The following is a 112,025-nucleotide window of genomic DNA, read 5'->3' as shown; positions in this document are numbered from 1 at the left end:
TCCTTGCGTGTACAAGCCTGACCTAAACACATTATATAATTTTTAGGAAACTATGGCATTCATGAGACTTGGTTCACCACTGTATCCTTCGGGAGTCAGAATGGCCCTGACATCAGCAGGGATATGCTGTTGTGAAGCTAGAATAACATGGTGGTGAATGAGTCCTGGAGTCTTTCTAGGGCCATAATTTGACCATATGTGTGTGAATTTAACTCCAAACATGTGAGACAGAGGACTGTAAACACTCGGTGGTTACAGTGCAGCAGCAGTAGCTGTGTGTGTAGGACCAAGAAAAATTTGTCCATAGTGGTCATTTTTTTTATTTGTCCTTTACGGACTGGGATAAAGTTATCAAACTACTTAATTTCAGATGCTTGGTAATTATCACATAATTATTTCCATTACTGCCTACTTCTCATTCACTCTCCTGGTCTGGGCCCAGCCTTTATCCTTGCAGGTTTTGTAGTGAACTTAAAAGATGACAAATGTTCAGCTTTATAGTCTCAGTAAGTCCTCTACGTGATCACAGAAAACTCTTAAAGTAGGATTTTCCCTACTTTTTCCATTCAGCCTCTCTCAGAGGTAATCTGAGGTGTGAAGGTTCCCTGCTAGGAATAAAACAACTTTCTCAACTCTCATTAAATATTTCTGGTCCTTTTGCTGAGATTCCCAGGCATGGTGGTACACACAACGGTCTTCTATACTGAAGATGATAATTGATTTTGGATAGATCACTAAAGATTGTTGATAAATAATACCAATGCTTGGTTCTTCTATCACTATCTTCTCACAGCAGAGGTGTGCTAAAAACTGCCTGTGAATGCTAAATTGAAGGTATGCCAAGTGATGGCTTCAGACACTGGAAAGGTGTTCACACACCCTGTGTCTGGACTGGAGGGGCCAGCAGAAGTTTTCACCCTAACAAATGGTGAAAGACTGGCTTCTCCAGGGCGAATGGTTCAAAGCGGTAAAGCTGGGGTCTTACTTTGACCCACCTCCAAAGGGAGCGGAGGGAGACAAGGCTCACTAGGCTCTGTGGGTTTGGATCTCTGACGTTAAAGGAACCTGGGTGAAGCTGCTATTATCCAGTATTTAAACTTGGGGCTAAATCTTTCCCTGGCTGCTCCCATGAGGGTGAACCAAGGTAGTGTCCAGCACATCCTCTGCCAAGGGGGATTCATTCAGACAAAGCCAGTGCCCCCTGAGGAGGAATGGGTATGCATTGCAGAGGCTCCTTTAAACAGAAACAATCTCTGTCTTCAGCTGCCAGTTCTTGCTGACATCAGCATAAGATCTAGCTGGTTACAGGGGTGAACACATACATACCTTGATTAGCAAACCAAACTCCCTCGGGGCTATAGGAGAGGGAAAAAAAATAGCCCACTGTCAATGCTATCTGTTCAGGACTGCTCTCTGATTTCATCATCTGCCTTTATCCCTCCTACTTTGCTCCCTCTTTCCCTCTCTGCTATTTGTCGTCTTCCTGGTGGTTTTTTTTTTTTCCCTTTTCATCCTCCTCTTTCTGTGTTCCTTTATTCTTCTTCTTGTTCTATTTTTCCTTTTTGTCTTTACATCTGAGATTTACCATTCTAGCTGGACTTCTGCACTGCTAATTCTGCCTGCTCCGTCCTTCTTTCTGTCATGTCTCACTCTTCTCTTGCTTGCTTTTCACCTTCACTGATGACCTGTCTTTCAGGAGTTGTTTTAAAGCATTAAAATCTGGCCAGAGGTTGAGTTTCCTATTTTTGTGTTGTGCAGGTGGCAGGCTTCCAGTGGAAATACTGCCAAAGGAAGAACAGCAGCCCAAAGGAGCTTTCACATTTTACAGCAATATTGAAAGAATTCTGAATCTGATTAGGGGATATGATTGAAAGTCACATAGCTTCCTGGTCCTACATGGCATTTTTTAAAAGCTGTCAAAGCAAAAAATGAAATACTGGAACTAAAGCCCCTAAGCAAGTTCCAGCTTCAGTTTAGTACTCCAACGTTGTGTCAGTCAGCACGCAAATAGCTACTGCAGCAGCTGGATTCACAAGTGCCATAAGCCACCTTTGGATCAAAAGTGCCATTCAATTTTTCTCACTGCAAATCTCTTTTATAAATTCCTCCAGATTTACTCTGAGATCAGAATTTGACTTACAGGCATTACCTCTGACGAACGAAGGGGAAAGAGTGAACATGTAGCACTGTGGCATCAGAAGGGAAAAAGGATATTGCAGATATACTGATTTTTTCAGATGTAATAGTAGTAATGAACAAACAAACCAACCTTCTGTCAGAAATAAACATATAAAGATGATGAGTCCTTAAAATGAGTGCCTTCTCTGTGTATAACAAAAAGTGTGTATCACTGCTTATAGCCATACACAGAGACACACATACAGAGACATGGGTACATAAATATTCAAAACAGTTGCAAATTTTTCTTAAAAGGTATTCCATATCAGCTTACTACATTTTCATTATGAAATACTCTGAGGTAAGAGACCTCTGTGAGAAATCTCTCAAGTTCCCTTTTCCCAGTTTCCATGTTATTCTAGGTAAGAAAGGCAACAATGGATTTAATACAGGTGCAGCATGCTAGGAGTGCTGGTAAGAGATCTCACTTCCTTTTTTTTGGCTTGGAATCACTGGCTTTGTCTCAGTTTGGCCAAAGATTATATCCTTCCTGACATAACCCATGGCAGCATCCTCTGCCTCCAGCTCCAGTGTTATACTTCCCGTTTTTCCTTTAATTTTCTTCCTTTTAATTAAATTAATATAAAATACAGCATCTAAAGAACAAAAAGGAACACAAAAAGCATGGGGATCAGATCCAGCTAACAGAACACATCACTGTGTGCACTCAGAATCAAGGCCAGAGGAAGCCTCTCCCCTGAGAAGACAATTTCCTTGCCACGGTGCTAAGGGTATTGCAATGCTAGCATCCCTGAGCAACCACGCACTGCATCTACCGCCCCTTCGTCTCTCTCCCCATCCTTTTGGTTGGATTTGTATTGCTGCCAAGTGCAGGGCTGGACTGCATAGAGACTCAGTATTTGGTAGAAGTGTTTTACAGAGCTTCTTTTTCAAAATAAAGAAATATATGAGAGAGAAAGAGTAACGAATTTCTTTAATTAATGTGGAGTGTGCCCTCAGGCTTTGCCTGTAGGTTCAGAACACTGTCTGTAGCGAGCCCATTGCACTGACAGGTGGACTGGGGGTGGGAGAAGCAGAAATCTCCCAGAGGAACCTGTCAGTCGGCATGGATTGGTGTTGATTCCTCCTGTTAGATAATTGCTCAAGTGGAAGATTCTCCAAATTGTTCAGGATTCACGAAGAACTGTTCAAATAAAAGACCATCTAGCCTTCAGTGCTGCTATTTTTCAGATTATTTAAACCTTAAAAAAAAAAAAGTGTTGTGGAAAAAAATATTGCAGTTATCAAGGTGATCATCACAGATCACCATCACTGGGAGTTGAACATTGAGGTCAGAGGACTTCTTCACAAAGCAGCTGCACTGCACGGACTGGCTGTGCTGTCTAGCCTGCAAATGACCGGGGAGGCTGCACGGCTAATGCTGCAAAGGCACACCACTGATGCAAAAGATCTGCTCTCAAGCTAAACTGCTGCTCTCTGGCTGCTAAAAAGGAAAAGGAAATGTAGTTACACAAAAGGGGGTTTGAAAAATGACAAATTTTGCTACTTAAATCTGCATTGGAGTTATCATCTGTAGCCATTACGTACATTTCACTAACCCTCAGAATGCTCTCTTGCAGCCTTACAAAGAAATCTTCAAAGAAACCCTGGGATCAAGGCAGTGTAAGCACAAGCTTTAAGTCAGCTTTGTGTGACAGCTTCTGATTTATGCTTTCAAACATACAGACAGATCTCTGCCTCAGTTTTAGTTACCACTTGCAGAATGCTTAAAGACATGCAGTGCCTTAATACACCTCTCCCACAAAAATAAAACCTTTACACATACCCTATGAAATCAGGTGATTTGGAGAAGAACTGCATTTTCCTGAAAACACGGCAAATTCTGTAGCATTCTAGACAACTTTAATGTCCAAATTTGTCATCACTATTTAACTACTACTATGATCATATAAACATTGATAAATATTGCTAAGAATGAAGTGTTGAATGTCTTTTTTTATCATATCAGTAGAATATACAGTAAAGGCTTTACCATTTCCCTTATCCTTGGGGAAGTACTTAAGCAGATAAAGTAATTAATAATGATGTGAGTTACTAGCTTATATAGTAACAACAGAATATTTGGTAGCTGCACATGTAAGAAGATTTCAAATAAATTCAGTAGTTCTATCTGGAGTTCAATTCTTTGAAAGAAAAAAAGAATCCTATAATTGGATTTATTTGTCGAAAAAAGGTGTTTCACAGTGAAGAAGGAAGACATGTAGCAGAAGCTCTTTAGCCATGTCTCGCATTAATGTGCAATAAAATGAGCTAGATTCTCTGCTTGGGTTAACCATCATACCTTTATGCAAGCTGTTTGATCTGTACACTCCACTCCAGGTAAGAATCTGTCCCTATGTAACTAGAAGATAACAAACCGTATAGAAAACATAGGAAAAAAAAAATCACCTCAACAAGGCAGAGGCAGGAAATGATTGACTGACTTTGTGTTTGTTTAGTAACCTCAGGAGGTCAATACAAGAGAGGCTGTGGAGCTTCGAAGCCTAAAAAATGCACGTATTCTAAGAGCTGTGTTCTCTCTTCTTAGGGGTTTGCCTGGGACACCAGCCAGAATAACACTGCAATAGCACCTGACAGATAAAATTAAAGCATGAATCATAATCTCTCTGGTCTGCCAAACTGAGCTTTATTCAAGTTGTAGCTTTAAGACAGATTACAGTTTATAATTTGATAGCATGTCCAAAAGCTAACTAACCCTTAATTTCAAACAGTGTTGAGGAAAGGTTCTGTATTTACACTGGGGTACAAACTTGGGTTTGTGCAAAGGGAGTTCAATATCATAATGGTTTCTATTATTTAAATTCAAATGAAATACCAGCTGGACATTTGCCAGGATAAGGTATCATTCTGACAAGGCAGAACGCTCAAGTATATTGAGCGAGTTATTTGGATTAGTCTAAAAGAATCAAGGGCATCGTAACACCCTTACAAGGCAGGGAAAATGTGGAATGTTTCAAAAACAAGCATTCAAAACAGCATTGATAGTAAATGATTTAAATGGAATTTGGAATATGGATTTCTTGATGTTTGAAAACTTTTTCTTAGATATGAGGAAGAAGGCAGGCAGACTATATGTAGAAGAAAGCCCATTATAGGGTAGAAGGGTATTATTTTCATTAATGCTAGCATTAATGAATGCTAATGAATGAATGAAGGCTAATCTTCCAAAACAAATCTACTTAATCTATAATCTTTGAAGCTATAGAATTGGTTGAGTACCATAGTAAGTATCATCCTTCCAATGTTCATTTTAGATGCTGTAGCAACCCGAGGATGATATAGCTTCAAAGACTAATGTAACATAGTTTGAAGTTCAGTTTATCATGCTGGTAACGGACCAGCCACTGGGATTTTTTAGTTAGCTTGACTGGGACAAGGGATGGACATACAGAAGTCTTCAATCATCAGATTACTTTGATATGCGTGACATTATAGGGTTAGGTAAACTAAACACTTTGCAATTGACAGCAAAATTCCTGCTTTATTAACACCAATAAAAAAAGACTAATGCAATCTAAGAGTTTTTCTCTCTGTGCCTAGGTATGCAGCAGCTTTGTATCTCTTAACAAGTGTTGTAAACTATAGATCAAAGGATAAAATAGTAGAGAAATGAAACAGACTATTCAATTTATAATTCAAAGCTTTCTTACATTTAAGATATCAACTCACAAAAGCAAAATAGCTAGCAGACTTCAGTGCAAGAATATGTATTTACTTTTAGCCTCTTTGGTAGTGTCCTGTCCATTCTGGGCCTGACATTCAGTTAATCAGTTGCAGATGTGACCACATCTGTGAGAAAGAGGATCTAGATTTTGATGCGAGTAGCCACCAAAAGATGCAGTTCATATCTTTTCTGGGAGTACTTTCAGTTAAATTAGTGATACACTTTCTCAACATTGACTTCAATTTAACATTGATCTTTGTCTGAGAATTTCTTTAAAAGGCTTTTACATGTGAACATTTAACAAGAAAACCCAGGAAGAAACCCAATAAGAAGACACAAGAACGGCAGCATAGTATCTGCCAAAACCTAAAGATGCATATGAGGTATCTTGGCTTAGCTGAAAATGTATCTGATGTTTTGAGACAGATTCATCAGTAGGCACTGGTTGCTTTGTGCTGCTACATGGCAATGCAAAGCAAACAAAATACAGTCATAAGCTAGGCCAGTCTACAGCTGCTTTGCATTTCTGGGAGAGATAACACCATCCAAAGAGACCTTATAAGCCTGATCATTAATTGTCTAGCAGTCAGGCACTGAGAACCTTCACAAGAATGGCATCAGGGACGGGGCAGTAATTGTGTGCGCTGTCAGGGAGAGCTATTAACAGATGAGGCAGGTGTCCAATTAAACTGCATCATGCAAATCGGTGAGTGAGAAAGGATGACGCTTGGCTTTCTTATCTCCAGTTATATACATCGAGGTATAGATCTGCACCTGCTTATCACCTACAGCAGTTTCCATACTAGTCATTAATAATATACTGTCAACGTATGTCCTCCAGGTGAAGCCTACATGTGAGATTTCGGGTGCTTTAACTACAGAAAGTTTGAATGCTCCTATGTTTTCACATATCGAACAGAGATGGGGGACACAAGACTGGCAAACTGCAAATTTCTAAAGTGACTGGTGGTTTGGCCTTGGGTTTTTTTTGGTTTGCTTTACTTTTTAAATTAAAACCTAATTGAAACACTTTATCTGTAAATCATTACAAAAAGTGCTTTATCCATAGCATAGGTAATGCATCCTATAAAATCCATATCCTAGGTGATGTGTCCCACAATGCATACAAAAGGATCTTGAACTTTGATGTGTACAAAGCAAAGAAGTTTTGAGTATTGAACCATTTGCTGAGATATCTATTAAGAAGACTCATACCACAAACACACAGGTGTTCTGTGTTCCTTACGGTACATCCAAGGTCTGGAAATATGATGAAAAAAAAAAAAAAACAACGTATGGTGATGATATTACAGACCATACAAGCCTTCTCTGTTGTTCACAGGGTGTAGAAAGGTTTGGGATAGTAGGCATAGTCAGGATGATCTTTCACAGCATGCTGCCACTTTAGTTTGACGTCCTCAGTAAAAAGCTCGGAAGAATTATTTCAGGCCAGTCCAATCATAGTGTCTTAGATGTGCTGATGAATGGGTTGCTATACAAAACCTCCAAGTTCAGAAGCAAGCTTGAAATGTCTGTTTCCAGTGCTATCAAAGATGGGAAGCATTGTAAAGCTAATGTTACTCATATAAAAATGAACAGCAGGAACATCAGTGATAATACAAGTGTGCTGCAGCTGTACCTGGACAGTGGGAAAGCCAGGGAGTTAAAAGCAAGAGAGAGTTCCAGAAGATGGTCTGGGTGAAATTTTTCTTTTATTGTCTGCTGGTTTATTTCGTTTTTAATTGGCGAGGAAGAGGGGTCATATTTTGATACCAGGAGCTTTCCAAAAGTCAAGAAATGTCATATACAAAGTAAGTCAGTGCAGTTTTTTATTTTCTTGGAAAGCCTATCAGCTACTAAGTTGTTTTATTAGATACACATTTATTTCAAGAAGCAACTGAACATTATACAGAGGGTATCAAACTGTAATAGCTGGGGTTTTTTTCTATTGTACACGAAATATTTTGCAGAGGCAAATGTGACTGCACAGTCACTTTCTTTGTGTTTGAAATCTGGTAGAGGTGGGAAGAGTAAGAACATTTGTAAAAACTAGTAATAGACCATGTTTTTCAGCCGTAATAGGAGAACTTCATTGCTGTATTGGGGAAAAAAACCCAACCATTCTTCAGCTGGAAAGCCCAGACAGATTACTCCAGGACACCAGTAACCTCTGCAGATATTTGCATTGAGGTCCCCATAGAAAGGTTATGTTTTCAGAAAAGGTGATTGTTACTAGTTTTCATATGTCCACTAACCTGCAGCTGTTTCAGCCTCTTAGTGCTTGCAGCAAATGAGTTAGCTAAGTTAGCTAACTTAACTAAGTTAGCCAAGTTCTTAGAGCACTATTTTTTTAATTTTTTTTTTTTGTGAGCCTGCCCTTGCAACACCTAAATCTGCAGTGTCATGGCAATATTCTCCTTCACTGCAGCCTGGCTTCCTGCTTAACTAGCAGCTGAGCACTGGAGCTTGGTATTCAATGCTCCTCCAGTGTCCCAGCTGAGGAACCTTCTTTTGGTAGTTAACAGCATCAAGCTGACTGCCTGAATTGAATCACAGACTTTATTTCAAGATAGCATTATGTGCTTACACTGAAATAAACAGTGGGTGCAAGTTCTTGTTTAAACCCACCTCCAGGTTGTTTATATGTGTTCCTAACTCAGACTAAGATTTTGAGTTTTTGTCTCTCACTGTACATCTTCAGTGACTCTGCTTAAATCCAAACATCCACTCTGGATTTTGAAGAGCTTTAAATGGATGCAGACTCTTCAGTTTTACCTTGTTTGGGCTCTTTTCCCTTCTTTTCCACCTGGGAAATAAAATAAGCAGAGGGAATCTCAAATCTTTTTAAGAACAACTGCAGGGAAGTTTTCCGTGGGTGTGCAAAAACATTGGAACCTATTGCTGCACTGCTGAGTCTGAAGTAATTGTGCCACTTCTGAGCAGTCTGAGGAGGCTGTGTGAAAGCACACATTAACATGGGAACGTTACTAGAAAAAAGTGTGATGTCAAACTGGCTAGTTCCGACAAAAATGGCTTATGTGGAAATAACAGAAAAAATATTTTTCTGGATGATGTTAAACTATGTGTGGATTAATTTGCATTAAAAACAAATAAATCCACAGCTTTTCTGGTTAGAAACCTGTGTTAACGGTTGTGAATACATTAAGAATGATTTGCTTATTGCCAGCCAAAGTATTCTGACATAATTATAGCACTCCATGGTCTTTCTTAATGGATAGTGTTAATTTTGGAGCCTATCTGGGTTTGCAGAAATTACTCACTGTATTAAGAGGTGCCAGCTGTGAGATAAGCCACTGACAGCTTCTTAAAAATACTGTTGTTCTTTCACACTGACTTCATGTAAAGCTAATCATTGTACAGTTTTACATTTGTTGCCGAAAGCTAAAAAGAAAACCACTTCACTTTACTATTGTAAATATTTAACTGATGAACTATCAAATATTCTCTGGCTTGCCCTTGTTCTATGCCAGAAGAAATAATAATTTTAAAATTATAATTCTTTTCTGCTACTTTTGTTCGAGGGGAAAAAAAACCTGGGAGGGTGTCTTCTACTGACGCTGCAGTTTCATGGGGGATTTCTCCTGGAATGTTTAAACATGTAAAATCACCTGAAGAAAGATTTTAATGCAAGTACTTCTGAAGATCAAAAGGTGGCTGACCTTGCAGTTTCATGGTCACTTTCTACAAGCTGATTGTAGGCTGCCCCCGAGGGGAGTGCTCCCCTTCTCTGCCCAGGGGTCTGTCCCTGCCTCCCCACTGCCCTGGCTGCCATAGGGAGAGCAGGGCACGGTAAGCTGGATCAGCTTGCCAGGCTGACTGTAACCGCTCTGCTGGTTTTTTTTTTAAGAGTTCATTTTCTCTGCTCTGATCTGTGAGCCAGTCTGGCTCAGCCCACAGCTGTTTGATTGGAAGCAGCAGGAGCTTATAACCAGGGGCAAGGAGGAGAGAGCTGGACTGTTCTTTCTAGGCTGCAGCGAGTCAGGCTTCATTGCACACATCACAAGTCAGCAATATAAAAATAGGTAACCCGAGCAATAAGACAGCATTGGAGGTTGCACTGAAAATCATGCAAAAAAAGAAATTGTCCTAACATCAAAAAGGACACGAATCTGACCCATGATCAAAAGACTGAAAAGCCTCCAAACAGACAACTTAAAACCTACTGGGAAGCACAAAGCTCTTTGTAGATTATCACTTATTTAACAGCAGACATGTAAGTGGTACTTCACAGATACAGGACTTGATTCTTGGCACTCACAGTGTAAACCCTTGCCCTGTACATTGCAAGATGGAGGCACGGAGACCAGCCTACATCAAGGGGTGGCAGTCCTGAAGGATCAGGTCTTATATTAAATAATTAAACATGATAGTGGAAGAAATGACCTGGACAGTGAGTAGACACATGTACATGATCTTACAGGAATAAAACTACTGTCTCACAGCTTGCTGATGTGAGAACCTAAGGCCCTGTTTTCCCAGCGTTAATCCTGGCTGTGTGGCTCCACCTTTTCCCATTTTCTTGCCTCTGGCACTGTCTGACCCATGGGTGAGCCAGGTCAGCTCACTAAACTAGCCTTCTGCCAGCTTGGCCGGCGGATCCAACAAACTGTGGGGCCACGTGAGCCATAACAAGAAAGCAGGAAGATCGGCAGAGCAGAAGCCATCCTTCGGGGGCAGCCAGGCATCCAACTGCCTCAGCTGTAATGGGAACCCTCCCAGCAGTTCTCCAAAGTGCCATTTGCATGTGGTTTATAGCACTAGTGACAACAAGCCAGTAACTGGTTATTTTTCACTTTAAAAAATCATAGGATCACAGGAAAATTCAGGTTGGAAGGGATCTCAGGAGGCCTCCAGTCTAATCTCCTGCTAAAAACAGGGTCAGCTTTGAAGGCAGACTGCGCGGCTCAGGGCTTTGTCCTTTCCTGCCTTGAAAAATCATTCTTTATATTTGAGAAGTTGCACAGTTTATATAAAGTTTGTGATATCTTCCAGGGGAAATGCTTTTCCTCTGTCACAAGAACATCTAATGTAGCTTTAGCAGAGAACAAAACTAAAAAATTACCACTGTCCTTCTGCTCGGGTTGCTCAGGTGTAGGCAGAAGAGCACCCTGCAAATGCCTCTGCACAAACAGTGTGCTGGCGTGATCGTAGCCTTCTCTGCCAGGAGGCACCAGTTCTTAGGAACCATTTCTCAGGGTCCATTGAGAGAGCTACCAGCTCCCACCCTGGGACCCTTGACTTTCCCCTAACCATTTCAGTCTGAATGAAGCATGTGAGCGAAGCCTCCGGCTCACAGTTTAACCTGGAGTGATTTTGTTCTGACCTCAGAGGCGGACAGCGGGCTCAGCTGGCAGGCACCAGGACACAGGAGCTTTTCCTGGGGAATGGTGGGTGGCTATGAACCGCGGGGAGGATAACTCTTCACTCCAGCAGAGCTAGATCTGGAAAAGGGCATCTGTCCATAGCCTGGGACACACATGTTATCATGGCTGTATCTTCTTTAAAATGAACTTCAGATTTCTTTGTAAAAAAGAAGCAAGGAAGCTACTTAAAGAGAACATCATGTGGATAGCAAAGTCAGCTACCCAAAAGTTAGACAATGCCAGCTGACTACGACATTGGCTTGGTCCCCTGAGCAAAGTGCATTATGCAGTACCAGCACGTATTGTTCCTCCATGGGATTTCTGTCTGGTTCAGTGCAGAATACAGATGAAAAAGGAGTAATAAGGGGGTCTTAAAGTTGCCGTTTTCTAACACTCAAAAGTTTCACCTTGGACCTTATACCCCAATTAATATTCCTGTAATGTAGAGGGTTACACACAGCATGCACGATGTGTGGACACACCTGTATGTACTTTGGACCAGGTTCTCACCTGAAAGAAAAGTAAAAATGCCTTGAAAAAGACTGAAAAAAATACAATTATTAATTATGAGATTTGATTTTATCTCCTTTTACAAGTCATATTAACTTTAGACTTACAAGGTCATGTTAAAAATATTATCTAGGAAGTAGTAAATTAGCTTATTGTAGCAAGTGTAAAACAAATATGACTGAGTTTGGATGTGGCCGTGTGAACAGTCACATGGGGAGAAAATCCAGGCAACTGCCTCCAAATAACCATTAATCCTCCCAAAGGCAAACAGACAAGAGAATGGCCTAAGGCCCCCACGAGCCAGACCCCATGCACTTCAGGAGAAGCAACACTGTGGAAGCTGGGATGAGGCAGAAAACTGAGAGGAGAAGAGCTCACATACAGTGGCACCACTTAGTACCAATGCTGCCTTTTTTCCTACTCTCTTAATACCTTCACCTTTTTGTTTTTTTCTTAGTTTTCCATTTTTTTGTCCTCCTTCCAGAGTCTGAAGTAAACTCCAGAAGACAACACATGCATAACATCAGCCAATTAAAACTTGTAGATGTTTAGGAATCAGAGCTATTTTTAGGTAAAGTTTCTTATCCATCTCTGCCATACATTGAGTTCAGCAATACTGTTGTCTAGCCTTCTATCTCTTTACTGCTTCATGTTGCCTTTGTGGATGAGGTACAGGGACCTGATACATTTGGTTTTTATTTGGTCCCCTGATTCCTATTAAGAAAATGAGGAATTATAATGTGTTGGTAGCAACACACACTGGATGAAAAAGTACAGCAGGAAGGTGAACAGGAGGTTTCCCATTGATTTGATGTGATCAAGATTTACACCACTGTTTTTTAAAAATCCATCCATTTCTAAATGTCCATACAATAAAAAGGCCAAAAGGTGCCTACATTTAATCAGAAAAACACACAAAACAGAACCATTGTAAAATATGAAAACCCTCTGACATAAATAAGATGTCTTTAAAGATACTATTTTAATTCAGATCAAGTGTTTGTCAATTAAGAGCATTAACTGGGGACACAGTCATCCTAAGTGGCATATGCATTCATCCATGGACGTAGCCTGGAGGAGTGGTGATCAATTATTCAGCAAGGCATTTTATGCTGCCTCCACCTTTCATAGCACATCATCTGTTAGATTATGATCAGCAGCAAATATCTGAACAGCAGCGAACGAGAAAACAATATTTCTCGATTGAAACTAAGAAAGATTTTAATTTCCTCAGTAAAAACTCTCCTCAGTGACTAGGTTATGGAAGATGCATAATTCTGGCTCCTGTTCTCCAAAAAGAGCTGAAATGGTGGTTTCCCATTCTCCAAATATCCCATAGGCTTTAGCATTCAAACCTCTCAGAATTCTGCCTCTTCCATCATATTTATGGTCACCTGCTCCTCCCCCGCATCTTTGCTGTTGGTCCAGCAGCATATTGATAGAGAACAGCTCTCCCTGTGTGCTTTTCCAGCTTTGATGCTGCCTAAGCAGCTGACTGCAGCCAGAAACGTTGCTCTGGCTAAAGCTGATAGAGGTAAAGAGGTCACTGCCCCACATACTCATCAGTTCCTTCCCCATCCTCCCCATCTACCCCCAGCTCATTTCTCTTGGGTTAGCCCAAAGCAAACTATCCCACCAAAAACCTGTTCATTTTCTGTTGGATCAAGGGAGCTGATTCACCCTGAAGTTGCATAATCCCTCGATGTGATGCAAGGAAGAGAACAGGGACACACGTGGGAGTGGGGCCATGAAGACAGAAAGACTGCCATCTTTGGTGGCAGCCCACAGTTGTACCAGATTAAGCACAGCGTGAACCACTCTCAGAAGAACGCATTGACCACAATCTCTCTACTGGGGAAAATATAGTATTATGAGGTTACATAAGCTACCTCCCACTCCTTTTGGGTTTTCCAGTTTGGCTTTCGTTGGCTTGCCCCTCACTGGAGCTGGAGTCACAGTTCATGAACTTGAGAAATTTGACACGTAAAATTCCTTCAGACTAATTTTTTTTTTTTCTTAAACTCTCACTAACACATGCCTGGATGAATCCATGCAGGACTCTTTCCATACTCATTCTCTCACTAAGTTACTTATACTTCATACGCTTGCTTTTTAGCACCAGGTAGGCTCTAAATAATATTTTTTTGTGTGTGTAGCAAATAGCTTTTTTTGCCTCATAACAGGAAAAGCATACCAGAGGCCATTACAGAATAACCAAGATCGTTAATCCTATTCTTCTCCTGTGGGAGGTGCTTTGTGTTTCTGTTGCTCCAGGGCATCCATCTCTTGGAAGTGCATCTTCAGCCTTTTCCCCCAGGTATTTCTTGTTGTCATGGGTAATATCAGGTAGAGAGTAGGATTTGTGGGGGAAATTGCAGTATCTCTTCATCTCTTTCCCTCTCTCCTACGAGGTTAGGGATAAGAGCAACATGACTTGTTAGACAGCATTTCAGTTGATGTTCCTGTGGGCAGTTACTACATCTGCATTGTCTGGGTCCATTTGCTTAGCATCTTGAAAAGGTCTGGCTGATTCTAAACTGAGGTCAATATTTGGAAAATAAGATGTCTTTTACTATGAAATTAAAAGGAACTGGTAGCTCTGTAAGGAGCTTAGTAGCTCTGTAAGAAGTAAACTGTGCAGTTATTACCTTTTGTGTCAATAATCAGACCTAAACCTAATCCTAAATAATCAAACCTAACAGATAACTAAACTATGTTCTGGGTGGAATTAAACACATGACTCAAAGAAGTAATTCACAAGAAAACATCTTGGTCGCAAAGGTGCCTCAGTATACCTAGTTTTCCCAAAAAAAGTCAGCTAATTTCTGGTATCACTTAAGTCAAATAGGATCATTGAAAACTGGTGAAAGACGGACAGCTACACCTGTCCATTGCCAAAACACTTTCTGATCATAATAAACAGCTTTGGGGTTGTGTGAAATGTATGAATGTGTCTGCCATCACTTTAAAAATTGTGTCTATGCTTGTTCAGTGGGATAGTTTTTGGGAGAGAGAGCAAGCAAAAACTAAATGCTTAGTAGTCTCCCAACCATCGAGGGATGGGGATGTGACGTGGCCTTGATCAAAGTCTCTGAGGTGGGATGGGCCAGAGGAGGGAACATGTCTGCTGCAGAAAGGTTGGGGAGCAGGATAGCTGAGAAGACTGGACAGCCCTGCTGGAAAACTCTTTTGTTTGGCAGTATTCCCAGAAAATAAGATTTGCCATGAAAAGGAGGCAAAGCACCCACAAAGGGGGCTGTCCCTCCCATTTTGTGCCCTTGTTGGCCTGGGACCTTTGCAAGGGTACCTGGGAACTGAGGAAGTCTTGTTTACCTCTTGTTCCCTACCCCCCCACCCCCCCATTCCAGTTCCCACAGTACTCCAGTCAGTGTAGATGGATGCCCATCTTCAGAGGAGGGGAAATGGCTCCTAGAGGAGGGAGGCTTGGGGCTGTACCACCTAATCCCTGCTGTAATTGGGAAGTGCATCCCCAACTCCCACACCAACTGCAGCCAAGTTCATTCTGCTACAAACAAGACATCCCCTGGCACTAGACCATCTATTAGTATTCTTATACTTTCTGTAGGCCTTCTTCAAAACCTTTATCAGATGCTCCACTAGTCCAAGTCCTTTTGATGCCTCTCCTTAAGCGCACACATGGCTCTGGCACTGTATTCCTTATCCCTGGCTATTTCACCAGTGAGGAACAGCTGCACAGCAGCTCCCTTTCAGAGCCTCAGCAGGTCTCTTCCCAGGTCCACTGTGGATCACAGCTGATAAGACTGAAACCAAACATTTCTATGGCCTTTGATTGGCTCTACATGGGTGATATTGCCACTGCTGGCTACTATGGCAATGGAGACCTGTGGTGTAAGGCAAGGTCCAAGGTAAAGGCTGCAGAGATCCAGCTGCAGTACCTGCAGCAAAAGGATGGGCAGGGCTGAGAGTGGGTGCTTTGAGGAATCACCTTTGCTCTTGGGCAAAGCAGTTATAAGTTGGCAAAAGACTTGAGGAGAGATGTAGAAGGTCCACTAAAACCCTAGTGAGAAAAGAAAATACATGATCTGTCATAAGACCCTTCAGCAAACACTTAACCCCTTTTGGGAACACTTCACCATTTGGAGTGACTTTATTCCTGGTCATTACTTTGTATTATGTAGCTACAATATCTTGATGGGGTGCAAGGCATTCAAAAGTCAGGCTTACTGCTTTGCCAGGTGTCATTTAACCCCAGCTGGTAATTAAGCACCACGCAGCTGCTTGCTCACTCCCCCTCACCCAGAGGGGTGGGGAGGAGAATCAGAAAGGAATGTAAAACTTGAGGGTTGGGATAGGAACAATTTAAAAATTGAAATAAAAATGAAAGAACAATAATAGTAACAGTTGAATGGAAAGGAGAGAGAAGGGGAGAGGAATGAAATCCAAAGGGAAGGGAGAAAAGAAAAGAAGTGATGCCCCACACAGCTGTTCACCACCAGCTGACCGATGCCCAGCCAGTCCCTGAGCAGCGATCGGCAGCCCTGGCCAGCTCCCCTGGTTTATATACCGAGCATGCTGTCCCATGGTATGGAATATCCCTTTGGATAGTTCGGGTCAGCTGCCCTGGCTGTGTCCTCTCCCAATTTCTTGTGCCCACCCCCTCTGGCTGGCAGGGCCTGAGAAACTGAAAAGTCCTTGACTTAGTATAAACATCACCCAGCAACATCCGAAAATGGCAGCATGCTACCGACATTACTCTCACATCATAGCCAAAAGACAGCACTGCACCAACTACCAAGAAGAAAACTGACTCCAACCCAGCCAAAACCAGGCCAGCAGCCTGTGACCCACAGCCCTTCAGCCCACAGCACCGTCCCACCCGGTAAGACAGCTCGGGACCCAGGGTGGGCAGGCGGACCCGTAGCTTGACCTCACCACTCCGTAAACCACTGCTCAATTTTCTCTTCTGTACTTTCTGCAATAAACTGTAGAGCACCACTGTGGAAAGCAGTTATTAAATAAATAAAAGCTGGTGATGAACAGCCTCCTCTTAGGCAGGAAACTGTGTCGTTGAGCTTCTCACTTATGTCAGGGAAGAGAGGAGTGAAGGAGAGGTGATAATGACAGGGGCTGCCTCCAGGGAGGGAGGTGGAGACAGCATTGGAGGGGGTGGAGAGCTCAGATTGTGGTGAAGGGAGAAAAGGAATACAGCACAGTCAAATGAATACAGTGGAAATAGATAAAGGTCAAGCAAAAGAAGAATTTATTATAAGTGAAACAAAGCAGAAACACCAAAATCTTCAGAGCTATAAAAATGAGGAAAGGAAAAAAATTTGAAAACATTCTCAGCAAAATTCCTAAAATAAGCACATTGGCACACTGGGAGAAGGAAAAAAATAACAGGGAGGCTTCGATCTTGTCTGTCTCTTTCTCTAATCTAGCTAGCAGTGTGCCCACGTTCCCATGCAACGTGACTATAATTATAAACTGTGATCTATCAAAGTGGGACCTGGAAATTTTCATCTTATTGCCCTGCAAACATACGGGGAAGGCTGCAAAATTGTTAAAGCATTGATTCTTCTCATCTAACCACACTATTTGTTATTTAGCACCATGATTCTATACATAATGAGGGTGGCTGGGTTTCCAGTGAGTAGGGCTTGATAGTATCACACAATTAGATAAGAAATGTAATGAACATGACCAACATCTCACCCAGGTTTACTGGCTCTTGGTGTCTAATGGAAACGGCTTGTAGTTGCCTTCTCTTTAAATTATGATCCCATACAAGGCCTTCTTTCCAATTAACAAAAAAATCTAGAAATTTAAGAACACATTTAAAGAGCCCTTTTTACAGTTTTGTCACTTATTTGTGCTGCAGAGTCTGTTTCTCATTCTTTCCCTCGTGTGCTGACAGACTGAAGGGGGTGAACTCGAACAAAGCCTGAAAAATTGTTTCAGCTTTGGCATTTACTACATTGGCAATGGATGGTCTCCCCCTACCACTTCACCAGAGCACCAGCCTCCTGCTGTAAGGGAGTATAAACACAAGCAAGGATAGGGTTGCCCTCAATCCAAAAACACTGAGGTTTTTATAAACGTTGTATTTGACCTTGTTAGTGATGGGAGGTTATTGATATTTAGAGAAGCATCACAGCTAGAGGCATAATGAAGCTTGTTGGGGGCTGTGGGAAATACCGTCTATGGCCCCAGGCTTCAACACAGCCTTGAAAGACAGAGGACAGTTACTAGCTTTGAAGATCTTATAACTTGTCTCCAAGGAAAAGAGCGTCTTGTTTTGCTAGACAGCGACTTTGAAGATTAAAAAAAAACCCAAAATGCAAATCCCCAAATGAACAGCCCCCCTCCCCAAAACAAAAAAAAAAACCCAACCCACCCAGATTTAAAGGATCTCCTCCTGAAATATTAAAGTGCCTGTGAATCAAACATTACCAGACCAACCATTCCCTGGGAAAGAGATAGAGCATCTACTGAAAACAGATCATCCAGGAAAAAATGGTCAGGTGTGTGAAACCAGATTTAGGGGTTTCAGTCCCATTTTCATCTGGAAAGCTTTTATTAAAATATTCTGCCTAGTTATTGATCATCTTGCCACTGTCTGCATAGGACAAAGACACATAAGCCTTGAGCACAGGTCAGTTCAGCTGGTGAAATCGCTGTGATGAGCAGAGGGCAGGAGCCCATGCCAGCGAGGAAGAACCATGGGGAGAAGCAAGGGCTGAGCAGACGGTGCTTGCAGAGGTCATCAGAGGTAACTGATTAGCTCAGGAACAGCCAGGAAGGGAAGAGCTATTCTTATGCCCATTCAATATTCAGCAGTTCCAGATGAAAATCCAAGACAGCTGGTGTCCTATGTGATGCTGGTTATTCACAGGTTTTACAAGCATATTTTCCATTCCGCCATCCAAGGTTTTGAACAGAGTATTGAACAGTATTGCATTCGTGACAGGTGTCTGGAGAACCCCACTCAGTACATCTCATCAGTTTGTCTGTGAACCACTGACAGCAGTTTTCTCCAAAAATTTTCACTCAGTTTATAGTAGTAGCATTTAGGCCACATTGTTACTATGTCACAATATTGCAAATCTTAATGAAGTCGAGACAAATGATATCTACCACCTCTCTTTTACATGTAAAATCTACACCCTTGTACAGAAAGACATCAGATTGATTACAGTCTGTATTGATTTTTACCTCTCACCCCTTTGCTCGATAATTTTGTTCCAGGATCTTTTTTAACCATGGGTCTAAAGTTTCTCAGCTCCCATTTTTTAACACCAGAACCTGAGTGTATACTTGTAAATGCAAATTCTCAAAGACAACTCCTAAAATATCCTAGAGGCTCCAGGTACTCTTCGAAGCCCAGCCATTTTAACAACACCTAACTGCCCTAAGCATCCGCTACCCCTTTCTTTCCCAGCTGCAGCTTGCACGCTGATAGGTGGTTGCTAGCACTGCAGTTGACTTTATTAGTGAGGGCTGATGCCACCAGGGCTGAAACACCTCTGCCTTTTCAGCTGCTACACTGAGGACTTCCCCCTGCTGAAGGGCAGATCAGCTTGTTCCCTGGTTTTACTCTTAGTATGAACATACTCCTCTTTTCATGTTATTCATACAACACTCATTACTGCTTCGTTTGATTGGCTGATCTTTTGATTTTGCTTCTGTATCCTTGTGCTACTTACACTTAGAAAACTGATCTAGGTTCCCCCCCTTTTAACACTGTTGAAGATTTCATGGTTTAATTAGTTGGGCTCTTACCTCACTCTTTATTTTATCCCACTTTGGGGTAGTTTGCAATAATGTCTTTATCACAGCTTCTTTAAAGAATTGCCTCTTTTAGCTTTTGACCACTTCCCATGGGCTCCGAGTTCTCATCTCTTACTGCTTCAGTTCTGTTGTGACAGTATATGAAAATTAATGGGATCAATAGTACTTTTACTAAGTGAAACTTGAGCCACTGTCTCTGGATGAGAAAAATAGGTTGGGAAACCAGTTGAGTGAACCATCAGTTGTCTGGGATTTCTCCTCAGCAAGGTGACTTCTTTGTTTCATATGGCCTTCCTGCTTCTTAACAAACTGTTCATGCCATGTAAATGATAGCAGCCTACTGAGGCTCCTCCCAGTCTCCCAGTTACCTTCTGTGGTTCAAACTGGAGTTGAAATGCAGTTTCCCTAAACCAGCATTCAGCTGTAGTGGTACTAGTAAGAAATATGAACATTTGGGAACAGTCTGAGCATGCATCTATAGAAATACGAATCAAAATATGGAATAACCATCAGCTGGTTGGCTTATTCTTACTAAAGGGGACAATCAGCTAATTTTTATTTCCAAGTGAAGTACAATAAATGAACTAAATAAGCTTAAGACAGTATCTTTGAAATGACAGAAGAATATTACAGAGATTCCCCACCACACTGTTTTCTATTTTAGAAATAAAGATACCATTCTAAAGTGAATATTTTCTGCCAAACATCAGCAGATTTCCACAGTGAACTCTTAAACCCTTGAAAAGGAAGGGGAAAAGAAGGGGATGGGGGGGGGGGGGGGAAGGAACAGCTAATAAACCTTCTCAGATAGCAACAGCAAAACACACTGCCTATCATCACACTGTGGCACAAAATACGTCTTTTAAAACCAGTTATCAATGAATAATGCACTTATCACTCAGACTGGATGCGTGTATGAAATTCATACTTGAGTATTCTCGAAAGGAATATGTCTAGACATTTGAAATACACTTTGTTGGCCTCTCTCATCAGCTGAAGCCTAAGTATGATACATCTGTCATCAAACACGGCAGCAAACATTAGCCCGTGTGATTCATTGCTGGTTTTGCTATAATTCAGCTAACAATGACCATGTATATTTTAATCATCTCAGGGAATTCAATTTAACTCATTCATATTATGTCAAGGAACTGTAACAATTATATTGCAAGAGAGAAACAGAGATGGCATAGGAAAGCTACCACGCAGCAAATTTTGGAATTAATTTCTCGTGCCTTATTCATTACTAAGACAAGTAATTTTGGAACAAAACATAAGATTAAGTTTTATTGTTAGTTCCTCACTTCAGCTTGTTAGGGTTGTGTCCGTTTTTAAACTTTTTATACTTTTCTAGTTAATTAAAAATTAAAAAATAGATGGACTAAATGTGACAGAAGATAACTGAACACCTCACATTATTAGCAATTTACTGAAGGAAAAAGAACATGGATGAGTAAAGTCTCCTTCAGTTGTAAACCTAAGCCTTTATTTAGATATTAAATAATGCAGAAGATAATTAGACAGAATAATTAAATGAATGGCATAGCTGGAAAGCAATGTTGGTTTTTTTTAAAAAGCATCTTGTAGGTAAAGTATAGTTACAAGGAGACACCCTGAAGCTGGTCTGCAGAGCAGATACCAACACATAAAACCCCACAGAACAGAAATCCCTCCATCTGAGAGAGTCAGAAATCTAGGGAGGAAACCTTCATCACAGGCAGAACAAACAGCAAGTTATGAATGAGAAAAAAAACCTCAGCATAAATCATATAAATGGTGAAGTGAATAGAGACAGGAGGACTTTGTCATCCAGACAGTTAGAAAAACTGGAGAAAGCTCTGAACAATAATGATCCCATGGGGGAAGAAGGGACAGGAAAGCAGGGAACTGAGTTTGAGACACTGGTTTTCAGAAGCATCATTAGGTCTTAGAAGTTATTTATTGACTAAAGAGCTCTTCAACAATAACTCGTGACACAAAGGATAGACTGGGAAGTAATTTGTGGCTTCATTTTTCAAGAAAAGCTGAGCCCCATCCACCTTTGCCATACCGCTGTGAAGTTCAGGACCTGAGAAAATCAGATACCTGAGTTCAGAGTTGAATGTGAAAAACGAACCTTCACTGCAATATGCAAAATCATTTATTTCCTGTAAAAGTCTTCTTTAAATAGAGGGGAAATTATGTTACAAGTGATTGTGTGTGTTGATTTTTAGCTAGTCTTTTTCACTCCCTTTTGCCCCTTATTCTGATGCTGATCTCTCCTCCAACAATAGTCTCAGTCTCACCTGCCAATTTTGGGTGGGTTTTTTCACTCCTGAAGTTCTGCTCCCTCTCCTCTAAAATGTAATACATCCTGTTAATTTCCACAAAGCCACTGTGCTATCTGCTTTCAAGCCTCTCATGTAAAAATCTATTTAAATAATACCTATGTAAAATATAGTTTACAATAAACAGTTCTACTAAGAGACAGGTGTCATTGTTTCCCTGGAGAAGCCAGTTGAAGCATGAAAGTAACTGAACATGAAGATGTAGCGAGCCCCATTTGCATTAATATAATCCATATTAGACTTCCATGTGACTGAAATAAAATCTTTGCCATTAGAATTTACACCTATGTATTCCAGAGAGCCACATAAATTTAATACTCATAAATTCTCATCTAAAGTACTGTTTAGCGGGGAATCTGTAGAAAGAAACCTGAAAATGTTTCGCATCATTGATATACGCTTACTCTGGATGCACGTTTGGCCTGCTCATCTCTTTGCCCTGCCTGCCTCCTTCCCTCCTCCTCTGGCTGCCAGTCCCCAGGAGCGGTGAAGGTGCATTCAGAGAATGCTGCAATAATAATTACTGATTGCCCTGTCCTCAAAGGAGCAGAGTAATCTGTGTGCAGTGCTCCTACGACATTCTGATTGAGGGAGCTCAGTGCCTCCCCATCAACTAGTTTGCCATTTTGAAGGTTTAAGTAATGATTGCACTCATATGAAATCCTGAGGAGGAACACCACACCACATCTGCAGTAAGCTGGCAGGAGTAATAATAACATATTGTAGCTTGTATTTTTTTTTTATATTTAGCTGGCATATGACGCGTGTGCAATACAGTACAAAATCTGCCACCCTAGCATAAATAATGTAAGAGTGAAAAAAAGGTAAATGTTTTGCAAGGGCTACTTTGTTCTGAACTCAAGTACTCCATCATGGGCTTGATTTAAATTGTGCAGAAAATGGAGAGAATCCTGGACGTTCTCCCACAGCTTCAGCTAAATTAAATATGAACATGAATAATGCCCTGGGGCCCTGCATTCTCTGGGATGCCACAGGCATGGGACTCACGGAAAATCCACCCTTGCTGCAGAACTGTGTTCCAGACTTTAATTAACTGAGTTTCCTCTGTCAAGCTTTTCCTGTGAAAGCCTCACACAGTAAAACATTATGCTGCAGCTGATGAAAATAAATTTAGCTGTTGGATTTTCAAAAACTTTCTTTGAAAGAACGTAATTTCAAGGTCTACAATCACTCATTCCAGATACATGGTTCGTGAACTCAAAACCATCACGTCCAAGTACTGCATGTTCTCATCTTTCCTGACTGCCATATGCTACTAAGTCATTTTGTTTTATATGCACCCTCATGGCTCCAGGCTTCATGGGCAGATGGCTCTTTGCCACCTAATCAAATTCGCACATCAAGGGCATCCCAAGTGAGGTCCTTTGTAGAACTGTATCTTCCTTTAGTTTCTCCCCCTTTCTTGAACATTTGCACGTCAGTACAAACTTGTACTACCAAAAGGTTAATAATTTTCACATATAAGACACACATTCTTCAATTAAGCCCAACACAGTACAAGCAGTTCTATCCCATTCACTCTAAAAATACAATTCAGTGCCTTGGAACTTCACAGTCTTTAATATCTCTTTTGGTTCTATTTTGGGCCTCTCCTTCCACAGCCACGTCTGTTCATTGGGCAGAACATGTCTACATCCTCTGCCACCACATATGTAGTTATGATAATGCATCTTTACTCCTGCAACTAAGTGACAGTTTTTGCTGTACTGCACCAAGCTTGATGCAGTATCTAAATTTGGATGCTTTCTAATGTTCTTTAACTACATATTGATAAAACTGAATTTTCATGGATCAGCTCATCTTAACATAGGCTGGTGACTGTTGCTTTTTGATGGACTCATAATCTCAGAGCTGCATTTGATTCTCTGGAACATCCTATGAATCAGACAGGAAAGTTCTTGTATTAGTGTGGTATTTCTTCAAGCCACTGTGACCTACATTACCTCACTGCATTGGTTAGATTTTTCACACACCCTTTTATCACATTTTACTGCCACGATTTCTGTAACTCTTTACTTGCTGCTTTATCTATTACATCCATTCAATACTTGTATAAGCACACATCTGTTAGCCAGGCACTGATGAAACATTATTTCACAAACCTTCTTCAACTTAAAAAAATACTGCTTTCTTTTTACATGCAGAATCTCCTCAGCTTATCCCTTCTAGGATACATTTTATAGACACCAGCATAGATACAAGAAACAAGGTCATCTACACTGACAGTGACTAAACCCTCCACTTTACACCTTTTTCTCTAAAGAAGGAACAGTGTAGTAATTTTTAATATTGCTGTCAACAGCTACAGAAAAAAACCTCACCTCGTTAGGATCTGTAAGATAAACAAAGCTGTTTAGTATGAACATTTTAAGGACACCTAAAAACAGTTTTGTAATCTATACTAAAAAGAAGCAATCAGCTATCCAATACCAATGTTTAAGATAACACAGCTGGAAGAGCATTACTGGAAATATTTTTATGGAAGAGCAATGGTGGAATTGTGATGGTATATGTTACCATATTGACACTCCAGATGCCAAAAAGAATAGAAAGCAGAAATGAAAAGGCCCATATACTAGTTACTTCTAAACATTCACAGTAGCACTTACTACATCCCATTATAAAATCACATTTCACATCTAGCTGTTCTAAGCAATTTAATATTTTGTGCCTCAAAAGACTACAGCCAAACCACATGCACAGCTCACCTTCCCATGCTACAATGTCACCTCTGTAGATCAAAACAGGGTTATCCCAAAGAACAGTGACCCAGAAGCCAAAGATAAAGTGTTTACAATTTGTTCCAGACATCACCTATTTAGCTACACATAGTTCTTTATATTTACAGCCCCTTCTATTGCTCTGCTGAGAGTAGTAACCTGAATATGCCAAGAACATAGTGGGAGCCTGTGAAACGTTGACTAAAATTACTCCAGTGTCTCATAGCTGCTGTGGTTTAACAAGTGCTGCACAGGCACAGTATAAGCAATACCATTTATAATCAGTTAAGCTAATCATCCTTATCCCCCTTCCATAGCTCCTGCTTCCCCAAGGACAGATAAAAGTCATTTTGTAGTGGCTTTTGAGACACTGTTCTGTTAGCCATTTCAATAGATGAGAGGTCCTATGACCCAGAAAGCATTATTCTGACAATTTTCAAGCTGTTTTAAAAATACAAGAGACAAAATCTAGTAAGTGGATGTTTGCAGAAAGATCCAAGTTTTTGACATTATTAAAAACAAAAAAATCTGTCTGCCACTTAATGTCATTTTCTCTATAATCAGAGCCATATTATATATGCTCTATAACTAGCATTCAGCTAAGCTAGGTACCTCAAAATACAAAAAAACCCAACCAAACCCAAACTAACACAAAAACCCCCACCCACAAACCCCTGTGGTTTTTCTAGCAATAACAGGAAAGGTGTTCTACAAGGCGTTTTTTATTCTCTTCTTTTGATAACATGGCTATATAGCCTCATCTGCCTGGCCCAGAGCCATACAGCCACCAAAGCTGTTTTCTGCTTCCTGAGCTGGTGCTTTAAGATACCAAACTCTGACAAAAGCACCACTCTGTTGCTCAAGTTTTGAAAACTAATTGCACCTCATTTGCCTGATCTAAATTAGGAGCCTAGTTAATGCACCACCTAGCCTCTACTGACTGGACTCGGATGGAAACCTGAAGCCATGCTGCTTAGAGTAGGTGAAGTTGGGCCTGAACAGGAGCAAATCCCTTGGCATTTGAAGATCCAAATGGGACTTAGCTGACAAGCTGTGGCCTTCTTCCAGAATGAGGCAGCTGCATCAGGGGGTGCTGCAGACAACTATTTTGGATTTAAGCACGCAGAACAGGTATTCGTGCTATCCAACTTGATGGTTATCTAAGACAAGTGTTCTGAATTTCTCACCTAGAGATGCTTCGTTATCTTGCTAACAAAGAACAGAAAGATAAAACTATTCAAAAGACCAAAGTGCAAAACTGCTAGGCACTAGGTACTTTCTTCTTTACCCTGACTCTAAGTCAAAAACAAGAAGTGCTGCTAATCAATAGAAGTTCAAACAGAGTTAAGAATACTGTTAAAGGAGGATGATTTAAGGTAAGGAATTCTAGATGCCAATCCTGCACAGAAGCAGGCTCATTTTTATCCGTTCCCTTTCCAATGTCACCTGCCTCAAGTGACTGTATGCTTGTAACAAAAGAGCATGGAACAACACCGCTGGGTCAGTTGTAACAGTCTGGACTGAGCTATTGCTTCATGCTGACAAAAGCAAATCCTACAGGGAAAGCAGGGAGGCAAAAGCAGCAGAGTAGAAAGATAGATCAACATGCTTCAGCTACTGGAACTCTTGAAAAAGTACAGTATTAGGTCAGAACAAAGGTCGATTTTGTTTTTATTCTTTCTGACAAGACACCAGGAGCAAATATGAAACTGTAAAATGCATATGAATAAAACATTCCTAGACTGTTAATATCTCTGTATATTTTACAGTTAGAGGTAGTCAGTAACTTAAGATATTTCTGAATGGAAACTGTATTTAAACTAACATTTTAAGTATCATATTCAACATATAAGCCTAATCCTTTTGACCCTATGACCCTGAAAAAGTCTCATAGCATTGAGTTCTATTACTACATTACACAGCATAATGAAATAAAAGTTTGAAACTTGCTGCCTTATCATTTAATTGAAATCTTAATTCTTATAAGCTATCAAAGATTTCCAAATCCGCATCACAGACAACATCAAACTGGTTCTCTGTCACATTTTAGTTTTCTATCTTTTTTAAAAACACCGTCGAACATGGTATTGGAGAAGACAACAAACCCTGATTTTAAGTAGTGGCATAATACTTTTGTTTCTTTTGCTTTCGATTTTTTAAATTTTATTTTATTTTTACTGCCATTGAACCCCAACCTAGCATTTGCAGAGAAGCATGCTGGCAGCAAGACTTTCTTCCTTAGCAGAGTTTAGAACTTCTCAGTCTTCATTATTCTACACATGATGAAGTGATTTGCATTTATTAACGCTAAGTTACACCTGGCACTTCAGTACTTGCTATTCAGTATCAAGAGATCTTTCCAAAATTCAGTAAAGGAAGCTTCAAACTGAATATATAGTACTTTCATTAGAAAGTAAGTCTTTGGATTACCGAGTCCAAGACCTTCCTATGTATAAAGCCCAGTATTTCTCCCCATTCTGTGGTGTGAGTAGTTCATACAGAATTATCTTTTACATTACCTTGTTCTTGCTTCTGAACTCTGGTGAGAGTAGCAACAGAAGACCCCAGAATTACCTCCTGAAAGTGACTGTTTTATATTAGCTTGGGGCTGGTGGTGTGTGCTTTGCACCCAGTTATATATCTGAAAGTTAATTGGTATTAATTATGAATATGTAATGGTGTATTTGAATTTACATTTTCCGTACTTGGAAGAAAACCAAGATCCGATGAGCAACAGGAAGAGCTGAAAACAGAAATAGAGGCCAGCCGATCTCTTCTTCCAACTGTAAAAGTGTGAATGTGATTTATATTGTGCCTCCTAAAAATGAAAAGTTTGACCACACCAGGTAGTCAATATAAAAGGATTACCACCATCACCATGTGTCTGTGGTTTTGGGAGCGATCACTGCTGCAAGGCTTTGTACAGTTTTCCTAATGTGTCTATGAGGCTTTTTAGGAGAACACGGCTAGAACACTACAGAGATTTAAGGACAGAGACACTATTTAAGAGATCTGAACAGCTTTAGGCACAAGCCAGGTGCCAACATGCTTTGCTTCGAGACTATGACAATTCAAAGTATACATGAAAACTGACTTCTAAGCACACAGGAAACTCTGTGCCTTTTGGATTTTGCCAGCAGGTTCAGATGCCTGAGAACACAGAACTGTAAGCCATGTTAGATACAAATATATTTAAAATCCTGTGCATAACTATATTTACTGTAGTCAGGAGAAACAGTGCAGTATAAGCCCTTATTACAGCAAGAGACTTACGATATCAGATCAGAGCATATTAGAACATATGCACATTCCCATTTTTAACAATACGGCCATTCTCATTTTTAATGCAAGAACAACAGAACTATCAACCTTAGTATTTTTTCAAGTACGTTTCAAGACTGAACTAATCACCACATCACTTTTAACTTGCATCTCCTATGAAGTCTATATTGTATACAAGCTATATAGTACTATGAAATGTACAGCAAGTTACTAAATGTGTGCATAAGACAGAAGATCAACATCTTAATATCCTTTTGGGAATCAGATAGATGTATTGTTAGTCTAAAATGATTTCACAGACCAAGCTGATATGACAGTAATTTATTACATTACGCATGAAGAATTAAAAGACTAGTACAATGCTTAAGGCTGAAATTCAACCCTATGCAGAAGAACTAGTACACGATTCATATACTACTGAAGTACTACTAAAGCACTGCTTCCAAACAGGCAATAAACAGAGCACTACATAAACCATCAGTGATGTTAACAGTGATCCTAAGAGGAACTCCTTTCAGGAAAAAAAAATAAAAATGGGAAATTCTCTTACAAAAGATTTCACTCCAACGGTCTGGGTCTAGATACTAAATGCAAGAAGCATTGTCCCTGATAATTTTCTGGATGTAAGTGTAGAAACACATCTCTCAAGTTCTCTTAAGAAACTGCCTTGAAAGGTGAAGTTTTGAGAGAGAGAGATATCAGAAGATCAGAGGTTCAGAGGGCAGGGTAGAACTACAACGTGATTTTCATTAAGTGTCTTCAACACCAAGACAAAACCTGTATTACACTTTGTAAAGTGCTACAAAGTTATCTGTACACTATATATACCATATATGCATATAAAACAGTATTATTTCAATCACTAAGTTCTTCCTCATCACTGAAATAAGCACTTTTCTTAATCCGTGGACGTTTTGAATCATCTGAAATTGAAGATTCCCCTGCAGTCTGCGTCCATCTTTGCTGTTCTTCCTCAATTTTTGCTTGCTACAATGAAAGAAGGAAAAGTATTAGCTAGGATTAAGAACAATTACAAATAATAATGCTAATTATTAATGTGTATTGAATTATTTAATAAGTTAAAGAATTCAAAGGGTTTGTTTTCATTTGCAGATAAACTGTGTGATGAGAAATGTTTTTTAGTGCATTTGAAGTAGTTCTCACATGCAAACAGTAAGTTTTTGGCACCAATGCAGGCCACATGACTACCTTCTATTTTCAAAGAGGGCTTTCCCATGGCAGACTTACAGAACTATAGAGCAACTGAGATCTGAAGCAAAGAATGCATCATGTTTTAAACTGACATTCCTGAATCAGCTTTGTTCCACTAAAAAGTCTTCTACCTGTTGTCTTTTGCAGTCATTCATTCAGGGAATGAATGTCTTCAGGGATGTAAGAGTTATTCAACTAAAGGTTTAAATAGATGCTTCCTATTTCTACTGGGAAACATACTATCCCAGTTAAAAATATCGGGATGACAAGAGAAATGGAAATGTTTCCTGGCTTGTTTACATTTATAGGTTTTACTACTGGAATTTTCTGGGGGTGGAGGAGGATAATTCTGCATATTTGCATCATTTTTTTTGACTACGTAATGTGTAAGTTTTGCACTCATCACAATCATATTTAGAAGAAAGTTATCTTAAAAACTTTTGAGCGTTTCTAGGGAAGCCAGGGCACACAAGGGACAGCTGAGGACCAGGGAGCCAAGAAACCTGAACAGCAGGTCAGGCTTGCTCTATGCAGTACAGCAAAAGCCTCTAAAGAATTATTAAAGATAGCAATACAGCTGTCAGACTATTAAAAAAAAATTGCATTAAATATATTTTGAGAGGTCTATTAGAGACTGAGATGGACTGTATTAGGCAAAGGAAATGCTCCAGAAATAAATGTTGTTTCAGGATATTCAGTGAACGACGGCAGAGGATGTACGTTGTTATTTATATATTACTTTTTCTGGCTGCTCAGTTAACAGAGTAAAGACGGATTTGTGGACCAAAAACATATTAGAGCATCACAGCAGTGATGACAGGAAACTAACTAAACAGCAAGGGAGCTTGAAGGAAAGAAAAAACTGCTATGCACAAACAATGCAATAGTGAAACGGGGCAGGGGGCAAGAGAAAAAAAAGGACCACTGAACATGCCTGCAATACGAAGGAACCGGCTATAGTCAACAACTACTGCCAGGCAAGAGCGCCCCGAGTGCAACAGAGCAGAGAGACCTACAGGTGTATCTCAGAGCTTTTGAAAAGCAGCTAAAAAGGAAGTAGAGTTGCATTTAGATAGTAATGAATAATAACTATGCAATGCTTCAATTTTGTACCTGAAAAGCTATGGCTTGGCTGAGGCTATCTAGGGCAGGGTCTTCGCCTTCCTCTTCGCTTTCTTCTTCCTCCTCACTTCATTGTGCAGAGAGAGAGAAGAATACATAGATCTTTAAGTGTTCATTATGAAAAAGCTTCCTAAAAGGGGTAGTGACATGTAAATAAATATACATACATTTCTTCTGGCTCAACTATTTTCTTTCTCTTCTTCTTTTCTTTTTTTTTTGGTGGCTCCCGCTCTCCTAGCATATTTTTAGGACAAGCATAACTTAAGTGTCCTGCTTCCTTTGAGAAAAAGAAATATTGCTTAACAGAAACCATTACAAACAACTGTATGTTAAAACCTATCATGAAGAAAGTTAATGTAAGACAGTTCACGGGGAAAAAAATGGAAGCAATTAGTAAGATAAATTAGCACACAGAAGACAAACTCTTCTCTATAAGCTTGCCATAGAAACGAAGAGATCGGTGGTGATATGCATGTTTAACTGCAAATTGAGAAAAAGCTATAAGCAAAGTAGATTTACTTTGGTTGTTGCAATAGCTGAATACACTAACTACAGTACGGTTTATGTTCAAGACGATTTAAACCTCAGCATTAACAGTTTAAGAAACAGGAAAGAATCAACATTTTTGTTCTAAAAATGTGTTATGAATATAAATCAAGTTTGTATTTGACACTGAATACTATCCAAATCTCAATCTCCTATGTTACTATGTTCAGGAAAAGTAAGGAACTGCCTAAAACTTAGAACACACTTCTGTACAAAAACAGTTGTTTCCAATATTTATTTTACTTCCAAAGATATAGAAAAAGCAGATATTTTGATGCAAAGGTTAGGGCGTTTTCCTTCTCAAACAGATTTATACGGATACTCAGAACTGTCTGCTCATCAGTATGTTACATGCATTTACATGGACATATTTCCCCCCACATCTAAAATGCCAAATAAAAGACAAAAGGGGTACTACCATTCCTGAAAATGGTACAACTGCTACGCAAGTTGGTAATAGCAACAGAAAAAAATTAATTTAACAGCACAGGCAGGATTAACAATGGCCAAATGGAATATCAAGCTAAGAATCTGTGCTGGTTTTGGCTGGGGTAGAGTTAATTTTCTTCATAGTAGTATGGAGCTACTGAAAACAGTATTGAGAATTCAGGGATGTTTTAATTATTGCTGAGCAGTGCTTACACAGAGTCAAGGCGCTTTCTGCTCCTCACACTATCCTGCCAGCAATTAGACTGAGGGTACACAAGAAGCCGGGAGGAGGCACAGCTGGGACAGCTGACCCCTACTGACCAAAGGGATATCCCAGACCATATGACATCATGCTCAGCAACAAAACGGGGGAATTTGGCGGGGTGGTGGCGGTGTTATCAGTCAGTTAGTGGTGAGCGATTTTTTTCATTTGCGTCATCTGTCTTTCTTGGGTTTTATTTCCCTCTCTGTTATTTTCCTTTTCATTACTTTTTTTTAATTACAATTATTACTATTTTATTTCAATTACTAAACTCTTATTATCTCAACCCAGCAGTTTTCTCCCTTTTACCCTTCCAATTCTCTTCCCTTGCATCCCACTTCAGGGGGAGCGAGCAAGCAAGCAGCTGTGTGATCCTTAGTTTCTGGCTGGGGTTAAGCCAAAACACTCAAAAGATGTAAAATATTAGTTCAATCTTGGTTTTACTCACCCCACATTCGTAACACTTAGACTTATCAAAGTAGTTACGCCTGCGAATGAATTCTGCTGCTCTTCCATTATCAATGGCAATACTTGCTTTTATTACTCTTCCAAACAACTACAGCAAATTGGAAAAAAAAGGTAAGTATTTTGGGACTTACCCCCAACCCTCCTGCCATGACAACTTTCCAGTTTACCTGTTTGTTATTAAGTGCCCGAGAACAGTTTTGTGCAGATTCTTTATCCAAAAACAAAATAAAGGCGACTCCTTTGCTCTTCCTGGTGTCTTTGTCTTTCATAATAGTAACTCTGAAAACATATAACCACATTACTGATACACTAAAATTACTTCAGAGACATTTCTTTCTTAAAATCTCAGTGGGATCTTAGCTTTGTTATACAGCAAATGGAATAAGTATATTTAATAACAGAAAGACTCACTAAACAGAAATCCAAAGGACAGCTAACCTGGCCATGTGCTTACACATAGAGTGGAGATGATCTAAAAAAAAAAAAAAAAAAGTATGCGGGGTCTTTCTGGGGCTAGTGTCATTCTTTATTCCCTTGAATGACCTGAAGAACAGAAAACATACTCTAGGTTTGCAGACAACTTAACTGGAGGGAACTACAAATGCTGGAGGTAAAATGAAAATTCAGGACCAATCTTACCATTATTACCATTGCTGAAAAACATAAGTGTGTTCAACTGCATCCAAACTAAGAAACTATCTTCATATAGGACTAACCACTAAACAGATTAATGATAGGAAACAGTAAGTATATGCAGTATTGTTCTACAAATATCTCCAGCTGAAATCCAAGCAGAACATGGATGCATGTGCTATTTTACATGACATAAGAAGTTAAATCTTCAATCTAATATTGGAATTAACAGCTCCAGTAACATATCAAGAAATTCAAGACAGATCTAGGCCCAGTCAAAGGAACAAAGAAAAAGAATGATAAGAGGTAAAGGTGGAGGGAGGGAGGAACCCACACTAACTCAATTCTTTTAATGTCAGTTGTATTTAGTCCTTAAAAAAACCCCACATGTCTGCATGTACATAAAAGTACATGTTAAAAAGTAGGGAATAAACTCGTCCCTGTGTCTACCATGGGCAGAACAAGGTTCAGCCATAAGGCAAGCCAAAATTGTAAGTTGGAATAGGCCAGTTAAAAAAACAAACCACAAATTCTACTTCGATGCAGAAGACCTACGAGAGAACCTGTATAAGTAACAGATGACCTACACAGCAAAAACTGTATAAAATAAAAGCTCAGCAAAGAAAGCTCAAGTTTCCCCCAAATACAGGCACAGAAAGAGAGATTAGAACAGGTTTTCCACCAAAGCCTCTTGGACAATAACGTGTCCAACTGGATGCATTGAGTTGAAGTGTCAATAAAACTGATTTTAGAATGATTGTACTAATTCTTTTACCTAGTCACTCTTCCAAAAGTTCCAATGGAATCCTAATATGACTGTCAGGCTTCTAATTGGGATACTGAATGTACCAGTTAATAACACAAGCACAGAAAGAAGTGTGACAAATTTTTTAAAAGTCAGCAACTTCTTGGAGCCCTAGAAAGTTTGATTTCTCACTGAACAAACCGAACTGACTGAACAAATGAACTATCATAATAGTCAGGATATATTGTGCTGAGAAACGCAGTGCTGAAGAAGAGTCAGCATGATTTTGCTGAGTCAAGACACACCTCAAAAAAAAAAAAAGTTTATGAAAGCTTATTTACATTAAGTTAAACCTGACCGAGATGGCATGGCAAAACTTTCTGCAAAGTGTTTTAAAGTCCCTGGACAAAGATTACAAAAATCAAGCTAATATTTCAAAAGATTTTTCTAGGGAATTAATAACCAGCTCCAGATAGAAAAACTGATCCTTGTTAGCCTCAGTTTCACAGTGAAATGAGAATACCAGTAGAACCCCACAGTATCTGCACTGTTTATAGTCGGGTCAGCTTGTAAAGGCGTGAACAGGAAACAAGTTTTGCTAGATAGAAGAAAAAAAATCATGGTAGTATTTTACACATGGTATTCTGTGACTCTTTGCATTTGGTTTAGCTTCTGGCAGTGACTGGACAAAATGGCAGGAAAAACTATGTATCAGTAAGTGAATTTTTTGCAAAACAATATATAGATGGGGAAAACAGTAATTGCACAGACAGAATTGCAAGTTCTAAATTAGCTACTTTCACACAGAATGCAGCACAGGATTTCTTCTGCACTGGCATCTGATTTTTTCTGTTGTCTATGACTACAAAAGAAAAGCAAATAAAATGCTAGAAACTTTTACAGAGGAAAAAAAGAAGAGACAACACTGCTACGACACATTTTAAATAAACAAAGCATCATACAGCCAACACTTCATACAATTCCCATTCTCCTATCAAAGAAGTTCAAAAACCAAGACATTAAGAGACCCCTACCCCCAAACACACAAAATATATGTATATTACCAAATGATAGCAGGGAGGTCAGAAGAGTCAAGTTTATGGAGGACAAGCCCCTCGATGTGTTAACACCAGTGTTACTACAACTTTTGCTCAGGAAATTTCTAAATCGGTAGTTCAGCAATCAACTGCTGGAAACAATAGAGACTGTAGGTGCTTAGTTGTATTGGTAACTGCATGTCTGCGCAGAACCCTACATAAAGGTTTTCCTCTCAGTCAATTTAAAAAATATTTTTTTTAAAAACTGCAGTTTGGCTTTTCCTGCTATTTGTCACCTGAAACACACTCCTGAGACTTCAAATTTAGCTCTGTATCTCAGATTATTACAGCAGCTACTAGAAGTTAAGAGTAGCTATTTGCTGGTGTAGGGTTAAAAACTGAAGCATTGAGTCTTGTTATTCTGACCAGTTAGAAAACTAAAGAAACAAAACACAACAGCAAATTCCTTACTGTGGCATTTGTTTCTATCATTTGAACAGAAGCAGGTATTCACAGGTATTGTTCATGAATATTCAAACACTAAAAGCCATTACTATGCAGCCTTACATCTCATCTTAAATGTAACACTAAGCAATCACAATAGCAAGTCCTTCTGGAACCACAAATAGAGGAATCATACATTGCAGTTGGGGGAAATGTCTGTGGGAATTGTGACACCTAGTTCATATAAGTAGAAGCTCCCACTTTTACACTTATCAACTTGTGTCCCAGGTGGTGTTCAGGAGAAGGGGAACAACACTTACCAGGAGAATATTATTTCAGCTATTTCAGAGAAAAGATGATCGGTATATAACAACATTCCACTTGCTCTTAAGAACCAGTTAATAAAACCTATACACAACACAAATATTCTTACATTACGTGTGTAACTGCAAGAACTTCCAGTTGTTAAAATCAATCTATACTTTATTAAAAACGAACAGGACCTTCAATACAGTTCTAAATTCATACTGAAATTATAAAAAGCGTAAGACTTTCAAGTGAAGCAAAGACATTAAACATTTAAAATGAAAGCTACAAAAACAGCAGGCCATATCAGGTCACTTACTTGACAACTTTCCCATACTTTGAAAATATCTGAAATATAAAATAAAATAAAAAGATTTAGCAATAAACAATTGCACTTCATTAGTAATAAATTTATCATGACAAATTTTTCTAAGTAAAAGATATAGATCAGGATTATATTTACGCTCAAAATTGTTGTCAACGAGTTTAATCTGAACAATGCAGTTCTTAAAAACTTACCCTGTACAGATCGTTGTTTGTCAAAGCAAAGGGTAAATTGGACACATACACCGTGCTTTTGCTTGGTGCCAACCCACCACTCATTTTTCTGATGAAAGAAGAGAGAAGAGTTAAACTGTAGTCAGATAAATCCATTAAAAAAGTTGCAAGATTTTTTTTAAGTTGTTTTTCAAACCTAGCCCAGACAGTCATGATAAAGTTCCAGGAAAGCACAGCTTTCATTTCCCTTTCAACATTTTACATGAAATTAGGTTTGCCTTCACGTGCTACAGAAGACATACATTCCTTCTTCCTTCCCTGGATCCAAAGCAGATTTTTGCTGTATGCAAATCAATTTCTAAGTCATGAAAAAACAGACAAGATAGTGTACTTAAAATAAACCTCTGTTGATTTGTGCAGTAAAGAAAGGCTTAGGACCAGAAAGAAGCAAGTAATGTCCACTTATTAAACATTATGGCCAATATGTGAAATTATTAACCTTTGTTCAAGTACCTGCATGACCTGATTCTTTATACATATTTCAGTTCAGCTGCATCCAACACAAATTAAATCACGATTGTTTTGGGGGTAGGGGGTGGGGCTGGAGAAGCTTCCCTAACACAGAGTCCTAATTATCGGTGGGGCAGGGAGGGGAGCTACTATATTGACTTTGAAATATATCTAAGATGCTAAAGGAGCAAGCATTTCCTCTTGCATTTATTGCTCAAGCTGTCAAGCTTCTACACTGCTGTGGACCTGCAAGTGTCCAGAGCTGATCATGGACAGCACCTCCCCTAGAGACGCTCCCCCACCTCCTCCTGATTAAGAAGCTCTGTACTCACAGGAACCAGGGAAACCTCAAAGCCAGGTTCATTTCCAATCTCTTTTAAGCCCTTGGAACTAAGTATGTCTGGAAACAATGAATCAATTCAAAACCACTATTATAACTGCATACACATCATCTAATACTAGGTGAAGAGTAGAGCAACTGAACTAACTTGAAAAAGAACAGTCTATGTTTTTCTTCATGTTTGGATGTTTCCCAAAATTTTAAGTCGTGCTAAAGTCTGTGCAAAACACTTCTTCCCTTTGATCCACTGTGTAGCCGTGGCTCAGTCCAAGAGCTAAGCCAGTAAAATTTAAGATCAGAATAAAGCACAGCCCTTATGAGAGGGCACACCAAACAGTAAAACAAAACTGCTCCCTACACAGTCCAATTACTACCTCCCTATCCAGTTTCCTGCAGCCTTATTCCTGCCTCTTGGCACCTCTAGCTGATTGCTAACTGCCAATCAAGCCATTTCTTCAGCAAGACCACCTCATTTAAAAAATGCAGACAAATGCTGATAAAGAGATAAAAGAAACTGCAGTATTAAAAAAACCCCAACATCTGTCATAGTACACAGTTTCTTAGGGGACTTTTCGGGTAGTGAGTCTGAACAGATTGCTTGGCCAAGTGCCAATGAAGTAACTAATATCACACTCTAATCCGGCTGTGGTTATTTTCTGGCATTTCATGATTCAGTCATCTGAAGACTTGATATTCCCAGTAGACACTGATTATCCAAGTGTTTTGCTTCTCCTTCCTGACATGCTTACTGTATCACAATTCATTTGAGTGGCAGTTTCCAAGTGATTGAATTTTGAGGTTTTCCATGTTCAGAGACTGGTTTTTGGCACAAGCAGAAATGGCAACATAAAGGTTAAGCAAATGAAAACAGAATAAATCTGCAATAAAGCCCACACATTGCATCTGGTGTTACGCAGACTGGATTAATTATCCCGAATTCCTTGCTGCTTGGCATCAGCATCCTTGACAGGGCTAACCAGACTGACTTGGCAACATGCCACGCGAATAGATGGCCCGAAGTGCAGTTATCCAGATGTACAGTGGATACAAAGGACTCTGTAAGAGCTGCCTTAGCTCTGCATTATGGTGTGCTGCCAGTGCTAATATATTAGAACAGCAAAGGAGAAAACAGCACACGGCTACAGATCGCAATTTAACTCTGCCTAAAAGACAAGAGAAGCTAGAGCACCTTGTAACAAGAGGCCAAGCAGATGAACACACACCAGGGAGAACTGCATGACTGGAGAGCAGTCAGCTTGTTCCACACCACCACAGTGCAAACCTCCAGAGAGAAGGTGATGTGTCATGTGAAGATCACTAGAGGCCTAATAGCTCAGTTGATAGGAGATGATTAATGAATAAAAGCTACAGAAGTGCCATTTTCAGCTGCATGCTACTTTTTCCAGAAGCAAGCTGAAAGAGTTGCAGCCTGGAGCGCTGGCTGCCATACAGCTGAGATTGAGCTTTGTTTCTAGTTCCCTGGACAAACTTGAGCAAAACAGCTTTGCTGCTCCAACTGCCCCAAGAGTCTTAGCTATTTGTATTGTTAGGACTATTGTGCCTGGATTTCTTACTTTTAATGTCTGCCTTGCCAGACAGGCACAATTTTAATAAAAGAGGAAGTACAGTAACTGTAAGGCTGTCACTATGCTCATGTTCAAGATCACAGAGGTTCAGATTTACCACTCCAGGAAAAAATATTTCCCCATATCTGCAGGAAAACTTCCTCTTCCAAATACTAAGGGGTCATTGGGATGGTTTATAAATATCTTATTTAAGCCAGCAGATACTGACAGGTTTGCATAATGTCAGCATTTGGGTCATTCCTCTATCTACTTAAAAGTCTGGTCATCCTTACTAAGTCTTCTGCAGGACATTAAAAAACAAAGCTTGAGCAAGTTAGAATGCAGATTTCTGGTTACCTGTTGCGAATACAGTGGTATAAATGCAATTTTAGATCCAGCTACTAGCACAATTCTTCCCACACTATAAACCTTAACAAAACATCAAATGTCAATTTTCACTTTGATATAACCAATCTGTTAGTCTTTTTCTTTTTTTCTAAACCACCACAAAGCCCCTGGGGGATTACCAATGCCAATACCATATGAACAATAGCTTTCTCCCCCCCCTGCCCCTTCATTTATGGATACCAACCTTGCCACATCAGCTTCACATTTATTGGTCTGACATTTTCTAGTTGTGCGTGTGTGTAAAAAATGACAGTTCCAGCTTTAAGCTAACTCTCCAGATGAGACATATCTCATCCAGAGGCTCATCATTACAAGGCTCAGAGTCCTTCACAGAACTGTCTGATACAAGTTTAACATTTTCATCCCGTTCTTTCCTCTTGATCACCAGTCTCTATGCTCTATAGATTTTCACTTCACAGGCTGACAAAAAAAAACCAAAACAAAACCCACCCACCCCCTCCCCCCTCAAAAAAAACCCCCAACAACAACATTTGAGCTTTCTACTTGGTGCAGGGGTCTCAACCGAGATTCACGTACAAGCTGACTTCTATACCGTGCTAGAGGTCTCCAACAAATCAAAACCATTTCTGTTTAATATTGAATACTTTTACGGGGCTTCCCTGATCTTCAAAGTATTATCGTGGTTACTTAGCTGTAAAGCATCAGCTGGAGCCTGTAAATTACCTCCGTGGGGCTGAACACAACTCCCATTAATGTAATAGCCTCTCTGTAATATTAACGCCTTCTTCATTTATCATTTTCACATATTAACTTTCAGGATGGAGTTGTCTCCCATTACGATGACTTCTTGAATTCAATCTTTTTCGTCTTTTCTAACAACTTGAACTAAAAGAAGCCATTCCTTGACAAGAGACATCTGTCAGTATTAAGTCTCCTGTAAAATATATTTGGTACACAAGTATGTTTTCCTTGAATCCAATGTGCTTAGTGTGGCATCTATCACTCATGTTGAGAAGACCGATTAATTTCAGTAACTGGCTTTTCTACAATGTTCTAGAACATATGAGGGCACCACCAAAATAGTTCAGATGCCTCTGAAGCATCAAGTGGAGTCTGAATGTACTGATACTTTCATAACTTAACATCAACATCTTAACTCAAGCACGAAGTTCTGTGTCTGTTTTTAAGTGCACAGTAGCAAGGTCAGTTTTGTGATTTAATCATTTACAGCATGTGTAAATGACCTGTGAGTTACTCAAGACGGGCTCACTCAGGCCAACCAATTTGAGTTCTTCTATCTTGATCCTTGAAACACCCTATTTTATTTCTGACTTAACGGTATCAACAGAGTTTAGACCCAAATCAACAAACCATTAGTTGTGGTGGGAGATTGGCTCAAGCTTATAATCTGTAGTAGAGGAAACCGAACTCATGTTCTCCTTGGTCCCAGACATGGGTACTAACCACTTGCTAGCCTGCACAAGGGGCCTGTAAAAAGTTGTCAGAGCATGTTCTGTTTTATCTCTATGTAGTCAATTAAATAGTTCAAGGCAAATATTAATCAGGATCAGATATTGGTAAATAAAGTTGGTGCTATCAGCAGAAAGAGTACAAGAATCTTTCAATCCGCCAAAGCCAAAGATGTATACAAAGGACTCGGGGCTTGAATCAAACTACTCCCATATACTAATGTTACTACAAAACCTTCGGGACGGTAAGGTTGGGCTCCCAGACCACCAGCGGGGCTACGTTAACAGCTTTAACGCCAGTTTCTTTTAAAAGGGATTTCCAGCGTAGTCAAGATGTGAGAAGAGCTGCTCGGCTGCACCGCACCTGGCCTCACCTCGAGCTTCACCCAGGAGAGGCAGACCCAGGTAACTCACCTGGCGACGGCCCTTCCTCCTAACCCCCGCCGAGCCAAGCGATTCCATCTCAGAGCTCACTATGTGCAAACCGACATCGAGGCGAGAGAACTACAGGCTCCTCAGAAACCCCCGCACGTCGCACCGAAGCCGAGGGCTGTCGGTAACGTCACGCTGCGCCCCCCCCCCGCAGCGCGGCCCCCGCCCGCTCCTTCCTTCGCTCTGCCCAGCTGCCGCCCGAAGCCAAACCGCGGCTTCCCCGGCACCGGAGCCCCTCCTACACACACAAAACCCAGAAGCGAGGCGAGCAGCCGCCCCAGGTGCGAACCAGCGCTCCTGCCGCCCGCGGCGCCCCCGCTCCGGCCGCCACCGAACCGTGGCGGCGGGGCGGGGCGGAGCGGACCCACCCCCACACCTGCTCCCGGGCCTACTCCCCCACCCCTGCCCCGTAGCGGCCTAGCCAGCCGCCCCGGCCTACCCGTCACGGCAGGACTCAGCCCGCGCGGGCTCCCATGGCGCGACGCGATCGCGGCATCCGCGCAGGCCCCGGCAGGACGCGACACACCGCTCCCGCGGCGCCGCCCCAGCCGCCCTCCCGGCACGGCGGCGCTCTGCTGCCGACGCGCGGCGGCCCGCACCGTTCCCGGCCAATAGGCGGTGGCAATGGTGGGAGGAGGGCGGGCGTTTCCGCTGACGTCTGCGGAGCGCCGGAAGCGGCGGGAGGAGGCTCGGCGCTGGCCCGGGGAGCTGCGTGCCGCGCCGCGGGAGCGAGAGGGGGAGGCGGGTGAGTGGTGGGGGCTGCCCTCCCCCCACTGGCACTTCGTCCTGTCAGAGGCGATCGCGTGGCCCTCCGCTTCGGCCCGCGGGCGGCGGGTTTCCGCTCGGCTGCCTTGCGCGGCGGCTGGCGTTGCGGGGCGCCTGGGGGCCTGCCTTCCCCTCCAGCCGCGCCTCGCCCTGCTTGCGAGGGGCCGCCCTGTGCTCGGAGGGTCGCGCCAGCGTCTGTGAGGCCCGTCCTGAGAGACGGCACCCGGGGCGGGGGGGGCTTCGGAAGCGGCTTCCCAGTGCCTGCACCTGCGGGGAGCCCCTGTCGTGGGGCGGGACCCTTGGCTTACCCGGGTTTCTCAGAAGCTGGGGTGAATGGAAGTGGCGGGACAGGAGGACTGGGCAGGGTTGTCTCTGGGCAGGCGGCTGCGGCGGCAGCACCGAGGGTGGCTTCTGCAAACTTTGTCTTTTAATCCTTTTTAAAACCCATGCGCGTCAGAATATTTTGATTTTCAGTTTAATCTGTGTTTTTGTTTTGAAAGGAAGGATGCTCCTACTTGTGCATACTTCTGAGAATTATTTCAGACTTTAATAATTGGTAATGAATCTTTAAAGACTGTATAAATCCCATTGTAAAAACTTTCTGTGAGGTGTCTTGTGGGTATGATGGTGCAGCATCAGTATCCTTGTGTTTGTAGAGGGATGAGTAAGACGCGTGTAATTTAGCTGATTTCCTCCAAAGTACTAGAATTAATATTCTTGTTTAGCTTAACAATAGTGTGTCCCGGAATATACGTGAAGTTATTAGTATTCAAATGCTTTTAAGTCTGTTTTCCATGGTTCTTTGTTCTCACTCATACTCCTTAAGTATTCTGTGTACATGCATTAGTTTTCACGCATAGTTTTGTAATAATTTTTTATCTCAGGTGTCTGGGACTTAAAGGGAACAAAGACTTTGTCAGAAATACACAAAAAGATGTAGAAACCCATAGAACCTGTACAGGCAATGAATAGAGTTTGATACAGTAGCTTCCCTGGATGAAATATTCAGTTGGTTGGTACTTTAAAGTGTAAATATTGAAAGCATTGCAGTTTTGACCCATTATGACAACAGTACAGTGAGCTGATGTATTTTGTTGTCAAAATGTTTGTGCTGCAAGATGGAAAGTCACAGTGGAGGCAGTGATCCATACAGTTGTTTGCATTGACACTGCTAGTGTAGCAGCCCCATCACAGCCTGGTCTTAGAATCATGGCATTGATGCTGATGAAGGACAGGACGTTGGTAACTGCAGGTGTTCAGGCAAAGATAAGTGCTAATATATCAGTCATTGTATTAATATAGCCCTCAATGTGTTGCCTCCATTCCTGTTGCTGCGATATATTAAAATGATGTGGTAAGAAAACTGAACCGGTGAGATTGTAAATCCTCATGAGAATACTGCTGTTGTGAATAATTTTATTCAGCTTATACATTTCTAGCTTTTTTCCCTTTTGAGGTGGGAGTTAATTTGACTTTTATGGTCAGATCTCTTTTAAATAATATTTTTTCCTTTTTTTTTTTTTTGATTTTAAGTCAAAATTATTGTGAACAGGTCAGGAAGGATTGGAAGAAAGCCTTTTCCTTCAGGTTATTTGGTATATGGGTTGAATATGGCTTCACTCATAGCAGTCATGCTTCTATTTCTTTTGAAAATCTTATAGTCTAATATTTGTTGTTAGGAAGAGACAGATTCTCTTTGAATCCTTGTTTTTTCTTCAATGCCTCCCTTGCAGTATTTTATGTACTGTTATGATGGATTTTTCCTTCTGCTTTTACACTTCTGTTTTTTCGTCTTACCAGTAGAGGACTATGTTTGGTGTTATCTGCCTGTTCCAAGTATGGGGGCAGGAGAAGAAAGTTACTTTTTTTTTTTTTTTTTTTTTTTACCCCAAACTCAGTTTTATCTGTTTTGCCTTGTCTAGGTAAGACATACTGGGATATCTTTGAAGCACTATGAAACAGAGCAAGGTGTTAAAAAGATTGGTCAGGATGAGTTTGGTACAATGCTCTGGGTGATGCTCTGTTTGTGTTGAGAAAGGAATGTACTCTGAATAATTAGAAAAGGTTCCACTGACAATGTTAAAGGAATATACTCTGAATAATTAGAAAAGATAAGGTGGGCATCTGAAGGAGGTAAAGGGGACCACAGTCAGGAAATCGTTGAACAAAGAAAGTTGAAAGGTTTACTCCACCTAGATCCCACCTATTATGAACAGAATGATTAGGTGTCAAAATCAAATGAATATGTATGTAAGATGTTGTAACCTCTTATGAAAACTATAAAATACCTAACTTTTCACTGAAAACTTTGGAGCTAGTTTATCCGGTGCGAACTGGCTAGCTCCCCAACGTTGCATGAAATAAATACCTTTGCTGCTTAAAGACAAAATTCGTCTCTGAGCAGTTACTCTGTGCTGTTTTGGCATCAACTATCAAATACGGATTCTAATGGTTGGAAGGAAGAGTGGTGTTTTCTGTTTGTCTTTATGTCCTCAAAGCAGAACTGTTGCAAAGTTGGCCATGATATTTCTAGTGTTACAATTCTCTAAGCATCTCTTCTAGGTCTTACTCATACAAAAGTGTCTTAAGTTTTTTGTGGGTTTTTTTGAGAGTTTTCCAAAGCAGAGGAGAGACAGAATTGGCTGACACTTGTCAATCTCTGCCATTTGTCAAAGTAACAGTGTAAAACCAGATATATCCCAGTAGCATCAGAGATACTGCAGCTGCTTGCCTCTGCATTTACAGCACTGGCTTGTTTTTGTGCTTTGTTCACGTATGGCAAGATGTAGCCGTTTAGATTAGAAAGCTGTATGTTTTTGAAACAAAAAGGTAGATTCTGCTGAAGGTTGATGGCACATGCTGGAAAATTGTGAATCCTGGAGAGGTAGATATTTCTAGCTGTGATGAAAATGTATGTCTCAAGTGTGTGCAAACAGACAAGAATGGTGTACATAATCCTGTGGAATACTGGAGTGCTTTCATATCAGGGATTATTTTTTTTTAGCATACATTATTCAGAAAGAAAAAGAATAAGAAATTAATGACTGATAAGGAGAACCCAGTTGTGCAAAAAATCTAAAGTTTAAGTGACCTAAGGGCTTGAGGATGAAGCCCTTTTTGTATTGCATCAGTTATACTAGCATAGAGCAAGGCATAGTGCTGTGATAATCGGAGCAAAGCCATTGTTGGCAGCTGGCCACAGTGGAGCAGCTTGTACTCCATTAATAGAATGGCTTTTGCATGTGCTGGAGTGTCATTATTTGACAAAATTAAGACCTTGTTTTGGGGAAAACAGTCACCTCTGATCAAAAGTAGGAAGAAGTTGTTTAATACAGCAAGTGATTACATGTTATGATATTAAAGAAATATTAACTACTTTTGCTGTATATACTAATAGAAAATAGTCAATATGAGTGACAGTGGTGGTAGGTGTGAAACAAAAACAGATTATTTTTTTAAATCTTTTTAGAATAACTGTACAGAGAGAATAGATGCATCTAAACAGAGTGTAGTAAACTTGAGGTCTGATTTCTTGAATCCTTGTTAATAGAATCTTCTCATATTGATCCAAAGAGTTTAGTTTTTTCATGGTTGTTACTAAAGCTGATAACTTTAGGTCACATCATGTAAGAAATGGGATTTGTTTTCTGTAGTAACAGATGAAATGTGCTCAAGGTGCTGCAAAATGCATTTTCCTCCCTTTAAATGTTTAGGTTGTTTGATCGTCCCCCATCCCGTCCCCTTTTTTTGGGGGGGGTGGGGTGTCTTCTGGTATTTTCAGGTGCATCCTTACTTTCTCTCCTTGGTCCCAGCTCAAATTTGCCCATTTAGTCTACTATATAAATTTGGTCTCCTCTTAACTTATTTTCCTTACCAGCATTTTAAGCAATGTACTTGATAGTTGACTCTAACTTTCTTAATTTCATTCCTCTAAATGCAAAGTATTCTAATTTCTGAGATTGTATTTTTTTGTTCAGCCTGTTGACTTTTGTGATAGTGTATCTCGGCTTATTTTCCAGCTTATGTTTTTGTTTTGTCAAAGTACTGGTGATAATCCGTACTAGTTTCAGTGAGATCCATCAACAGTGATAAAAATAGGAGTGTTTTTATCAGCCTTGCTGCCTGACAGTGTAACAGAGTGTGTGTTGGGAGAGGGGTCCGCCGGAGTCAAGAAATTACTCCATATGAGTTATGCATCTTGCTCATCTTTATTGGCTTCTAACACTTCTTATATAGCCTCAATACACAAGCATGTTCCCAAAGTAAACATATAATTGGTTATTAGCCCCTAAGTGTGCACTGCTCTCACACCACTAATTATCATGATTAGAACAAGCATTCTATCCATGCAGCTATTTGCGTTAGCTATGTTTTAGCCTTGCGGTTTGCTACTCCCTTTATTCCCATTCCGCTCCCTATCTCCCTTGGCCTTGCACCTGTCTTCCCTAACAGCTGCAGCTTGTTACAGCCATGGCCTGTTAGTACAACAAAGTTACTTAGTCTCAGGATTCAAGAATAGATCAAGGCCACTTTCTTGTTAACTTCAGCACAATTCTAATTACAGGCCTATTCTAATTCCAGGCCTGGATTGTGCAGATCTTTAGGGATTCTATGGCCACGCTTCTGCAGCCATTCTTCTACAAGTGTGTACGTGAATGTCAGTGTCTGCTGCCAGTAATGTGTGTTGGCATGTTGGAGGTGGTTTGACTGACAGCAGCATGATGTGCATGCAAGCTTGCACTTAGCTTCAGTGGCACTTACCTGAAACGTGTTGCTTTTTGAGCATTCTGTTCAGTTAACAATTTCATTAACTGCTGCAGACAGCAGGGCATGGACACTGCTGTGTCAAAATGCAAAAACACCTACTTGAGTATCTCATCTGAATCCAGCTTCTTATATTTGCTGTTGGTCTAAAAACTGAGCGAGGCTTGCCATCAGGTACCAAAGTCTGTGTGTGCGTGAGGAGTGGATGGGCAGGGATGGGAGCAGGTGCCATGGGATGCTCAGGTGCTCTCCATCTGTGGGCAGGTATGGACAGAAGGAATGGTCTGCCTTGGGGCATGAGGGTCTAGATGCAAAACTTGATAAAGAGCCCATTATGCTGTTCCAGTGTGATAATTTTGTCATGCCTCATCTAATTCTGTCCCTTCCAGTACATGTGAAACACAGGAGTATTCAGGTACTGTTCTAGGTACAAAGAAAAGGTTTGTGGGGACAGTTTGGAGCAGATAGAGCACTCTCCCAGTGAAGTGGGAAGGAGGGCACAGTGTTGGCCTAAGAACAGTTAATGCATGTGTAGCCTCCGGTGTGATTTTTTAAGGCTTTAGCAAAAGTCCCCGAAGTAAGAGAATGAAGAAAAGTTGAGGCAGTTACTGTGAAACTGCCAGGAAGGTGCTTCTGATGGATATACATGACTAACAAATATGAGCAATGGTTTCAGAATTAGCAACTGTTACATGGAATGCACTAGAGAGGGCTATAGACCCTCTAGCTCTTGTTCTTACCAAAACCAGGACCAGCCAAACTGTTGGTTTAGTCTGCTTTTGGTTTATAATCTCGAGCTAGATTGATATGGAATGTTTCTTGTTGTGGAATGTACTTACGATCTGTTATAAAATGCAACAGTGTTTTAAGAAGATGCTGTGGTTCGTTTGTACCAGTGGTAGTGTCGAAATCTCTGAACATAAAGACCTACCAAAGGAAAAGCATTTGTTAAATCAAACTTTTCATTAACTTCTCATCATATCCAACTGAGTCTTACTTTTCTCTACTTAATGAATTTGAAAGACAGTTAAATAAATCTAATTTAAGGGACTATATTAAATATTTGTCTGACTGTTTTTAAGAAAGCACTTACAGTAGTTTCCAAAAGCTTTTGCTAACACACAGAAGAAAAACTGAGACTTGAGATAGTAAGAGATGATAAAAGGGAAAGAGGGCTCTGGAATTTATTAGGAAAGTGCTGTATCTGTACTAGTTTGTCGCAGGAAGTTTTTTGATACTGTGAATTCAGCTGAGTCGTTCTTATTCTTTCTTAATTGAAGGTAGTGAGTTACTCTGTACTAATTCAGACAGATTATGGGGACAATCAGTCGAAAGACAGATTTTTAAGGGTCTGGTTTACTTGAAAGAAAAAAGGTACATATGAATATATATGCATTTTTTGCTAACTTCCATTTCTTCCCTTTTTTGTAGGTAACCGAATGGATCTTCAGAAGCAGACTTGCTAAAACTGACAGAAAAGTAAGTATGTGAGTGTTCATTATTTTTCACAGAAGTATTTATCTGACATAGTGCTGTGCTGTTTGTAGTTAGTAAACCCTTTTTTCATGTTGATTCTTTATACCGATAATATTTTTATATAGCCTCATAAGCCTATTTCCAGTTCAGTTTTTTTATTTTGTGAAAGTAGATACAATGTTATGTATTTCTTCTTCTGAATACGTCCCACTGTTTCTTTTTCTTATTATTTTTAATAGCTAGATATAGCATTGAGAAGGGAAACTTTGAAAAATATAATTCTAGCAATTTCTTATCTATTTTCAACAATGTATAATATAATAATTTGTCACCTTTACAATCATCCAAAAGGTTTCACTTCCTCAAGTTTGTGTTGACTAACATAGCATGACTAGAAGCTCTTGTGGTCATGGTTTGTTTTCACCTGTATTTTGTTACTAATTTTGACTTTGAAAGCTACCTTTCTCTGGAAAGAGAAATTTTTGTGTTCTGCTGTCTCCAATTTAAAATAGGAAAAATCTGCATATGAAGAATGCATTTTATTTATGTATTCAAAATATGTAGCTTTGTTCTAACTGCCTGCTGTGTTGTAGCCTCCTTCCAGATGGTAGAGATGATGAAATAATTGTATCTAAGTTATCATATTATATAAAAATGTGGAAATTCTTCTATTTCATGAATAGTAGTTGAACTTTTACCAGAGCAATATCAAAATTTCATAAGATGTGTGTGTATGAATTTACATGTGCAGCTGGTATTTACAATATACATATTTCAAAAGAGCTGTTTATTGTATGCATAAGTCCTGTAGTTCTACCGATTGTTGCACTCATTTGCAGTTGTTCTTGCACTTACTGTGAGTTATTTTTGCTTAAAGTTCATTGATTACTTTCTATAACTAGGTATTTTTTAACTTTATTTTGAAAGGGTTAGTTTTTTTAAAAAATAGTGTACGTATAGGGCTCTTGCACAGTTCGTTATAACAGGGGAAGTCGAGGAACCTTTATTTCTGTGCTCGCTGTTCTTTCATCTATTCATGAGTTTGTGTTGCAGCACTCTCAAAACTAGCCAGCTGCAACAAGGCTTTTACCATCCCATACCAGGTTAACTTCAATAAGTAGTTCCCACACCTTGCCCCAGCACAATCACCAATCCCTCAGAAGGTTTCAAAGGTTCATCTACCGTCCATGCTGTTTCTTCATACTCTTCAGGCCAGTCCACCCCATTTCTTCCCTCTGCTGCATCCTTCTCCTTGTGTCTCCTACCTCCAGGGTACTCTCTCTCCTCCCTCTGCTTCTTCCCAGTCTCTTTTCATTGGCTTAGAGCTATTTAACTACTTAACTACTTAGCAGGAACCTGCCACAGCTGCACCTTGTCCACATCAGCCAACCCACCGCCCCTGAAGCCAGCCCACAGCTGTATATTGTTAATTAACCCAGCTTCATTCCTCTACAAGTTTGTATTTGGCTAATTGGATTTTTGTTGGCTTTAGTGGCATATCGAAGAGTTGAAATGTGGTCTGAAGGGCGATATGACTATGAGAGAGTTCCAAGGGAACGTCTCCCTCCAAGGATTCATCCTGATGTAAGTGTATAGTATGTTTCTTTAGCATTATATCGTTACACTGTACCTATATACCATGACTTGTACCATAAGGGCTGGATTTATGTACATGTTTAAGTTCCTAGTATACCCCAAGTTCTGTTTTTTCTCAAACATTTAAGCCAACAATCCACACAGAGATAACAGTATGCCTACAAAATTAAATCTTGTATTTTTTTTCAAATCTATTGAACATGTTTTTTAAAAAATTGCATTTGATAATTACACCAAAAAACTCAATTTCTTTATGTTATTAAACAGGGGTTTTAATAACTTCTGGAAAACCAATGGCCATACTATGTTATATTTTTCCACAGACTTTTTTTTTTTTTATGTCATTTGACGTGGTGAAACAACTGCTTGTCACCAATGCAGTTTTTTATTATGGTGCTTTAAGTCTAGAATGAAATGCGTTTTCAATATTTGTTATGAACATCCTTGCTAAAGAAGCTGTGATTTGCAGCCTTGTAAGGGAAGTGCTTATCAAAAAGTGTGTTGATGGAAGCCTACTTTGTAGGGATGGAGAATTCTACTGTATGTTATGCTTGTAAAAGCAAATGCAGAAGCTATGCTTACTCTGCTGTAGAATAGCTTGAGAATGGTTTTAGAAAATCTCTGTGCTAAAGAGTTGGGTAAAATTATTAATCTTTTTTCTCCCATGTTTGAAGTCTTTAAAGAAGAAAGAAAACAGGGTGTAGCTTTGTCTTTTGAGCTATTGCACTTAAATAGGACTTTTAAGAATACTTTTTGATATTTCTGTTTACATGCTGTGCAATGTACGTTTGTAAAAATAAAAATTCCAGGTACCTGTGCCTGTTATCTGGCTTTTCTTTTAACTCTTTTAAATGTTGGGATAGTAGCATAGCTGGCTTGGCATACTTCAAGGGTTCCCTCTACTGTATTTTCAGCTTGGTAACTAGTTACGAGTCTTCTCTATTGAGTGGTGTATTAGTGTTTGGCTACTCCGTGACATTTTTAACTTTTTACAGGCAGCAACAAAGCTGCTGCATTTCCAGGCACAGGGTAGTTAGTCAGCTGGTTCTCCACAATATTTATCAGTAATAGGACATGAAGAAAGGCAAAATCTATTTTCACAGATATTTTTTTTTAATCAATGTTTGACTTGACTAATGCAGTGCTAATTTAATTTAACCATTATAACAGTGACATTCCCAAATTCTTAGTCTTTCCGGCTGTCCACAGAAGAATGCATGCATGGCATATGCATTATGAAAATTTACTTTACAATTTAAAAGGTATGATGCATTCATTTTGATCCAAAAATTAACTAGATATTTCAAGGATAGCTTTATATTACATGTGTTTGGAGCTGGGGATGAAAAGACTAGCTGAATACACTCCTTTACCAGTCAATACTATCCATCTGCACCAAAACAACGCCTGTAGTAGCTGGGCAAACCAAGACCTGTTGTCTGTCTGCCTTACTGAAAGATGTATAGGAAGCTCTTTCTCATGCAGCTCAGCTGATTCAAGGTAGTTGGCAGGCAGTTTCTGTCCTCGCAGGCCTGTGCCATTTTATCTGTCCATGTATAGAGGGCTGACTTTAATTTTGACTGGACAAGTAAAATGGAATTAATTTTATTCAGTCTGTGGATGTGTTTAGCAATGTGCTGGTAGGTTAGTGCATTGGAACTGAGGCATGTCAATGGCACAGAATGAAGTATCCCTTGTTTGAGAGAGCAAGAGACTTGTTCTGATCTGAACCGGGTACTAGTTATGTATCAAGTATAGACTGTAGTAGAAATACTTGCTTTCAGATCCTGGTAAACAACATAAAGTTGCAAGCCCTTGACCCAGTTAGCTGTAAGTGGGTACATCTCGGGCTTTCATTTAACTGTCCTTCTGTATGTCAGTATAGTTATGTGATGGGGACTTCTGGGTGAGGCTAAAGAATGGAGCAGTTTTATTTTAGCTTCAGAGCACATTTTCTTTGTAAGATGCCAAACTAAAAAAAAAAACAAAACAGCAAACAAAAACCAAACCAACATGTGGAGGATACTGAGTGAGGTAAGGGTAGATCAACCATTATGGCTGTATATGAATGTGTATGTAGTCTCTACTTTGCATCAGTCTGGCTGTAGGCTGGCTGTGGATTGCCCTCTAGTGAGTTTGTTGGGTGCTCTCTGAAATCAGAACTAACTTTTTTTGCATGACAATATTTAGGAGTTTGTGAATTTAATGTATTTTTCTACAAAAACTACTGGTACATTAGATTGTGACTTCTACCACTGTTAAAAAATCTAGTTTGATTATCTTTCCCCTCCAAATTGCACATGCTAACTCAGGTTTCTGCATTTATAGTTTGTGTTTTTAAGGCTCATGGAAAAAATATCTTGCTGAAGGAGGAAGACTTAAAATATATAATCTTGCATTCATGTTTTAATTTGCTTTTTATTTGCAGTTGATTCATATACTATAATCATATAATGGGCTCCTTGTTCTACAGATGTTACAGGTTTAACTTTCTTTATTGCATTCCTAAGTTAACGTAAAAGTCTCTGAGTATGTATATATGTGTATGTAGCTAGTGCTGAAAAAAAAAGTAGCTGATGCTTAGAAAGTAGCTAATGCTACTGCTTTAAATTTTCAAAAGAAGCTTAAAACCATGTTGAAAATTTTCCTTCTATAATTAAACTTGTAATGCCAAAGGATTGCATCTGAATGGTGTCCGAACCAACTAATTAGATTTAGTAAGTTATTGTGCCATCAGACTGTCATGACTTTTACGGTTTGTTGTTCCCTTGTGCTATTTCAGCTTTAAGGTTATTATAGTCCCGTATTATAGAAATAACTTGTTTTTACTTTTGTGTGTTCATTACAGATTTCCAGCTGTTAAAAGCAATATGATTTTTTTGTTGTTGTTGTTGTTTAGGATGATTACCATAGAGTGGTAAATGTTGTGCCCAAGAAACCACCACTTCTTGAAAGACCTGGGGATGGCAATTACAGTCGGTATGATGATTACAGTCACACTGAGTACAGAGACTATGAAGAGGGTCGCAGTTTTGCCCATGATCGAAGAAGTGGCCCTCCACACCGAGGTGTACGTAAGGTGATTCTTCTTACAAGTTTATGATGGTTTTTTTTTGCATTAGTGCTTGAATACTGAAAAATTAAAATGTTAGTTCAGACAGAGCATTGATGTTACTGCTATTCTGCTGCTATGAACCAAAATAAAATTAATAGAAAAAACATCTGGCTTTTGATACTTGGTGCTTTTTTGCAGTTACTGTGCTTCTAAGACTGTTGTGATTATATGGTAATAGCTGTTTGCTGCTGCTTAGGATTCCTAGCTGCTCTGTTGACTTAGAAAAGAGCCCTTATCCCCATCTGTGGAAAGCACAGAGTCTGAACTGGGAAAAGTGGCCAGAGGTCCTCTCTGTAGTGCAGTGCAGTTATCTGGATGAATAGAAGAATGATTGCAGAATCCTTCTATTTAACAAGTCCTTGCACGTGCAGCTTGTTGAATGATGTCTACCTAGCCTTCTAATTGGCACAGTTGTTCACTTGTTTAAATTCTGTCCTGATGCTGAATGCATATTTTTTTCTCCAGTACCTATACTTAAATACAAAATTTATGGTCCGTTTGAAAGGTCATTACTGTTGCCTTCTCCAACCCAGCTATTTGAAATTCTGTAGTTTCAAGCTATTGATGATAATTTACATTTCAATGAGGAATTTTTTTCTTTTTTTTAAGTCATGCCTATGTATATAGCTTGGATTTTTTTTTATTTTTTCTGTTTTTTACAGTATTGCAAAGTTGTTCTCTTTAGTAATGATAGAGGGGGAATATAAGAGGAATGGGGTAGAGTGAATAAACTGAGAAAAAACTTGCTGTGAATAATTGATACTTTCTTTTAGCTCATTAAATACTTTGGTTTTGCAGTAAATAAGTAGCATTTGGCAACTAACTGTACCTGACATCTGATGTTTAGATACATGTCACACAGTTGTTCTACATGTATGTTTTACAGGATGAATCGGGTTACAGATGGCCAAGGGATGATCATCCTATAAGTCGGCAGCCTGAGTACAGGTATTTTATAAGACTTTACAGTGGTGTCCTGCATGGACTGGGGCTATTTAGGCCATTTTTCTTTGTTATCAAAACAGTTTGTAGAGCAGAGCAGTGAAATAGCAGGGACGTAGGAAGGGACATTGTTAAAGTAAAAGATGATAGCGGAAAAGTGGTTTCTAGTTCTGTTGTTTGAAATGTGAATTAAATAAATGGTATGACATGAAAGTCTCTGTTTTACTATTTGTTTAGTAAGGGTAGAAGGCATAATGAGGGCATCTTTAGGCATATTAGCCTGGGACTGTAAGACATTTAGTGCATCTCCCTGGTTAGTCACATTTTTTACACGACTTCACTGAATTCTTTGGTCTAATATTTGCTTCCGTGACTGTAGTACCTTGAGGCCTCAATACAGTGGAGAGACACCTGTGCCATTTTGAAGGCTGGTGGGGTGGATGATAGGATCATGAAGTTCACCATAGCCTTGTTCTGACCTCCCTGTTTTCTCAGCTGGACTGATGAGTGGATATTTCCATTGTACATTATGTTAATTTCTGCGAACACTTCTTAGTGTATGCCTCAGGTTCCCATCCGAAATGTAAGGAATAATATTAAACAACAGGGCTGTAACATACATATGCTTGCAGCGAAGCTTGACATGGGATTATTTGATATGATAAATAAAGTGCACAGGGTAGTGTTACAGTCAATATTTATGGCCAAGGATGAAGCTCACTTTCAATATTCAGACAAGAATTACTTGTTAGTTTAACTGAAATATTAGTGGTCTAATCTAAGAATGTCATCTCATGGCTGTACTTTTATATGCCACTTCTCAAGTTGTCTGCTGTTATACCAGGCCTGTATTTCTGTATACTGCATCATAGTAGCTATCTCTATAAAACTATGGCTGTACCGTACAAAGATAAAGAAAAGAGTTAGCTACAGACACCAAACCTGAGCTGACAAGCTTGCTCAAAGCCTCGCTCTTGAGGATGTGGCAAACTCACTATGAAGCTGTTAAGTAGCAATGGCGCTACAGGGCTACACAGTTTATTTGTTTGACTGTGATGATTTAGATGTAGCATAACTATGTTATTACATAACTTCACTGTAAAAAGAAAATATCTTTCATATCCCATAAGGGTCTTTGTGCACTAGAGTTCTCTCAAGATTGAACTACTGGGGCCAGAAGCAGCAGTAAAAGGTTTTGAAAAATAGTAAGTGTTTTATAGAAACTTGTGTAAAAATTCTTCCATCTTTTTCTCCCACTGTGGAAGAATCAGGGTTGTTTAAAGCTGAAAAACAACAGCAACAAAACAGAATTGAGAAGAGTGCCAGGCAGTTTATTTTACGCAGAACAAGAGTGACACCCAGTGGTCAAAAAGATTTTCTTAAATGCATCCTGATTTCTTCTATTTAAAATGTGAGGATAAAATGTCAGCTTGTTTTGTTGAAGGCTTGAAAAATGTGTTTTGTGATAGTCCCATCTGAGTCTTTATTATACATTTCAGAATATGTAATGTTACACAACTGCAGTAACACTATGAAAGAACTTCATGAAGGTGCTTGGCCCAGTTGAGGCTATGGGCATGTATTTGCAGTTGAATGAAGCCCTACTGATTTATTATATAAATATGGATTAGCATGTCAGAAGTCTGATTTTACTGTTACTGTGTTCTTCTGTACATAATCTCAGATATAAAATTCTGTGATCAGAATGTTAAACAGTTGTTGAATTGCATGCTTTGTAAACTTAACTATGATTTTTTGCTGTTGAGCTATGTAATGATCTCAACAGATGAAATTGAAGTACAGTATTTGGTATATGTTATCTCCTGTGGTGAAAATGCTAATTACTTTCTATTTCTAATTACTTTCTAGTTACTTTCTATTTGCACTATAAAACATGAGATTAAAAAATTATCATATGCAAAAATGCTTTGTCTTTGGATATGATGAAAGTTACTTTGGGTGAGTTTTTCTGGAGTACATATCTTTTTTTTTTTTTTCCTCTGAGGTAGTAGAAGCAGATTAAGATTATTTTAACCAGAAGTACTTTTTAAAGAATTGCATGGAACATGGCGAAAACAAAGGTGTCAGTGTCTTTAGGTTCACAAATATAAGTCTTACAAAGTTAATGGGTTTTCATAGTCAGTACAGTGATTATAAATATTAAAAATAATAGTTCTTTTATTGACAAATAATCTGTTTTCTTGAGTGTTCTTAAAAACTCATTCAGCAGCTAAAAAAGTGCTGTAAGAAGTTGTTTGTCGATGGGATGTTTAGCATTTCCTCTTAAGCATTAATCATTCACATTTTCCTGGTTTGAATTTTGGCAACTTAACTGTCAAAAAGTAGTTTCTGATCTTTTATTCTTTCCATTTTTCTTTCCCCATCTTTCTTTGGAGTGCTGAAAAGCATTACTCAAAATTTTCCCAAAGTAAAAGAAGCTGCTTATCTGGAATATAAAAAAATCCTTAAATGATGCAGAATTTTGGGAGGTGAAAGTTTCCTGTGTTGAAGAAACCAGCTGTTAGATTGCTGATGTTGTTTCTTTTGTGGATTTTTTTTATTGTCTTTTAAGCTTCTTGTCTTTTCCTTAAAAATAGGAAGTGCATGCTTACTTTGCAGTTGCACAGCTGTGGCTTGAGCTGTGATGTGGCTCTGGATCAGCAGCAATTCTCCATGACTGATGAGAAGATAGTTGAGGTTCTATCACTTGGCTTAGTCATCTTTTTTCCTTGCTGCCTTTCTTCTTGCAGTGATGTGCTCTGGTTTGCAAACAGATGTCATTTGCCAATAGTCTACCATTGAGCAAAGCATTATTGTTGCTTTTGCGCTTTCTGGACTGCTGTGTTCTTGAAAGTTGTTATATGTAAAAAAAAATAATAAAGTAATTCAGAGGATGTGCTGGGCATAGATTTCAGAATAAGTTCCCATCCCTTTTTTTCTTGTTCTGACTTAAGGGATTCTTGCTGGATTTCTGAATGCCAGGAACTGATGTGACTTCTGTAACCTTACAGTCATAGCTTGGTTTGAAGTGCCTCTTGGTTCAAGCCCAGTTGTTATGTATAAAGAATTGTACATCAAAGCTGAATCTTAGTTTGGAGAACAGAGAATTTTCTGCACACATAATGACAGTTTTAATGTCTTGGTTGCTGATGCTATGAGAACTGTGAAACTTGGGAATGATGAGAGGAGTAGAGATCAAGTAACACATGACTTCTTCGTACGTTTATCTTTTACTGATGTTGATCATTTCTGGGTCTGTGTTACTACTTGTCTCTAGTGATATATCACACTCAGTTATTCAAAGCACTTGAATTCTTTTATACATGTTAGATTTTTTGAAAAGTTGAAAGGAACTGTGCTGTTGAAGAACTCCAGTTTTACAGTATGGGCCTCATAGCAATGGATTTTGCATACAAGTTCATTTTTATAAAGTCAGATGAACTTTTCAGTTTGAAATGCTTTAGAAGACTGTTAGCTGCTGTTCACTTTAGTCATACCAAATTTTAATCCTTCTGAGTGCACAAAGCATTACTTCATGCTTTTTTTTTTCAGCCAAACTGAGTTCATAAGATGTGAAATATGTGAAACTTGGCAACTTAAGATGGGTAAGACTCATCTTCAAAGAGAAGTTACAAAATGACGCACTTGTAAATCCCAGCTATACATGCATTAAATTTGATCCTTAAAATTATCCGAGGTCCAGATTTTTGTAAAATGAGGATTGCTATATTTGAGACAAAGTACTGTGCATCAGTAGTAACGTCGGTTCATATAATACACTCCTGAGAAGTGGCTCACATAGGACATTTTTAATATCTCCTCTCAAGCTGTTGATCTGAATAAGTCTTCCTTTGTTAATGAAGGAAAATTGCTGCTATTACTTGTGTGGTTTTGTTTTTTGGTTGTTGGTTGTTTGTCCGTCCCGTGCCCCCCCCCATGCCCCATGTCCTGTATTAAATTAGGAACTAGTTGTAGTACAGTCTTTAATACTAATGCATTTATATATATAAAACAGATCTGCTTGTCTGTGGAGTGCACAGGAAATACTTCGTGATAATAGAAATAATAAAATAATTTTGATGCTAGAAAGAAAACTGACAAAATATTGAAACAAATTTAAACAATGATCTGTGAACAGCTAAGATTCACCAGTCAGTTCTATATTTTGTTTTTGAAATCTTTTAAATCAATGGCATATTGCCTTTCCTTTGAAGATTTTATGTGGCTTTCTGAATGATAAACGTGCAGTTACATCTTTAGGGTGGTAAAACATAATATACCCCAGTTTTTGTAGATGCATAAACCTTCACAGTGAGATTGTGTTTACCAAAGGCCATGGAGAAAATTGGCAGGAAAGTGTGGGATAGAAGCTGAGCAATCCTGGCTTTCAGATCTCTGCTTGAACTACCCTTCATTTAGTGATTAACTCTTTGCAGGTGCAGTATGTGATGACAAGATGTTCTAGAGGAGTGGTCTGAACATTGTACACTAAGAAGAAAATTGTTCTTTGGCAAGAATGGTTATTTTAAACCAAAACCGTTGATGGGCGAGTCTTCAGATAGAAGTTAAGGGTCACTGACTTGTCTCTCAATAAAGTAGGATTTAATATTCAGGGTTCAGATGTGCCATAGGCCAAGGCAGTTATCTTTACATTATCACTGTGCAATCACCTTTGAATTACAAGGGGTAGCTTATATGTTGGTTTTTTCCCCTCCCTGTATGTGTTCTTTAATGAGTGAAAAACTGAACCTGGTTAAATATTTTATACTAATTTAAAACAGTGTATTATATTGAGGGAGGTCTTTAGGCCTTGGATTTAAACTTTTTTGTAATGTAAACCGATCTTTGTCTTGCTTATAGAATAGAAACAACCAAAGGGATTTATGAGATGGTGCTAAAAATGTACATAAGTGTGCTGTTCTGTTGCAATATTTGACAGGTCTTAAGGGACACCATACAAGAACCTCATTCTTCATTTAAAAACCTATGTGGAGGGAAATAAATATGGCAGTTACCCAAAGAAAATGTTCTTGCTTTTGACAGAGATTGATAAGCAGATTTCTAATCATATTCATTAACACATGCCTTTTTCTTTTAATAAATAAAATCTCTGCCAGAATATTGAACCTCTCAGGTATTCACACAAACTACTAGAGTAACTTGTTTATTCATATACGAAATTACAGTTTCCTTATAGTAGGTCGTTGTGGTAGATTCGTTATACCTGTCTACAAATCCAGGCAAGGACTTGTCTGTTGAAATCTTTAGTTCAGAAGACCCATTGTATTAGGCTGCTAGCTAAATTAGTTTACCTTGGCTTATGATATTTTTGGGGGGTGGAGAGGGGCGTTAGAACTTTCTGGAACAACAGAATAGATAACAGGTAAGAGTAGATTTTTTTTTTTACATTAAATATTTAGTGACTTCCTGTTATACTTCATGTCTCATGCTGCAGTCTTACCGATTCAGTAGTTGCTATATTTTCTTTGATGGCTATTTTTGATCCACCACCTCTTTAGCTCTTTTGTGCTTGGGACAACTGGTTTGTTTGCAGTCAGATTTCTGTTTTATAATTTGATTTTTTTGTTACTTGGCTGACATTATATATGTCTAATTCTGTTACTAATGCTTTGGGTTCCTTTGGACCATGGTTTTTTATTTTGAATGGGTTTTAAGAATGCAAATTTTCTCATGCAGCTACCACTTAGCATTTTAAGACTGCCCTGTACTGAAGGTGGTGTATAATTAAGAATATAGCCATCCACTATTGCAGGTCATTGCAATTGAAAGTAAAAAAGTTTCAATTCAGACAAATCTGGTTTTGTTGCTGTGATGGTTCTCTTTCCTTTATTTAACTTACAACCCAGAGACTTAAAACTACATTATGTGGGCACTGGCTGTTTTCCTGCTAAGAATACTGTGTTAAAGTAAGTTTCTGCTGTTATTTATGCTGGTGGGACTTGGTTTGTATCTAGAAATATACTAGGAACTTCTTCAAAGCTAGACTGCTGTCACTCCACTTCTGAAATGTTTGTCATTTGAGAGAATGGGGAGAAAAGGAGAGACTGGTGGATAGGGTTTCAACTGTAGAATATTTTTGCCTCGCTCTATAATGTAAGAATAGGAAGAGGAAGTAAAAATTCATCTTATTTTCAACTGGATTCTTTGCACATTTCAGCTAATTATGGGGTTATTCTGTAAGGTGACTGTTGCTTTCACTGGCAGCTAGTTGTAGTTGTTCAGTGATTGCTGTTTTAAATAATTTGCCTAATGATTGACTGTGATCTTTATTGAAGGCCTGTTTTCTTATATTTCTTTGTGGAATTTCTCATTCCAATTCTAAAAAAAAGGTTTTCTCTAGAAAATTGCTTACTAATAATTTTGTTCCTTTTAGAGGGTCTTGCAAAACTCTGGTTTAATTGTTTATGCAGTTTCCATCTCAAGTTGAGGAGAAGGAGTTTAAAGTAATTATATATGCTGTATTGATAACGTAAATTCTTTTTCTTTTGATCATTTCTCCTGAAGAGCTTCTGAGTTCAGTGCCAGTATTCCTGCCATTCAACTGAGACCCTGGAACCTCCTGCATGAGTCTGTGCTGTGATTTATTATTTTTTTTCTTTTGTCCTTCTAGCTGGTGGGAGACTCCTTTGTTGCTGGTTACAGAGGGTTCTGGCTGTTCTGTTTCATTTCAAAATAATGTCATGGAAGCTTTGTTTTTCTAGTCAAAACATTTCAAAGTTTTTCATATGGGAATTGTCACATTAGTAGAACTACCCACTACCTGATTTTTTTTCTTTTTCCTGCTAAGCTTGTAAATATACAGCATCATGCAGTAGAGCTTACCCTTTATATGAAAAGTAGAATGGTTCTAAATCTTGGGTTTAACTCCTGCTGAAAGCCATAAGAGAAAACTGGATAAGCTTGTTTTTGAAAAGCATAATTAGAAATAGGTAATTTCAGTCTGATTATGTGTGTATGGTATTTATTATTCTTTGGTCCTTTGAAATGTTTCAGTTACATTTAAATATGGTCTGTATGTTGTGACTAAAGGATTGGCAAAATATTGTTTGGACTAAAGACAGGTAGTATCTTCTCAAAGAACACTTTGCTATTCTTAAAAACCTAGTCTCAATTGTTGTTGAATAAGGAACAGCTAGGTAGTAAATTGAGTTGTAAACATTTATTTGATAAAAATTACAGTAAACACATTGAATTTGGTAACAAAAAGCCTAGAATTTCTCATCATGGCAATTCTCAACTGCTGTCATGCATTTATTCAGCTTGCTTTTGATCCAGAGCTATGTTATGTTTTAAAGATCTATGACTTTTTGTGAGTACAACTGTTTCCTGCTGCAGTTTTTCTAAGAATGTAAATTGTCATATGAAATTGATGTCATCATTATATTTTTTAACAGTGATTATTGCATGAGAACTGTTTACTACAGCTGTTAGTATGTTATGATAAACGTGTAAGGGAAAATTTGATAATGTGTGCAAACTCAGTTAAATTTTGTCATAACAGATTTGTTGCTTAAAACTAAGTCACATTTTGGGAAAATGATTACTTTCTTATCAATGATCTTTACATAATGCTAATAAACTGTAAGGAGATCCTCTGTTTCCAATGTATGATAGGGCAACATGCCTAAAGATTATATACCTTTACACTGTAAGATCTTGGCTAACACTTTGCTTGAAAGAAGACTTGAAAAAGCAAGCTCATCTGATCCAGTTTTATAGTTAGCATTATAATCAGGTGGTAGATGGTATCAAACTAGCAAGTTAATGCTGTATTGGGAAATAATGAGGCAAACTCCCATGGGTAGCATATGATTATTCTGGAAAGGTTTCCTAACAAATATGTTGAAAAACAGCTTGGTACTGAGAGACAGTGGGGAGAGAAAAAGAAGGGAGTCTCCCTTCAAGTCCAGACAGCTACTGTTAAGATGGCATCTAAGTCAGTCATGTCAATGGCCAGCCAATGAATTGGCTTAATGAATGTAGTCATGGCTTTCTCAGGATGGGGAGTATTGTCAGAGGACTTGTACGTAATTTCCCTTAGGAAGATAGATTTTTCATCTGTTTGGTTCCAGGCACTTGTTATGTTTTGAATATACTAAACATTACAGGGAATTTAGTTCCCATTGAGAGAGGGTGGGAATACTAGGATACAGTAAAGGAGAGGAAAAAGTTTGGTGTTACAGATAGCATAGACATCCTTTTGTTAAGCATTTTACTGCAAAGAGAAGGTTTTTGATATGCAATTTCCACCTACTGCTGCATTTGAGTGTATTATGATCAACACCTGAGGAAAAGTTCATCAATAAAGCAATTACATAATCTCATGCCATTGGTATTATTTTTAAAAAGTGATGCTGTTTTTGCATGGTAACAAATTATTCTCAATGCTAGGCTTGACATTTATTCAGGATATATGCATGTATAACCATACAAGGTTCTTTCCCTTGTATATGAAGCTTTGTAGTATTAGTTTGTGAGTTGATAAGAAATGTTTTTGTCAAAGTGGAACTCAGTGTTGACACCATGACATACACTTGTGTCAGCCAGCTGTGGGAATGTCCTTCTCTTCTGAAATCTGACTTTGAACAGTTGCACGTTAAATGAAGTCCTACCTTACCTAGTCTACTATGCCTAATTATTTTTGGAAGTTATTTTTGAGAATGTGTTTATACAATTTGGAAGTAGAATGGGAAAGTTATTTTAATGAGTTACAGAATGGTTTTGGTTGGAAGGGGCCTTTAAAGGTCATCTAGTCTAACCCCCCTGCAATGAGCAAGGGCACCTTCAACTAGATCAGGTTGCTCAGAGCTCCATCCAACTTGACCTTGAATGCTTACAGGGATGGAGCATCTACAGCCTCCCTGGGCAACCTGTTCCAGTGTTTCACCACACTCATAGTAAAAAAAAAAAAAATAAATAAAAAAATCTTCCTTATATCTAGTCTGAATCTACCCTCTTTTAGTTTAAAACCATTACCCCTTGTCCTATCACTACATGCCCTACTAAAAAGTCTGTTACCAGCTTATTTATAAGCGCCTTTTAAGTACTGAAAGGGTTGCAATAAGGTCTCCCTGGAGCCTTCTCCAGGCTGAACAACTCCAGCTCACCCAGTGTTTCCTCATGGGAGAGGTGTTCCATCCCTGTGATTGTTTTTGTGGCTCTCCTCTGTACCTGCTCCAACAGGTCTGTGTCTTTGTTGCGCTGAGGGCTTCAGGGCTAATGCAGTACTCCAGCTGGGGTCTCACTAGAGTAGAGCAGCAAACCAATTTGGTTTGATGAAGTAGTAAACAATGTACATGTTCTACAATTTTTATCTTACTAGATGCATTTTTTGGAAGAATTGTGTACAAGGATTATTTAATGTAAAGGATTACGTTAACAGGAGATTGAAGTGACAAGCAATGAATTGTCTTCAAAAACTCACTTCAGCTACTGTTAATTTTATCCGTTACTAATACTCCTTTCTATTTAACAGTATGCTGTTTTAAAAAATTATCTTTGCATCTACATTTATCTATCATTACAGCCAGAATATTGTTTTCAGTGTTACTTAGATATGTATGTGTTGTTATTTTTGAGTCTTACTGATGCTAACTTTTAAGTACTATAAAATTCTGCCAAGGGACCTATTTTATTTATCATAAATAAATAACAGTAATGAATGCAGTAAGGAGACTGATCTTCCAACAGTAAAAATCTATTTCCACAGCAGTTTAAACCTATCTAAGCTGGTGCTGTGCCAGTCGTTCCCTCTCCCTGGTACTGTTTCAGGTGGTTGTACTCTTCAGTGAGCTGGTCCTGCGTGCTAACTCACCACAGTCAATTAAATAATTATCTACCAGTTTGGTTGCCTGCGAGAAAGCATCAATGCCAGCTTAGGCATGGAGTAGTAAAATGGATTCAAGGAAGGCCGGGAAGATTGCGCTTGTAGCAACATCAGTTTGAATCAGTATGACTTGTGGAGCTATGTTCTGAAGTTAACTGTTGTTAAATCACTGAAATAACTGAAGACATACAGTAGTTACTGAAGGATTTTTAATAATGAATTTACCCAAGTAGCATGGCTTGTTTTTGTGTTAAATAAGTTCATATTTGTAACAGATAGGAAACGACCTAAAAAAAAAAAAAAAGGCAAGAGATACTGGTGTACATTATAGTGATTGTAAACTGTAATCAAAGTGAAAGAAAAAAGCAAAGTGGGAACAAAAAGGTAAAGCTATGTAGCTGAATAATGTATAAGAGAAAATGTCTGTCTTAACTTGGGGCTTTGTGATTCTGAACAAACTACATACATGACAGGAACAAATGAGAGCAAACAAAGAAAAAAACTGGTTGTGGTACAATAAATTTTTTCTTCATATACATATAATGTCTTTTATCTTGAGAAATCCAAAAGCAGAGGTGGTTTGCTAACTTTTATTTAAATTTGTTATGCAAAAGTCTGTACCACTATTACAAAACTGGTGCATAAATGAATGAAACTTATTTGACCTAATTGTTTCAGATCTCACTTTAAGAATAAAAGCATAGCAATTTGTGGAGCATTTTTCTGATACAGAGAAAAAAGGAGTGTTTTTCTGATTTATAGATCTCATTAAGGGATTTGGAAAGGGGGAGAAAACTAAATATAATATGGGTATTGTGTGACAGTATTACTGACATAAGGTATTACTGCTTATAAACTTCTTCCACAACTTGCTCTTTCCTTTTGCAGCTTTTTATTGATAGGGTTAGAAAGTCAATCACAAGGGCTGATCAAATCAGTATGTATTACTGCAGTACGCTACTTGTTGCTTTCTCTGACGAAAAGCCTTAAGAGCTTCTTTAGCAGATATTTCATGGTTCCTGAGTTCTGTTTAAAAACTTTAAACGTATTCTTTGCGAAAAAGATTAGTAGTTTGCTGACATAAAATTCATTATGCCCGGAAAAATGTAGTGCAAAAATATATCCTTCTTCCTTTCAGGTCCTTAGTGTGTGTAATAGACAACTGCTTGCCTGCATTGAATTGCTCGACAAGCACTGAGTGTGAAGTAAAAAACAAAACAAACCCAAAGGAAACCCCCAAACAGCCCCCCACAAAAACCACCAAAACAACACCCCCACAAAACCAACAAAACAAAGAACCCCACTAGACATACACACACCCACACCCCCCTTTCATTCAGAAACAAAAACATTCTTTTGTTTTGAATTTTGGCAGAATAAAGTTGTGTGACTCTAAACAGCATGTGTTTTCCTCTGCAGTCTCATGCCTTTTTCCATACTGATTAAGATCTTTAAAAATTGAAATTTATTTTAAATATTTCATAGAACTGTTTACTTGTGTTTCATAGTATGTTATTGACCACACGTGCTTGTTCTCAATACCTTTATGCTTGCTTTGGGGTAGTACTTGGGAATGTTTTCCATGTCCTATACCATCAATCCCGTGTCCTTTGGTAGCACAGGGAAACTTTCTGAAGTAATTTTCTCATGTGCTGGTCTCGGTGCCTGAGGCAGGATGACAGCAAATGTGCAACCACCTACTTAGGAAGGTCTGTCCCATTAGAACTTTCTCTAGAAGCAGTAATGATGACCAGTTTCACTGATCTGTTATGGTATCAGGAGAAAAAAAAGAAAGAAATATGTGAAGATACTGTATCATGCTTCCTGTCTTCCTTCCAATTTTAAGCTTGTCTGTTGAGATACAAGATTTGAATGGTTTCCATTTTGAATTAAGTCTATTTAGGATTTGATTCAGTTGGTACTATACTGAGAAATTTTTTCGTTGAACTAGTTACCTGAACTGCTTGACTGTTCTGGGGTGACTGCGCAAGAAGTTGAGAGTATGAGATCCAGCCCAACGATAGTGTCTGTCAGTAAATATTTGATCGGTGAAATTCTGTGTTGTTGTAATTGTTGTAGCTGTTAAAAGAAATTGTAACTTGGTCATCACTTCATGCCAATACACACTTTGGAACTTCAGTCCTATGATTTATTTTCTATTGCAGAGAAATTGCAGAGACTTACTTGGCCCTTGTTTTCAAAAAGAAAAGAGGCCAAGATCACATGCATTTGAATGCAATTATTTTGTCTAATTTGCTCATGGTTTGTCTAATAAACATATTTTGTCTTTATTCTGCATACAGTTGTATAAAGCTGTTTGCTCTTAATTCTTTGGAACTTAAATCTGTGTTTTTCTGGACTCGTAACTCTTTCTTTTTCCTCTGTCCTTATCTGTATGCTTGACCATACAGAAAGAGAGTTTGTGTTTAAATATACTTTTATTGTGTATGCTTATCTTCCAGCAAGTTTAGTGAAGTACATTATTGATGACAGTAGAAAAGAGCGTACTTTTTACTAAGGATAGAGAGGAGTATGATCTGATCTCCAGTTTTAGCTGGGTACATCGTTTTACTATTCAATTATAGGACACAGAGGCATTTCTCTCTAATGTTGCTGTAATACTCAAGTTGTCTAAGTTTTATTCCCTGATCTGTTAAGATGTCCCCAAGGTTGGGGGTAGATGAGTTTAGTAGCTTTTATATTGAATGAGGTGGGCAAGTGGCATCAGTGTGGGGGTTTGGTGTTTACGTATGGTAACTTCAATAGTACCACATGCAGCACAAAATTTGTGAAGCATTTATAAATTTTTAAATTTTTTGTACATCTAGTTATCCTCCTGTACATGAGATTGCCACTGTTTTGCAATGCCCTTGCCTTTTTAGCCTTCCTGCAAAAAGTCATTAATAGGATTACATTGACTAGTCCTAATTACGTTAATTTCATTTAAAGCAAATGCAATTATCACTTGCAAGTACTGCAATTACTTGCTTAGCCATAAAACATTGAAAACAAGTTGTCATAAGAAATCTGTTGTCATTTCAAATGTTCAGATGAAAGCCGATGGAACCAGATGCAATTACTTCTGTCTACTATGCTATAATTCACTGCATTGTTTTAGCTTATGGTAAATGAGCATAAAGATCTTTGGACAATAATAAGATTAACTCCACTTTAGAGACTTATTTTAAAGTAAACGGTTTGTTGCACAAACGTATACTGCATGCTTTGGAAAGAGAGGGAATGAGTTTGGGGAGAGTGGATGGTGGCTGGAATCTTCCACAAGTTTGAAGATGTTAAGAGTAGAGGTGTTCTTGACTCTTCGTGTTTGCTTTTGGAATGTTTAAGACAGCAAATCTTTTGAGAAACTTAGAGGTCAGGGGTGTAGTATATTTTATTAAATGTTTTCTACATCATCTCAGTCACGTTGTTAGTGACACAGTTAGTTAGCTCTGTTAGTCTCTGCACTGTCCTGACAACACAAAAGGATTTTTTTTGTTTCACTTTTCCTCCCCCTTCACTTTGCCTATGTATTATGAGACAGTGTATTGAGTTAAGAAGCGTAGTTCAAATCTTGTTTATTTCTTTACACTGAAGTCTGGAGTCTTAGGAGATATGTATAATTTCCTGAATTTATTTATAAAATGGTGTGAGTTACTTTTAGGCAAGGTTAGTAATAAGCCCAGGCCAATAAATTGAATGTCTACCCCCTTTGACAAGAGCAATAATCTTTCTCAGATGGAAGGGGTCACATAAACTTCTCTGTTGACTTTTTATCTAGGTGATAGGCTGTGCTTACCTGTGAGTTACTGAAAGGACCTACAGTTTTGCCTCCACAGCAATATGCTGTTGGTTGCCAGTCTCTTTGGTGCAGCATCAAAAGCGTGAGTTACGTCCTCTATGGCTGGACCACTTCGTAGATTAATGTTTTAGTTGAAAAGATGGATGTCTTGGCATGTAGAAGTCAAGAGAGAACTGTAGGAATGAAATACTGCACACAGTTGCCCAGTAGCTTGAATACAATGAGAGCAAAGTAAGATTCCACTTGCAGTATGGGCAAAAGTTTTGTTTGTATATGATGCGCTTTCATGTACCCAAGTACACCTCCATTCTCAGGCATTTCACATCTAGCAAGTGATTGAATTTTGCCTTTATGTACTCTTAAAGTACAAAACTGACACACCAGTTTGTGTTAGTCTTTGTTTCACATAGCTTAAGTTGTACCTCTCCCTTTTGTAAATTAGAAGGCTTCCTGTAGCCCTCATTTTCCCTCAACATTGCTGCTGAATGGTTTTCAGGGCATAAAAGGGCAGGGAGGGACGAGACCAGAAGTACTCTGTGTGGTAGTGGTAATTTAGGAAAGGTAGTGTCTCTGATCCTTTGATAACTGAAAATCTCCCATGTTGTATTCCCTTGGTCTTCTGCTATTCAGAAAGCCCTACCTTTGCCTATTCTGTATTTGTGCTTTTTCCCCTGGGAATCTGGAACTGATGTTTAACTGAAATAATTCTCAGGCTTGTGCTCTTCTCTCAGCTGCCCTTGGTGGATGGTATATCAGGGTATGGCTGTTTACTTATAAAATTGCAGGAGCTCATCCAAGATTATCCCCTTTGGTCAAGTTTCATGGAGGTTAAAAATGCTAATGCTTCCTGTTGTAATACTGCTGAAAACTAAATTGTGCTTTCAGGACTAAGTGTGAGATATGAATACAAAGTATAAAGATAAGAGGAATTGTATATAAAAGGGATTAATCCTATATTTGTTGTTAAGGGCACTAGTTCTATTTTAAAGTTATGGCCAAGCACAAAATTTTGCATCTCTATTAAATATTGTCCCTGCTCAATAAACCTTTTGAGTATGTGTTGGAATCTGAAGCATGTGCTTAACTGCTTTGCTGAATTGAGGCCTTCATTACCAAATTGCAGGTGTATGTTAGCTTAAGTATTGAAGGAAAGAAGAAAAAAAAAAAAAGTAAAACAATCCTTATTTTGTTCTGTTTGCTATATTAATGCAAAACGTCAGAAATGCTGTACTGTTGTTGTCTGAAACAGAATTAATACTGTTAATGGCTTGAGTTTTCAGCATAAGATCCAGTTAAGAATTACATGGAATGATGAAATGACAATATAAGAAATGAAAGAGTTTCTACTTTTTTATGCATAATGTTATTGTAGAATGAGGCTTTAAAATGTTTTCCTGTTTAAAAGTGTGTTTCAATGATATTTTGTAAATTTACAAAATTCTTATGTGGATACTAGAGCATTTATTATATGTGTGCAATAGCTGGGGCTTTGTAAAGGTTTCCATAATAAACTTCTCTGTATACTAGTGCTTAATAACTTGGTCATAAAAACGTGTTTTGGGCATAAAAGTGATGTACTGGTCTGCTAGAACACTTGTGCTTCTGGTCTGCTAGAAAACTTGTGCTTTAAAAATAAATGACATTATTTAAAGAGAGAGATTTAGAAGGAAACTGAAGAAATAATGTGTTGTACCTAAATCATTCTTGATAAATATTTGATCTGTATGTTCTTTAATGAATAAAACCCAATTAATTAGACAAAATACTTCAGTGCTGAGCTAATCTTTCTAGTATTCTTAGAAAAGTTTGAACTTTTGCTTTAAGTCTGTTGCTACATAAAATGTTCATACATGTAATGTAGCTGAAAAATAGAGAACTAACGCTTTATCTACATCTTGTATGTTTGAGAACTCGACTGGCACCTTTTAGATACTTTTTTATTCCTAAATTTAAGTGGAAAAAGGGGTTTGAGTGTTTCTTCATTAAACATGTTTTCTCAGTCTCTGATAATTTCAGTTATTTCCTTCTGAAAAATCTCCCATTAATCTATACATATCCTAAAGAGTAGTGGCCGAAGGTGGGTACGTTGTTGTTAGGCCCTTTAAGAAAGTAGGATTATCCTTCAGTGTATTCTAGGGTGATTCATTCTTTGATGCAAGTATCTATACAATGGCTACTGTATAGAGGCTATTTAATAGAGTAATGTTTAGCAATTCCTTAATTGCTTCTTTTGCTGGCTCACTTGGGAAGAAGAAAGCGTAGCAACAAATAGAAGAAGAAAAGATGTTTAGAAAGGAAATTAATACTGGGTTTTAGCACACCTGTTAAGATACAAATCCATGTAACATTGTCTTGTATCAGTTTTGGTGTGCAGACCTGTAAAATATCTTTTTCTGTAAGATAACTATAAAAGGCCTGTGGTCTGTTAACGGTGAAATAATTTTTTAATTGTAAAACCTGGCTTTGCTTCACTGGCATTTTACTGAAAACCAGGGTTACTGAGAGCTATTGATTCATACTTTAGTTCCGTATGAAAATTTTCAAAAGAAAGATTTTTCTTTTTGTTACTATTTTCCTGATACTATATTCCATCTGGAATGGGAGAAATAAGCTGAAGGATTGTCTATATTTTTACTGGATATCCTCCCACCTCAGTGATTTTTCTGTTGCAGAATAACCCGAATGTTGCTTGTGGGATGTTTGTGCTCTGAAGCAAACCACTCATGCCAATGTGCTTTCCATGCAAAAAGTAACTCAGTGCTGTATAAAACACATTGATGTAATAGCATTTGTATTACTGTGGTGGTACCTGTGTAGTTGCAGTAGTCCAAAACACCTTTGGCACACTGAAGTCCTTTGTTAGCTGTCACAAATGTGGGCCTGTAACATGCTATAGGAATTGTACACTAGAGGGCTTTTTTTTTCTTCATCAACATAAAATTAGCTATAGCTACACTGTGCAAAATAAGACCACCAGATCTTTGCTTGTCACTGTGAGACCTTCCCTTATTTAAAATATTGGACTATGATGAGAAATAGAGAAAAACAATGAAATAAGGTGCATCCTGGCTTACTGTAAATGCTACAAATCTTTATTTTTGCTTAGCAGTACTATGGAGGAGCTGAGAAGTACTTGCTTCTCTTAGCAATGTGTCTTCTGACCCAGGCAAGTGTCACAAGTCTAGATTCAGTAGGTGCTTGTGTGTTTGCTAGCTTTGAAATTCTTCAGGAAAAGTTCAATTTGATACTGTGTTTGTGACCTTTACGTATATATGTATATTAATATAATTTGCAGGTAACCGGGATGTTTGGGATATGGTCTGGAGTAACAATATATAAATTTAGTAGAAAGTTTTGATGTTTACTAGGTTACGGTTTCAAATCAGTTTGGTTTCATAGAATAGGGAGTGTGTGGCATTTTACAGTAAAAGTTCAAAATGAGTATTATGTATTGTGAAAGACAGACTTTTTAGTATGTATAAATATTCATATTTTCATTCAAGGTTTGACCTTGGGTGGATACATAGGCATGAGGATAGATATTCTGCAGTTTTCTTTTTGTCCTTGCTGTTTATAAACTGAAATCCCTCAGTGATATTTCCCACAGCAAGCTGTGTGAAATCAAACGAGGGACATGGTCCCTTGAAAATAAGGGTAAGAGAAAAATAGAGTTGACAAACGGTGAAATACTGTGAGCAATATTTGCATATGCATTTTCAGCTCTTGTGAATTAAGGCTTAATTTCCGTGTGGAGTGAATCTGAAGAAATAAAATATAGGAGTCCCAATTTCTTGAATGTCTCTTTCTCTTACGTAAATTATAGCTGTATATCAAGAAATAGAAAGGAATTAGCTTTTAGTGATGAAGTAGTTGAATGAAATCTGAAAAAAATTACATGCATATACATGTTTTTCTACTTTCCTACTTGTTTTTTGTTCATTGCCTAGTACTCAGTGCTGAAGATTGCAGCTGTGTCCAGCAGATAGATGACAGCTAACCTATTTGTGTGTACCAGACATAAAATGTTGCCGTTGTATTATCTATTGCTGTTCTATGAGCATTGGAAGAGCTAAACAAGTAACTTTTATTTTTCGGTTTTCTTCAAAGGGACATCAGAGATGGTTTCAGAAGAAAAAGCTTCTATCCTTCTCATTACGTGAGAGAGCGATCCCCTCATAAGAGGGACTCTCCTTTCTTCAGGGAATCACCAGGGAGCCGAAGGGATTCTCCACACAGCAGATCTGGCTCTAGTGTCAGTAGCAGGAGCTACTCTCCTGATAGAAGCAAAACCTATCCTTTCCACCAGTCCCAGCATAGCAGAAGTATGTCATCTTTACATAAAAGAAATATTTCTTCTCAGCAAGGTAATGCTGGATTAATGATGAGAACTGGTTAGTGAGGTGAAACTCACTGTATAAGCCCTTTTTCTTTACATGCTGTCTTTTACAATGAGAAGACTAGACAATTTGTACTAATTATGTGTTGCCTGCTCCTTGGTTTTTTCATTGTGTACTCTGTTCCCTTACCTATTTCATGTGGGAGATTGTAGGTGTTATTTCAGTAGCAGCTCTAGACTGACTGTAGGAGTTTCAGCTGCACGGTTTTATCTAGTAGCATATGTTATTTTCCTTTTAGCATCAACTGCTTCTCTTATTTCTTTATGTGCTTTATTGAATTCCCTTACAGGAAACTTTGCAGTCATCTATAGCAGATAAAGACTTTTATTCCTGCAACCAGGGCAAAAGAGGGATTAAAGAAAGTTGGAGAAATTAAAGTGCATACTGCTACTTGTTACATTTTCTGTAAATGTTCTTAGAACTATATTATTAGAGTTTTGAAGCTGGTGATTTTTTTGCAATTTCATCTCATTGTCAGATTCCCTCTAATCGTGCTTTCCTCAGTGAAACGTGAAACCAATCTCATTTGAGTCTATACTGTGTATGTTCTGACCTTTAAAAGCTTGGCTGTTAATCTTAACCAGAAATTTAATGAATCATCCGTTTTGAAAATATTTAAGGTTTTCCTATTTGAATAATTTGAAACAAACAAAAAAAAGAGGCAAAATTGCTTTTTTTAGTAGACTATAATCTTAGCCACTGCTATTTGTACAGCCTATGTAAATTAATCCAATTTGATTGCCCTTTCTGCAAACACTTTCTAGTAAACTATATAAACCTACTGTTCATTTTGGCAGCTTTTTAAAAATAAATTAGATTATTTTTTTTAATTCACTGATAAGCATATTGTCTGTTTCTAGAGTGGCACACTGGACCGTTATGTAGCACTTCTTGCCAAAAAAAGGTCTTGTGGATATTTTTTTAGTTAACACTGTTTAAATACTGAGAAATCATTTCACTCCTTATAGAGTACAAATTGTCTTTCTAGCTCATCATTGCAATTCTTTTAACATTTTGAAACAATACTCAGTGAACATGAATTCCTCTAAGTGTAGGAAAGGAAGAGAAAAATATGATGTTCAGTTATATTTGTAGAAGTGTTGTAGGTGTGCAGATCGCAATTACCAGGAACCGGAAAAATTGTAAGAAACCATATAAAATTTTGGAATGTTTCAGGTTTTTCCTAAAACTTTGCGCCGACTTCAGTCACATTTGTAGTATGTTGGCAGAATTACTCAAACAGTAGCAGAGGTAGCAAAGTAGAAGCAGACATCTTCACAAACCAGAAAGGATGCTGGTTACGTTTAGGCCTGTGGTTTTTGTGATTCCTTTCCAATTGCGTGGAAAACACCTCTTCCCATCATCTTTAAATCAGTTCTAAGAGACCACATGGCTGGACTATTTCTTTATAACTGCCTGTTCACTGGAAAAGAGTACTAGTGAACTGTTCCTCTAGGTGACTGAATTAAAATGGCCTATTCAGAATGTATAAATGGCTTAAATAATACTTTTAGAATTATGTTTGATTTGTCTTAGGAAAGCTTATATGTTACATATTTAAAAGAAACATAAAGTGGGACATACGTATGTCAGCAGCACATTTTAGTCTGTACTTAAATGGGTTTACAATATGTGAAGTACATACTGTTTCATGCAGAACTTACAATACTGCATCTTTTTAAATATCATAGTGCTGTTTAATATCATGCTGCTGTCTGAATCAGTTTGGCCTCATGACTTCCACTGAAGGAGGAATATCCCATGCTTTCCAGCCCTTTATAAATTAGAATAAATACAGTATTTGAACAAAGACAGCTTGGGAGGTGACACATAAAGCAGCTTGGTAAAGCGAGGGGAAGGGCTGATGGGAAAGGACAGGCATTCAGCTGTGGTGGCAGACCATGGAGAGAAGCAGGGTGGTACTCCACCTGCGGAGTGCTGCGCTGAGGAGGTGAAAGAAGGCAAGTAGTGGAGCTTGGAAAGCATCGTGTTCAATTTTATAGGTAGGGCTTGCTGATTCAAAATAGCCACACACGTTCAGAAAAAAATGCCCTAATGTCTCCAGGTTAAATGGTGGATTTTCTCTCTGGTTAATTTTGAGTAATTCACTGCCACTTGTATCAGCTGTTTCGTCTGTTCAAGCGCAAAAATATAATCCACTCATCTGAGACAATCTTTAAAGAACCCAGTGTGTTGTAGGAGGCAAAGTTAGAGGAGTATGTAAATTTAAAAGGAGGTGGCTTATCCATGAGGCTGAAAAGCAGGTATCACAGGAGCAACACTCTGGTGTTCCTTGGTAGTGTCAAGGGAGGCGTTCTGTCTCCCATGCTTTGGGGAGTGTGACAGATTAAGGCACGATTACTTCTATCCTCACGTTTTTGGTTTTGTCATATACTTTATATTTATGGGAACTTTTAATTTTTAAATTGGAATACTTGCTTTTGCCAGAGTAACTTCCCCAGCTATTTTCAGTAGCGTTTTCGAAAGACGGATCGGTAGCTGGGAGGATTTTGGTGTGGATTAGTAGACTTTCAACATCGTAGCAGTAACTCGCTTGCCTCTAACGAGTGTAGAGGTGAGCAGCTGTTTGATCTTTGCTTTGTATTAAGTCTATGCTATACATATGGTATGAAAATGTGGGCAAAGAGTAGAAGACCAACCTTTCAAATACCTCTTAAACATTTCATATTGTTAAAAGTATGCATTTTGCATAGACTTTTCCTTACATTTTTTGTGTAGATAGTGGTATTTTAAAATACACAACACGATGCAGTCTTATGGCATCAAGTGAAAAAAAGAAAATAGCTCAGCTCTAAAGAGTGAGATGCTGTGTTTGCTCTTTATTGTTTTGATCATTAAAGCCGTATTTGTTCAGTTACACTAAAATAATTTATATCCTAATTTTCATAAGTATTTGACAGACTTTTAAATTCATCCCTTTCTTAACTCTTGTATTAATACAAATTTAATGGAAGCCAAGGTAAGTCTATATTATTTTCCATTTGTGAAGAGTCAACCATGTCCCAGTGAATGTGAATAGTTAATTTAGGCCTACTGACAACACGTTTGCTTTTCATACTTACCTTTTGCAGATCACTTACATGTAATCCATGCACCACAGGTTGAAAACTAGTAGTTTACACTGCAGTGAGTTCTGCTGCTGCAGGCTGCCTGTAACCTATCTGTGGTAAGGCTGTGCACAGGCTGTGATTAGCACTGTGAATTTGAATTGTCATTATACCAATTCTAGCTCTTACAAGACAAACACTGATAATACAAAGAGCATCTAGCCTGTGGTTGCTACAATATAGGACTGTTTCCCATGGCAGAGCTTTTCAACATACTGTGGCCTGCTAAACCAGTTCCTACACTGCCTGGTTTCCTCGAGTGATTGACTGGTGTCTAATATTCCACCTGTTTATATTATTACAGGAATATTAAAGAGTAGAACCACATTGTCTTGCCAAATCATATTGATATGCCCTTTCAGTTAATGTTGAAAAAAAAATGAAAAATGGCTTCTCTCTTTGTAAAGAGGAGAAAGTGTTATCAGTGTTTATTAGATGGTGGAGCCTGTAGATTTCATGTCTCACTTAAGCGACTTTCACTGCAGTTTTTCTAGACAATAAGTATATTTTCAACATGTATCTGTAATACAACTTTACAGTCATTATTTTTTTCTTAATTGTAGGTAAAGAGAGGACATCAGTTCAATCACTGAAAACATCAAGAGATGCATCACCTTCAGCCTCCCTAGCAGTACCCTCATCAAAGGTGAATTTTTTTTTCTAGTAGTTCTCACCCTGGTTTCAGATTGCTCATTGTTATTGGATGTTTTCCGCAGTTTGAAGGAGTTAATATATGCAGCTGTTAAGGAAAGGGCATCCTGAATTGCTCTGCAATCCAGCAGAGAGGATAAGTTTCCCTTATCTGGCAGGAAGGTGCTGATAATGCTGTGTATCTAACGATGACACTGACAAACCGTTCTGTCTCATTTTAGGAGAAAGGGAGTTCTGTATGTATTTAAAATTGTGACTTTTCCAAAGTCTAGAGTGTGCTAGAAAAGGAATGACAAGGAGAAAACACTGTGGAAGCAGTTTTGAGGAGCAACAGATCTATTGAACAGGCCTGTAGTTGCACTGAACAACATCCTTCAGTGATTCCTAAGCTGGACTGGATTTGGAAGCTGGTGAAGTGTCTGACTGACTAGGAAGATAATGTGAATAGCAGAGTTGACTCCGAAGCAGGGCTGCTCAAGGATGTGTCAAGAATGATAGCATTTGCTTGGGAAGGGAGTCACTTTGCAAGATAGTTTGGTAATGTTGTTTTATATTCTAAATGATGCTTTTTTAATTTCCCATCAAATCTTGTGGGCTGAGCATCAACTACATAATATTGCTAATTAGTTAAAATGGACAGGCTAATAAACACTAATGAACAATCAGCGTTCAATATTGTTCTGGCTGTCCTGTGGCAGCAAAAACATTTTCACATCAGACTGCTTGCCTGTAAATTATATTTGAGGTTAAAATTAACACAGGACTATTTTCTCTAAATTGTTGAGAAATACTTTAATGAAAAATAAAGAAACAATACATTACATTGTTCTAAGTGAATAAGGGCCTATTAAAAAGTAGCATTTACCCTAAATAGCATGGTGTACTAGCCTGGTTCTTGAGGTCTTTTTAATAAAAGCAGTGGAATGCTTAAACAAAAAACAAAGGGGAAGAAAGAAAGGTACTTTTTGTTGCGAGGTGAGACTGAAGGAAACAATTAGGTGGGGAAAAAAAATCAGGCTTTGGTTGTGTTATGTCATTCAAAGTACTTATCCCGTATGCAGCTCTTTTAGAACTGCTGTGCTAGGCATTTACTAATTGCCTGTGTCCTTAAGGAGGGAGGCAAGTGATACATTTTCAGTATATGTAAATAAGGAAAGTAAGATAAAAGCTGTTATTTACAAGTTACACTTATTTGGATTATAAAATAAACTTTAAGATTAGTTCGCCTACTTTGCTTACAGACTCAGAGCATTACAGCTTGATACCAAATCCTTGCTTAACACAAACCTTTGAAAACACAGAGACGTTGCAAAATCTCTTGCTTTTGTATTAATACATAGTGTGAGCTTGCATATAAATTATTCTTTAAATGTTTTGCTTTCTTTTTCAGTCAGGTCTGATCTATGCTGTATTGTTTTTTTGCCAGCAGTTCACATATATCTGCTGGCAGTAGGTATCTACTTGATCCAAGCTACGCAAAATGAAATTCTGTTTGATGGAAACTGTTTCCCCAGACAACACAAATACTTATTGGGTATGCATCAGCTGCAGAAATGGAAGTAGTTCAGTGACCTTTTATTGCTTTTATCTTGAAGTCCCAATATCTGCTTGTAACATACTGTCTTGTCAGGGGAGCTTCTTGGGGCGATGGCTGGATTACACTGACCAGTTAAGTTCTACAAGTGCTTCACCGATACAGAAATATTGACAGAAAAAGTCATAGCAAAACATTAACATCTCTAGGGCCAAGGTCTTACAATCTACTGAGACTTGAGACATGAGTTATCTATTTTATAGATTAAAGGAGATAATTTTCAATGCTCTAAATTATGATTTAGCTTTGAAATACTTACAAAGTTATATGCTTCCACAGCAGTATCTCTTTTCACTGTACTAACTATATGCAAATCTGAAAAGGTATTCTTATCTGTCTTGTAATTAATTTTTTACATATTCATGCATGTGAATTAATACATGTTGGTGTTATCTGATCATACCCACCTGTTTAATTGACTATGGCACAAAATCTTTTGTATTTTTCTTTAATAGCTGTCTGAACTGCAGGCCTTGGAGGCTGTATCCAACGTAATTAGAGCAAAAGGCAGATGTGTGAGACAGGAAAGCTTTCCAACAAAGACAGCAGAAAACTGACATGTTTTTGCTGTTCTCCTGTTATGCATAAGCTAAAAAAAAAGACAAAAAAAAAAAAAAAAGACACCTCCGTTTTGAGGCAGGTAGGGAAGTTCAGTTGTGTTTTACAAGATATACTAGGTTGTTCATTTCTTGCAAGTTTGCAGCCTAAAATTTAGTGACATGGAATTAAAACAGAATTTTTGCTGTGTTCCAGTAGTTATACTAGAGTGCTTAGTTTCTGTTTAAGGCTCGTTGGAAATACCGTAGGTCATGTGAGATTTTCTTTATTTCATTTCATGCAAAGCTGACTGTTGGTGACAAAGATACTGGTCTTTTTCTTAGTATTGGCCAGAGCTACAATGGAGGAAAGGGAAAGATTCATAGTAGAACCACAGTGCAAGATTTTTTGGCAGCTAGGGAAAAGTCAGGTTAAAGGTAAAAATCAGGCATGCTGTGGGGAATAAACATTGGGGGAAAAAAAACTGGCAGCAGGTAGTTTGTAATGAGATTAGTGTAAGAATAATTGTGTAGTTTGGAAAGGTAGAGATGGGCTAATTGTTCTATGAATTATATTACCCCTTTCTTTTAAGGACCCTCTTCACACCCCTGCATATTGAACTTTGTCACCTCCTGACTGCTGTTTATAATTCTTTAATTTGCAATTATAGAAAAGAGGGATTCCTATTTAAACATTGTGTTGTACTTCTCTTCTGGATTCAGATAAAGGTGGTGTCTTTGACACAGAATCCTGGAAGGGTTCGGTCAATTTTATAATTGTGCCATCCTACAGCACAAAGAGATGTTTGGATATTATTTTATTTCAGGTAAGCACAAAAGGTCTGAAAATGAAGAAGTGTTTTTACAAGTCACAGTTACTTGCTTCTGCTGGTCATTTCTGTAATTTAAAAAAAACTAATGGTAAGAGAAGGGAGTGTTGCCTTTTTTTTTTTTTTTTTTTTTTTTTTTCCCACCTGTTTGCTAAGATGGAACAGGCATTGGTAGAAATTATGAAAACCTTTTTCAGGCAGTAGGATTTTTGTATCTTTTTCGTATATCTGTCTTAGTGTTGTAGTTTTTAATACTAGAATTGTACAGATTCTTAAGTGGATTCTTCTATATGTGTAGTTGATTCAAATGAAATGCCCACATAGTGGTAACAGGATTTATAAAGCTAGCTATTCTTAAACTGGTTTTGTTATGTGGGTATTTGTCATTGTTTGTTTGTTGCTCTGTTAATAGAAGCTAAATTGTGTTCTTAGAGAGAAATCAATTTTAAAGTATTTGAGTGTTTCATCTGGAAAGGTAGGTTAAAAGGCCATAAAGCCATGACTGACTCTATTATAAATGATCAACGTTCCCCCAAATAAAAAATAATGAAATTTAATACAAGCAGCTCTGATCATTTTAAAGTATGTATAAAATAGATTTTGTCCCTAATTAGCTTAGGTTTTATAATCTACACAGTATTTAATAGTTTAGATTAGTTACAATCTAATAATTCTCTCTGAATCTCACTGATCTCACTGAATTATTAGATCACTCCATGCATGTATCCAACTTCTTAGCGCCCATTTGATCCAAGTCTCTTTAAACTCAAGCGATCTCAATTTTTCCGTTATCTCTCTCCTGTGAACTTTATTAAGTTGGTTCTGAAAGTATAGTGCTTTTTTTAACATTTTACTGAACTTTATTGATTTATCTTTCTTTCTCCCCTCTTTTTTTTTTTTTTTTTTCTTCCTTTTTTTCTGTTCTCTCCCCACCTGCTTTTCTTTTTAAAGAAATCAGTCAGGTAATGAAATAGCTTCAGCTTCTGTATTTCCTATTTTAAAATGGTTTTGGGATCTGATTAACTATTTTAGTTTTGAAGATGTTTTGCCATGTGTAAACCTATTTTGTGTTAAACTTTGACTATAATGTTTTTGTACAGGCCTTGGATAAGAGCAACAGACTATCGGAAAAGGAACTCGCAGAAGCTGCAAGCAAGTGGGCTGCTGAGAAGTCAGAGAAGGCCGATGAAAGCAATTTACCTGAAATAACAGAGTATGATGTAAGACGGGATTATTTATTGTTTTATTTTAAAGTGTTACAACAATAGACTCTTGTTTTTCTGTACTCTCCTGAAAGGCACGTTTTGTAAGTCACCCCTGAATTTGTCTGCCTCTGCTATTAAATGCTTGTTGAAAGGGATGGAGTGGGAGACTAAAGACTTTGTTATTTTTTTATTTATTTATTGGGGGTGGGGAGTGGGGTGGTGGAGAAACAACCCCAAAACACAACAAACCCAAACCGCAAAAACAGAGTAGGTTTTGTTAGTATAATTTGAATTCATGTGACAACTGACAAAGTAAGACTGCAGCTTTCCCAGTGATTCTCCAAGGAACTCTTGCACTGGTGTACGTCTGTATGCCTACTGAGCTCCTAAAAATTAGCAAGGGACTTCTAAGTCAAAATATGCGTGTACAAGTAAAACGTAAGACTAGAAAACAATCTTTGATTTATTGAATTCAGTTCTGTGCCATGTCAACCTGCCATGTTCTGTATTCTTTTTTTCAGAAAGCACTCCTCTTCTATGTTAAAAATTAAGCTTTTGCCTCAGTACTGCAGTGGGTAGTTTTTGGGGTGGTTTTTTTTCCGCAGAACCTTTACTTCATTAATACTTAGCTTTTTCCAGTTCATCTTCCACAGTGCTTAATGGTTGAACTTTGTGTTGCACTGAATTTTTTAGCAGCCTTTACTCATTCTCGGGCATTTAATGATTTACTGCAGTGACAAGATGTGGGATGCAATCTAAAATGGCTTATATTGCTAAGTTGTGAGCACATACTTGTAGGACCACTTAAGTTTTTGGGGTTTTTTTTGGTGTCTAATGGTCTTCTCTTTCACATTAGTTAAATCTTAAGATTCTCTACCTCTTTATTTTTGAATAGTAGAAAATATTTTTATGCATCTTCTTCAATTCTCAAATCTTATTTAAAAACAATATTTTATTACTCTACAAATCTGTTCCATGATATTGGATTTAAATATGCTGTAGTAATTTCTTCTCTTTTTATATCTTCTATATAGCCTCCTTGAAGGGGGAGTCTTGTTTTCTTTGGGGTAGGGATACTGTCCTAACCTCTGTTTTAGAGGGAAGCTTATACAATTTTGGTACTTCAGTAAGATGTCTTATATTATCAGGAATCCGCTAAGATACCTATACAATAGGTATCTCTGTTCCTTTAATACTAAACCTGTGGTCCTGAATACTGCAAGAATTCATTCTGACAGCATTTAGATTTTGTCGATGCCTATTTAACTTTGATTTTGTTACTTTTATCCTTTCCCAGAGAGCTAATCCCGCTTTCATTGTGGATTTTTCTTGCTAGCTGGTGTTATAAATACTACAAATCAAAGTTCCTTCTCAGCAGAAGGGCAGGTAAAGGTTATCTGACATCATTATCTTTATGCAGTTAAGACTGAGTCACAGGTGGTTTATTTATGATGTCATGTTTTTAGATATTTAAAATCCATACTTCTGTATTTTTTAATGGTAGCAATAAGGCGTCACTAATAGTCTTGATAAGAAAACTCCTCTCTAACTGAATGACTGTATTTGAGTTTTTATTTTTGCTCTTACATTTTGAGGTTTTCTTGTAGTTTAACCCCAGGTGGTAACTAAGTACCATGCAGCTGCTCTCTCACTTGCTTTTAGAACTGAATATTATTATTTTTTTAAGGCTGGATCTTCAGCTCCATTATACATCGAACAAACAGAGGAATCAGAAATAAATATAACGGATAGTACAGAATTATATGAGGATGGACAGCTTCTTGGTCGTTCAAAAGCAATTGCAACTAAGACAAAGGAGATTGAACAGGTGAGTCATCTTGGCATTTTGTCACTGATATAGTACCTGTGTGATGGTTTGATCTGCTGGAAATATATTGATTTTTTTATTTTTTATTTTTTCTTCCTTTGTGAAGCATAATATGAATGTAATCTGATTTCTTGGATAGTGTGATTATAACATCATCTGTTTAATCATGAAGAAGCACGGCATTTATCTTCACATGGGAATTTGTGGTAGTTTTCTGTAACTCACATGCAACAACTGCCATTTTGTAAGCCAAGAAAATGACTGCTTCTTTGAATAATTGTTTTAAAATCAAATATAATATAAATAATCTCATTATGTTAGATCAAATTATCAGAAATTACTTTTAGATTGTAATTTGCTTAACTTAAATATATACAGTTTGGAATTGAACACTATAAGCTTCCTGATGGTTGTGGTGGGGGTGTTTTGTTGTTGTTGGTTTGATGATTTTGGTGGGTTTTATTTTTTGGGTGGGGTGGGTTGTGTTGTTTTGGAGTTTTGTGATTTTTTTTTTTTTTTTTTTTTTTTTTTTTCAAATCAGCTTTGAATCTCAGTGCCTTTGGCATTCTCTGAAGATTAAGAACCTTTAAGTTTTGCTTTGACTACAGTGGGGTTTTTTTCTGTATATATATGTATAAGACACTACAGTGTTTTATATCCTAGATGAGGGAGGGATATTGTGTTCAAAGTCTGTATTCTTGTCTTCTGTGTTGAGTACTTGGGGACTGATTTAATATGAAACGAGATTTCTATTACTCTTGCAACACTGAGTTTTTGAGGAGGTTCACTGGAAGTTTATTCATGTATTAGTCTTTAATGTCACCTCATAGTGAGGAAATTATCAAAAATCACCTTCAATTTCATTTGTCATAAGCAATCAGAGTGTTTCGTTTCCATAGTTTTGTCACTTTAAATGGAGAGTTTGGAGATCCTTCTGACTTGATCTTTCTGATGTAAATGCAGCTATGCCCAACTCTGGAAATTGCAATCGAAGTTCATAATTTGAGTAGGAGAAAGATTACTTTCTTCAAACTTGATGGGATTTACAATGTTTTCAGTGTATGCCTGGGATGGATGGAAGGGAAATACAGAACACTTTTGCCCCTCATGATTATCTCATAATAACATCTTCAAAAAAACAGGTTTCTTGTCTTGTTCAAAATAAGCTTATTCTAGGTCTTCATTTTCTATCTTAATTCTAGTGGCCTTTGTTCTGTTGCCTGCGAGCCCGTTTCCTGTACTATAACACTGTTGTTCCTTTTTTCTTGACATTTGAAAAACAGCTTTCTACTCAATTTTTTTTTTCTTTCTTTTTTTTTTAATACTGACTTTGCATAGTAAATGTTCCTGGTGAGCATGACTTTGCATGTGTGCTAGGTCTGGCTGGGATGGAGTTAACGAGAGCATGCTGTAACTATGAGGGTAATGATGCAGTTTGTTTATCCCTGGGTGTCTGGTTATTGAGTGGTACATGGCCTACATCAGCTACTACCAAATGTATAAACTTACCACTATTTAAAAATGACAAACTGAAAAAACCGGAGACTGGGAGCAGATTTTTAAAAAATAGCAATTGTGATTATTTAGCCTGATCATAGAATGGCCATGGGCAGGGACACCTTCCACTAGACCAGGCTGCTCAAAGCTCCATCCAGCCTGGCCCTGAACACTTCCAGGGATGGGGCATCCACAGCTTCTCTGGGAAACCTGTTCCAGTGCCTCACCACCCTCACAGTGAAGAATTTCTTCCTAATCTCTAGTCTAAATCTACCCTCTTTCAGTTTAAAGCCATTCCCCCTTGTCCTATCACTACATGCCTTTGTCAAAAGTCCCTCTCTAGCTTTCCTATAGGCCCCCTTTAGGTACTGGCAGGCTGCTGTAAGGTTTCTCTGGAGCCTTCTCCAGGCTGAACAACCTCAACTCTCAGCTTCAGAGAAGTGCTCCGGCCCTCTGATTATCCTTGTGGCCCTCCTCTGGACTCCAGAGGACATCCAGCAGGGCCATGTCCTTCTTACGTTGGTTGCCCCAGAGCTGGATGCACTGCTCCAGGTGGGGTCTCACGAGAGCAGAGTAGATGGGGACAATCACCTCCCTTGACAGGTCGTGCTCCTTGTGATGCCGCCCAGGATCCGCTTGGCTTTCTGGGCTGTGAGCGCACATTACCAGGTCACGTTGAGCTTCTGGTCAACCATGATGCTGATGAATCTGTGACTGGTTTATTTCCCCTGGGTCCTAAGGACAGGTTTATAGTGAAAACAGATGAAAATTTGGGCATAAAAACTAAATGTTGTTTTCAATATGATGTAATGTTACTATGTTTGGTAGAATTCGCACTTACCTGTAACGAAATCAAGATTATGTTCTGTAAAACAGAACGGTTTTAGTAACTTAGCTCAGAAAGGCCTGAGGAATAACTTAAAAAGATTTGGTTTGCATAGAACTAATTTCTCCTGTTGTTGATTTAAATATTGAAGCTGTCAGCTTCTGTAGGTTCAAAATAAGATTTTAGAATGATACTGGAAGCATCTTGAATACATTTTATTAAACTGAACAATCTTGATTTTTTTAATATATATATTCAGTTACTGTGAATTTGTTGAGAGCTAGACAAGTCGTGTATTTAATCATTTAAACTTAAGACTGTAAAATGACATACATGTTTTTCAGATAAATGTTTACAAGTAACTTCTGCTTCAGCAATTAAAAAATATGCAGGAAATTTATTATTATATTCCTGATGATTTTCATAATTGTGAAATACTGTGAATCTTCCTGCTGTGTATGGAAGAAATCTCACTGTAGAAATTTATACACTGTTGACTTTGAGTTGTCAGCATCTAAAAGTAAATTTGGTTTAAGTCTGTGTGGCTTGACTTCTCTGCCTTTGACAAGGAATGAGAGAAGGAGCAAAGAGGGGACTAGAAACTAAATTTGCAGTCCTGTGGTGAACTGTTTACTAAAAGTTCTTTGGATGAACTTATCAGTATAATTTATACAGATTTTACTACTGGTTAACTGAAAAAAATGGCTTTTGCACAGTAAAATTAGTCCTTAACATGCAAATTTAATACTGTCACTCATCATGCTGTATTGGTTTATACAGGTATAACATTTAAATCTTAAAAGTGAACTGTAGGCTATAATACACTTTAGGAATAGGAAGACTGACTTGATAATTAAATATAGAGTACATTTATAGATATATATAAATTAAGTATTTTGTAGATATAAAATATATAAAGCTTTTTAATAACTTGTTTCTGGTTATTTGTCTTGAAGACTCAACTGTGGACAATATTTTTGTTCCATGGACTTATTTCCATTTGAATTTCATTCCGGTATTTAAAATAGCTTCTGAATACCTAGTTTTAATGTATTATTTCTGGAATGTAATTTTGTGGAAGGATTGCTGAACTAAAATACTTATTGCAAAGTGCTATGCTGCAAAGATGGTGAAGCTGTAATCCTGCGAAGCAAGAGTCACAAAAGTCTTCACTGGACAGCTATTGAAGTATTTAAAATAAGCAAATAAGTACATCAGGGTAGAAATTACTTCTTCTACCACTGAGTATGTGTCTAAGAATTGGTGAGGGTCCAGCTAGTGCTTGAGAAACAGGCTTGACCCGTCAGACCTCTACTGCTTCCATCTCCCAGTTTTTTCTGCTTTCTCTGGGAGCACCAGATCTAGGGATGTTTGCTTTTCAGTTCATATTTATTATCCTGGTTCCCAGGTATTCTTGCTGTTCCGAAATCCAGACAAAGGCCTCTTTGCATTTTCCTCTGCACATCCGTCTGTCTCCAAAGCTCCAACCAGGAAACAGCAAAATTTTCCAAACGTGTTTTTTCACTTCATAGTATGGTACTGTTTCAGGTAAACCCAGAGAAAAAAAAACGTGCTGACAGAACACATATAGTGTCGCAATGAGCAAACTCATTGCTGTGCATCAGAGAAACGGGCAGCCTGATGCTCTGGGCAGGAATGAGGGTGGCAGCTTGCTTTTATAGTCTATTTCTCTTAAGAAAAACCAACAAAATAATCCCTCAAGCAATTGAATGAAATATTCATACAGGTTTTCTGTTTATGTAAGTCCATCTCCGTATCTTGCATATTGCTCATACCACTGTTTTGTAAAGTTCCCTCTATCTTTCCTCTAAATTACAATAACACAATCGGGAAATTCAGAATTTAAATGGAGTGTGATTGTAAACGGTCACTCTGGGTTATCAACAAAGTATTGCTATATTATTTGTTTGGTGGGGGACTTACTGCAAGCATTCATGTAGAATCATATAATTTGAAGAAAAATAAAGTTCTTTATGTGTTGACTATGACAGGACAAAAATTGTCAAACAAATGCTAGTTGCTGTTTGCTATCTAGTGACTATCTTTTAAGAATCTGCAGTAGCTTTGTAAGTATTAAGTGAAGCTGACATAGAGGAGAATAGCAGTTATGCTTGTAGATGAAGGCTCGGAAAGATCCAGATATTGTTTGAACAGAGCTAAGAATTATGTGTGACTCCCAAACTAGAAAAACTCCAAAGCATATGTTTAATGTTTAAGCCAGCCAGTATTACTTGGGAGGAAGAACATGGATGAAGATGCACAAGTGCTTGAGAACACTGCTGAACTGGGACTGTAGATCCTGGAAATCTCTGGTCTCATCTTTTAAATGGTAGGCATTGTGCCAGTATCATGGAAACGTCCAGGTTGGATGAAACCTCACCTGGGCCAATCTTTTGAAACAGGACCTTAAATCAGGTCATTCAGGGCTCTGTCAAGCTGAGTCCTGAATATTTGCGGTGAGGGAGACCCCACTGTTTCACTGGACAGCCTATTTCAGTGTTTCACTGCTCTGTCTCTGAGCTCAGTTGCCATCAGTCTTGGGTGCTGCTGTCCAGAACATGCTTTTCTTTCCACCAAGAACATGGTTTCTGTTCCCTGCTTCTCTTGGCGGTTTGCTGTCCCCATTCTTGAACTGTGGAGTCCCAGCTCCTTGCTGTGGTCCCTGCTTTTGGCTGGCCTCACCTGCCTATTGGGACCTGTTCCACCTGGAGTGGGCTTAGCTGCTGTCAGGGAAGGGTTGAGTTCCTGGGACTCTCTGGCTCTGCCACTTTGTGGTTGCTGGAACAGGATCTTCCCTGGCACTTTCATGTAGCAAAGTAGTGGGAAAACTGATCCTTTCATCCTGGTGCGTCTTCTTTTCCATCTTTGTGTCTCTTTGCACTGAAGAAAAATTCAGCATCGTTAATGTGTATCTCATGTTTTAATATATCCTGTGGAGTAGGGTCTAGGTCCCTGATGTGGCTTTTCATGTTCTATTTGTAAGCAATCAGAAACATCTGAGAGAGTTTAGTAACAAAAATAGTGAGATAAGTAGCGTGTTGGGTTGGGGTTTTTTTTTGGTGTTTGTTGTTTTGGTTTTTTTAAACTAGGTGTTTCCTTATGCCTTTGAAAATGCCTTTCCCTCTTTCCTCCACAATTATAATTTTGAAATTTGCTTTTCTGTGTTGTTTGAGCATGGTGAAGTAGAAGCCCATTACATGGATGTTTAAAAGATTGGTCTGGGTACTTGAAAGCAGGGTATCAGACTTTTGCATTGGCATGTCAAGGTCAGTGAATGTCCACAGGTTGCTGATGTAACAGTTTCATGCACTTTCTTATATTTTTGCATATAATAGCATGCAATATACGTTAAAGTATTGTTTTGGAGTTATTCAGTTTCTGTTTTTATATAGTTAAGGATCATCTTATGCTTTTAGCATGTAATGTGCTGAAGTGTGGGTTTTTTTGGAAGTGATGACAAATATGTCCCTGGTGTTAAATTCACAATTGGAACGATTGAGCGTCAGTGTTACACAAAAGGCTATCTCTTTGTTGTTCCTTTATGAGCATGAGTAGCAGGGATTCTTGAAATGTCTTATCTTGTCTAGACATCAAGTCTGCAACACTGTTAATTAGTCCGTTATTATGTGTCCAGTTTCTTAAATGTTGCATATGCAAGTTGAAGTGACATGGGGTTACCTCTGAAAATCTGTTATTTTCTGAAGATAAATTTTACCAAATGAGCCAAATACTTTCCTTGATTTTGGCAAAAAGTCAAACCTCTTAAGTTTCTGAATGAGATTTGACAGTCAGACCTCCATTTGTCTATTACCACAGAGCTCTGGCATCTAAGAAGGAAGCATAGGAATTAATATTCAAGACTTTTTTTTTTTCTTAATGGAGTTACAGACTGAATGGATGCCTTCAGTTCAACAATATTTTTAATGTTCAGCAGAATAACTTTTTTTAATGTTCAAGCATTTGGATTAATCACTTGTTTACTTGACTTTCTAAGTTAATATTACTTGTTAACAGCCCTCAGTAGTATTAATGAGCTCTTATCCTAATTGGACAGCCTTCTTTCTGGAAGATGCTGAAAATCACAGCTTTTTCTAAAGCTTGCATTTGAAGCTTCATAGATATGGTGTGTAGAAAGAAGGAAAAATGAGCGTGTGGCTGGGTCAACAGGCTGTCCAGATTCTGTTTTCAGACCTGCTGTCTAGCTCCTTTTCTGTTTTAGGTAAATCCCTGGCCTAGAAGTTGCCCTTAAGTAAGAAAAGCAGTTAGGTTTTAGCAGTTGTGCTGTGTGTAGTTTCAGAAGAACTGTCTCTATTCTGGGTTGTCAGATCTCTTGGTCTCGCAAGATCTATATAGCAGTAACTGAATTGTCTTTGTGTTTATTTAACGCTTTTTAATGGGACTCTGTTCTCGGGAGGTGCTGCTCTGAGAGAAGACTTGACAGCTCACAAAGTGAAACTTTACATCGCAAGGACTTAGTTAAGACAGTTTCAGTTTTAATATCAGGCCATTAAAAAAAATACAGACATTTCTTTCGTGATAAGATGGTTACAATTTCTGTAAAGTATGGAAGTACTTTACATGTCTTCTTCCCCACCCCCAGTCCCTCCTGTATTCATTGCTAGTTTTGTTTTGCTTCAAACAAAACTGTTTTACAGTGCTTCAACAGTGTAAAGGTGGAAGAAGATGTAAATACGAGGTAGCTTCCGTATCTTGCCTAAGAACAAGCTAATGAGAAACAATGGTATGTATATAGGAAAAGTTTTTTAAGTTCTGGATATGTTAGATTTAAACATTTAAGTTTTAGCTGTTGTAATAAAGTAAGTTAATGAATTGGACCAATGGGAATTCAGGAAGGAATGAAGGAGGCTATCAGAGCTGGCCTTGGATGTACTCCTTTTGACTTCAGATGAGCCAGAGAAACAGGTTGCCATTTCCTTAGATGAGCTTGTTGGTCTGCTTATGCTGTTGCTTCTTTCAGGCAAAATTATCTAGGTTAGAAAAAATCCCCTAATTAAAATATGAGTTAAGAGGTAGGTAAGTTATGTGAAGCTAAAGGAACTGGAACAGTAGCTAGAAAACACATTAAAGGATTATTTCTGATTATGGATGAGGTCAGAGATGCTTTTTTTCCGACAGGAGTAGACCAGACAAGAGTAACAGGCCAGATGAGAGTAAAAGATGTGGAAGCTGTAGATTTTGGTTCCCTCCTAGATTTTCTGTTGTACTTCAAACCTTGTGTACTTAATACACAGTAGCAAGGCCTTAATGATGGACTCATCATCAGTCTAATTTGGTGATAGCGTAGTAGGTATCATGCCTCCTCTGAGCTTATGTTTATGTTATTTAAATGTAAGATGTAATTAAGTGTGTTAATTTATTTTTTTCTCATCAGGAAAACATTTGTCTCAGCTTTTGCCTTAAGCTTCTCAGAAAAATTGATGACTATTCCTTTGCTTAATTATATCATCTGCCTATGATCTTGTTCCATCCTTTTGTGGTTTATTAGTTTTCTTGTACCAGTACCGCTCTCCTTATATATGTCAAATAATTTATTGCTTTTTACGTATTCTTAGGCACTTTTTCTTCCATATTAATTCTGACTTGCTGGTTTTTCTGCTCTCTTTCGATATTTATTCTAGACCCCCTTAATTTTTACCATTGCAAAATCAGGTCAATTAATTTGTTAGGGTTATTTGCATCTTTATAGTTCACGCTTGCCTTTTTTGTGCTGGGTTCTTTCTGTTTTCTAAATCTGAGCTGCTTGTTAGAAATCTGTTTTTTCATGTTTATGAAACTATGGGATGAAGAACAGAAAAGCTTTTGTTCAGTATCTTCATAGTATCATTGATTCCCCTTATAAATATATTGATTTAGAGCAAGATAGTTATAAAAAGATGTGAAAACTTCAGCTACTTTCCTTTTCTTGTTCTTGGGTCACCATGTTTTGGAAGTTGCAGTCCTTCACTTTCCATTTGCTTAGCTATGTTCTCTTTCCTTTCCATGGACGTTAATGAATTATTTGGTATGCACCGCAGTGTTTGTAATTACAAACTGCTGCATGTGCAAAATCAGTGCAACTCACTCATTTTACTTCAGCACCTGAAGGTATGGTTTAATAAGGAAATGTATCGCCACATTTCAGCTTTTTGCCAGCAGCTTTTTTCATTGGAAAGCTGATAAAAAGTGTTATTTAATATGCAACACTCATAGGGCAATAATTTTAAGAGAACTTAACACCAGGAATGTATGCATGTATCCAGTAACAGTAGAGTGTTTCTTACAGAGACTTAAATGAATTAGATAGAATCACCTTTAGCTTTCTATCACTACCTATCTATGGAAGATTTTTGTCCTTGACAGTTTATTTTGCCTTGCGTTTTTTTGATGTAAACAGTTTTTGGCCGGTGCCGAGTACCTTATTTTGAAGCTGGTGAACGCTGGGGACTCAACCCATTGACAAATACAGTTATTGATACAGTTTTTGATGTAGTGATGCTTCATTTATGTGATCAAGCAGTACTGCAGATTGCCAGATCTCAAAGAGGACTGACTGTTAGCTTCCAGTCTTAAAGGAGATTGTTTACAGGTACTATAATTTGATGGCAGATCTCTGGAAGACTTAAATGAGAAAGGGCTGGTAGTTAGGTACTTGATAAAATTACTGGATTTGGTTGAAACCAAAGAAAATGTGAAAGAAGGTTGTACCTGTTTCACTCAGTGCCCAGCTGTTCAAATCTAAAGATCTACCTCTTGGTCAGAGAAAGTGAAAATCTAAGGAGTTGTCCATTAAACAGTGTTTTTTCAATCAACAATTAGCAGTGATTGTTTCGATTTACAATCTCTTGTTCTGTCATGAGAAACCAAAAGAACTAACAAAATATGAAGGTGACTTGAAAACTATAGTACTGACTAAACTAGGAGGAAGAAAGATTAGTTTCAAGAGATGATGAGTGTAAACAAGATTGGAAAATGTGTTAGGAAGAGAAGAAACTCTAAAAATTGTTGGGCCTTGATATATAGTTAGGAACTAATTATGAGAAATTGCCTGCTGAAAAAAACTGTCAGAAGTTGAGGTGCTTGGAAGGATAAGCAGGACTGACACTGGTGAACCTCCTGAGAAAGCTGAAGGACCAAACAGAAATGATGACTAGACTGAGCCTGGATAAAGGTGGTTGTTTCTGTGGGACTGAGGGTTATTGCTTGTCTGTGTGTTTTGGTGGTGGTGGTATTTTGTTGTTGGTGGTTTTAATAACTTGGGTTTCATTTAGAGGATAGAGAGAGCCTCTCCTCCAATTTTGTCTCCAGCTTTTTCTTGCTTTAACAAAAGGGCATTGGTGGACCTGAGAGGTGGTTGTAGCAGTGTTGTTTGGTTTTATTTTTGAAATGTTTTAAGGGTGGAAGATAAAATTCTTAGTTTGCTCAATGCACTGAGGTGTAAAGTTTTAAGTTTTTAGTATTTTTTCTTCCTTATAACGTACTGTCTCTTGACCAAGGCATCTGTAGAATTTTGGATGAATATTTCAGCATTACTGCTGCGTCCTAGATTAAAACAGAATGAGAATAGGATCAGTCCCATATACCTAACAATTAGATCCAGAAATTTAAATTGTCTCAGAAGTAGCTTTAGCTCAAAGAGCTACTGTCTAGCGTCTGTTCCCTGCCCAACACTGATTTCACTTCAGCTTTATCAATATTCCTGATACAGTCTGAGCATTGATCTTCTGAAAGACTTTGAGATGAAACAGGAATTCCAGTGGTGCTTACAACAAGGATGTATGTAGGACAAATAGAGGACAATGTCACAAAGGAAAGGTTTCATAAAACTGTATGTGATGATGGGAAGGTGTAGCTGAGTGAACATGCAAAAGCCTCTGGTAAGTGACAAACGAAATGTAGTGGCAGGAAGGTAGGCGACAGGAAGGACTTGATGTTTGGCATGGAAGCTGGTTACCGTTTCTCCTGCACTGACAAGAGCTTTCAGGCCTCAGGAGGTCGGAGTAGACAGCAACAGAAGAGTATCACACAGACGCCTGCAGGTAGGGAAAATCTGCTGAAGTTTGCATCTACAGGTTTATGGGGTTTTGTGTGTCTTTGTTGCAGACTGTAGGGCTGATCTTAATATAACAAAAACTTGTGGGTGATAGTTTTGCTGGTGCATGCAGTTTAATCCTCTAATCCATTTGTAATCCGTTTCTAATCTGTCATTTTACACATGAATCGGTGTTGTATGTGTATACAATTATACAAGTATAGGATCGTCTGTGACCAAGGCCACTTTGGTGACAGGTTTTATTTGTCTCCTGGTTCTTAAGTCTGTATCCCAGTGCCTAGCTTGATGTCTTCTTTCTTCTAGCAGTTATTTTACTGAGCAGGATAAACTCAATATATTTTAAAGATGGGTAGGCTACACTTTTTTTAATAGTTTGTTCTTTTCTGTGAACATTAGTGATTTGACAGCATTAATTGGGTGACATTTGAAAAGGAAGCAAATTAAGATGAAAAAGTGGCAATTTACAGAGAACTGTTACATGGTTTTTGTTCAAATTATTTTGGGTGTGTGTAGTATTTATATAGGTTTGTATCTTAAAATCTTGGCATAGAAAGTATTCATTTGCTCTGACCTTTAAAATATAATGTTCTTATAGTTCCAAAAGTCATCCAAATTGGGAACTTACTTCCCTAAATGATATAGGAAAAAAACTTCTGTTGGATGTTGCTTATGCATATGCTTCTTCTGTAAGTTAAGATTATAAAAACAGTAGATTTTTATCTTGGGGTGCAAATGACTAACATTATCATTTAGCACTGACCCACAAGGATCACTTTCCTCGGTTTTTTTAACTCTTATTTGCACTCATGTTGTAAGTTTCAGTCCTCAGTGATTGTCTGGACATATACTGGTATGGATATCACAATGGCCCACTTCACAACATACAGCAGAAAAGCAAGGGGCAAGATTCCCCGCGGAATGACGATTATGGTGTGCCTGTTTTATCTCAATACTCTGACTTTAAAAGGCTAATAATAGAGTCAACCTTACTTATAAAATCAGAGAAGTTGAATACTGACAAAATCAAGTGGGTCATGTTATTCATGGTTCTTGAACTTCTCATGCTTCTTGAGAAGGTCTGTTTATACATTAATTTTCTGAACTATTGAACTTCAAGTACTGCTCTGAATGACAGTAATAACCTTTAATAGTTGGGTTTGATGCTGTTTCTCTATGGTTTAATAGGCTTGCTAGCAATCTTTCCCCTTCTCCTGCCCCCTAGATAGCTGAAATACTTGGTTTTATTACAACATGAAATGTTGTACTTACGTCGGTACTGTGTGTACTTATTTGACCATAATTACACCCCACAAGCACTTAGTACAGTAGATAATTTCTGTATTAACTTCTTCAGTCTTGTGCTACCTAAATAAAAAAATATCTGTATAAGCATTTTTAAACACAAAATCAGAAATAGATTCAGGTATGCTGACAGAAGCTTTTCAGTGATCATCTTCAACTGGAAATGTGCCCATTTTATTACATTTTTTTTTTTCTTTAACTTGGCTTCCTGAAGAAACTAGCTTATGCAATCGCAGAGTATCTGTGCTGTGTATCTTTTGATTGCATTGTCAGGTTTCAACTAAATTCAATTTAGGCATAAGGTAAGATGGTTAGTTGTTACAAGCTTTATGAAAACAGACAGTAGCAGAAACTGTATGAGTTCCAGTGGAGAAAGACTATAATATAATATGATTGCATCTCATTAGACATCAGAAAGTTCCCTTAAGCAAGGCTGCAGTTGTTTTAAAAAAAACAAACCGAACCAACTTGTACTATTGCAGACCTCAGCTGCACATTACAAAGTGTTTGGTGGCAACTGTAGTTTAAAAAATTATGTACCTGTGCTGTACTGTCTCCTCTGCTGGCACAGCAGTCTTTGTGGGATCTGGCTATCAGTCGGATCAGAAAAAAGAAAGAAAATTTTTTAGGTATTTGTTTAACGAGTTCTGTTATTCACAGTGTGGTTCCTTAAATGTACCTGTTGCCACGAGTGAATATTGATGCTTTGCTGTGTGTCAAGCCACTACTGTCTCTGAACATTCAGTATCATGAAAACATTGCATTAGACATTCCAAGTTATTTAAATCATCAGGCAGAAATCTATAGAAAACTATAGTCTATAGCGGCATTTGCATAGTAACTTTATTTTTTGTCATAGGGAAGATAAAACTTGCAAAAATATTTCTGTTCGGTTTCTATCTAAAGCTGCCATGACCAGAACTCTCTTCTTCCTTTAGGACACTCACCATCTTCTAACTTCAATAGCCTTGGTTCTACGTATTTTAGAGATTTTACTCATTTGGGAGAACTAGTGCATCACTAAATACCCTCATAACAGCTTCTTCCAGCTGTCATGTTGGAGCTGAACTTTGATCTAGTTGTGAATCAAGGTGGTACCCAGCTGCTCCAGCCCCTGAAGTTATTGAGTAGATCTTGAAAGGAAAGAGCAGTCCCAATAGCCAGTATTTTTGGTAGTAAGATAGCTTGGTTATGTAAACTAAATGGTGCCTTTTAGTTCAAACTCTAGCCTCTACAGCTCATTAAATAATTTGCACTTTAGGAAAAGAAAGATCAAAAGATTTCTGAATGTTTTAGGTATTTATTGCCTGTCAGCAAATATGATGAAGAACTGGAAGTGTGCAATTACAGAGAAATGTTCCCACACCAAGGCACAGCTCGCTGTGAAGTAAAGCTGAATGCCCTTTTGAATGTGTCTGTTACCTGCCACTGAACAGGAAAGTTACAACAAAGCCTTACGGTTTAAGATCTAAATGTCTCTGTTCATTTGGGGAGATGTGTGAGCTGGATGCAGCCTCCTTGAAACCTGTAATTAGATGACTCGCCCGTAGCTCTCCCAGCAAGGGGATGGAGCCTGTACCTTCACCAGCTCTTGGCAGTGACTGGTGCACCCCTCCACCCCCAACAAAAGTTGAAGTTCTTTCACACAGTTGAAAGGAGAGAAACCAGTGTAGGAAGGCATATGAATGCCAAGTTAGGAATCTTCCTGTCAAAGTTCCTGCTCTATGTAGAGAGGTGGACCATGCCAAAGGGAGGATAGGAGGAGGACTGGATGCAGGAAAGCATCCAGAAGGCAAGGTCAAGAGGATACAGGAGTTTCTGAGGAAGAGGTGGAGTGGAACTGTATCTAGCTGAGGGATGAGGTGACCTCAGATTTGGAGGGTGGAGGAAATCTGGAAGAGATTAAAGGATTTGTGGTGACAGGAGAGTTAGGGTTGGTAATTGGGAGTATGGGAAGGAATGAATGAGGGTGGGACTGGACTTGCAGTTGGGGAGTTAAAAAAAAAAAAAAACAAAGAAAAAAAGAAAAAAATATTTGTGCCAAGATCAGAAACTGCAGCCAAGAGGGTGGGGAAAAGAATGAGATGGGGAACAAGAGGAACATGGGTGGAGATGGGAAATTAATTCCACAGAAGCTCTAAAGCCCATGGGCAAATGCAGTGGAGTTTCTCCCTGGCTGGAGGGTGGAGACGCTACATCATGCGAGAAAACTCATTGCTATTTCTGGTGCCAGAAACAAGTGGGGAGCAGTCAGGTGCTTCCAGCTTGGTGTCTTCCCCTCTGGATGCCCTTAGGGCATCTGCAGGAAGCTACAATCGTAAGGCAGGAAATGCAGCGTTCCTTCGTCCAGTACCTGAAGTTGCTTACTGAAGAATTTGATAAACGTGTCAGTTACTGCTGATTGTTCTGTTGTCCTTTTGGTTCAGTTTACTGTATTTCTCAACTACAAATAAAAGCAATGTGAATAATTTACTAATATAAAGGTGACTTTTACATGAAATTATTAATCTGATTACCCAAATGTAAGTGTAGCCATAACTCAAAATTACCCTCATTAATTTTTAAATATTTCTCATAGTTTTTCTCAGATTTACTCAGGCATAACTACAGCTCACTGTACAATTTTCCTTTTTCTTACATTGGTATTTAAGGATGTTCTCTTGCAACTATGTTTTTGCTAAAATCAGAAACAAAGATAAACTCTTAAGATTCTGTTTCCTGTTTTGTTGAGGTTAGTTAGTGCTTTTTTTTTTCCTTTGATTTTCTAGCGACAGGATACTTAAATGTTTAACTGAGCTCTGGAAAGCTCTCTGACTCACGTTTGGTTTGGTTTAGGCTATTGGTTTCTTAAGCCTATGTATAAGTGGTTGGTGCTTTTAATAACAGAGTGAAGTGTTTCATATTACATACAACAAAATTACTGGTCTTGTTATTTTTGCAATCTCCTTTTGGATCAGGAATTACATCTGCATTCCAAAATGTGACAATTATCATATGTACACAAGTAAATATACAGTAAAATGGTTGTAGTATTGAGTCATTAACATACCTAATCCAGATGTGAGTAATCTAAGATTGTGAATTTATATGTGATCTGGTAAGACACACTTTTAAAAAATTAATTAAAATACAGTATGCATTCTTGGTGTGTGAATTTTCTACATCATTTGTCAGCCAGTATTTGGGGAGTGGGGGTGGTCAAAAAAAAATCTTGAGTTTAAAGTATTTATATGGTCTCTCATGACCCAGATAATTACAAAAACTCTGTTTTAGGAGTGTTCTTTTCTATTTTAAGCAGGATGGGCTTTTTGCTACCAAGAAGAGCATGTATCATTATAATGAGTTGGCTCTGGAGCCTTTTAATTTGTGTAGGTGTTATGTCGCGGTAAGCAGTCAGAGCTGCGATTCCAAAGAGAAGTATCTCGTCTACTGTAAAGATTACTCCCTCCTTGTTCATTTATATTGATCCAAATACATTTGTTATTGATGGGGGAAACATAATTTTTACATGTATGTATTTCTGACAGTGCAGTGGCAATGTAAGGTAACTCCTTGCTGGTCTTAGACCTGTGCTATACATTCGGGTCTTTGAAGAATGTAACCTGTGCTTTGCAGCGCAGTCCTCTTTATTTACTCTGCATATAGACCAGTTTGTTCACTTCTTTGAATTATTACCTTTATTGTAAAAATGTTCCTTTTCTACTTTAGGAAAAGCAGGATTCTATCACTTATGACCCTTTTGTTAAAAATTCTACTGGGTATTTATGAAAGTCTAGTGCCTTTGTGGTAATATGGCTTGTGTCTTATTTCTTTAAGTTTCTCTTCAGTCGGTTGCTGTTTGTCTAAGTGTTTCTGAACAGTAAGACTAAATATTCTTGAAAAATATGCGTTCATATTGCTGAAGAGTTAAGATATGCGGAGGTCTATTAGGGATAAAGTGCTGAGCTTGGTTTTGTCCATTGTGGATCAACTAAGATTTTAAGAGAGGCAAGGTCATTTAACATATTAACTGAGTATGAATACTCTGTGTCTAGTGTCAGGTGAGGCTTTATGCACATAGGGATACAAGCTTTCATTGGTACGCTTGCAATTCATTTCAATATGAATTGCTCAGCATGTGTGTGTAACAAGTAGCTTTTTACTGTATTCCCTAAAGCTGCTGTATTATAAATTATATTAAAGCTCTGAAATAACATGTGTGCATGTGTATACGGTGGGCAGTATTTGTTTCTGTTCTTTAAACAATGTTTCCATTTAGTTGTGAAACATACCTTTTGTTTATGTTTTCATATCTGATAGAAATGCATGAAGTGTAAGTGCATTTCTGTCACAAGGTAATACAGAGGTGCTCAGATAATTCAATTGATGTGAAATAGTTAATATTTTTTATTTAATTTGGCTTGCTGTATTCTAAATAATTAAATCTTTTTTCCTCATTTAATTCTGTTTCCAGACAGTGTAGTTCAGCCAGATCTTTATTACCATGAACTGTTTTGTTAAAAAAAAGTTCTGGAAGGCTGCATGAAGGGAGGAATGCCTTATTTTTTCAGGATATGTTTGTACGAGTAACCCCTGTCTATTCTGTATCTTTGAGTGCACATGGTAATCTTGTATGAAGTAAGGTTAAAAGGTAAACGGCATGGTACTGTTTCTTTTGGCTATTGCATTAAAGTGTTTGACCTTTAGCAACCTATTTTTATCTTGGGCAGTAAACTGTTTAGTTCTGCTTATCAAAAGAGACTTCACTGCTCTCTTTTCATGCTGTTCTTATCCAAAACACACTGTATCAATCCAACATCAGTAGACTTTATCAGCAACAGCTATTATTCTGCTGAGAGATACAGCATAAAAACGTTTGTTTATATTGTAACAGTACATTTTATTCAATAAATACTTTCATATATAGTTCTGTGGTTTCCAGTTTCGTTATCTGGTTTAGATCTTCTTTTGTATTACCTTCTTATTAGCTTACTCTTTTGGGTGTTTTTAGCTGTTTGACTTAAAATTACTTGTTTTGGTTTCTGCCCGAAAGTGAATTATTTTAGACTATTCAAACAATAACCTATTTATCTCTATAGATAAGGTTAATATGGCAATGTGACTGTGTTTGCAGATATTAATGGATTTCCTAATTATTTGAGGATATCTTCAAATCATCAAGGTGTTGGTGGTAATTTGAAATCTATGAAGTGTTTATTTGAAGGGTCAGCTCCCCCATCCCTTTAGTTGTCTGTGTGATTTGGCAGAGTGAAGTTCTATGCATTGAACTGTTGGCCAGAGGCAGAACACAGCAACGTCTCTGAAGTGACCACAATTCATAATGCTGCTGGTGATACTCAACAAATCTTTAACCTGCGGGAAACTTGAGTTGCTGGGCAGCCGCTAATTTGTTCTAGCTAGGGTTTTTTTTCATTGGCTTGTTCATTTAAATGATGCCTTACTGTTGTTACTTGCAAAGAGATAGTGGTATAATCAGCCTTCCTGTCTTACAGTTAGAGTCAATAATATATTTCATGAAGTAAATCCAAGAGGACTGAGTCTAGACCTCTAGTGTCCTTCTATGAGAAACAGTGTGGCCAGCAGGACAGGAGAAGTGATGGTCCCCCTGTACTCAGCACTGGTGAGGCCGCACCTCCAATACTGGTTTCAGTTTTGGGCCCCTCACTACAAGAAAGACACTGAGGTGCTGGAGCATGTCCAGAGACGGGCAGCGAAGCTGGTGAAGGGTCTGGAGCACAAGTCTCATGAGGAGCAGCTGAGGGAACTGGGGTTGTTTAGGCTGGAGAAAAGGAGGCTCAGGGGAGGCATTATCGCTCTCTACAACTGCCTGACAGGAGGCTGCAGTGAGGTGGGGGTCGGTCTCTTCTCCCAAGGAACAGGTGATAGGACAAGAGGAAATGGTTTTGAGTTGTGCCATTGGGAAGGGTTTAGGTTGGATATTAGGAAAAATGTCTTCACCTAAAGGGTTGTCAAGCATTGGCACAGGCTGCCAGGGAAGTGATTTGAGTCACCGTCCCTGGAGATATTTCAAAGCTGTGTAGATGTGGTGTTAGGGACATGGTTTAGTGGTGAACTTGGCAGTATGAAGTTGGACCCAGTGCTCTTAAAGGTCTTTTCCAACCTGAATGATTCTATGATTCTAAGTCTTGTCTCTTGAGTACTAGAAATAGCTCTCATTTTTTGGACTTAAAGGAATTTGTTGCATCATGCTGTTGTCACAATTTATAGATGTCAGGAATCACAGAAAGCTGCTTTTAAGCTATCTGAAGAATACAGAGCTAAAGCACTCAAAAAACCCCAACACAGAACTGTATTTGATGATCCCAGTTTTCTTCTATTGGTCATAATACTTTTTATAAGGACTGACTGAAGCCAGACTTGAATCAAAGCCTTTCAGCAGATGCCAGAATCTGAAGACAGACGAACACTTCAAAAAGTCACGAGTGTGTTCAGATATCTTGCCAAGTTCATTCCAAATCTGTCCTCTGTCAGTTCACCCCATCAGACAACTTCTGGAAAATGTTCAGTGACACTGGATTGAACAGGGCAGGCATTCCTTTAATGGGTTTGATAGGTAACGGTTCTTGTGCTGAAATGCTGCAGCATTGCTTAACTGTCTCATTAATAAAGGCTTGTAATGAGGAATCAGAAGGCCAATGTTTTAGTCTCAGAAATCTTTCAAAATACAAAACAGGCTTGTTTTTCACATGGAAAAATAGTTCACAAGGGAAAAAAGCAGTGATTCCCAAGCTTTTTTGAACAACCTAATCACTGTTATTCTTTGATATTACTTACGAGCTGTAACCCAAACTTATCAAACAATTACTTCCAAGTAAGTACTGTGGGATTCAGTCTCAGTGTATCCACTGAGTACATGCAGAACTCCTACTGCATTCCCTTGGAACCACAATTGGTAAATCACTGCCCTAAGACATATGATTTACTAACTATAAAAGACAATCTCTACTCCTTGTGGCTTTCTTTTTGGGGGGAGATATGCTTTCTATTTTTCCAATTTTTGGATCAGATTTCTGCTTCCAAATTGAGGTGGAAATATCTGGAATTGTGGGAACAGATTCAGAAGGATAGATTGTTTGGGTGTTGAATGCTAAAAATACAAAAGGAATAAGTATATTTGCAATAAAAATTGAGGCTTCATCATGCAGCTCTTCTGACCTGTCCACCCCAGCCATTGTGCTAGCTTTATGTTCTATTTCTTTATATTTTGTATTTGCCTGAAGATAAATGATAAGGTATGCAAATGTTTAAACACAGAATCCTGTGTGCTTTGTCTGCCTGGGTTAGGAGGGGTTCTCTTGGTCCTAGATGAGTTCAAAGAGACTGGACACACTAATAAGGCTACAGATAAATGTCCTCTGTAGATGTCATCCACAGCTGCTTGTCAGCTTCTCACTCAGAATAGGTGATTCCTCCCCGCAGCCCAACTGGTGTGTTAGCATGTGACCTAATCAGGCTGATTTTGCCTAAAAATTAATTTTAGTAGTCCTGCGTATTCCTGGCTCACACATCCAAGTGGGGTGATGGTTTCTGGCATGGGGATGGTGACAGCTGGGAAGGAGAAATCCTCTTTTGAGCAGTCACAGCTGCATATTGAAAAAGATACCCATCTGCAAGCTAAGGAAAGCTTACAGAAGTCTTCAAAAACATGGCCTTAATTTACATTTTCCTTTATTCGATTTTCTGTTTGAAATGAGCTCTTAAAGTGAATGATGAGAGCGACTATGTAGAGGGTAAAGACAAGACCATGACTTGGACATGAAAAAAAATTTGACCCATTATTGAGGCACTAATAAAACTGATTTGTGAGGCTAATATGATGTGTGAAGTAATTCTAAACTTTCAGAAACCTTAAGGTTTAACATAAACGAAGTAATAAAATGTTGGTAATTGAAGTAATTGTTTTTCTTCTTGCAGCTGTTGCTTTTCCTTTCTGAAAAGTTGTCCATTACATGCTACACAAAATAAGTAAACTACTGTATTTTCTTTATGTTTCACATGTGATTAAAAAACCTAGCCTTTGGCATGCATATCCTAAGCATTAAAGAATTTAAAAATAATGAAGTTGCTCTTTAGACAGAGATGATGAGAAAGTCTTCTCATTTAAGGGCTGGTTCTTAAATTAATTGATCCACTGGCTTTGAGTTTATAACAACAACGCTGCTGCCAGTTAATTGTGCAGCTGATCTACTGGGAGTTGCTCTTAATTGGAAAAGGCAAGATTTATTTTTTTTGTTTTCTTGTCTTGCTGTTTGTTTACATTGTGCCGTTGATGATAATACAGGTGATCCATACCTCAGGATAAAATTCTGTCTTGCCCATTAACAAAAGTGAGCCCTCTTAATGCAGAACGTTGAATCTGAGAATATCTGTAGAAGAGAATATTTTTTGAAATGGAATGTGTGAAGACTTTTCTTGAGGGAAAACTAAACTGCCGCAAGTCGCTTTTTGGTAAGAACAAACGCGTCATGGCTGATCTTGACTGCAACACAGTCCGCATGTGTTGATTTTTAACTACTGTACTTCCCATACAAAAATGTGACAAGGAAGATTTGGTTTGTCGTGCAATTGTTGCCATTAATATACAGCCCATTCTGATGAAGCTTAAATGAATATCACTTTCCTTTATGGTCAGTGGACATAACCGAAAGCTATTAAAGCATTTTTAACAAGAGAATTAACATAGACAGCGTCTTTTGTAGATAAACTTCACCCTTCCTGTTTTGGATGGAGCAATAAGTTTACCATAGAGCAGATTGTAGGAAATAGCTTTCCATCAATTCAGTATTTCATAAATAAAAAGTTGCAGGGCGAGGTCCTTCCTTTGGCATAAAGCTGATTATTTCCTGTTTAATCTGAAACTGGTGCATTTCAAGTAATGGGATATTTTTAACATTCGTCAGAGAGGAGAGTTTTTAGGACTTTTTTTTTTTTTTTTTTCATTTATGGTCCTGTGAAAATGCAACTTCTAGACTTGAAGATCACTATAGAACAAAGAGAAATTAATAGATATATAAATTGTTGATCTTTCAGACAATTTTTGGACTTAGCTGCACAGTTGTTTGTAGTTGGGCATACTTAAACATACAGCAGGGTATTCGTATACATGAGCTGAAAAGATGTCATTGATGTATCTGTAAAAGATTATCAGTACTTCTAGTGAGGTTTAGAAACCGATACATTGGAATTGCTATGCATTATTTGAATTCAGATTTATCATCTGCTTGCAGAAGGCACATGCTTTCTATAAGAATAATATGCAAGAGGTAAACTTAAACTAATACTGCTGTTTTACCTAAGGAACCCACAAGTTAATATATGAAGTAACACTACCCTCATCCAACACATCTGTTGTAAAGAAACCTATGAAATTTAGGCCACACACAAACTGGTCTCCAAGGGCCTGTAGTTGGTGTTAGAATGCTGTTATTATGTGGTCTGATTGCTTTACTAAAGAATTATCTCCAGTAAAACCATGTAACATAATAGTTCTTGCTCTCCCACATGGGAGCTACTTCTGCCTGACTGAGCAAGACATTTCTTGAAGAAGTGGTAATGCACTTGCTCTTGCCAAAATGTAATATTAAATGAAGTGTATCGTCATGTATGTTTTTGCTGCGTATCAATTCCTGTTCATTTAAACATTTGCTTAAAGTCCTCTACTGTAGTATTAAAAAATATTAAATATATGGATTTTCTAGCAATATATTTAAAGTGAATTTCTCCCTTCTTACTGAAAACTTGGTTTTAGTAATTTTTAAGCAATGGGGAACTACTTGGAAAATGTAAGTTTCCATAAATGAAAACTCTGTTGCTGAACTTTACAGGTATTAATTTGTCAGGCAGTACAAGTCATAGCAGTTCAAGGTTTATCTTGCACTGTGCTGAATACTTTGTATGTGATGCTTTCCCTGTTCACTTTGACTGAAAAGAGAACTGAGACAGTTCAGTAGTTCATACAAATGGTTTTCTAAATAGTGCTGACTTGGTTGGCTTTTGCTATGTTCAGAACTATGTAGCCTTGCTCTACAGATTTGTCCTTGCTGTGTAAGTGGAGCTGTAAACACTACAGTTTTTGAGGAGTTGTCTTTTTAATTGCTTTTTATTATTTTTTAGCTCTGCTCAGCTGTGTCATACAAAAGCTGCATGTTGCATCTTTGGATTGCTTTATAAGCAGTGAGTGAATGCACAATAACATGTAATTGTTTTGTTTGGACGGTGAAGGGAAGAAGAAAAGAGTTGAGGATGGATGATTGCTTCTCTACAGAGATGATGCTTTGAGGTATTATTGCTGAGGGGCAGAGCCCTGTACAACAGAAGTCATAGTGAGAATAGGCTGACATGCCAAAGACAAGGCAGCGTGGCTTTGTTCAGGCACTCCTGCAGTCACTGCACACCTGAGCCAGGCACAGGCTTCTCCTGAGCTGCAGTGGGCTCCACCCTGTGCAAACCCCATGACTTCACTGTAATTGCAGAGGTGTCATCAGAGGTATGATATGAAGCAAAGGGGTATCTGGATGATGTCTTGAGCTTAAACGGGAGATAATAGTTTAATGCAAGTAAAGAATTTGGCCAGCCTGTTTTCTTCTCAGTGTATTACACAGCATGGAAAAGAGCAAAGTTGTGTCTCAGGACCCAAGCCAACTCTTCAGGGTTTTCAGTTAAAGTGTATGTGTAAACTCAGCAGAGAGTTTGTTACTTTAGACATAGACACCTCTGCCGCCCCCCCCCCCCCCCCCCCAGTTTTACAGAGCATTTTTCATCTCTTTCCATACCAATATTCTACTTTAAAATGAAGTGGGAAGCCTTGCAGTGGCATTGTTTTAGAATGCATCTTCCTCTTGCAAATTAGTTTAATCAGAGGAATAAATGGAGATGCAGGCAGGAGATGCTGTGTCCTAGAAGCAAGATGCTGTAGACCAGCTGAACAGAAACACTGCGGTCCCATGTAGGGAGCAGCAACTGGCTCCCTGGGGAGTTGAGAGCGGGGTGGCTTCAGTTGCCTCTCCCAGGGGCCTCCCCCAACTGCTGTGGCACCCGGCGCCTGTCCCTGCTATGCTGTGCTGGTGCGCTGCCCCCCACATTGCTGGTCCTGGTCCTTGAGGGCAAAGCAGAGTTCAAATCTGAATTCAGGCTTCTTTTAAAATGATGGCTATATCAGCATCAGTTTCACATAAGAGACTTTCAGCAGACCTTTCAGTCAGGTGTTCAGATGCCAAAAATAGTGGGCTTACATTCTGAAAGCCAATTAAATCTGTTAAACCAGGCACTTGAAACTTTCCATGGAAAGGGAGGCAGAATTGCATTTAAGTGCAATTAACTTTTAACATTTTGCATATCTTCAGTAAGAAGCAAATTAACATGGAATTGTTCATTACTACATAGTAGATTAAATAACTTGTTTCCCCAAATTTGCATTTAAATAGATATCTAATTGGTCCATAAACACATTGATCAATGGGTGCAGAATACATGGTTTCAAGGCAAATTTGTTAGTAGTTTTTAAGAAAGAAATAGAGTAGACTTGTTGATATTTTACAATTAAAAATTGTATACCAGTATTGTAACCAAGTATTAACTTTGTTGTACATTAATTAGGCTTTTTGTAACCATGAGAAGTAGTTAATCTTTGTTGAAAACCAGTTATAAATGGCTTGATCATGAGAATTGTCTGCAAGTGGTTTAATGACAGTTCTGAGCATTCTTTGCACTGTGGAGCTATAAATTTATATATTGTACTCATAAGCATATCAGTACGATTACATTGCCACTGCAGTAATGAAATTTTCTTTGTACTCTTTCAGTAGAAGATTAGCTTATTGTACTTGAGGAGAGTAAATTTTGGGTAAGTTCATAAAGTCTAATTTGCACGGTTGAGAAAAGCCAAGATAGTATGTAAATAAATTAAAAAGAAGTGATTTGGGGGGAGGTAATAATTCCTTTAAAGAGTTGTCTTTGGCAAAGAAAATACTGTGACACCAGCAATACTGAAGTCATTCAACGTGACTTCAGCTTACATGCACAATTATAATGCAGCATCTCACTGCATATGCAGTCAGCTTAGAGCTACATCTACATTACAGAATCTTTTAGTATTGCTCTTAGTTAGGAGTACAAGAAAAATTATACCACATAGTCTGTCTACCCAGGCTGGGAAAACCTGGCATCGATGTGGCTGTGTTAAGAGTGCTTTGTCAGACTCATTTTAGGTCTGCTGAGGAGGGGAAATACGAAGCTGGCTTATACCACGAGAGGGCTATGCTGGCCTATAGCTGTCCTGGTTTAGCTAGAGGAACAAAAGCTCTTACCTCTGTCAGGTGTAGAGGAGCCCTGGGGCATCACTGAAGCAAGAGAGATTTCAGGCAGTTTGCTCTTGCATCAGTGCGGTGTCTGGAGGGGATGTGGTACCGCTTTCAAACTTGTGCTGTACTTGTGCTGTGCAAGTTCAAGCTCTGCTTTTGTCAGAAGTCAAACTACCAGTGAGCATGTTGTTTCTTTCCTCCTTGCGTGGGGTATTTGATACTTGTGGGAAACGTGACATTAATAGCTGAAAAGTTTTTGTCTTCTGAAGGATATTAAATGAATACTTGCATGAATCACAGATACAAGATTGTGATTGCTGGGCATGTTGGGTCTTCTCAAGGGTGAGTTAGTATCTAAGGGTTGCAGGCTGTTGAACGTGGTTTCTGAGCCACAACCCTAACTCCTCCCCCCATGTGAACTGAGCCTTGAGGGTCTTTGGCCTTCTGGATGAGGAGCTGAGAACAGGCATCTCTTGAAGATGAGCACTGACTCATAAGCACTGATGGTGGGCTGTATACATATGGTGCAGAGCTGCTCAGAGAGCCTAGAGTTGCATCCTGTTGCTATGGAGGAGGAGTCCTGGTGGAGGTGAGAGAGCATTAGGTGAATCTCTCAATGTATGGAATGATAATACTCAAAAATGCAGGAAAGGTGGTGATAAAAAAGACCAAGGAAGGGATTGGAAACTACAGATTAAATCATGGGCATCGCTTTCCGTTGCTAAATAGTCACATCCACTTAAATGGACGTGGTCCTCCTCATGCCTGGTGGTCCTGCTTGTGTTTGTGAGCAGAAGTACCACCTTCTGCACTGAAGTGAATTTGCCCATCTCTCGCATAAAGCTGCACAGGCTTGCATGTGCAGGTCTCTGGATGATTCCTATCCAAGAGGCTTTTACATGTGCATAAAGCCAAGAGCATTCAGGAGAAGTGCCACAGTCATATCCATTCAAAACCATAGCTGGAGAAGACAGTTAATGTTGTCTACCTTTATATAGAATAAAGCCCATTCATTAGAACAATTCCTCCAGAAATGAAAACTGAAGATTCAGTTGAGTCTTCTGGGGTGGACAGGAGAAATTTGCATCTCCCGTTTGCTACGCAGTTGTACTTTCTACCAGCTGTGGGCACGGGAGGTACAGAAGCTAACTTGTAGCCTGGTGGGACCAGTCTTCCTGAGGGTCGCTCCAGTTATGTGGGAACTTCTGTCTTGTTTTCCTCTTCTTCAGAGGCTGCTTAGAGCAGGAATTAGTTTTAGCTCTTCTAAATCACCTCGAGAATTTAAAAAGCCTTTCTTTGCACAGACCATAGAGCTAAGGTGGGGAAATGGTACACGGACTGAAATAAGGGTGGCGAATATCCCCATTTTAACTTCTCTATTTTTCCTGGCCTCATCTTTTTTGAATATTACGGGGGTTTTTTGCTGTTGAAATGAAGCTGCTTTTTGGCCAGGTATGCAAGACTCTGAGACCAAGATGACAAAAGTTTCTGACTCTTCTTCAGACTGTAGTCACTCACAGGGGAGGACATCTTAAGTTCTAGTTTTTCTCATTACAGTTTTTATTGTCCAAGAGCTCTGTTGTGCAAAATACATGGGCAGCTCCGCAACAGGTTTTGAGAAGAACATGGGGCTGTGCTAGGCAGAGAAAGGAAATGATGCAGAATTCGTCAGTGAGGAGTAGACATGTCATCAAGATATTCCCTAGCTAGCTATAATTTCATCCATGCCCATAGTTCAGGTTTCACACAAAGTTTTGGTGATGGTGTTTTGCACCCATCAGTTTATCCATTCAATATGCTTTCTTTGGTTTAAACAGAGACAAGTTTTAGGTTACTGTTGCAGGAGGGATATAGCAGTCTAAGGCATGAGCAGTCCCCACATGCTTGCTTCAGCCCCTCTTTCTTCTCCATCAGATGTTAAATGTCCCAGAGCTGAGCTGGAAGAAGAGATGTGTGGTATCCTTCACCTGTTTCACATCAGTGTCATACATCGTAATTTAAGTCACTGTTGATGGTGCCTTAGGGTTAACTGAAAACTACGCAGACTGTAGATGAGGGAGTTCTCGGAAGTTTTATTCTGCCTGGTGAGTTCAAGGGCTTGATCACCTCTGACCTGGGGGACTAACATCACCATTGCTTTAGCTAGATCTGGAAGTAAGTGTCTTTTAGCTATATTTAAACAGTTCTCAGTGCAAATTTTGGTTTCGTTTTATCAAATACACGAGGAGTGTTCACTAACATGTTGTAGGTGCGTCACACCTTCAGATTTGCATCCAGATAAAGCCTAAGTGCTCATACAGAGACTAGCACAGTGAAGGGTTGATCTCAGCCAGAACTTCTACGCTATTATCATGTAAGAATAAAAAGAGTTAAAATGCCATGAGAATAATATGGAAGTGGGCATATTTATGATCCTTTGACCTCACAGGTGGCAGATGTGCTGATTTTGGAAAACTCTTCAAAGAGAACTTGAATTCAGCTTATATACTTCTCATTCACAGGAAAATAAAGACTCTGTGCGTGTACTTGTGTATATATATATATACACACACCCCTACCTTGTGTGTGTGTGTGTGTGTATAAAATATATATTTGGGAATAGAACAGCTGTTTCTGCTTCTCCTTCATCTGCTTACTGGAGTGTTACATGTTCTTTCTGTTACGCTGGTGCTGTAGCTTAGGTCAGAGAATAAAGTATGCTAGGGCCTTGGTAAATGATCACCCTATGGCTTTAGCTGTTTTCAGGATTACCTGACCTATATATCAGACAGAATAATCATGTCATTGGTATCATTTCCTTTCTTGTTTTTCAATATAAAAATGTTATTTCTTCTTTCCCCACATGTGGAATCATTTTCAGGTTTTAGTTCCAGATGTTTACAGATGAGCTTTCTGTGGTCTGAGCTCAAAATCAGTATCAGCTGGAATTTTAAAGACAGGATTAGTTTCAAACCTTGTTGGGTTACAAGTTCTTTCAGTATTCTTCTATAACAGAAAGCTTTTTTTTGCTTGTTTGGAGTCTTTCCTGCTGTTTTCTTTCTTCCTCAGACATCACATTCTTGGGTTATTTTCCAGAAATACCCTCCTTCTCTTCTGTAGAGAAGGTGGATTTTAATATGCCATGCCACCATCCTCTTTTTCAAGAAGTTTGAGTGCTTTCATAATTTTTTCAAATAGTTGACTTTACCATTAGGCTGTGATCAGTATCTTCAGTGAATGGTACTCTTACAACTGATAATCTTTACTCCCTTCTGCAAAGCATAGTAACCTCTCTGAGGGTTGGTAGTCGTGCACTGGCTTCAGATATAAACTGGTTTATGAGGTTACTTCCACTTCACAACTGTGGCTCACAGTTCTCTCAGTTGTGCTGATGCGTCTGGTTTTAGAATTGCATCACTGAATCACATTCATTGGAGGGGAAATAATTTTAAAAGGGATCATCTCAGTGATGCAATTTATGTCGCAGCTATACAAATAGGTTTATCAACATAATTGAGGAGGCAGATTGCACCAGGAGGATCAAATTAGCAGCTGGGGTAGAAAGCTTGTTGAGGGAAAATTACTCAATTATTGTGAGAGGACCGGAGCTGTTTCCTTTGTTTTCTGTTGTTAGAACTGCCTTCCTGCTCCACCTTCGCCCTCTTCCCCTAATGTAGGTCAATTCTATTTTTTTAAAAAGTCTTTTGTCACCAAGTATTGAAAACGTTCATCTTATGTGTGAAGGTGTTCAGTTTCCAGACTGTTGTGACACAAAGTGACTTCTGACTCCAGGCGCAGCAACAATGATGGCTTTTCTTGATTCTCCTCCAAGTCTTCTTTTGTGAAGGTTCTGAAGAAAAATGTGCTTAGAAGGAACTAATAATTTATACGCTAAGGGTCAGAGAATTTCATCTGGATTAGTTCTTTGTGGTGTGTGAGAGAAATAGCAGATAGCACTATTTGCCATTAATTTGAAGACCAATTAAAAGTAGAGCATTTCCTGTGGTTGTAGCGGTGGGTGCCTCCCCGCGCAGAAGCCGGGGTGCTGTGTCTGTTCTCTGTGAGCGTCAGAGTTCCACCGGTGCCGGTGGTGCGCAGCATGTGCTGAAGACTGACAGTTACCAGGTTCATTTACCTGTGGAAGATGGTTCACGCGTCCTTGGTCTGACCACTTCAAAGGTGATAAAATAAGACAAGTAGACATGGAATAAAGGGGGAGAAAAAAAGTTTTGAACTATTCTCCCCAAAACATAATGGCTCTGGGGAGAAAAAACCTTTCAGACATCGTTGTGTGAAGGTGCTAGCAAGCATGCTTGCAAGTACTTGAAAGGCACAAATTATCCAAAGTGCAATACCATCTGTCTGTCGTATGGCTAATTAGAGACAGTGATTCTTTCTGAACTTTTTCCTTGCAAAGAGAAAAAAAAGTAACTCAAATTTACTCTGTTTGAAGCTCTCTGAGTACTGTATTTTACTTGCTGTGGAACATGAACTCTGAGAGTCTGGGGTTTGTGCTGCTATTTTACTACCAAAGAGCTAAACATACAAAGCAGGAAACAAACCCCCTCCCAGAAAAAACACCATGTGCACACTGTTCCCACACTGAAGATGTTTAGCTGCAGTGTGGTTTGGGCTGCACTCTTCTCTTGGACTTTGTAATCTCAATTGAAAGTAAGTTTCTTCCAAAAGGTTTTCTTTTATTTGCCAACCAGCGTTTGAAAAGTAGGTCTCGTTTTAAACTATTTGTGTAGAATATACTATCAGGCCTTTGAGAACACCCTTTGTTAAGGGTATCATGTGAAGTCATTGTGTTTCTGGGAATAGTTCAGTTTGTGTGCAGAATGTTTGTTTTGTTTGTTTGCTTTTTTGTTTTTTTTACTGCTCCTCTGACATGAATGTGCTTGGGCTGCCCTTGGACTGGTCCTTATGAATCAAACAGTATAGTAGTGTTTGGGGGTGTGTGTGTGGTTATTTGTTTTTTTTCTTTTTTACTAATGAGAAATTGATTATATACAGTTGTATCATGTCTGTCCACAATATAGCTAAATGTCAGAGGAAAGGGTCACACATACTTATAAAAAAACAAGTTCTAACATGGGCACGCAATACTAAAAGGTAGTCATGCTTCGAGGAATATCAACATCTTAGCTTTTTTTCCTTCTGAAAAATACAGAGATGTAGAACTTACTTATCTTCATTGAAAAAGCCAGTGTATTTTCTAAACAGAAATTGGCCAAGGAGGTGTGAAAATGAACTGCATCTGGCAGTTGGAAGACTTTGACAAGTTCCTTTTTTGGTGGATGTTTAGATTAATAACCTTAGCTGGAATCTGGGGAAAAAAAAAAAAGATTATTTTTTTTTTTTTGAAAGGCCACTGATTGGCTTTGAAAACCACCTAAGAGCGTACGTAGTCAGATGTTTGTTTGAAAAACAGTTGCAGTGATAATGAGAAGTTACTTCTCAACTGTGGTACATAACTGACTTGCAAACTCTGCATTCCCTGCAGTACAAGATCAGACAGGTTCATGTAAAGAATTGCCAGAATTTCTCTTCTTCTTAGTGGTTGAATCACCAATGCAGTCAAATTAATTGAAGTCATATTTGTCAAGGACTTCTACAGGAAACAGATAATCCGACAAACAAACATATATACATAATTTGGTGGAATTTTTTAAATACAACTTGTATTTAAAGTATTAGGAAAGATTACAAACTAAGTTACTGGTGCTTTGTATAAAGACTGAGGTAGCTAGACATGCCACAGTTAAATTAGTTTTACGTATATTTGCGATGAAAATCTGGTTAGCCTTTGCAGTTTGCCATGATTTATTAAATATTGCTGCATTAGGAACCTAATCTCTCTTTTTAAGGTATTTCTTCCAATTAGAGTTGCTTATATTAGTGCAGGTCAGAAGAGAGGAAAAAGCAAATATGTCTTACAGCTGAAACTTGCATAAAATCCAGTATTCTTTGGTTTGGATCTACAGTAGCACCTAACTCTATGTGGGCTGTTGGCATGCTAATGTAGAGTCTTGCATTTAACCATTTTCTAAAATCTGTTGTTTCTAGGTCTACAGACAAGACTGTGAAACCTTTGGCAAGGTAGTGAAGATGCTAATTGATAAAGATCCATCATTAGAGAAGTCCATTCAGTTTGCCCTGAGGCAGAATTTGCATGAAATAGGTGAGCGATGCATTGAAGAACTCAAACTTTTCATTGCTCAGTACGATGCTGCCAAACAAGATCTGTCAGAATCCTTCAAAGAGGGCTCATACTAAGGACAAAAATACGCTTTTAGATCCTCTGCATTGTGTATGCCATGATACATAAGTCTGCTTTTTGCAGGGAAAGAGGAGATCTTGTTGGAGATTTAAACCCAAGGCCTGCACTACTCCGTAGTAGCTCAGGTGGCTGTGTCTTCTTGTTCACTGTGGTCTCCGCAATTGTATTCTTCCTACCTGTACTTGTTGACATATATTCCTTTGAAAGGATGTTCTTTTCAAAAATGCTGTAAAGTGACAAACTATTTTTGAAACCTTTACACAGTTACCTAGGAAAAAATGTTCAGTCCAATGTATGTACACTTCTGTTTTGATGTTTATAAGTGTAACTTCAAACACTGTATTTTTTATTAAAATAACAAGAAGCAGCTCTTCATTCCTCAACTTACGCAGAAATATGTCTTGTTTTCATATATACTGTAGGAAGGGAGGACTTGCAAAATCGGTCACAACTATGGTTTAAATTATTTATTGTAGTTTAAAGTTCAGGATCATTCTGTAAAATTACGGCAGTGGTTATCTGTAGTCTCTGACTACCAATGCAACTCTTAACTACTTGATAGAAGAAATGCTATATTTTTTTTATAGTTGCAGGTTCTGCAAATGCCTTTAAAATTTTGGTGTTTTCCATATCATGAGTCATTACTAGTAGGCAGTATTATGTAGGATGAATTCTGTGTTTTATTACTATTTGCTACTAAATGTTTCCTTTCTTGTTTTTGACTACAGCTTACAGAGTGTAACTGCAGGCAGCCACTGAGCAGGGAAAGGTCTGTTCTACTCTCTCCCTCTCTCCCCTTACGCCTTCTCACCATTTTTTATCCATTGGTTTTAACTACTAGGAGGTTGTGTGTGATCTTTACTTCCAACATCAAGAAGGAGCAGGAACTTGGGGTGGCAAGATGGGGCAAGGAAAGCGAGCAGACAGTCTCTTTGGTAACTCCAAGGTGCTTTGGATTAGGTGTAACATGAAGTTGAGCCCTAATGCCCAAAACTCATCACCATTTCAAA

The 112,025-nt window shown here is 38.4% G+C and overlaps 2 protein-coding genes across 8 annotated transcripts; one reads left to right on the top strand and one right to left on the bottom strand.

Annotated features, from left to right (window-relative positions):
• Window positions 1–28,183: 28,183 nt before the first annotated feature.
• On the bottom strand, window positions 28,184–40,849 carry ZCRB1 (zinc finger CCHC-type and RNA binding motif containing 1). Of its 4 annotated transcripts, XM_056338896.1 has the most exons (9): window positions 40,704–40,844; window positions 35,601–35,688; window positions 35,401–35,429; window positions 32,355–32,388; window positions 32,084–32,195; window positions 31,897–32,004; window positions 30,379–30,488; window positions 30,203–30,278; window positions 28,184–28,864 (listed from the first exon to the last, which is right to left on the bottom strand). In XM_056338896.1, exons 3-9 carry the CDS (start codon window positions 35,414–35,416, stop codon window positions 28,733–28,735), a joined length of 588 nt encoding a protein of 195 aa, XP_056194871.1. In that variant the 5' UTR covers window positions 35,417–35,429; window positions 35,601–35,688; window positions 40,704–40,844; the 3' UTR covers window positions 28,184–28,732. The 4 variants fall into 4 exon arrangements, with proteins under 4 accessions (XP_056194871.1, XP_056194870.1, XP_056194872.1 ...); XM_056338895.1 differs by lacking the exon at window positions 32,355–32,388 and having other exon boundaries at window positions 40,704–40,848; XM_056338897.1 differs by lacking the exons at window positions 31,897–32,004; window positions 32,355–32,388 and having other exon boundaries at window positions 40,704–40,849.
• Window positions 40,850–40,893: 44 nt separating this feature from the next.
• On the top strand, window positions 40,894–111,398 carry PPHLN1 (periphilin 1). Of its 4 annotated transcripts, none has more exons than XM_056338893.1 (10): window positions 40,894–41,009; window positions 47,225–47,272; window positions 48,762–48,853; window positions 51,765–51,935; window positions 52,867–52,928; window positions 70,676–70,890; window positions 74,657–74,739; window positions 78,805–78,924; window positions 80,597–80,737; window positions 110,802–111,398. In XM_056338893.1, coding segments are annotated over exons 2-10 (1,095 nt in total). In that variant the 5' UTR covers window positions 40,894–41,009; window positions 47,225–47,271; the 3' UTR covers window positions 111,012–111,398. The 4 variants fall into 4 exon arrangements, with proteins under 4 accessions (XP_056194868.1, XP_056194869.1, XP_056194867.1 ...); XM_056338894.1 differs by having other exon boundaries at window positions 70,676–70,932; XM_056338892.1 differs by having other exon boundaries at window positions 51,765–51,944.
• Window positions 111,399–112,025: the final 627 nt, after the last annotated feature.

This window comes from Falco biarmicus, chromosome 5 (assembly GCF_023638135.1).
Source record: "Falco biarmicus isolate bFalBia1 chromosome 5, bFalBia1.pri, whole genome shotgun sequence".
Taxonomy (NCBI): Eukaryota; Metazoa; Chordata; class Aves; order Falconiformes; family Falconidae; genus Falco; species Falco biarmicus.
This window is presented reverse-complemented; position numbering and strand designations above follow the sequence as displayed.

What these genes read in the sequence shown, in the direction of transcription:
- ZCRB1 (XM_056338895.1), bottom strand. Translation starts at nt 35,684, where the DNA reads ATGAGTGGTGGGTTGGCACCAAGCAAAAGCACGGTGTATGTGTCCAAT. An exon ending in CAAACAACGATCTGTACAGG is followed by an intron (nt 35,430 to 35,600) that starts GTAAGTTTTTAA and finishes TTTATATTTCAG; the next exon opens with ATATTTTCAAAGTATGGGAA. An exon ending in GGGCACTTAATAACAAACAG is followed by an intron (nt 32,005 to 32,083) that starts GTAAACTGGAAA and finishes AATTTGCTGTAG; the next exon opens with TTGTTTGGAAGAGTAATAAA.
- PPHLN1 (XM_056338891.1), top strand. An exon ending in CTCCAAGGATTCATCCTGAT is followed by an intron (nt 48,854 to 51,764) that starts GTAAGTGTATAG and finishes GTTGTTGTTTAG; the next exon opens with GATGATTACCATAGAGTGGT. An exon ending in TAGCAGTACCCTCATCAAAG is followed by an intron (nt 74,740 to 78,804) that starts GTGAATTTTTTT and finishes GTTTTTGTACAG; the next exon opens with GCCTTGGATAAGAGCAACAG.